The sequence below is a fragment of the Arachis hypogaea genome, chromosome 19 (assembly GCF_003086295.3).
Source record: "Arachis hypogaea cultivar Tifrunner chromosome 19, arahy.Tifrunner.gnm2.J5K5, whole genome shotgun sequence".
Classification (NCBI taxonomy): domain Eukaryota; kingdom Viridiplantae; phylum Streptophyta; class Magnoliopsida; order Fabales; family Fabaceae; genus Arachis; species Arachis hypogaea.
The window spans coordinates 157,707,663-157,828,701 of NC_092054.1; the positions used below are offsets into that span (position 1 = coordinate 157,707,663).

Sequence of the window (121,039 nt, forward strand, 5' to 3'; positions counted from 1 at the left end):
TAAAGATAATCAAGAAAAAGAACCTTACCATATCCAAGTATTTGTCAAAAATAAAGAAAATTGCAGATTCGTTAATAGTAATTGGTTTGATTCTGGTATCCTAATTCTGATGCCTCTCACCACCTCACTAATGATGCATCCAGTTTGATTTCACCCTCAGATTACACAGGACCCGATCAATTGTAGTATTGTACATAGCTAGTGGTTCAAGTTTGCCTATCTCTAAATTTGGTTATTCATATGTTAAGAATTCATCTAACAATCATGTTTTCATTTTAAAGAATTTTTTACATATTCCTCAAATAGCTAAAAAATAAAAACTTAATTAATATTTTAAGATTCTGTTTGGACAATAATATCTTTTTTGAATTTCATCCATTTTATTGTGTGGTTAAATCACAGGATACCAAGCAGGTGCTCCTTCAGGGAAAACTTAAACATGGGCTATATGTGTTTGATCAATTTTGTATTCTAAAACCATGTTATGATCATTCAAACTTTCATGCCTTATTAGCCAATTGTAGGACAAATTTGGAGTTGTGGCATAAACGCCTAGGCTACCATCTCCAATTATTGTTGAATCTGTTCTTAAAAAGTGTAATCTTCTATTTTCTAATACAGTTGATTCAAAATCTTTTGTTTGTGAAGCATGTTGTAAAGGAAAAATGTACACTTTACATTTTTCTTATTCTAAAACCACTTATACTGCATCTTTACAATTAGTTTTCTTGGATGTTTGGGTCCTACTCCTTTTATATCTCGTTCTGATTTTCGTTATTACTTGAGTATTGTGGATGCCTTCACTAGATACATATATATTTACTTATTAATTAACTACCAAGTCTCAATTGTTTACAATCTCACAACAATACAAATCTATGATGGAAACTCAGATAGGTCAAGTTCTTAAATCTATTCAAATAGATAATGCTAAAGTGTTCTTATCAAATGAATTCAAAATCTTTCTCAATATTAATGGCATCATTCATAGATTGTCATGCCGTGATACTTACCAGCAACAAGGTGTTGTAGAGAGAAAATATAGACATATTTGTGAAATGGGACTTACCATTCTTGCTGCTACATATTTGTCAATGGAATATTGGGAGGATGTCTTCTTAGCTGCTACTTTTCTTATCAATCGACTGCCCACCAGGATCCTTAATATGAAATCACCTTTTGAGGCTCTTCATTTCAAGCTCCCTGGTTATTCTATTTTGAAGGTTTTTGGGTGCGCTTGTTATCTAAACTTAAGACCCTTTAATAAACGTAAATTAGACTATTGGTCTGAACAATGTATTTTTTTTGTTATGCTCCTTTCTCAAAAGGGTTTAAATATTTAAAACAAGATGGTACAGTTGTTATTGCACGTAATGTTATTTTTTATGAAAACGTTTTTTCTTTTTTCTCATTTTTTCATAAGAATGTTGTCTATGACTCATCACTAACCTCTTTTTATGATCATAAGATGTTACCTTAGATTCCTATTTCAAATTCTGCTATATCATAGTTACCTTGTACTCGAAGTTCAGCTCCACCTACTTCAACTATACTTCCTGACTCTAATACAAATTTCCATCCTCCAACTAATAATACTTCATCATCTATTAATCAATCACTTTCTGAGGCGATTATTACAGATTCTGAACCAGAATTAATTTCTGATTTTGAAATTTAGCCTCCAAAATTACCTATCATAGAATCTTTGTCTTCTCACAATACTCATGCTATGGTAACTCGTTCTAAAGTTGGTATCTCTAAGCCTAAGGCTCTTATTGCACATTCTAATCATATTGACTTAGTTAATAATGTTCCTAGGACAGTTTCTCAAGCTATGCACTCTTCTCATTGACTTCAAGCCATGAAAGAGGAATATACTGCTCTCATGAAAAATAAAACTTGGCATTTAGTCCAGCCACCACCCAATTCCACAATTATTTGGTCTATATGGGTGTTTGCCATTAAGCGTAGACCTGATAACTCTATAAAAAAAATATAAGACTCGCCTTGTGGCCAAGGAATGCCATCAAATTGAGGGCATCGATTATTCTCAAATCTTTTTTTCGGTCATTAGGCCAACAACTATTAGAGTCATCTTATCTTTGGCTTTATCTAAAGAATGGTCTCTTAAACAATTTGATTTTAATAACGCATTTCTCAATGAAGATTTAACTGAGAATGTGTACATGCCACCACCTCCTGGCCTCTTCAATTCTGATTCTGATTTAGTATGTAAATTTGACAAGGCCATTTATGGTCTCAAGCAGGCTCCCAGGGCCTGATTTTCTAAACTGTGTAGTACTCTATCCATGTTTGGTTTTCGAAATACTTCATCTGATCCTTCCTTATTTGTTCGTTTTACAACCTCTTCTACTCTTTTTCTTCTTGCATATGTTGATGACATAGTCATCATAGGTAGTGATAAATCTGAAATAGAGTCTATTATCTTTCAATTGAATCAAATATTCTCTTTAAAAGACTTAGGGATACTGCATTATTTTTTAGGCATGTAATTTAATTTTTTGCCTTCGAGCGACTTACATATCTCACAAACTAACTATATTTGTGATCTTCTTAAAAAGGCATCCATGGATAAGTCACATTCAATGGCCACACCTATGCTTTCTTCTCAAAAACTAACACTGCAGGGTTTAAATTCCTTTGATGATCCTAGTCTCTATCGATCAATAGTAGGAGGTCTTTAATATGCAACTTTCACTCATCCTAAAATTACATATTCAGTCAACAAAGTTAGCCAATTCATGCATACACCCATGATTCGTTATTAGAAGGCAGTCAAATGCATTTTGCGTTATCTCTCAAGTAAGATTAATTATAGTATTCAATTTTCTAAATCCTCTGATCTTTGTCTTCTTGCTTTTTCAGATGCCAATTGGACCACAGACCTTGATGATTGACGTTCAACAAGTAGTTACTGCAACAAGCTGTAAGCCGTTTATCTACTGAAGCAGAGTACCGTTACTTGACAGACACAGCAGCTAAGTTAGTCTGGGTTCAAAAGCTTCTTCGAGAGATTCGTGTTACTTCTCCAGTTGCTCCCACTTTGTTTTGTGACAATTTAGGTGCTGTTCTTCTTGCCGCAAACCCAATTATGCATAGTAGAAGCAAACATTTCGAGGTTGATCTCTATTTTTTATTTTGGGTGATATGCGTAATATTAAATGAGTGTTAATTTATTTATGTGAATTACTCTATTTTTATCTAATTTATTGTTTGACCAATTTAAATTATGACTCAACCCAAATTGATGATTAATCGAACCTCCAGTTCGACCTATCAGTTGAGCCGGAATTGGTAACTATGGATTTTGCCTCTCAATACAAACATATCTAAGAAATGGATTTTTTCAATTTTTTTAATACTTGAAGGAATAAATTGTAATCTTTCACCATTAATTTTATAAGTAAAACTAAAAATAAATATAAAAAAATAAAAGATAAAATTAAACAATTGACACTATCCAATTTTTTCTCCACTTGAATAATGCACTCCCAACATACCCATAGCCTTATAAGGTTCAACTCTTTTTGCATGTTGTTTTAAGTGGAATAATAGTATAATACTAGTTTTATTTTTTCCCGGTCTGGAATATGTATCTAAAATCTAATTCACTTATCATTCAAGACACCAGTTGGGCTGATAATGAATTATAGACTAAATGGGCTTTTACCATCTAAGCCTTCACAGTTATTCTCTAAGATTATTGGCCCCATGATCGCTGGTCTTCCACCCAATAATAAGACAAACTAAAATTTTCCAGGCCCTCTTAGACGGCTAGTGTGTGACTGGCTGGTCCAAAAATGAACATATAATCTACATTAAAAAATACGGATTTGGATTTTCTAAAGTTTAAATTTCACTTTAGAGAATAAAGTGTGATCTTTAACCATTTATTTTATAGGTGGGATCAAAAATAAATATGAAAGAAAAATCATTCAAAAGTAAAATATCACACTTTATTCTCTAAAGTACAAATTTAAAATTTAGAGGATCCAAATTAAAAAAATACAACTATGTATGCACAAAATCAAAATAAAATACAACTATATTATATATATACTAAAATCAGTTACCAAAATTAATTATCAATATAAAATACATATTACAATATAAATATACATTAAAAATAAATTAAATTACATATTTTTTTGGTGTCTAAACAACAACAAAAAATACAAAGCAAAACACATTTCTTAAATCAGACATAATAATTTGTTAGAGTTTCACAAAGCTTAAACCAAATAATATAATTGGGATTGCTTCTTCTAACTTTATATTTAGTCATCCAATCTGCAAATTTATTTGAGTCATGCAAAAGATGAAAAATGTCCAGACAATCTATTTCACACACTATGTCTCTCAATTCGTAATTCCAAATTAAAATAAAGCCCCTCCAAATTACAAAAAAACTCACATCGGATGATAGATTAGGGAGGAAAACTACCAAAACAACCTGCAATCCAACTCTCATTAGAATTTTTAACAAGACAACTGAATCCAACTAAGCTCAAATGAGTAAACAAACTAGCATCACAATTAATTTTAAAGCTATTACCTATCAAAAGTTTCTAAGACAAACAGTTCTTGAAAGTACTAAAAGAAGTACACCTGTTCATATATAACCTTAGATATATGACCGTGCTTCTGACGAGAGCAACCACCTTGTGATCTGTCTAATAATTTTCAGCATTGAAAATGTCATTGCATCTATACCTCCACAATCACCACACACCGACTCCTAAAAGAGCCTCCTTACCATACATGACCTTCCGAAACCAAGCTTCCATAGAGAAGTCTTCAACCGAATCAATAATTCAAAAATCTAGCATATGCCAAATAACTCTGGAATATACACAATCTCTAGGACAATGTTCTACTGTCTATGGAATCGCATTGCATTTCTGGCACATAACTGAACTAGCTAGATGTCGCCTGAAGCGGAAGACTTCCGTTGAGAGAGTGTTATGAAACCCAAACCATAGAGTCTATTTTAATCTTTTTCCAAAAGATTCAGGTAGCAAAGCTAGTTCCAGTTGCTATTTTTATTTCAATTCAATTTATTCTTTAATAACCAACGATAATCCCTCTTTTGCACTATACCCTATTGTTCTTACAGGCCACCAATTCCACCTTAGTTCTTTGCCAACTAAAGTCGGATAGTGTAGGTAATGAATAAAATGCTTGACCTCAAAAGGAATTGTCGATACAAGTCTCTCCACCTCTCAAAATTCAGCATGCTATAAATTTGTTACCAGGTACTACAAAATCAAACTCAGATATGTGAACATAAAGAATAAGATCACAAATACACACACTTATTTATACATAAATATATTAGTAATTAATTTTAATGTACAAGTAGTATTTAAAAAAAAATAAAACTTTACAAGTGACTAATGACTAACTTTAACTTTTAATATGAAAGTAACAAAACAAATTAAACTATGTATCACGAACAAAAAAAAATTTAACTATATATATTAGTTGGGTTATTCTCATATACCTATGTTAGGATAGCTATAGTGATTATAGTATTATTTCAAAAAGTGTTTTTAAAAATATATTATCAAAATATTAAAAAAAGATTACTTTAAAATTTAAGAATCAAATTATCAAAAGCCACAAAAAAAATATTTGGCTTAATCTAATAGTTAGTTCACAAATTTACTTAAATAAACATCGAAAATTTAAATTTCGTCTTGTATATATAATAATCTATTAGTCAACGATAAATTCTTAGATAAAAATCTAATTTGTAATGAATTAGTTCTTCTCGTACTGAATTAAAGGTACAATAAAAATATTTAAAAATAAAATTACTTTGAATAGTTTTAATTGTATTTCATCATTGAACCATGCATTTGTTAAATTAAGCCCTTTTTTGGTATAAGAAAGTAAAAAACAGGACAATCTACAATCTTATACATGGATTATAGAAAAGCAACGGATGGGTCTAAACCAACTCAAAGATAAAAGTCAAATCCCACTAATTGATAATGCTCTCTACCCCAACCGGCTGTATTTTTTATTATGGAAAAATATAGGGATAAGCAACTTTTTTAAATTCTATCCACCATGTAACCAGTAAAGAAAAGTGAGTTATTGGATGAAATCTCGCACCAATTTCATACCATTAAAATCATCATCGATGTCTATTTGATGGGTACAAATCACAAAAGTTATTGGGCTCCTAGTATTCCTCTTTTATTATTATTATTTTTATATTTCCAACGAAAGCACCACAAACAATACAAGTGCCGTCTCTCAAACTCTGACCAGTAAGCTTCATTTCCCGCGTCCCCGTTCCAGCTATATTCTTTTCTTCTTCCTCTTCTTCCTTTCACAAAGACTCCTTCAAACACTAACGCAACAACTATTAACTAACAAAACCCACCTCAGCACTCAACCACTCATTCTTTTTTTCTTTCATTCACTCATTCTCCACCGCCATGCGCCTCCTCTACCTCCTCCTCCTCCTCTTACCTCTCCTCTTCACCCTTTCTTCCTCTCAAACATTCCCCAAAGGTTACTCCCTTAACTGCGGCGCGCTCTCGGGGACCAAAATCGATGGCCGTGAATGGATTTCCGATTCGGCTTATATCTCAACGGGCACACCAAAGAACGTAACACCCTCTGTTTTGCATCCCACTCTTGCAACCGTCAGGTCCTTCAATTATCAGGTGAAGAAGCACTGCTACAGTGTTCCCGTGTATCGCGGTGCAAAGTACTTGCTACGGTCTACGTACTTCTACGGAGCTGTGAACGGTCCCGATCACCCTTCCCCTCCGGTCTTTGTCCAGATCGTTGACGGAACACTTTGGACCGTGGTCAACACCACCATTGACTATGCCAATGGAAACTCTACGCTCTACGAAGGGGTGTTCTTGGCTCAGGGCAAGAACATGAGCTTCTGTATTGGGTCCAATAATTACACGGATTCTGATCCCTTCATATCTGCTTTGGAGTTTCTGATTGTTGGAGGTTCTCTTTATAACACCACGGATTTCACCAAATTTGGACTTAGCTTGGTTGCAAGGAGCAGTTTTGGATATTCAGGATCACCAATTCGGTGAGTGTTTCTTTTATCTTTTAACATTGTGATAAAAAAATTTATATGCCTTGGATTAAAATCATTGGTTATGATGATTTAGTTGTATTGTGAAGTTGTTGGAAATATTGGGATGCTTTGTTGTGGAATTCTCCATATTTGAACTAAGGATTAGATTGAGAAATTCGTGAAAGAATTGTATAATTGCAGAGGAACTGAGAGAGGGTAACCAAAGAGAAGAAAAATAATTGGAGGAGAAAATAGTAGTACTAACATCCTATTTATAATTAAGTCCAGCTATAGCATTGGATTATCTGGCTCCATATATGTTACATACAGTTGTTTAGAAGAGAAACTAGTGAGTGAATGAGCTGGGAAAGGTTACAACTTAAGAAGTTAGTTTATGAAGCATATGAATTGAATAGAAACTATATATGTATGATCATTAATTTATTGGATTTAGAGCTTGTTTGGATGTTATTAAGTTGTCAGAAAAAAAAAAAAATTTTCCTTTTCTTAAGCATTTAATAAATTTTTAATAGTAAAGATACTAGAAAAAAAAAAAAAATTTTAGAAGCTACAATTTATCTTTTTCAATAAGATCTTTTTTTACTTAAAAAAAAATTATATTGTTCATATAATAAATAAACAGGCCCTTACAAAGTTTGCTTTCTCTCTACCTGTAGTTCTATTTTTCTTTCCATTCCTCATTATTGCTGATGATGTTTTTCTCTATAATTGAGTATCAGATATCCTGATGATCAGTTCGACCGGATATGGGAGCCTTATGGGCAGGGTAACTCTACCAAAGGAAACACTGACAATGTTTCTGTTTCTGGATTTTGGAACCTTCCTCCTCTTAAGATATTTGAGACACACATAGGATCTGATCAGTTGGAATCATTGGAACTGAGATGGCCTCCGGCATCACTTCCGAGCTCCAAATACTATGTCGCCCTATACTTTGCTGATGACGCTGCAGGATCAAGAATCTTTAACATAAGTGTGAATGGTATAACATATTTCCGTGACTTGAATGCCATTTCATCAGGTGTTGTTGTCTTTGCCAACCAGTGGCCTCTTTCTGGTCCTACAACTGTAACTTTGACCCCTACTGCTAATTCATCCTTGGGCCCCTTAATCAACGCTGGCGAAGTTTTTGAGGTGCTGTCTCTTGGGGAAAGAACTTTAACTCGAGATGGTATATCTTCTGATTTCATGTTTTCTTTAATTAACCTTGGTTCTCCTAGAATATCTAATAGCAAAGAATTAAGAAAGTAGGTAATAAGAGGAAAAGGTGAAATATTTCTCCAATGACAATGCTGTTTAACAATATTGCAGATCTTTACTTTCACTCATCCAAACAGTGTTTATGAATTAAATGTTGCAATTCCAAATTGGTCTTGTGGTAGTAATGGAATGTAATCATTACAAGGTGTAGCATGGTACACATAATTGTAGTGCATTAATATGTTAGTTCTGAACATGCAAGGGTTTATGAATGGGAACTTTCTTTTGGACAGTTATTGCTTTGGAAAGGATAAAAAAGAGCCTCCGAAATCCTCCACTTGATTGGAATGGTGATCCTTGTATGCCTCAGCAGTACGCGTGGACTGGCATCACATGTTCTACGGGTCCCCGCATTCGAGTAGTGACTTTGTAAGCACAGAGTTGAGCTGTCATGGCACAATACTTTGTCCTTCCAGTTCCAATGTTACTGTACTCCGTAAATGATGTTACTTATGATTTCCTGTTGTTTTCAGAAATTTGACAAGTATGGAGCTTTCAGGATCTTTGTCTCCTTTTGTTGCCAATATGACAGCTCTGACTAATATGTAGGTGCTTAACTCTAAATCTCAGTTCATTGAATCTGGTATTTACAAGTTTTAATTGGAAAACCATTGCTTTTTTGTAGCTGGCTTGGAAATAACAGTTTGTCAGGGCACATTCCTGACCTAGGTTCACTAACACTGTTAGAAACATTGTAAGTAACTCATTTTGTATGCAATTCCATGATCTAAATGTTTGAAATCAGAGAACTTTGATGTATTCATGCCATGAAGCTCACTATCTGGATATTATTATTGTATTTAAAGGCACTTGGAAGACAATCAATTCGACGGAGAGATTCCTTCATCCCTAGGGAACATCAGCACTTTGCATGAAGTGTAAGCTCTGTCCTCTTTATACAAGAGAATATAATTAAACTGGTTTTTTGTGTTGTTTCTTGAATCCTGATTTAAGTCAGCCCTGTACAACTACGTTGTTTACATGAGTGTGGCCCAAAAATAGTACAATTTATCACCATTCAGAGAGTCTTTGCTGTCATCCTCTCTACAGAGGAAAATCTGCCAGTTTCTGCTCAGTTCCATTATTTAGTGTCCCTATAGTTTTTTTTATCTTTTCTATTCTTTGTTGTTTCTTGATTAGACCCTCTTTGGCTGTTGCAGATTTCTGCAAAACAATAATTTGACAGGTCAAGTTCCATCAAACCTTATTGGAAAACCAGGGCTGAACCTCAGGTAACTAAAACCTATTTATCTTTTCTTGTCACGGGATTCAAAATTGTTGTCTCACCGACTTCTCACTTCTGCATGTTATAACAGAACGTCTGGAAATAATTTTTTATCATCTGCACCAGCACCAGCACCAGCACCTTGAGGAATTTGCTCAGTGCCTTCTGTGGTCAAGATCAATACTCTTGTGAAGAACTTTTGATTCGTTTTGTCCTTAGATTTCTAATTTTTGTGGAAATGATTCGATTTCGACTCCTCAAACTGAAGATCAAACTTCATTTCAGCCTTATCTTGTATTCTTCGAGCTAGATTCTCAATCCGGTTGAAAATTCGAATCTTACCTGAAAATTCTATCTTAAATATCCTTGTATAGGAATTATTCATTATTTTATTCAATATTTTTTTAAGGTTGTCCATGAGATGCCAGTTTCCCATACTTTGTATGTCATTCTGGTTTGTATTCTGCTAATTGTAGGGTACAACTTAGGGAACGGATACTTAAGACACCCTAAACAACAGTGTATTTGCTATTGTGAAAGTAAAAAATAGAGCCTGAGATATAGTTGTCTGGCATATTTTTCTTTTCTTGTAATCAAACAAAACTGAAATAGTTCATATTTTAACTCTTCTTCCACATTCAAACAAGATACATCAATTCATCTTATGTAACCAGAGAAATGTGGATATAACTCATTAGTCCGTTTAGTTTTTACTAATCGACATATTAATTTTTGCAAAACCAAGTTTATCCACAGTTCTCTTGTACACCTTTCTATTTACAATCTTCATTTGTTCACTTTTGATTATATTCTGTTATTGACTTACTGTACTACTTTCAAAGTTATAGGGTCTTGGTCTATTTCGTCAATGTAAAAGATTAAAAGATTCCTATGATTTGTCACTCTATGAAATTGTTTCTGATTTTGTTATGAAATGCTTGACATAAATTAAGAAGGGCTTCTTTGCCATTAATAGAAGGGGTGTGTTGACTTAGTGCACAGCATTTTCTAATTGTAAATTGTGAGGCAAGTATAAAGCTAAATTGCTTTGAAGAAAAGTGGAGAGTGAGGTACTATGAAGTTGAATACCATATGAAAACTGAATTGTTGTACCACTCACTCATTAATATTGTGTCGATTGATCAGATCTTTGAGGCTGATAGATCAAGCAGCCATGTGGGACTCACTTATTGAGGAACTCTGCATCCATCATGTGAGATGACCCCCACTTCTTTCCTAATTAGCTACCCACACATGCAGAACATCAAATATTTCTGGCCTCTAGTGACATCACAAGGGAATGCACATTCCATATGATTATACAAAAGTCAGAATTTACATTCTAAATCTCTCAGATCCACCCAAATTAACAACTAGCCTAATAAGCATGAAAGCATAATTTGATCATAAAAACAAATAAGGAAATTTATTTGAGAAGAACTCTGAGGACTAATAAGGAGGATCAAACTAAACAAACTTATGAATACTCCAAAATCTTTCTTTTGTTTTTTTACCTCTCTAATCTTCCTTTCTTGAGTGGAAAAAGAGGTGGCAAGGCACTGCTTTTGACCTGGGTGCAAATTGGAACATTAATCATTGGTCTAATTCTAATAGTAGCTGACCTTGTTCTCTCTAACCCTTTCTTGATCCTCTTCACATGCTGCTCCTTATGATTATTATTATTATTATTATTATTATTGTTCCTTGATGATCCTTGTTCTTTTCCTTCTTTTGCTGCTACATCACCAAGTGAACTTGCAGAAGATGATGAAGATGAGGAAGAAGATGAAGGTGACAAGGAAGAAGAAGCACGTTGCTTCTTCAACCTCAGCAACTCTTTCCAAAGAATAGTGCACTTTGGTGGCCTTGGAGATGGATCTGTTGGGAATAAGACACAATTCCCCCTTGAGAAAACACCTTTGACAGAGAAATAAAATAGACACAATCACAACACAAGAATTTAACGTGGAAACTCCAATTACCGGAGAAAAAACCACGGCCGTTGTCAAATGACAACCAGAGAATATCACTATGTGAAAATTGTTACAACACATAGACTTCTTTCTCTCACCGGCACCCCAGTACACCCACACTCTTTCAAAGCAAATATCTAACTACACCTCACAACACTCTCTAATCAAAGAGTACAGAGGAAAAGAAAAATCAGATACAAGCTTAAAGTGTTTCTGACTGGTGCAAAAACAAATGGAGAACTTAGCCTCATATTTATAGCCTAGGCCACCCACTCCATTTGCTATCCTAAGCAATGTGGGACTAATTCAACCAAATCCTAACAGGATCATCATCCACAAACCAGTTCACTCTACTACTCTCTTCCTTGTTATTGCTACTGTTGTTGTTGTTGGTCACTACTACAACTTCCTCTTCTAACTCTTCATCTTCATCATCATCTTCTTCTTCTTCTCCCTCTTTGGCTTTGAGGTTGATCTTGCTTAGCTTCTCAAGATGCTGCATCTGCCAAAAGGGAAGAAGCTTCCCTTCAAAGAAAAGCTCATCAGCAGTTAACACTGTGTTGTTGTTGTTGCTCACATTGTTTGAGAGGAACTCAAAATCTGCAGCATTATTATTATTACTATTCTTTGCTCCTCCTCTCTCTGCAGCACCTTCCTTCTTCTCTTCATTATCTCTTTCATACTCAGGGTTTGGACTTATGGAGATGAAGTTGTTCTCATCTAAGAACTCAGCAGAGAAAGATATTCTGGGGCTTGAAGGTGCATCAATGGATCTGGGAACAGACTCAAGAGATACCATTATTTGTCTGTGTTCTGGGGTAGGAAGAGAAAAAAGAATAAAACAAAAGAAAGAGTAGATGCTGCAGTTTTTTTAGGAGTTTGGTGTGGTAGTGGCTAGCCTTGAGGGTTGTGATGAATTGTGATTGTGCTTTATCATATGCATGAGAATTGTGATTTTATAAAGGAGAAGAGACTGTTATTAATGTCACATCTAACTTTTTAAGAGTAGTAGAAATATTTTTGTGACTATTTTTTGGGTCATTATCTTATCACTAAAAATGAAGAATTATATATATGGGTACTAAATTTTTAATCACATTTTTTTTAACTACTGTCAGAACGGTGAGATTATAAAAATGAAATGGTCTAGCAAACCAGAAACAGGTGACCTATGAAACTGTTTAGAATATAGGGACAGCACATGGAAGCCTTGGGAAGTAAAAGACAAAAGCATTTTATCATTATTAATTCTTTGCATGCAATGCAAGTCTAAACACTTGTATCTACACTCTTGCTCTGCATGCTTTAATTTAGTGTTTTATTTCTATGAATTTAACATTTTATATATTTCTTTCAATGATAAGGAGGAGGGAAAGAGAGTAAAAATTTTCAAATTTATGGAGAGCATTAATTAGCAAGAATCTTAATCAATTCTATACTAGTTTTTTACTCACTCCCAAAAAGATTTTAGTATTGTCAGTGTCACTCGGAAATTGCAATAGATCAAACTATATATGATGAGATGGGTGGAAGGAGTTAATAAATTGGTTGAAAATATATTACAAATATTAGATTCTCTTATTAATAACTGTTCAAAAAAGAAAAGTGAAGAAAATAGTATATCATAATTTTCATCAAAATATTATCTCACTGAATGAGATGACAAAATCATGTGCTGCTATCAATTGCAAACATTTTGCAGATCAAGTGAATGTATTCAGATTTCAGGCATTTTCTCTTTCACATTGCTTGTAATGGCCTCCACATACATTGCAGAAGAGCACAGAAGAAAAGACAGAAGGGGATCATATTATTTAAACTAAAACCATTAATTAAGAATGCCTTTACAAATGACCTTAAGGATCCTAATTATATACATTAAAAAAATTACACTCCTTACTCCTTATTAGTCAAAGAAACATAGGCTTTAATTTGACCCAACCCTGCATGAAGGAACTATAACATGGGAGAAGCCTCAAGCATGTGGCCACATGAAAGTAGCTTCTTGGGCATGTGACAACAAGGTTAAAAGATTGAACATATGTTGGTGAAAATGACCAAGTTACCCTCAGAATAAGTTGGTCACAGCTGGTCCAGTTGGTTATATTTCCAACATGGGGTTGAGTTTATTGTCCTAAGAAAAGGGAAACAAGTTGTGTGTGATCATGTCCAGCTCTTGAAAAAGCTTCTGTTAAGATTTGGGCAGGCTCTAATTAATTCTTGACAGCTAATGAACATTGGAGGGTAAATCTTTCAATTATTACACATTGCTTGCCTTTTAGTACTTAAATAATTAAATTAATGTTTACTTATACATTTTTTAAACTCAAGTATGGAGATAATAGATATATATAAAAATAAAACCAGTGTATGAATAATAGCTACTCTTTTTAGTATTTAAATAGCACAAGCCTTTGTATAACTCCCATTAACATTATCCTTGTGTATTCTGTGGTCCTGCTTTGGACTATAATTGAACTACACAATAATGTAAAATGACAGCATAATGTTTGTGAAAAAGAACAAAAACTTAAACATGTGATTTGTCCTTAATTTATAAGGATAACTATATTTGCTGATCTTGATCAAAAGCAAGAAGTTCTACCACATTAGTATAAAACTCTAGCACAATCAACACAGTTTAATTTAGTGTAAGGCATCTCATGATTGATCAATACACCAATTAGTCAATGCTTTTACATTAGCAACTATGTACACATCAAATCAATTACTTAATCAATTATTCATATAAAATAAAGAGAAAAAGACAAATCGATCCCTAACTTTTTTGTCCGCAGACATTTAAGTCCCTGAAGATTTAAAAATACATTTAAGTCCTTGACCTCTTCAAAATCTGGACATATCGATCCCTGAGTCTAATTTGTTCAATTTTAAAAATTCTCTCACGTATGCATCCGTATCAACCAAGTCAGTACAACAGAAGTTACGTTTGATTTTTTCGATAAGTCCGACAGACCCAAGTGAACATGAGGGATCGATATGTCCAAATTTTAAAAAGGTCAAGGACTTAAATGTCTGCGGATCAAAAGATTAAGGACCTATTTGTCCTTTTCTCTAAAATAAAAAGCACTATTATGGCAAGAATTTTAGCCTTTGAGGTCCCCAAGTTATTGTTCTCAACATGTGATTTACAGTAAAAGTTGTTTTTTGACAGTTGTAAAAAATAATTCATTCTCTGACTGTTGAGGTTGTTCAGAGAGTAGCACCATATGATGGTGTAAATATGAATTCAATGCAATGCAATACATTGCATTTTGACCAACGGTTTCACTCAAAGTAGGGCCCCATAGAGAATGGATCATGATGATACATGAAACAGACAAGAGTAAAGAGTTATGTAACCAGGGTATCCATCAAAAAAGAGTTATGTAACAAGAACTGAATAGTACCTTCCAATTCATCTTATATGGGATAGTGAGGCATGTGTGTTTGCTTTGGGTGAGAGAGGGACCACACTTTTCTTTGTCCTTTTGGTGCTTTGGAATTAACATGAACTACAACAATCTGAAACTAGTTGCACTATGCACGTTTTAAGTTTTTATGAGGGAAAGAAACAGCTACAGTTTTATGCACAGACTCTGCTAAATGCCCTCTCATCATTTTTTTACAATCAACAAAATAATAGTGACATCTTTCTAGATATCCAATTCAATCAAAGGTAAAAATCAAGAATATAATTTAGGTGTTAGGAAACAAACGTGTTAAAATTCCATCATATCTATTTATAATATATAAAAGCTGATATCAACTCTCTCTACAATGTGAAAATCAACCGATCACTATTTAGTAAAATATTTTTAAAAAATTAAAACAAAAAACCCTTATCTATTATTATTCAATTGAAACATCAAGTACTAATTAAATGCAATAAACATACATTAAAAGTGTCATAATAATAATAATAATAATTATAAAAAATTTCAGTTACAAGTATTTAAATTCTACAACTTACACATGTTTACTACTCTTCATTTCTTAATCTCTCGTACTAATTGTAAAAAATTTCTTAAATTTAATATAATATTTTTTTATGTTTTTCATTCTCATTCATTTATTTATTTTTTTTTATTATTTACAAACAAAAAAACCACAAGAAAAGACAAAGTATAGCCATTAATGCAAATCAAAAAATGAAAAAAAAAAATACAGTTTTGTATAACTCTAATATAAATAACCTATGTCTTTTTTTAAAAATAAATAAATTCAAAATCTATTTATAATATGTTCTCTAAAATATTTTTAATATAATATTTATTAAAATATACTATATAGTATAAATAATCTATCTCTCGACACATTGCACGGGTCTAGTTACTAATTAATTTGGTTGAAATATATTTTGCACCACATTAGTAGAACTTGATCAAGTACCTCATAATTTATTGATTAACAATAAATTCTTAATGAAATTTAGATTTAGGATGAATTAATTATTGACATGACGTTATTTTTTTCTTAGCTTTCAATGTTTAATCAGTATATTTTTTTCCCCTATTTCTCTATCCAAAAATAACACCTAAGCTAAAGCATTTATTCAAGGAAGGGACCTTAGATCAATAAGAGCATACTCATATTTAATAGAATTCATGTTATGAATAACAGCTGTTATTAATAAAAGAGAATAGATATATAGAGCAGTCCTCTGATTTGACTACTTGTTGGCAAGGGCTATTATATTATATTATTTGGCTGGTCTAATAATCTTGCTATTAATCATAATTTAATGCCTAAGAAAATATTTGCCTTACTTTATTAGGACAGGCTTTCCTCAAGTATCCTTAAAAATAAACTTTTTGTTTTATGAAAGTAGTGATTATCTGTAGTTCTGTACTACTTCCATTGCTCAAACAAGGAAAATGATAAATAAAAAAAAATATTCATTAAAAACAGAAAATGAATTATAAAAATAATATATAAAACCACTTTTTTTTTACAAAGATAATTATTCATACGAAGATATTTTTTTATAAAAATAATAGTTAAAGTCTTATAACATCTATTATATTAAATAATTTTATTAAATATATCAAATTATTTAACTATTTTTAATTATTATTTTTATATAAATATATTTTTTATACGAGTAAATTGTAGATATATATTACTGGAAGAGTTTTAAGTGTACCAAAAATATTGGTGTTCCAATTATTTTAATCATTAATCTGAATTATAAAAAAAATGTATAATATATATTAATTAAAATCAACAGGTAAAATAACTGGAATACCGGTGTTCTCGACATACTTAAAATTTTTCCTATATTATTATTGGTGTTTAAGAAGATGACGTGGACTTGGTCAAGGTTAATGATTGGTACTTTGGCAGGGAATGCCCAAATGGACACTACAATATAACATTGATTGGGTCCACTATGGTACATAATTTGGAAAAAATTAAGCTCCATCATCTTCAAATTGTTTGATTATGTAATTAGGCAGGCTTGTTAGGAGCACGTCACCTAGTTAAAAATAATGGACCGGGCTACAATTAGAGTAGTGTGGGAAAGGGAAAAGGGATAAGGGATGAAGCAATATATAAAAGGTCACTATGATTTATATATTTAGTTTTTTTTTTTAAATAATTTAATTAAAAAAAACAAATATCAGAAATTACTTAAACAGAAGGATAATTCGTTTAAAATTACTTTCGATCTCCTTCTAAGAAGAGAGAAGCTATACTTGATGAAGTTATAACTTCATTGTCATTTTTATCATAATATTTGCTACTGTATTTATATCTTTTGTAATCAAACGAAAGTTAACATGCTAATTCCAATGCATTATATTTCTTATTTTGGACACCAACGTGTCAATAAATCCAAAACCATCTTGATAATTAGTAATAAGATTAAATGCTTCTATACAATCTGTCTCACAAATAACATGCAAACAATTTCTCTTAAAAAATACTATTACTCGCAATTATTTCCAATCAATTTGCTAACACCCATTATAATTTCAGATGACGCAAACAAAACTAACATTATCACCAGAATTAGAATAATTAGCTCTATTTTAGTCTCTGTTAATTATTAATAGAATGATATTTTTAAACATTTTAGACACAATAATACATATTTGAGTTATCTTCTTTATTCCTTTTTCTGAGAATTCCTTATTGATAAGTTATTGTAACTTACAAAATATAGCTAAAAATTTTGAGACAAGTTCTACATAATTTTAAGTATATACATTAACTTTCTAATTTCCATCTAGAATCTTAAGTAGGAATAAATCAAATCAAATTATACAACATAATTAAGTCGCAACTTACACGAGGGAAAATCTAAGTTTGAAAATGGTGACATTAGCTTAATTAAAAGCATATTTAGGCAGGTAGATGACCTTTGCTATACGTCAAAATCAGTATTAATAAGACTTTCACTTCAAAATTAAAGCCTGAAAGCTTAAACCAGCATTCTTTCCAGGTCTCAGGTTTGAATCAATTTTAAACCAACTTTTTTTATGTAATAAATTAAAATGCTTCTTGTTCTTCTCCCAGCTCCTTTCTCTACTTTCTAGTTTTATCATTGAATGAGAATATGAGATGACGGTTATACAGGGTATGCATGAGTAAAAATTAAGAATTTTAATTTATTTTTTAAATTATCCTCCTAATATTTAAGTAAAAAATTCAAATGTATATTATTTTTAAAAAACTTAAAAAAAATAAAAAAATAAATCTTTATCTAGAGGTTAAAAAGATAATTAAACGAATAAATCAGAACTCCCAATCATTTTCTCTTTAAAATTATGGTTACTCAATTTTGTTATATAAATTACAAAATTGTGGATAATATATTATGAAATGTAACATGAAAGTAATATTATCATGGGTTTTTTTCAGATGTCAACTTTTGATTAATGTCACAAAAGAAATTAGGCAACGGAAGATTGATTTCTCATGATGTGTAAATGCCACGTTCGTTTTCTTTAATGAATATAATTTTCGTGGCTCTCTTCTTCTTCCCATCTGTATGGCTATACGTGATTTCTGGAAGGAAAATGGTGGAAAATTATATTGATTTATACATATACACATGTTATTATTGAATTATTGAATATGTGATGTATGATCATTGGGAAGAAGGGTGGTAACAGGTAGGGTAGGATAGAGTAGAGTTTGGATCAAACTTTAATCCTACCCGCATGTTAAGATTTTTATATAAATTTAACTCTACTTTATCTGTGAGTTGAGAATATCCCAACCCTAACTCTACTTGTTTTTAATTCGCGGATACTCGACTTTATCCGTGGATTACTAAAAAATACAATATTATTATATAACTTGATGATAATTAAAAATATAACTTACTTTTATATAAAAAAAGTATTCAATTATCAATTAATGATCTTCTTTTAGTGATTAATGATCTACTTAAAATATATTTTTATATAAGTATATAATATATACATATATAGGGTGCGAGCTGGTCGGATAGAGTCGAGACTCAACCCGCACCCAACTCGACACTCACAAAAATTCTACCCGTATCCTATCCTATCCGCTGTAGATCAATTTGACAATCCTATTCGACCGAATTAAATCGGGTTAAATACTCACTGAATAAAATATATATTGCCACCCTTAATAACAGATCAGGGATCGTTATTGTCACTTTTTTTTAGAGTCAAAAGTTAGAACATAATCAAATGAAACTCAATTTGGTTGCCGTGTGGTACCGAACCCCCTTGATCATGATATCTTGTTTCATCTATCCTTTCAATTCAATTCTTGCTGGAAATTAAATTAATTAATGAGAAAATGAACATATCTTAGATTGAAAATGAATCCTCTTAATTTTAAATTTTAATTAATTGACTGTGATAAGCACTGATATGAACATTTGACATGAATTTAAAAAACAAAAAACACTTGACATGCTCAAATAAAATTTTTCAACTGTTATATAATACCATCTAAAAATCAAAGAACATTTTGGGTTATTGCTTTTATTTTTATAGTTAAATGAAATCCTCTAAGAATAATATCTTCAATGACTGTGTGATTTTGAACAATGACTACTTATATTAAGATCTTTTTAATTTATAATAAAGTGATATACTGATAACTAAGGTGCAAACACATGTTACATTAAGTAATTTAGTAAAATATGCCATATATTTAATAATTTTCTATTATTATCTCTACATAAAGACATTTTTATATAAATAATCACTCTTTTACTATTGACAAATGCTTAGGCTTAGGTCAAGTTGCATTTTCTTCTTTTATGAGCTATATAAATATTATAATAGAATTGAGCTTGAAAATTCTGTGTTATTCTTTTGTGACAATTATGGAGCATTCCATCGCTGAAAATATTCATTTTCCCAATTGAATCTAGCTGCAAAGAATATAATTGAATGATGTAGATTGTCATTGAGTCTATCAATAAATAAAAAATGAGTTACATTACTATGCCCTCTTGTGCCATATATCTACTTATAATTTTTTTTATGTAGATTATTTAAATCACGAGTAAATGCCATTTTCAGTCCTTAACTATTTGTTCGATAGACTTCTCACGCCCTAAAAAATTTAAACATCCAGATCGGTTCCTATCTACTTTGATATATGTACGTTCAAGTCCCTATCTACTTTGAGTAAATGCCCTTTTCGGTCTCTAACCAGGGATTGAAACATACATATATCAAAGTAGATAGAGACCAATTTAAATATTTAAATTTCTTAAGAAGTGGGAAGTCCATCTAACAAATGGTTAGAGACCGAAAAAGACATTTACTCTTTAAATCATAAAAAAAATTACATTTTGCTAGTGGAAAATGACCTATATCATTCCTTGAAAATAACATATATATATAAGTCAACTTGTTTCTTCTGCAATTTAAGAGAATAATATTAGTATATTAACTATTGGTCATCGTGTATTTAGTTTTAATTATACACGAAGAAAATAAAACAACGATAATGTTGGCAAATTCAAGCTGCAGAATCAAGTAAGCTACCCAAGGTAGCATAGCATAACAGCGTCCTAATATGAATATGTATATAGCAACCTATGCATTTTTCGTCCTCTAAATTTAATTAGCCATAAATGAGAGTTTAGATATAGTACCACCCCTATATTAGATTAGATATAATAAGTTTAACACTGCCTTATAGGCACATCTATAATCTATAATATTAATTATTCAGTCAGTCCTACAGCTATACAACCCTATAACACAGGGCGGCTCCATTAAATACCATTTAACAAAAGTCAATTTCCATAATCAATCAAATAATTAACTTAAGAGATTCTCATCAGCTACAAAGGAATCTTGTTGCATATATAGCAGCTAAATAACCCATGATGATGAAGTTAATTAATTAATGTAATTATTATACACACCACACACAAAAGTAGTAAAATTACACTTTGAAAGGGGCATGATCATAAACGGTCATAAAGGGTTCCAATTTTCCATGCTATCTTACCATGCAACTCTTTTTACATCACTTTCGTGTCAGATTCCCTAACGTGAGAAATCACAGACACACAAAAGTAGACATAGAAAAGGCAACCCTTTTTTTTTTCAGATCATAATTTTGGGTTAATCAGATCCTGAAACAAACTGCACCTGCATGTGACGAAAAACAAAAACAAAAAAATATAACATTTTATAAAAAAATAATAATAACCTAGTTTCGTTTTAATTAATTAATGTAGAAACTCAGGTACAGTCGATTTCACATAAAGTTGATACCTAAGAGCTGTTAGATGATTTGACTGATTTAACTAAATTTTCATCTAACAGCTCTGTGGTATCAAGTTCACGTAGTATCAAGTTCACGTAAGGTCTATTTTATCTTGAATTTTCACCATTAATTAAAGATTAGAAAAATTAATTAATTAATTAATTAATTATATTTGGCTACTACTGAGTACTGACCATAGTCTTTGTTCTGAGCCAACGAGTTCTTGCAATGAGCGATGGCTCCTTGGATTGCGTTCTGCAACTCTTCCGTTGTCGAAGTATCAGCGTAAGAGAACCCTCCGGCGGTGGAGAGAACGCCGGAGTGTGTCGGAGAGGACCTCATGGACGAAGGGCAGCTTGAAACGTAGATGCTCTTTCGTCGAGGGTAGTTCAAGTTTCCCGAGAAGGAAGAATGCGACGAAGAAGAAACCAGTGCGCTTTTATTGATCTCCGTCGTTTCCTTCTTCAAGCAGGAAAATGATGATGAAGAAGAATAAGAAGGAGGAGGAGGAGGAGCGTTCTGTGTTTCCATGGCGGATCTGTTTGCTACTTTTTTCGAAGACGACGATGACGCTTGCGTTGTTTTCTGGTGATCCTTATTATGTTTGTGAGAGAACAACAATGGCTTCTTCACTTTGTTCAGATACTTTCTTATAACCTCCTTGGCGGTGCTTCCCATTTTCTTCACCGACCTTGAGGGTTCAGAAACGGAAACAGAGACGCTCTCATGAGTTTCGACGCGGTTTTTGCGGAAAACAGAGGAGAATCTAGAGAACGAGAAGTACTTGTTGTTGTTGTTATTCGTGGCGGCGGTGGTGGTGGCGGTTTTCTTGTCGCAGTGGAAGGCATTGGTGATGGTGGTGTTATGGCGGTTGACGAAGTTGTTTTCGTCGTCGGTGACAGAGCTGGGGCGGGAGGAATCGCAGTCGTAGGTGAAGGAGGAAGAGGTGGAGGTGGTGCTGGCGGTAGAGTGACGTGGCGCGGCGGCGGAGGAGGAGGACGAGAGGAGGAGAGTGCGGACCATGGAGATGCGAGGGGAGAGGTGAAGAGGGAGGAGCTGGCCTTTGTAGAAGAGCTCATCGGCGGGGCAGAGAAGAGTGGAGGATTTTCGAGGTGAGATTGAGATTGTGAACTCGAAATCAGAAGAAGAAGAAGAAGAAAAGGAATGGGTTGGGGATGGTGGAAGAGTGGATGAATGTGAAGAAGGGTTTGGTCTATTATTACTTGTTCTCGTTCTTCTTCTTCTCCCCATCTTGTTTCTTCATCTACTGCTGTTGTTCTTTCGAGGTAAAAAAAAAGTTTTGGTTATTGACCAAGATTCTGCCATTTATACAGCTTTGAATGACTGGTCAATGCTTCTTCTCTAACAACAATGCCACGTGACTATCACGTGTCTTCACTGCAATTTTTTTATGGAAAATGCTAGTTGTACAATACTTTTCAGCCTTTAATCAGCCTTTAATCAGATTTAAATAATATTTAATTATTTTTTATTAAAACATGTTCCTATTTTATAGATACATATCCATAAATAAATTTAATTTAAATTTTAAAATCTACCCACTTTATTAGTAGTTATGTGACTTTCCTTTATTTTCGGAACTTCAAGTAACAACTAAAGTCTTTTATTCCTTATTCTAAGCACAGTGCGTTACATGTTCCAAAACCAAAAAGGTACGCACAGCTGAATTCTTCTTCTCTTATTCGTTGGTGAAGACATATCACCATTTTCCAGAGCTGAAGCACTCCCTCTCCCTCGTTCTGCATTATTAAAAGGTAAGTAGGTAAATTTACTTTCTACACGTGTTTATATAATTTAAAGAGAAGTATCATTTTCAATATTTCTAATTATATTTTACTTTAAATATAAAAATTCTATTGTTATTTAATTGGAATATGGTTGATCTTATTTAATTTATTAATAGAGTTGTTACAAATAAAATACTTTGTACATAAGTAGTTTGAGCAAAGAAGCAAAAAAAAAAATATGGAGTTTAAGAGAGAGGATGTAGATGGTATAGTCATAAAAATTCTGTTGTTATTGTTCATTTTTAACACATCTGATAGTATGATATTTTATTTAAAATATTTTTAAAACACATCTAAAACTATACTATATTTAAATATATAAATTTAAACATTAATAAGATAATTAATCTTTTAATTTTTTATTTGATCAAATGCATACAATATTTATTATTTAAATTATTAGTTGGATTTTTTTCGATACTTATTTGAACATTAACGTTTTCAAAATTATTATAATCAACAATTAATTTAAAATTGTATTGTTTTTTTTCGATTATAACACATCTGATAGTATGATATTTTATACAAAATATTTTTAAAACACATCCAAAATCGTGCCAATTTTAATAATACAATATAAACGTTAATAATACAATTAATGTATTTATTTTCGATTCGATAAAATGTATATAATATTTATTATTTTAACTATTAGTTGGATTTTTTTCGATACTTATTTGAACAATAACGTTTTCAAAATTATTATAATCAACAATTAATTTAAGTTGTTTTTTATTTATAAAAAATATCTAACATATATGATCATGGTATTAGTTGGAATTTTTATTACTTGTTTGAGCATTAATATTTATTTATCTTAATTTTTTTTATTGATGTTATTGGTGGATATTTTAGATAATGGTTGGAAATAGTTTATTTCGTAAATTTATTACACATTTAAAATAATACAATCGAACTTATAATATTGCTAGAACACATCGAAAAATATATCAAATAGCACAAGATTTTTTTTTGGTCGTACTGATCCAAACTGTTTAACCAAATGGACACTTGGTTATTAATTTGCAAATATTTTAATTAATTACAATTTTGTATTTTTCTAATATTATAATGACCATTATTTTATTTATAATATTAGACATCAACATGGCATTTGCTATAGACTTGAACACGCAGCCGTCATCAGAAGAACTTCACTCATTTGATACCCATATTGATATGGACGATATAAATATTTGTAATAGCTCAAGCAATTCTGCTACAGAAACTGAGTGCACGACTGAGGTAGTTGACATTTTTTTATTTGGAATTTTTTATAATGTATTAATTTATTCTTCTGATATTTATGGCCGACTTTTTTTCTTGCATGCTAATTATAGGTTATATTTTAATATATATATATATATATTCCTGTGAACACATCCAAATATCCGAGTAATGGCACTATAAATATATATATATATATATGCACGTATTATTGTGTTATTTTTGTGTCACAATCCTTGTTAGTATGTTTTGTTTTTTTAGGTCATAATTCATCCCACTATTTCTGATGAGGAGATTCCAAAAGTGGGGATGCTATTTGGAACCCTCGAAGAAGCACGCCAATTTTACTACAACTATGCCAATAAAGTGGGATTCGAGCCTCATATAAGAAACACTAACTTCCACAAGAATGGAAAAACACCCATTAACCAATCCATACAGTGTAATAGAGATGGATACCGAACAAAGAAGAATCCGGTAACCCATAGGTCAAACACAGTCTCATCTGTACACTGTAAAGCTCGCATCTATGTGAAACTTGACACAGAGCTTGAAAAATGGATACTGTCGAAGGTAGAATTAACTCACACGCATCGATGTGATCCCAGTTTGTCATGGATGTTTAAGAAAAACAGGGAACTCACCATGCACGTTAAGGATGTCATTGAACGCAATGACCAGGCTGGTATACGACCTTCGAAGACTTTTCAGGCGCTTGCTGATGAAGCTGGTGGTCGTTCTAATCTGAAATTTCTTGAGAAGGATGTTAGAAATTATATATCTGGTAAACTCCGAATCAATGGAGATGATACTGATGCGCAAGAGATGCTGGACTATTTTACCAGGATGAAAGAGCAGAACCCAAATTTCTTCTACGACATTTGTCTCTATAGTGACAATAGTCTCAAGCATGCATTTTGGGCGGATGCTCGATCAAGAGCTGCTTACGAGTATTTTGGTGACGTGGTGTCATTTGACACCACATACAAACTCAACAAGTAACTTCTTTTTCTTGGTTTATTTTTTATAGGATTCATTAATTTACAAGCTCACTGAGTGCCCCACGTGTTGATTTTTTTATAGATATGAGATGCCAGTTGCAGCATTTGTGGGTGTTAATCACCACGGAAGGTCATGTCTTTTCGGGTGTGCTTTATTGGGCAACGAAGAGACTGAGTCCTTTGAATGGCTCATGCAAACATTTATAAAATGTATGGGAAAAACACCAGATGGAATCTTAACTGACCAATGCGGAGCCATGGCAACAGCCATTCGAAATGTCATGCCAAACACTAGGTATAGATTGTGCATTTGGCACATCACGAGGAAGATACCCCATAAACTTGGAAAGTTGAGCCGATATGAGGAAATTAAAGCTACAATGCATGGGATTATTTGGGAGTCTCATTCGCGAGAATCGTTTGAAAGTTCATGGTATGACTTCATTGAAGAGTATACCCTTCATGACAACAACTGGCTTAACGGTATGAATGCACATGCAAAACTTGATTGGTCTGTTTATTTGTCGTTTTAAGTGTTGACTAGATTTTGTAAAAAAAATGAACTTAAGCTAAATATCCTTTCATGCATGTTTAGTGAGACAACATAGGTGACTATTTTAAAAGCAAATATGTCTTTCAAATGCAGATATCTATCATATTCGCAATATATGGGTCCCTGTTTTTCTAGAGCATGAATTTTGGGCTGGCATGAGGAGTACACAACGGAGTGAGAGCATGCATTCTTTCTTTGATAAGTACCTAACGTGTAGGAGCAGTTTAGTTCAATTTGTGCACCAGTATGACAATTGTCTTGCAGATAAGGAACAACAGGAGTTGGAGTGCGATGCAGCAGACAATAGGGGCCTGATCCCATGTGTATCGAACTCTCCTATTGAGAAGCAGTTCCAATATGAGTACACCAACAACATATTTCGCAATGTTCAAGCCGAATTTATCAAAAAGTGTGACTGCAACCTGTCTCCAAGGGCAGTGAAGGACAACCAATACTTCTATGAAGTGACTCAACAGAAGATAATTAAGGGGATGTCTTTTTACAGCGAGTATGAAGTTGTGTTTTGTCCTATTTCACACCAGGTTAGGTGCAACTGCTTCAGGTTTGAGTCATATGGTATCCTCTGTTGCCATGTCCTATCGGTTTTATCCCAATGTAGGGTTGACAAGGTGAAATCGTCGTATATACTATCTCGGTGGAGCAAGAATGTTCATCGTAAGCACACTCATATTAGAAGTAGTCACGACTCACGACGCTCTGATGAAAGCATGAATATATTTAGGGGACTGTGTGTTGACTTCTACAATGTGGCCCAGGACTTTGTGCATGACAAGGAGGAGGCTGATATATTGCGTTCCGCTTTTGCGAGTGCTAAAGTGGCACTTACCGAGCATCGGGCAAAACATTCAGAAAGCGTATGCACAAGTGAGTGTTCTGATGGATTAAATGCTTTGCGGAGCCCTCCTCATGTGGTACCTAGGGGGCGCCCAAGCTTCAAGAGACTCGAGGCGGATGTGGACCGGAAAATTAAGAATGGTTCTAAGAAACGTCGAGCTAGTAGTAAACGTACAAAGGTTAGTTATAATGGCCATGGTTTATACAATAATCTTGCTCTTGTTATATTTTTCATGTGTTGAGCCTGTTGAATTTAAGATATTCTCATATGTACAGGAAGGTGCAGCTGTTGAAGGAGACAAACATTTAAACAAGGCCACCGAGAGATGCATTACTGCTAGCAAACACCCTAAGGTTTATTTTAGTGTTTATTGCTAGAGAGTATGTTATAATTTCTGTATTTTGTAATTTAAATATTGTTCATGTATGGATGCAGGATTTTGCTCCTATTGAAGAAGACTGTTTCACCCACAACACCTTTTCTTGTATCCCTGAACATTTTCATCATGCAAAAAATACGCAAATGGATTCCTTAAGCTCGGGGGGATTTACAACATTGTTGAATTCGTTCCAGAACCCTTCTATTCATGTAAGATTTTTGCATCAGAGAACTTTTTATTTATATATTAAGTTGTATTCATCCATTTTTTGTTGACATTAGTTTGTTATATTTGTTTGTAGGCGCACTCTTATATGAATATTGACTAAAGGATAACACATGCAATAGCAGCTCCAGCATCTACATATTCCAAATCCCAATTTTATATTAGGGTGTCTCATGTTTTTTTTTTTTTTTTTGACAATTTCATTTCTATTTCTGAATTTTCGATGTGTTCTAATTCCTTTTTTATATTACAAAAATCTCATTTTTGATGTGTCATAAAAGGGTAGGGTATGTTTCTCATTTTGGAGTGGTAATTTGTTTAATTAATATAGATGACGTTACCTATGTTCTATTACTTAGCAGTTGCAAAGGCTAGGTTTATTGGTTCAAATGAATGAGTTTTAGATGTGTTCAGGAACCAATTTAAAAGATGGGTTATGATTTTGGATGTGCTGCAAGTTAATTTAATTAGCAGTTGAAAACAAATTTTACCTGGCATAACCAAGCTTATGCACAGTGAATGAACAATTATATAAAAGATAAACATAGCAAAATAATTAAGCTTAATTGAGTCTCCTAACAACATAAAAAACGACATCCTTGATTAAAGAGCATAATATATCCATTTTGATAACTAATTATATTTGAATGGAACGGCAGAAATACTTACTTTCTCAATTAAATGACTAATAAATTGTGGAAATAAAAAAATCACGTGACAATTCCTTTAGAATATTTTGAGTAAAGAAGCAAAAAAAAAAAATCTGGAAGTTAAGAGAGAAGATGTAGCTAGTATGGTCATAAAAACTGTATTTTTATTTTCCAATTATAACACATCTAATAATATGATATTATATACAAAATATTTCTAAAACACATCCAAAATCATAAAATTACTAGTTTTTAAATATAAACATTTTCAAAATCGCTAAATGCTAGTTTTTAAATATAAACGTACGGAATACAATTAATTTTTTGATTTTTTATTCGATAAAATGCATCTAATATTTATTATGTAAATTATTAGTTGGGTTTTTTTCGTTTCTTATTTGAACTGTCACAAAATAAAGTATTTTGAGTAAAGAAGCCAAAAAATAATTTAGCGTTTAAGAGAGAAAAATAAAGTATTTTGAGTAAAGAAGCCAAAAAATAATTTAGCGTTTAAGAGAGAAGATGTAGCTGGTATAGTCATAAAAATCATGTTCTTATTTTTTAATTATAACACATCTAATAGTACGATATTATATACAAAATATGTTTAAAACACATCCAAAATAATTATATTACTTTTTTGAGCATTAGTATTTATTCATCTTAGTTATTTTATTGATGTTATTGGTTGGTAGTTTTAGATAATAGTTGAAATTAGTTTATGTCGTAAGTTTATTACACATACAAAATAGTACAGTCGAACTGAACATATTTTTGGAACACATCCAAAATTCTATCAAATAGCACAAGAAAATTTTTTTTTTTAGCCTTACTGATCCAAAATGTTTAAGTAAAACGGACACCTAGTTATTAATCTGCATATATTTTAATTGCTGTATCCACAACGCATGAACAATTAACACAAAAGATAAACACATGAAAATAACTAAGGCTAAGTGAGTCTCCTAACAACACGAAAAATAAAGAGATGGTATCCTAGATTAATGAGAAAAATATGTCCATCTTAATAGCTAATTTTATCTGCACAGTGCTATATTTTTCTGTTTCTCCTATTGGCCCTCTTGCATGCTGCCTCTTCTGCTCTTCTTGTTAGCTCAGCAGTGTTTGGCGCAGTCCAAGGATCTCTCAACTCTTTTCTTTTATTCCTTTGAGGTGCACGGCGTAAAGGGGCATGGGCAACAGCCTCCACAGTATTCAGATAACCATTCCACGGATCAAGCACGATGTCTAGTAGGTACTTCCTCCTCATTATAGCCATGTCTTCCTGCATGCATTAATGTTCAATGTCACCAAACGATAATATCATAAAAAATATTAGAAACATTGTTCTAAATGGATCTATGGCCTACCGTTGTCCAAACTGGCACAACATAATCATCCATGTCAAGAGTTTCTGGATCCCACGAGTCCATGAATTTAATGACAAAAACTCCGCAGTCATAACTATCAATCAAGATAAAAGCAAATATGCATCAAGTTAATTTGGTGTTGATACCCAATAAAATAAGACATCACATTGAACCATACTTGTTTGGTTGAATCGGAACATCCACATAAAGGGGCTTTCCTATGCCCTCGTCCTGGACTTTGTACCATGAAAAAGTGAGTTGGGCCAACTCGTCAATAAGCTTGGCCTGTATATAAGAGGACATACCAAAATTAGTCAAATGCAATTGGTTATTGATCTTAATTGGACATGATTGAAATTTGTATCGACCGTGTTTATACTTACCGCATATTCATCCACTTTCACCCTATGATCGGTAAGAGGGGGTCTAACTAGGGAGTCAAGAGCAAAGAATGTCGCACTTTTTGGATGAAAAGCATACAACCACCAGTGATTATCCAGGCAGATGGGTACAAAGAACTGCATCATACTCGGATTTTATTTTTCGATACTCTTACAAAGATACAAAGGGATGCACAAAAAACTTTATACTTGTTGGATGTAATATTTTTGAACATATACCGTATGTCTCTTGGCTGCTTCTACCTTGTTGAACAGACGGATCTCGTTCCCCCAACATTCTGCTAACCCCACATACTCTGAGTTGTGTTTGTCCTCAAATTTTTCAACATTCATAGGTGTCATAACACGACCCTGTACACATTTATTCCGTATTAGTTTATTACTAAGTGTATCGGTGTAAGAAAAAGTAAAAAGTAACATTGATATGTGTTCATCATACCAATATCATTGGATTAATGCAGTAGAAATCTTCTTGAAACCTCTTGGCTGGGAGCCCATTAAAGAGTGCACACATGCACTCTATCACCTGCACATGCATAAAAGCATAAAGGACAAAATGAAAAGAGATGATAAAAGTAGGTTAAAATTCTATATATATAGTTATTATTTGTTAGATTTTTTACCCGACCGTCGACCCATTCCCTCCTTTTTAATGTGTTCAGATCTCTTCGTGTTAGGTCCAACGTATAATGTGTCCGGTACCACACGATAACTTCATCCAACGGATTTCTGTCATCTATTACCCATCTGTACACCTTCTCTTTTGCATCTTCATCAAAATCCGGTGGGATTATAACTGGAGCAGGCGTTGGTGGAGTGTTATTGACAGATGTTGGTTTCGAGGAAAGCCTATTGCACTCTTCAACATCATCTTGGGGCATTCCATGATCAACTTCGCCGCTTTCCATATTATTCACACTTCTGTGGGGTCCAGAATACACAACCATATCTAAACACTTTGATGTCCTGCAATCCCCAAATAAAAGATGGATAGCCAATCCAAAGAAATCCAGTTTATAATCGCTTAAATACTAGTGTACATATTGTATCCCTAGATTGAAACAACAATAATTAATACATGTACTTACTTTACACTCGATTCATTGACAACATGATGCTCTTCGTTGCTCATGGGGCTAGGTGCTCCACATTCAGCAACAACTTCTTCTTGGAGCTCATGACTACACACACTATGTACTTTATGTCAATATAATATAACACAAACAGAGTCACTTATACACATCTAAATTAACAAAATGGCATCCAAATAATTGTGGAAACACATCCAAATTGATACAATTAGTATTTATTCATTTCAATACTATTATACATATCGCATAGGTAAATTTTAACAGTGGTAATTAGTAAACCTACTTACTTTTCAATACTAGCAATGACAGCTTGGTGTTTTTCGTTGCTCACATGATTAGGTTCTCCACAATCAGCAACAACTTCTTCTTGGAGCTCATGTCTACACACACTAAGTCATTTAACTCATTATAATAGGACTTACTTAAACACATCTAAAATTACATAACGTTACACATTTAATTGCTGAAACACATTCAAAATATTACAAATACATATTCTTTCTAATACTAGTGTACATATCGCATAGGTAAATTCTAACATCAATAATTAGTAAATGCACTTAATTTTCAATACTAGCAATGACAGCTTGGTGTTTTTCGTTGCTCACAGGATTAGGTTCTCCACAATCAGCAACAACTTCTTCTTGGAGCTCATGTCTACACACACTAAGTCATTTAACTCATTATAATAGGACTTACTTAAACACATCTAAAATTACATAACGTTACACATTTAATTGCTGAAACACATCCAAAATGATACAAATACATATTCTTTCCAATACTAGTGTACATATCATATAGGTAAATTCTAACATCAATAATTAGTAAATGCACTTATTTTTCAATTCTAGCATCGAAAACTTCTTGGAGATCAAGACTATACACACCAATTCATTCAATTATTAGATAATATAATGAATAATTGCACTCATACAAATCTAGCCACAAAAAGAAGGAATATAAATACGATTTTAAAGAAAAATGTCATTTAAACTTGCCTTTCCTGCCGGTTTTTTGTGCCACTCAACACTCGATATCGAGACAAGGGAACATTAATTTTATCTGAGGATGTTGAGCCTGGGTTCTCTTCATGACATAATTCTTTATCGCTAACGTCAGCCTCGGTGAGAAATTCTTCCTCATCTGACTCGGCAACAATTTTTTTCGGCCTTTTTCTTGTTTGCTCCTTAGTTCGAGGTCTAACTTGTGCACCCCGTCGCTTATCACGTGTTCTCTTTTGTGGTTCATCGACGTTGCCCTTTTCCCTCTCGGATTTTCGTAATTCATCAATCTTCCGAATTAGACCCTATTACATATATTAATTAATTCTCAAGCCTAGGTTCATAGTAAAAAAATTAAATACATGTACATATGTATCTATACCGATTCCCGAACTTGTTCTTCCTTTACTGCTTCTCTAAGCTCAGCAACAGTCCATTCCTTAGTCCATGGTTCACCGCCACCAGAATATCCCCTAAGATCTCCGTGTTTGTTCGTATGCAAGTAAAGTATCTGCCACAAAAACACATGAGTAAATTAGCACTACCATTCAAGTGAATCTAGGTCTAACAAGTGATATGGCTCAACTTACCAAGAGAGCAAACATGCATCCATCAATAGTCCTTATGCCATCTTCCTTATATTTCCTTAAGCCCTCCTTAACACAGTCATAGATGTGTCTACTCCAAAAAAATCTCATTGGATTACGCACATCTATCACGCCCGGGATGAATGAATTGGTAATATACTTATTACTGGAAGCAAAGAGAAAGGCCTTCATGACAAACATTATGAAGTAGCGCCGAAACTCCTCCTTTTCTACTTCTGTTGTAACCGAGCATCTGATAACATGGGTCTTAACCTCTTTTTGGGTTCTGCCTTCAAAGGTATCTATGAGGTTACGATGCTTCTTCGGATCTAATTTCGGAAAGCTATCACCTGTAACACGGAATCCGTATGGTTAAGAGAAGTAGTACTACATCCAAAAGATAACATATATGTACTTTACATTAAATATATACTTTATGTATTACCATTTGTAGGGAGTCCCAATGCTTGACCTATCACTCGTGCATTCACCGGTATGTCTCCGGTCTCAACTTCCAAATGCATTCGATCCTTGTTATATGACCGTGCCAGGGCGACAATCAAATCTTGGCTCATCGACCACTTAGGGATGTGCCTCAGGCATCCAAAACCCATTTTCTCAACTTCTTGGTATTTGATCGGATATTTATCTTTTAAATGATCCATCATATCCGCAATGGCAGTTGGAGAGCAGCGGGTATCAAGTGTTTTCTAAAATATTGAGCCACTAGTTAGTATATGTGTAATTGTGTACCTCACTTGCAAACCTCAAAAATTTTTAAAGTGAGAAACAAATTACCTTTTTAGGACCCTCTGGTTTCTTCGGTCTTCCAACTTTGTTCTTGACATTAGATTCATCAAGTCTGCCATCGGAAGCCTTACTAGCTGCTGATTTTTCTTTCTTTGTACCAGATGAAGTACGTTTTTTAACTGGCATTATGATTCTACACTGCACATTGTTCATATAATAAGGTTAGACATAAAGTTTTCACCAAAGACACTTGTAGAATTGAGGTAACAATATAAACACATCCTGAATCGTAATAATCCACACTAATTATTTGGACAAGTTCTTGTCTTCATTCTCAACCCAACAAATAGATATATTTCTTTTAATTGCAGTGTAACCAGCTCATGCAACCAACCCAGCAAGCTAATTGACTATGAAAGCTATGTAACAAAAATAACATCTTTTGATCATTAACACACTATAAAATAGAACTTAATCATAATTTCCTTGCACCCGTCAGAGCTAATCCATTCTAAGAAGTAAAAACCCAAAATTAAGAAAATTATTTATTATTGGGGGTAGAAAAGAAAGCTTTCATGTAATGTTGTAACACTTAAACACACAAATAAGAATATTAGTGCTCAGGTCTAATAATCGTTCAAGCCTATGATATGAATTTCAAGCCTTCGCTCATTTCTGACCCAATTGCAGAAATAGCTACGTTGATATAATGTAAAGCAGCAACCATGAACACACCCACAGATAGCGATTACTGGAAGCTTACCCACACAAAAAACTCGATTCAAAGATGTAAACACTTCCAAAATAGAGAAATTGCACATGCAAAGATCAATTACATTACAATATATACGTAAATCTTCTCAAGCCATTTTATTCGGAATTTAATTTTCAAATTAATAAAAAATCAAAACTTTATACAGAATAACACAAAAATTAGTGGTGTCAGAATAATCCAAACCTCGGTTAAGTCGCCGGCAACGACGATGGGCTTGAAAGGAGAGGAATGCAGCGTTGTGGATGTGCGCCGTGGTGGAGGAAGCGGTGACGCAGACGAACGGCAGCAGGGAGTGACTTCTCTGGGTTTGAGAGTGTGCGCCGCTGAGTTGCCGTTTAGCGTCTCTGGTTTTTGGATGTGGGGCGTCGACGATGAAGGCCAATGAGGACGGTGGTGCAGGCGCACTGCGGCAGGGGGTGAAGTCTCTTTGTCTTCAGAGTGCCGGTGAATTGCTTTTCTGAGTTTTTGAGTTTTAGATGTGGGGTCTTGACGTTTTTTGACTTCTCTTCTTCTATTTTGAATGTGTTTACTAAATCATTAAATGATTTAACATTTAATTTAGAATTTTAAAAGTTAAAATTCAAACTTGAGTAATTTAAATTTATGACGTGTATTTAAATGATAATGTATTATTATATTAAATATATTAAATTTGAAACAGAAATTTAAAATTTAAATTTTAAATTTTAGTTTGATTTAATTTGTATTTTAAATATAGATTTAATTTTTAAAGACACTAAATCTATTTACAACTTTTTAGATGTGTTTGTTTTAGTTTTTTTGAATTATTGTAAGAAATGGCTGAATATTGTAACATTGTTAAAGGATACCTAGTTGAACTGTTTTTTTATTTTGATTTATAGTAAGCTCATTTTGTTCTCTCTTTCCAAGCCACGTTGCAGCCTGTTATGGAGAAATTGGAACTTGGTTCCAAGGAGACCCTTGGAGAGGTTACTCTTCTTGAGGCATTCATTAATGGTTTAACCGAAGAATAATGGGCTGATTTTTTTTTGTTATGGAGGGGGTGTAGGTGCTTTGTAAGGTTATGGAAGATAGGGGTTCTACATTATTATGTGGGACAGTTTTTTTATCTGGTGCGAAAAAATTGGACCCTCCGAATTTTTTGTTTTCATGAGTTTATATGTAAATCAGATGGTCCGTTTTGTTGGGAGGAAATGAAACTTACATAATGAAAATCGGATCCTGTAATTTTTTATTGAATAAATTGGATGGTCAGTTTTATTCGTTGGAGAAGTAGGTTCTAATAGTTGCATGGTCTGAGTTGTGCAAAATTTTCGTTTTTTTAATTCACAATAAATAAAATTGGACCGTCCGTTTTCTCTGACACCACCCCAATGTCAAGCACCCCTCCTCTCCATATCAGCATTTAGCACCAAGCCATGCCTCGATATTAAAATTTATGTAAAATTATTTTTCATGTTAAATTTGTTATGATTTTATACTTTTATAGATAAAGATTGTAATTTATTCTGTAATTCTATACTTAAATCAGTTTAACTACTAAGTTTTGTATTGGAGACAAATATGTTCAAATTATCTCAAAAAATTAAAAATATCCGCAATATCAGTTGAAAGGAAAGAAATAAAAAAGAAAGAAGAAAAGAAATTTTGAGTAGAATATTTTTTTTAAAAATATATTTAAATAAAAAAAATAAGAAAAGGAAATAATATATAATATTATAAAAAGATAATTTTATTTTTATATATTTTAAAATGTATTAATAGAGAATAATATTGAAATATTAATATAAGTACATTTTTTTATTTTATTTCCATCTAATGTTAGAGAAAAAAGAATTTCAATAGATTTCACTTATTTTTTTACACTATTTATTATTTTTTTTTTACTTTTTTATTCAACTAAACAAAACAAAAATTCTTTTCAATTTCTTTCTCTCTTTTTTTTTATTTTCACTTTAAACAAACACATTTTTATAGACGGTTGTTAAAAGAGTAAATAGTATAATATTATTTTTTTTGTGACTAAATTGTATAGTACTAATATTCTTTTGAAAAAAACTTGAATCATCTAAATTATTAACTGGTTCAAATAATAAAAATATTATATTAACACAAAAAATTAGTTTTTATTTATCCAAAGTCAATGATATTTTATTAATAGAAATAGAAAGAAACAAGTGTCTATGTTACAAGGACTTAAGAAAGCAAAAAAAATCTCTTAAGTAGTGTTTGGTGGAAAGACAGAAATGAAAAGACTGAGATTGAGAGACAGAGACTAAGAGACAGAAATTGGAATAAATCTCAATATTTTGTTTAGTGCAAAATGAGAGACATAAATTGAAAGAAAAATGAAACTCTAATTTAATAAACACAAATAGTAAAATTGGAATTAATGAATTGAAATTAGGGTATTTTAGGTATAAAATGTTATTAAAGTTTCAGTCACTATCTCTAAAAATATTAGTCTCATGTGTCCTCACTTTTTGGAGGTACTAAAATAATGAAATTTTAGAGATAGAGATAGAAATTTTAGTATCAGTCTCTGAACTAACAAATCAATCTCTATCTCAGTATCTCAAAACAAACGCTACCTTAAAGATATGAGAAACGAACAAAACATGAAATCAAAAGAGAAAAGTGAACATTAATAATAAGAATTAAGAGAGAGATTGGCGCGAAAAATCTTGTCGTTCTTGATATAGCTTTCTCACTGAAGCTACTATTTCCCTTAGGGTGCGACATTTGTGCTAAAAAATCCAGCTATTCTATTCCTTTCAGGTCATCTAAATTTCAAAGAGTTATCGCAACTTGTTGCAACAGAGATTCGCCTCCTATTATGCCATATGCTTGAGCTGCCATCATCCATGAGCTGAATTTAAGAACATTTGGACCAGGTAAGCACCAATTAAATTAGCTAATATATATCTATGTTAGTGTTATTAATTACAGAAGTTTACGTATAAAAATTATAAGAGGTAACTACCAAATCGGTACCTAAAAGATTATGACGCTGACAAAATGGTACCTGACTTTTGTTATTGACAAAATAGTCCGTACAAAATTTTAAAATTTGACAAGCGTGTCCCCAAGCTCGCCGGAGCAAATCTCCGTCAAGCAGAATGCTAAAGTGGCCACTGTAACCTGGCAAACCACCCCCAAACCCTAATCCCTCCCTCCCCAGCGCATACTCCCCCTCCCTCTCCCTCCCCATCGCAACCCCCCTCCCCTCTCCCTCCCCAACGCACACTCCCCCCTCCCTCGCCCTCTCCATCACAACCCTCCCCCTACCCAATGCACACTCCCTCCCCATCGCAGCCCCCTTCCCTCTCCCTCCCCATCACACCCCCTCCCCAATGCACATTCCCCCCTCCCTCCCTCCACTACCACTAGCAGCAACAACCACCTCAACATCAACAGCAACAACAACAGCAGCAACCCCAATGCACACTTTTCTCTCCTTCCTATCGCAGCAACAACCTCAACAGCAATAGCAACTTCAACGGCAAGAGCACTATCAAGGACCATTGCCATCACCATCGGAGCGACAACAAGACCTGGAATAGCCGTATCTCCTCAGCCCCTCAGGCTTTCTCTCTTTCTCTCTTTATATTTATACATGTAGGTTATGTGTTTGTGTAAATGTCTGTGTGTGTGAATGGATATTGTTATTGTTATGGTCCTCCGATAAGAGAAGGAAGGAATGAGGGAAAAGAGAGAAGGAGGAACAAGCAAGGTTAGGTTTTGAATGTGCAGGTTCTTCCATTGGTTCTGTTTTGGGTTCTGATGGTGTTGTTTCTGCTGTTATTGAGGCTTCTACTGCTGCAATTGGGGAGGGAGAGGGAAGGAGGTAGTGTGCGTTGGAGAGGGGTGCTGCAATGGGGGGGAGGGGAGAGGGAAGGGGGTTGCGATGTGGAGGGAGTGTGCATTGGGTAGGGGGTTGCGATGGAGAGGGAGGGGGGAGTGTGCAATGGGGAGGGAGAGGGAAAGGGGGTTGCGATGGGGAGGAGGGATTAGGGTTTGGGGGTGGTTTGCCAAGTCACGGCGGCTACGTTAGCATTGTGCTTGCCGGAGATTTGCTCCGGCGAGTTCGAGAACACGCTTGTCAAATTTTAAAATTTTTTAGGGACTATTTTGTCAATAGTAAAAGTCAGGTACCATTTTGTCAGCGTCAGAATCTTTTGGGTACTGATTTAGTATTTACCTCAAATTATAAAATTTAAAATTTAATATATTTGTTATGCATTATTTAAAAAAAAAAAGTTAAATTTTTTTTATTAAACCTTATATGTTATATCTATGTTTATTGTTTCACACTTTTCAATATATATTTCATTTTCTAATATGTATTATATATAAATATATGTCATAATATTCAAACACCCCTTTAATTTGTTGGTCAATCTATTGATATAAGCTTCTATTATTGTTACACATTGTTATTAACCTCTTATTAAAGTATTTATATTATGATGCAAAAAATATGGAGTTTTCTTAAACAAATTTTTTATTGATATTATAAATTATAGCAATGGTACGATTAAATTTTATGAAAAACTTTTATCACATGAATTTGATGAAAGTTGATTTTTTTCCTCTTTGAAATATATAAGTGCTAGTTTTAAATGGTACATATTTAATATTTTCTTCTTTTTAAAGTTTAAACGGGTTAATAATGTTGGATCCGGTTGGATACTAACTCCATTACTTCAACCTGACCCAACCTTTAAAACGTAGATAATGTTTGCCGTTTTAGACAATCCTCCTCTTCCTTTTTGACCTTCAAATACAAAGCTACTATCTTTCAATTCCATTCCCAATCTTTTCTTCTTCAAAACCCTAATTCCGATCTCCAATATCCAATCTGAAATCAAGTAATTTCTCTGCTGATTTCACCAGATCGGCTTCGCGATTACTCAGGTATATTTACCTCCTTTCATTTATCTTCTCTTTCGATTATCTTTTTCTGAGGTTCTGATTCTTGAATTGTATTTGTTTTTGTTGCACGAGATCTGCTTGATTAAATCTCATATGTAAAAATTATGTGTTTCTTTTTGCGTTGTTGTTCGTGAATTCAAGCTGGCTTTTTCTGTTCCTGACCTTAATAAATCCCAAAGAGAAAATTTTCTTGGCTACATATTCCACGATCATGCGAATTACCTTTAGATGTATGGTTTATTAATAATTATAAGATCATAGAACGTTAATTTGATTTGTTCCAGCTAGAATTTGTTATCTTTGACAAAGACTGGTCGTCATGAAATTGAAATTTTATTGTAGCAAATACTTGAAAGGAAACATGCAATTTTCTGTCTAATTTTGGTGGTTTATATGATTTTTCCCAGGAATTATGTCTTTTGTGCGGAATTTTGAACCGGAAGGAAGACATCTACACGGAGGTTATAGGTCCACCTATGACGGTAACAACTTTGGCAACAATAATAGGAAAAGGAGCAGGAATGATTATCATCACCGGAACTATAATATTCAGAATAACAACTGGGAAAATTTTGGGGACCATGGTGGCAACTATAATTTTTACATGGCTGATCATGCTAATTATGCTAAGTACGATGCTGTCCCAGCATCCTTGAAAAGGAGAAAATATGCAGCTCCTGCTTGGGAAGATAGCCAGATGTACTATCTTCCATACACTGTCCAAAACAATTTCTCATCAGCCAATTTCCAAGCTCCTCCTACAAGATCCAATGCGGATACATCAACATCTGCTAGCTTGCAGCTTGATTGGTCTATATTTGAAGATGATAAGCCATCCTTCATGTCAAGGGACGAGATTGACAGATATTCTCCATCAAGAAAAGATGGCATTGATGTGCGTCACGAAACACACTTGCGGTACTCCTATTGTGCTTACCTCCAGAACCTTGGAATGCGGCTTGAACTGTAAGACTCATCACTCATATTATCTGACATGGTTATAGCTGCCCCTGTCCCAGTGGTGGGGTTGAAAACTTCATTAGATATATGCTTGCGATGTTGTTGTTATGGATTTAGTTCATTGCATGATACTATTTTGTGCCAATGTGAAAGCATGACATGATTTTTTAACAGGCCTCAAACTACCATTGGGACGGCTATGGTTCTATGCCACCGATTTTTTGTTCGGAGATCACATGCCTGCCATGATAGATTTGTGAGTTCTATTTCCCTCTAAATTTTAAGGCATGTTTTATGTTCCTTACTAAATGTTTCAGAGATAGCGACATCCGTGGTCTGATTATATGCAAGTAGGTCTGATTCTATATCACGTAAATGGTTCAAGCTCCATGTTTTTTAATTTTTTGTGTTGTGCTACAGTTGATTGCTACTGCTGCCCTTTTCCTAGCTGCAAAGTCGGAGGAATCGCCACGCCCTTTGAACAATGTTTTGCGGGCATCTAGTGAAATCTTACATAAACAAGATTTTACTATGTTGTCCTATCTTTTTCCTATTGTGAGTATACTTCTGACTGCCCAAAATTGTCTCCTATATATTATGTTTCTTGTGGAAGATATCCAGAGAATATTAAATAGTCTAGACTCCATCACCTCTTACGTGGCTATGCCTGATATGTTCGTAAAATCAAGCATGAAAATGATTACCTATTAAGATGATATTTAATCTCTTTATATTACCATTGAATACTAGTTTAACGGATAGTAATTTACAATTGTACTGAATTGATTTGTGTCACAGGATTGGTTTGAACAGTATCGTGAGCGATTGCTTGAGGCTGAACAGTTGATTCTGACTACCCTAAATTTTGAACTCAATGTGCAACATCCATATGCACCCCTTACATCTGTTCTTAACAAATTAGGTCTATCAAAGACCATTTTGGTGAATCTGGCTTTAAACCTGGTCAGTGAAGGGTGAGTTTTCTTCTCTTAATCCTGTACCTTCTACAATTGCTGCAGTGATGTTTGTTTATACCATTTATTTTAAGAAGAGAACTGATTGACTCATGTCAAATTGGTTAAATGCTTTTAGACATTCAATTTGTTTGAGTGCCCTTTCATTGGTTTCTGACTTGCCTCCTGTTATCTAATACAGTGATTGGAATGAAAATTACTAGTTTAGTAAACAGCTCATGTGGGGCACTGGGTGTGTTAAACCTCAAGCAATAACATGTCTTGAGGTCTGGAGATCTATTGGCTGAGGAAGATACATTGGTCTTTACCCTTCTAAATTTTGGTGCAAGATAGTGTTGATTCTCAAAATGTTGTTCTTTAGTCCAACATCTGTGTATGTATTCTGTCATGGGATATTGATTCTTTTGGCATGCATATAATTGCAGGATATTCACAAGATTAGCGTGCTGGCCTATATGATATTCTTAGCTGGCGGATTGATATGCTGTTCATGGAAAGTTTTGTTTTTCTTCTGAAGTTGAACTGCTGATGTCTAATGGATTGCTTTAGTCTGAATATGTCCCATGGAATCTTATTGGGGCTACCCGAGATAGCTACAGGAGCCCCAATCCAGATTTTCTATCCAATGCCTTGTAGTTGCCGATGACCTTGAGCCGAATGTGCTCTTGTTGCTCATTTAGTAAAAGGGTTGGAAGATCATGAAATGATCTGAAATAAACCAACAAAAAAATTCACAGAGTCCAAAATTCATAAATGGACCGAGTCATTTGTTGTCCTGGAAAAAAAGAAGTCTCAGCTAAAAAGGGTTGAAAGATCTTAGAAATGGTTCTGCTCTTTTAATTAATGGTTGGAGATCATAGAAATGATCTGAAAAAACCAACAAAAAATTTCAAATAGTCCAAAATTGAAGCATGAACTAAGTTGTTTGTTGAAAGGGAAAAAGAAAGATCATAGCCAGTCAAATGGATTGGGAGATCATACATTGTTTTTTTAGTAAAATGGGTTGGATGGTCATACAAATTAGAAATTATTTGAAAAAACCAACAAAAATTTTCAAATATTCCAAAATTCAGATATGCTCTGGGTCATTTCTTATCCTGAAAAAAAAAAAATGCTAGTCATTCCTCAGTTGACAAGATGTTGATGTCTTTCCTGCTCAGTTCCTATGCTGATACTGAATTTTTGTTATTATCCCTTTTTTCTGGTACATTTATTTTTTGTTTCTTAAACAAATAAAGCTTTTCACGTGTTCTAGTAATTGGTTAGTGAAAGCTGTTAATGCTATCTTATAATTGAAATTTCTTTGGTTTGTGAAAGTTGTCCCAAATTCCCCCATTCTCCAACCACATTGAATTTGTTGGTCAATCAAATGGAATAGTTTGGACAGCTTTCTCTTCCACGAGTGTTTTAAATTTTGAAATTATTTCTTTTATCCCAGTTTAGACTTTAGTGTAAGAGTGTGAGTGTGTGTGTGTGTGCGTGCGTGCATATTTTATTCTTTAACACCTTCTAAATGATGAATATTATTTTTCAAAATTTGTACTGATTTTTCATCTGTTCAAGTGATTTGTTTGTAGTTTCTTTGTCCAAAGTTAGGTCTGGTTAAGTTTGTAATGGGAATGGGTACTTTTCGTTACAGGAAGAAGAAAGTAATATATGGCTATTTAAAATTGTCAGACTCTTAATTCCATTTTCGAAAAAGTTTCTTTAGTGTAGCATTCCCAGGGATCCAATTGTGATATACGAGCATTGTTCATGATTTGGAATTGGTCTGTTCATCCTTTGTGTAAACCTAGGTTATTTCGAAATGTAGATGTTGAACCTCCCAAATTGAAATCCATTATGGATGTGTGTCGTATATTTAGGGGTAGATGACTCAAAGGCAAAGCCTACTTGGCTAGCGTGTGTAGCTTGCAGTTCTAGATGCCTAACTCCTTTTACTTTAGTGGTTTTCCTGTGTTTGTAAGACAAACTTGTGCCCTTTATGTTTCTGTTCATCTGGTAATAGTTGATCTCTTAATTTTAAAAGTTCCTAAATTTGCTTATTGAATAGAGTACTGGTTCTGTAGTAAAAAAGAATTCAGCCATATCAAGGTCATCATTTTTAGGTTCTAGGACATCAAATGCATGCTGCCATTTTTCTGGATTTGATTGTTATGGAAAAATGTATTTATTTGCTGAAGAGATGTAATTTTTTAAAGGTTTAATTCCATTTTTACATGCTTATTATTTAGCAATATACGTAAATCAAATAAATAAATAAAATATCAAAGAAATTGATCTATTATGAACCAGTTTGTGAGCTTAACAAACTGAACATCCAAATTCTTTTTCAGAGGAACTTAATTCAAACCCTGTAATAATAAGCAAGGTAAAAGCCACCCCACACATTTTTAATGAGTGGGGCAGCCTGAGTGGTTCACTGGTGGCTCTGCTTCTTTTAAGCATATGTTTATATATTTGACAAAAAGAAAATAATTTATTAATCTTTGTTATTGCTCATCAATGTTGAGTCTGTTAGCACTATGAATTCTGGATCTCCATTGACCATTGCTTTAGATTTTTCGCAATTTATATGGTATTGTGTTGAGAACTGTGTAGCACCTTAAAAAAAATTAAAAAGAAGAAAAAATCTGCCCTTTGTAGCACTTTTAATGTTTCAGAAAGTTCTGCACAATTTCTCTGAAAATTATAATGTACTCCATCTTGATAATTAAAGAAGGTTTGCTCCTGCTTTGTTTTATCCCTGTTCCTTGGGAAATGGAACAATTGATATCTTAGGCGGCTGGTGTTTAGTGTGGAATAAGTTGCATTCATAATAAGCATTCCAATGTGCATGAATGCATGATAGCAAGAGTCGTCAGGTCAAAATGTTGAGCAGAAGATGTGGCATTGGCATTAGCTTTGAAAGATTCAGTTGTTTGCAATTTGCAGCGCTACATGCATGCTTTCTCATTTTAATTGCATGTACTTTGGGAGTTTAAAGCCCCTACAGCGGATTTGATCCTGGAAGTATGTTCTCTAAATGAGTATAAGATATTGCTATAGTTTGGTATATCAGCAATCCTGCACAGATTCTTGGAATATTATTCTTCCTGAGTTGCTGCTTGTATAGTTGGTAAGAAAAGTTAATAAATTTGTGCTTTTCACTTGGTAGGAATGTTGAATATGTTTGTATGATCTAAGTTTATATTCCCTGCTTATTGTAATAGCTGACTTGATCTGTCATGGTAGAATCATATGCTAAGTTGTCCAGAAATCTTCTATTATTGTTGCCTCGGATGGTTAGTTTGCCTATTTCTAGCTATTTGTGTTGACCAATGCTGGCGGTAGTTATTTGTCTCGAATGACCTTCTGAAGCCGAAACATGTATTGCAGGCTTCGGAGTTCTCTTTGGCTTCAATTTAAACCTGAACATATTGCTGCTGGAGCTGCATATCTTGCTGCCAAGTTTCTCAACATGGATCTTGCTGCTGATCGGAACATCTGGCAAGAGTTCCAGACAACACCATCCATTCTTCAAGGTAACCTAATCCCACATCCTTTTTTAATATCAAGATTAGGATAAATCTTATGCAGTTAAAAATTGAGCGATCTTTATTATTTTGGAAGGTATCTTCTTGAATCGCTGTCAGCCTACTTTTCAGCTGCGAAAAATAGTTTTGTATTTTATATTTTCTGATGATTAATCTCACCTTGTTGCAGATGTCTCGCAGCAATTATTGGAGCTCTTCTGAAAGTATAAAAGAACAAGATAGCATTTACCTTGTAGAGTAGATTCTAAGTACATAGTCAAAATGTCGCAGAGTTGAAATAGTATGAGCCACATATAATCAGTGTTGGGAAGTTTGATAAATAATTTGGCAGATTACAGATTGAAAGGTGTGACCTATGGTTTTCCTAGTGTTTCAGCATCTCATGTATATTTTTATTAAACCTGGATCACACTTTGCATACATTTCGTTGGTGCAATGCAGTGTGATATACTTTGAATTGTCGTCTATACCAACCAGGGCGTCTAGTCTAGTTGAGGAGGAACATTTCCATCATTGGGGTTCCAAGGTGTCAAATTCTGTTTTAATTAATCTTGTAGAAATGGTTTCACGATATAAGGCTTTACATAATTGAATTTATAGAAGTTCATCAAATGTTTACTGAAATATTTTGAATCCTGTACATCGGAATCCTTTCTTATTTCTACATTTCTGGCTTGAAACTCATTTTTGGATTAAGCACCAGAGAGGAATTCATACAATTTAATACATGATAGCAGAGTTTATGCGACCAGATGAAAAGCAGAGATTTGGTGAGCCATCACGGAAATCTCTACATGCATGGGTAGCATTGGATGTAGGTATCATATGGAGACTGTGATACTATAATATATGATATGATAATAATTAAAATTTAAGTATATAATGAAGCATGTAAAATTAATAATAATAATAATAATAATAATAATAATAATAATAATAATAATAATAATAATAATGGATACAATGGAACAAGTCAATGCATACTAAGTTTAATTGAATAATTCCAGTTCATTGTATAATCATTATTATATTGAATAATGAATAAATATCATAGCACATGGTCTTAATTATCATATAATTTCGCCAATAAATAAATAAATAAAATGGTTGTTATCATATTGCTTTTCGATTCAACCTACCTAAGCCACTTACTTTGACAAAGTGATCAACTTAGCAAAATGGTTACAACTTTCCAATTTCATTATTAAAAATATTGTGCACAAAAAAAAAAGTCATAATAAAAAATGTTGTTTAATTTATATTTTAAAGTATATTTTGCATTTTAATATACGATTAATGATACGTGTACACCAAAATCAGCTACCAGTATAAAATACATATTGAAATATAAATATATATTGAAAATAAATTAAAAATCCACACATATTTATACACAAATACATTGGTGACTGATTTTAGTAGGTAATTTTGGTATACGAATAATATTTTTAATTAATATATATTCTATATAAATGACTGATTTGATAGTTAATTGAGTATATTCGTAGTATATCTATTGAATTATATAGTTAATTGTGATCCATAAATACATGCTTGAGAAAGTATAAGAGAAAGATACATTGAATTTTTTTTGCGTAGTTCATTTCATTTATATTTGAAAAAAAAAAACATAGTTTATAATAAAAAGTTTTTGCTTAACCTTTGAATTTTTTTTTTTTTGCATAGTTTATTTCGTTTATATTTAAAAAGTTCTATGTATCTCTCTCTTACTTTCTCCACCAAGTATTTACAGGTCACAGTTAACAACATATTGATTTAATTAAGCAGTCTCCAAAAACAACATATGGCGGCCATTGATTCAGGGGCGGAGGAGGGTAATTGTCTTCCTTAATTTTAATTTTTTATATGTAAATTTTAGTTTAATCTCTCTTAAAATTTTATTTTAATTTTATTTTATTATGTAAATATTTTTTGTTCCTCTAATATTTTATCTAACTCTGCCCATGTATTGATTAAACCCACGTTTTCCACACATAACAACTAAGTAAGTAGCCCGTCATATTTTAATTCCTTCAAGAAAAGAAGAAGTTGGATAGGTTCGCAAAAAGAATGTTTCGTTAATGGTAAACGAGTTTCATGTTTGTCAAATCTTGCAGCCGTAAACCTGTGTTCCAAAGATTAAAAAACTCTGATACTTTAAAAACGATGTCAAATTCTTTTTCATTTTATTTTCAAGATATATTGGTATAAAATAATTTAGTTACAAATACATGCATGTAAAAGTTCATACAAATAAATATAGAAATTTACAATGAATTTAAATGATAATAAAGTAGTAAAGCACCAATGAAAATTGTCGTATAATGTCTTTGGACAACTCAACTATGCATGATGGTCATAGTTCTAAGTGCTAAGAAAAATAATAATATAGTTATTATAGTTATGGAGGATTCACATACTTAGTAATTAAATGCAGGTGAAAACGATGACGCATGATTATGATTATGATAATAATGATTATGGGAAGATGCCACGTAGTTGGAAAAAGCTTAATGTGCGCGCAGCTTCATTCTTCAAAGTTGAATTAATACTAATCTCATATTCTCTTGATCTCTTCTGATCGTCGTTCACTTGATCATTCACACCAAAACGCGAATCGCACATTGTCGTTCACTCACTGCTCGTCGTGGTGATGACGAAGATGGATCCAGCACCTGCTGCGCAACGTCGAATCAAAGCCATCAACAACCACCTCACCCCCGCCGCCTCCTCTCACCGTTCTCCCTCCGCTCTCCTCCAACCTTCCCCTACCGCCGCCGAGTTCGCCTTAGGTTTCTCTCTCTCTCTCTCAAAATGAGGATAATGATGTGATATTACTTTGTTTCTGTTGTTGTGGATGAATCTGATTTGTCCTTCTTTATTATCATTGACAGCAAATAATAAACACTAATTGATTAATAAATGGAGTTAATCGCTGTAATTTATGTCTTACTGTTGTTTACACTTTAGAAAGTGTATCAAACAAGTGTGTTGTTTAAAGTTCTTTCACTTTTTTTTTTTAATTAAGAGTCGGTAGTAAAAGGCTTTGTGAGATTTGAATCGAAATCCAGAAATTCAAGAGAGTTGAAAGTTTATTCCCAGAGAAAAGGTGTGAAAGTTTCAGCTATCACTTTTTCCGAGTGCACTGATAAATTATCGTTGTTATTCAATGGAGACCTTTTATAAATTTATATTTTTCTTTTTCCCCCAATATGGACCACTATTCCGCATCTTTGAAATTAATTATCACCTAGGTAGGTGTCATGCATTCGGAATTCTGAATCTTAACACTTCTTTATTGTATTGTATTCCCAAAGATGGATCTAAAATTAAATTGAGAGATGAATCTAATAAAGTAATGTCAGTGATATTGACATCACTAGTTGCAACTTCACCAAAACATTTGTAACTGCTGATCATTTTCCATTCTTTTGCGAAAAATAAAATGGCATATAATATATTTATAATTAATTTGAATTCCAGGCTCCCACTTTTCACGTGCATGGCTTGTTGGTGTTACCTCGTTACTTTTTTGCAATTACTTTCTTGCTCAGGCATGCTATTGATATCACTAGTTATGATGTTTACTTCTGAGCAGAACAAGGTTATAGTGTTGTACTCCCAGAGAAATTGCAGACAGGAAAGTGGAACGTGTATAGGTATACCTCTTCCTCTGTTTTTTGGTCTTCTTGTCTTTGTTTCATCAATTTAGGGCCATTTCTCTGATATTATTGTTACTGTGATTTTCTTTCGTAGATCTGCACGCCATCCTCTGCAACTGGTGACCAGATTTCCTGATAATCCTGAAATTGGCACCCTGCATGATAATTTTGTGTGAGTGTTACTCCTTTTTATCCAAAGTTTTTTTTAATTCAGCTCCATAAGATAGATCATAGAATATAGGTGAGTAATATTAATCGCCAATTCTCCAATACTTCAGTAAGAATTTTTTTTTATGCCTTATAAATTGATATGAATGTTGGTAAACTCTAATAATAGGCATGCAACTGAAGTTTTTCGAGACTACAAGTATCTGGGAACTCGTGTCCGTGTGGATGGAACAGTTGGGGAGTAAGCAGCTCAATTTTCTACCTGTTTTCTGACCTGTCTTGATTTCTTCACAAGATTTCTTTTACATCCTTCTCCTCATTCCTGTTCTTGTTACACTCTTAAGGTACAAATGGATGACATTTGGTGAAGCGGGTGCTGCCCGCAGTGCAATAGGTTCTGGTTTGATACATTATGGAATCCAGAAGGTGAATGCTAGAATTGTATAAATGTGGTCCATCATTGTTCATTTTTACGCATGATATCATTTAACCATTGGTTGGCGTGGTAATTTGCAGGGCTCCTGCATTGGTTTGTATTTTATTAACAGACCTGAGTGGCTCATTGTTGATCATGCTTGCTCTGCATACTCATACATATCAGTTCCTTTATATGATACTCTAGGTATGTTGTTTTTTTATTTATCAGGGAACATTCTTTCATATTTACGTTGGCCTAACTTGTAGATTTAATAGCGAGCAATTGTTTTCTCTGTAGGTCCTGATGCTGTCAAGTACATCGTTCATCATGCTGTTGTACAAGTTGTATTCTGTGTTCCTCAAACATTAAATTTAGTAAGTATATCGGAGCTTCAACTTATACTTAATATAGCATATCGCTTCTGTTATCGTCATATTGTAAGTTCAATAGTAGTGCATATCAATATCTTGTCAATGGTTTTTATTGTCAAATTTAATTTATCAGATACTGAAATGTAAAAATTATCATGCCAATGTAAAAATTATCATACAAAACCCCTTCTTATATATGTCAACTGACTTTGCAGTTGCTGAGCTACTTATCGGAGATTCCAACTATACGTCTGATTGTGGTACGTCTGCATTTGACTTATGCTCATGCTGAATATTCAAAATCAAAGTATATCCTCGCTGATTTTCAGTTTGTATGCAGGTAGTTGGAGGTATGGATGATCAAATTCCATCAATTCCTTCATCATCCGCAGTTAAGGTTATTACATATTCACAGCTATTTACTCAGGTAAACTAGTAGTTTTCTCTCAAATAGTGTAAACTTTATGAGCAATACATATTGCATTCATATTATACCACATGTAGGCTTCACTGGCATTGTTAGAAAGTAAAACTTCTGCTGTGCTCCTTCTATCTATTGGGGTGCATCAATATTATAGTTTCTTTTGCGAATGCTGTTTCGATTGATTTTATCTGCCTGCTATTTACTATATCGTTACCAAATCGTTTGTGGATTTGGATATAGGGGAGCAGTAATATTCAGCCCTTTTGCCCACCTAAGCCCAATGATGTTGCAACCATTTGCTATACAAGTGGTACCACTGGAACCCCAAAGGTACATAACTTCTCCTGAAAAGAAACTCTCGTTTGCTTCCATATTGGTATATTGTTTTCGGATAACTCTTTGAATCTATACAAAGCATTGCTGCTGCATGTTTCTGCTAAACAAATTTTGGTCAGGGTGCTGTCTTGAGCCACGGAAACTTCATTGCAAGTGTGGCTGGGAGCACGTGCACTTCAAATGAAGTTTTCGGTCCTTCTGACACGTAAGCTCATTTTGGTACTCTATAACTTATTAGGCACTGTTTGATGTTGTTGTTTCTTTTGGTATTTTATTCTAATGTCTTTTCCTGAAATTCTTTCAATTTTCAGTTTTATATCTTATCTCCCTTTGGCTCACATTTATGAACGAGCTAACCAGGTCTTCACTGTATATTATGGTATTGCTGTGGGATTCTACCAGGGGGTATGTAGCCTTGAACAAATTAGGCTTCTTTCTTCCTTTGAGATGGCTTACTTCTCTATTTGTTTTGATTGAGTTATGTAATTGCTGCTTTAGATTTGTATTGCATGAGTCTGATGCTTATAGCTATTTGCTTTCACTTTTTAAATGTGATAAAAATAAAGATTTCTTATAGAATACTGTAGCGTTAGGAGTCCACATAATAATTCAGCAAGAAAAATGACTTTTTTTGTATTGGAACAATATATTTTTGTGAGGCGAACATATTTTTCATGATTGCCATTTCATGGAATTCCACATTACTCTGTCAAAAGTTATGTGCAAATAACAATATTTTATAATAGTTTCCTTGGTTATCAGTAAGTTTTTAAGCTTAGGCATGATAATAAGGTTGTTTCCTTGTGACTTGGAAGTCGAGGGTTCAAATTTTGAAATAGACTCTCTCCTTGCACTGTCAGTAAGTTCACTTACTTCTCCCCTTACAACACCCCACCAGTTAGGAGCTCAATGCAGCAGCCCTCACTTACACTTAACACTTAACAAAGCCTTTCCCACTAGGTAGGGTTAGCTACATGGATTAAAGACATCACAGCATTGTATTTGTTAATATCCCTTAATGTCCCATGCAAATTATCAAACCAACAACCAACCGTGTATGATGTGTAAAGGTAGGTTTTATATTGTTTATATCTGTTTCACTGTATAAAAGGGCAGTCCAGTGCATAAGTATCCCGCGTTAACGTAGGATCCGAAGAAGAGTCGTATCCAAAGGGTGTAATGTAGGCAGTCTAACTTGATAATGATATCAGTGGCTCACTATATGCTGCAATATTTTCATATGAAACTGACACTTCGGTTTTACCATCTGCATGCAGGATAATATGAAACTAATAGATGACATAGCTGCTCTAAAACCTACCATATTTGTTAGTGTTCCTCGGCTATACAACAGAATATATGCTGGGTAAAGTAATATACATTTAACTACACCTTTCAAAATATTAGCTTCCCGTGTTCAACTTCATTGTGCCATTCAATCTTTTTTCCCTTCTCTTTTTGCAGTATTTTGACTGCTGTTAAAACATCTGGTGGTCTGAAGGAAAGGCTGTTTAATGCTGCCTACAATGCGAAAAGGCAGGCACTAATTCATGGTAAATTGTATTCTCAATGAACTATCTTCTGCATAACACGCATTTATATTGCTGCATTGTCCTATTCGTTACAATACTTAACCGATCCCTATTGTGCCATTAACATTGATCCTGCTGATACTTGTATCAAAGTTGTACTTTTCGGTCTTCCTCTGTTGATGGTCGTTATTAATTTCCTGTTTATATAAGTGTCGCAAACATATTCTCAAGAAGAGTGGGCTCTTCAGTTGTGTCTCTTTCAACTTTAGTATCCTTGTAAATGAAACTTATTTTCAGTAATATAATGTGTATAAATATATTTTTCAGGAAAGAGCCCATCTCCCATTTGGGACAGGTTAGTTTTCAACAAGATAAAGGAAAAGCTTGGAGGACGAGTTCGTTTGATGACATCAGGTGCCTCACCCTTATCACCTGATGTCATGGAATTTTTAAAGATGTAAGTTTTTGCACAGGTGCTAAGAAGGATTGTCCTCTTATTATTTGATTTGAATTCTTTTCTTGGTTGCATGACGTGTGAACTGCACAGTTGCTTTGGTGCTCGAGTGTCCGAAGGATATGGAATGACTGAGACTACTTGTATTATAAGCTGTATGGATCTGGATGACAACCTTTGTGGTCATGTTGGCTCAGCTAATCCCGCTTGTGGTAAGTAGTTGGTGTGAATTTTACATCAAATAGCTTTCTCTGCCCTGGATTCATGATTCAAGAAAGACTATAAAAGAAACCATTAAGGAGAAAGGTTGATCAGATAGACGGTAGTCAAATAGCTTAATATAGAGGGAGATCAGGATAGAGTATATATGACAACTATTTTAAGATGATAATAGTTTAAATTAAATATGACTTGTGACAGGATGCCATGGTATGGTCTGATATACGTAGCTGACTAACAATTAATGGGACAAAGCTTAATATTTATTGTTTAGTTTAGTAGTTATTTTTTAGTTTAGAGATATAGAAAGTGGGGGAGATAAGTTGATTTATCAGTTTGTGGATTCAGGATTCTTACCTTTATCACTCAAAGGACCTGGATTAATCACCTTAAAGGAAATGTGAAAGTTGACAATAATTATACAAAAAATAAAAATAAAAATATGGGATTGGAACAATTTTTCTACCTGCCCCTGCCTAATCTGAAATGAATGTAAAAAAGTGAATTTTATTTGGGCTGCGGGTTTGGAGTTCTAGTGCTAAGAGTTTCGTTCTATTTCAGAGATAAAACTTGTGGATGTTCCAGAGATGAACTATTCATCTGATGATCAGCCCAATCCCCGTGGTGAAATATGTGTCAGGGGTCCCATTATTTTTCAAGGTTATTACAAAGATGAAGTTCAGACGTAACCACCTTGCTTGTTCTGTGATTTCTTTTAATATTTTCAATGAGATTTTTATATCTTTTATGAGATTTACCTTGTTCGTTTAAAATTTTCCTGAATTTTGATTAAATTGAGCAGGAGAGAAGTGATTGATGAAGAAGGATGGTTGCATACAGGAGATATTGGAATGTGGTTACCTGGTGGTCGTCTCAAAATTATTGATAGGTGAGATAGTACCATCCTAATTATATTTCATATGTTTTAGTTCAAAGCATGGCTTCTTAAAGTACTGTCCATCAATGAAGTGATACTAATCCCGTTGGGCTGCACGTCTGCTGTGTTCATTGAGTAGACTATCAATGCATTTTAAGGTGAACCTTAGTATCTTCTTCAGGTGCTCTGTTCATTGAATGCCATTTTTGCAAGACTTCTAACTTAGCATTACTTCCATTTAACTTTTATATATTGGACTTCAGACAAATGAGCTAAAGCATATATTACTTCTTATCTTCCTGTCTACTTCTTAGCTACATGTAATATACAAACAGGAGATTCTATTTTCTGTGCCTTGTTGTTTAAGTGTAGGTAATAGCTTTTTTCTTTGTCATCATTCAATGAAATCCAGGGTGGGCAATCTTACCTGAATACTGTGTCATGTTTTCTTAAGAGGCGTCAGCTATTCACTTATTTTCAGCCCCCCCCCCCCACCAAAAAAAAAAAAAAACCACAACAATAGTAGTGAGAAGTTATACAAGAACTCCCTAGTGTCTTATCCAGAAAGATCTATTTTACTCCTGAATTTCTTCGTATCCCTTTCACTGAATTTGTCGAGCATATAAATCAAGATTTTCGTTTTCATTATAGGAAGAAGAATATCTTTAAGTTGGCACAAGGCGAGTACATTGCTCCTGAGAAAATCGAAAATGTATATGTCAAATGCAAGTTTGTTGGGCAATGCTTTGTATATGGTAAGGAAATATGATATTATTGTGTTTAATTTTCTCTGTCTCTCTACTTTGATCCCTGTCTAGCATGCTGATACTTCGTTTCGTTTCATAGGTGATAGCTTCAATGCTTCCTTGGTCGCTATTGTTGCGGTGGATCCAGACGCCATGAAAGCATGGGCTGCTTCAGAAGGCATTCAGGTAGTTTAGTTGTTAACTATCAGATCAAATCCTTTGGCTCATAGGTGTAACCTAAAGTCCTTAACTGCCTAGAGAAGAAGTTGATTCTCTATTTTGTAGACATTGTTAAAAAGAGATTTAAACATAAGGTTTAAATGTAAATATGATTTATGACAGGGGACTTTAGCATCATTTGATTGATCTAGGGATATAGTCATATAGACATGGAGCCGAATTTGTTTTAACTTTTAAGTAACAAATGGCCTCTTTTTCGTGGTGTTTGTACCTATTTTTATGCACATGCGCTTCTTTCTTTCTTTTTAATTATTTGTAAAATGGTTGTTGTATGTTTATCTCGATAAAGTTAAATAGAACTCCTTTTAGTTTTGATAAAAGATTTATAAGTTGTATAGGTTAAACACGGTATGTTTAAAATATGTTTTGACTTAAAGCAACATCCTGTATTTATATCAAATTTCAAGGGAGGTTCATCAAAATTTATTCCTTTTATTTTATTTTTCCTTTAAGGGGATGGTGCTGATTTTTGAAAGCAGTGTGTTCCAATAAGTAACTTATAATCCCTATTTTCTGTGCATGGATGCAGCATAATGATCTAGCACAACTTTGCAATGATCCCCGAACAAAGGCTGCTGTCTTGGCTGATATGGATGCTGTTGGACGAGAGGCTCAGGTAAGTATAAGTTATTCACTTAATGTTTTCAAGTTCAAGTCACCTCAGTTTCAGTAGTAATTAGTTTTCTGTATCTTATTTGATGCTATGCAGCTTAGAGGTTTTGAATTTGTAAAAGCTCTAACTTTGGTGCCTGAACCATTTACGATAGAAAATGGTCTTCTGACACCAACATTCAAGGTAAGCATAGAGTCCTCATCCTTTCAAGTGTGTGAGATTCACCTGTTAAGTGGCAATGAAATCATGTTCTGTGTACGTGCATTTTACTTTTCAGGTTAAGAGGCCTCAAGCTAGGGAATACTTTGGCAAAGCAATATCTGATATGTACGATGAGCTTTCAAGAAACGATCCTACTCAAAAGCCATTGTGAAATTGAGGATCTCCTTCCCTATCCGCAAACTGGAAACATTGGCCTAACTGGAAAGTTCCTGCATGTTTTTACTGTGTTGTATTGTCTCATGATTTGTTCATATTCTTCTCTATCTTTTAGATTTTTGAATAGTATATTATTATTTCTTACAATTACAATAAGATGCATTCTTTCTTTGGTTTTTGGGTAACATAAGATGTCTCCTTTATTCGGTGGTTCATCACCACTTATCATCAAGATAGACTTCTGGCTTAATTATTGTTATTTTGATCCTAAAAGTACTAGTAGATTATGACCAGAGTGATGATATTGGTTAGTTAAAGGTACAAATAAGAGAATAGTATTGTTGTGGGTTTTTATTTTTTATTTTTTCTGGTGGTAAAGGAGTTAGAGAATTGTATTGATTTGGATAACTAGAGATCCTTTTTTTATTTCTAACGTTCACTAATCACTAGCACGTTTGAAATGACTATAAAGCAAGTGAGATAAAAAGTTGTGTACTTGTGTTATAAGGGAGAAACTTCAGATGTTCACAATACCTTTGTTTATTTCAAGCTACATGTAAAGGGAAAATACATTGTATTTAACATGGCTAATTAGCTACTATATATATTTTCATTGTCATTCAAAAAGGTATAAACGTGCCTAGGATCTAGGCAAAGGAATTATAGAGACTCCAAAAAGTCCCACAATCCAAAGCTAAAGAACACTATTCCTTGTTAAGCAAGTGCAAAGAGTGCCATGCCCAAACCCGTGATGATTCCAAATGGTCCCTTTAGAGCAATGAATGGGGCATCAGCATTGCTAGGGGAAGGTGCTGGTACACTACCACCGGTAGAGACTGCAGGGGAGGCCAAAGCTGAGGGTTCAGGCGCACCCGCGGAGACCCTGAGCACGTTAATATCAACCTTCTGGCCTGCTTGGCAGTGACCAGGGACTCCACAGAAGAAGAAGTGGTGACCATAATTGGTTATCTTAATAGTGTCATTGCCAGTTGTGAATGTTGCTATTGGGGATGATGTGTTGCATGTCTTGTACATTGCATGCGTTACTCTCATCACATTGTGGAATTTCGCATTGTACTCAAATACTGAACAAAAAAAAAAAAAAAAATCAATCAATCTTTTGGTTCTTTAATTCTTTTGCTTTTTATGTGGCTATAATGATTTTGAGCAGTGCGTTCAAGAATTCATTGCTGTTCTTTTTCCTTTCATTTCATCCTATCCAATAAAGCTAGTGCAGAACAGCAAAGAACAAAAAATTTGATGGAATTGAAAGTGGTGTGTGTAGGGTCATGCTACATCATCATGAAAACTCAAGTCTAATTTGCTATTAAAATAACAAAAGCCATAAGAATAAGAAAAAGAAAACATTATTGCTTGGTTTGGTTGAGTGAAAAATAAGAGTCCAATGTAGGGGCCCTCCCCTAAACTTATGATATAATTATAGAATATAGACTCTACAGAGTAGCAAGACTAGAAAACAGAAAGGGTCACCATGGATGTAAAGCAAGAAAATACAAGAATTATGACATTCTTATACCAAATAGTGTAAAGATTGTTTTGTTTGTCTTGTTCTAATTCTAAAAAGATGGAGCAGAACTATGGAAAGGACACCTCCATTTTTTCCAGAACAATTCCAAACGTTAATATAAGTGTTTGACAATAATGAACAAAAATAAACATATGATTTTATAAACATATTATATTACTGGATTTCAATTAAGAGTAATTAAAGACTTACTGATAGTGTCACCAATTTGGAAGTTCTTGGGAGCAGACCACTTTCTGTAGTCTATGTTGCCAAGGGTAGTCCAACCAGCAGAGTCCCCAACCTTGTAGACAGCTCCATATGCCACTGCCATCACCATCAACAAAACCATAGCTCTCTCTACTACCAAGGCCATGGCCTCAGTTTAACTTTATGCTCTTCAAAGTAGTATTTGAGATTCTTTTAACTTGTCCTTGTTTTCTCTGAGGTTGTGGTCTTTATATATATATTATCCTTGACTTTTTGACATATAGTTTGGCCTTTTAGGGAGTTGGAGGAGGTTGGAACTTGAAGAATGGTAAATGGATTTAATATTTGTCATTGTCTTCTTAATTGGTTTGATGGGAACCTCTTTTTCCAATATGAACAAAACGACATGGGTGGGTCCTTCTCCTTCCCACTCTTCATTATCTTACTCACTGCATTCATCTGTAGGTCCCAGTTAAAAGGAAAGTTCTCCAACTGTTTTCAGATACATTCATTTATTTTGTGTTAATTTAGAAACTTTTTATAGAATGCATAAGTGACAGACAACAATTTCCATTATATTTAGTATAAATAATAATACTATCTTTGTTCTTAAACATAACAAAATAATATATAATTATCATGTGTACAATTATAAGAGGTAAATCCAAAGTTGATCAATTTAATTAACACTGAAGGAATATGATATTGGTTGTAAAACTTGAAAGGAAAGAATGTTATGTTGGGGGCATATAGTATTGTTATGGTATGTGCTAGCTGCTACTACACTTCATCTGCAACAGAAAATTGGTGGGTGCCTTGATTACTATTTTCGTATTTTTATTTGTAACAAATTATTGGTGAGTGTCATCATAAACGGTAACCACCATATTTTGTTTCCATTTGGTCATCACGTTGCTTTGCAATCAAAGAAGCATTAACCCCTGAGAATTCTTGTAAAATCATGTGATTATATATATGATCATGATGCAATCACAAACATTGATATATACATTGTTACTGTTGTTAATTAAGCAAATTAACTCTTAAAAGTTTTAATAGTATAATTTTAAAGGTGAAAACTCAAGTGAAGTCGACTTCAGGTGAAGTTGATACTGAGAACCATTAGATGATTTTAAATGGCTCTAAGGTATCAACTTCACGTGAAGTTGACTGCACTGGAGTTTCCATCTAATTTTAAATGATTTATGCTTTTAGTTTATATGAAATCTCTATTTTAACTAATTTGTCTATAATACTTTTACATGCATCTTATCCAAAAAATAAATGAATAAAAGAATTTGGCTACTAAAGTATACATACTCCCGTTAAAATTCTTTCTAATCATGATTAATGTACTTGTTTGCAACATGCACTAATTAATCACTATACATTCCCATTCATACATGAAACTGAACCAATTATCAATCCTCAATCCGATCCATAAACCTCTTCCAAAACCAATGGCGTTTCCAGACTCGTTCTTGCATCTCTTCAATGGGGACATTCTTGGTCTCCGGAATGAGAAAAATGGTGAACAAAGACATAAGAAGCACCCAAGCAGAGAAGAACCAGAAAATAGCGAACTTCATTCGGCACAGCATGGACAAGAAAGACTGAGCAATGAGAAACGTGAAAAGCATGTTCACGAAAACGGTTACACTCGCTCCCGCCGATCGAGTCTCCAACGGAAAAGTCTCACTGGGAATTAACCACCCGAGTGGGCCCCACGACCACGCAAAAGACGACACGAACATGCAAACCATAACCACCACCAAAAACGCGTACCCCTTTCCCAAGTCATCGGAGTAATCCTGGACCTTCTTCATGAGAACCGCTCCGATCACCATTTGCGACACAAACATCTGAACTCCGGCTTCCAATAGCAGCACGCGCCGCCCTAATTTGTCCACGAAGTATACAGAAACCAAGGTGGAAACCACGTTCACGGCTCCTGTGATCACCGCTGAGTAGAGAGAAGCGTCGCTGTGGAACCCTAACGTGCTGAAAAGCACCGGTGCGTAGAACATGATGGCGTTAATTCCGGTGAATTGCTGGAACACCTGCATGAAGATGGCGATTATGAACGGAGGACGGTTGTGGCGCATGAGAAGGCCGCCGAAGGGAGCGGAACTGCGGCCCTTGGCTTCTCTGGCGGCTTTGCTGGCATTGAGAATCTCTTCAAACTCAGGGTCAACATTGTCAACGCCTCGAATCTTCTTGAGCACAACTTTTGCATATTCCTCAAAACCCCTCTCAACGAGACTGTTAGGTGTGTCTTCTACCATAATTGACCCTATTGTTAACAAAATTGCTGGAATGCCCCCAAATCCCAGTGATACCCTCCACCCATTTCCACCTTGCATCCTACACATGTAATTATTTTTTTATTAACTGCATGAATTGTCATCCAAAATAACTGCGGATATTGGATCTGATCCGATCTAATGATTTTAGTGCGGATCTGATTGAAATTTTGACTATATCCAATTCTATTAGGATTGGAGAGTTTATATATTTACTTACTTGGAAGTGAACCAGTTAACCAAGTTGGCAAGAAGAATGCCAATGGTGATGTTAAGCTGGAACAAGATGTTAAGAGCACCACGAATTCTGGTGGGAGCGATCTCTGAAAGAAACAATGGGACGGCTTGGTTGGCGAAACCAACGCCACAGCCGAGTAAGACCCTGCCAATGATGAGGATGAAGAGGCTCCTTGCTAGAGAACTAAACCCCGTTCCAACAACGAAGAAAAATCCAGCAGCCAACATTGTCTGCTTCCGACCTAGCGTTCTGTTCACCGGAGATGCAACTATGGTTGCTACCAATGCTGCAAGGTACAACGACGATGTGAACAATTGTAGATTTTGGTTGTCGTACTTGCAATAATTACTTTCTTTTCTTCTTGTATCTTTTGTCTTTATATATACCTCTGGAAAAAAATCTTGCAGAAATCTAGGCATTGATGTCACCCCACCTGATCATCCAAAATTTTAAGGTTAGATCCAAATCCTAACTATTTATTTCTAACTATATATATATGTTCCATAAAAGAATACCTGAAATTCCAATGTCATAACCAAACATAAGGCCACCGGTGGCGGCCATTATGCAAGAAATTATGACAGCAAATGTAATCTTGGCCTCAAAATGGGTTCCCCCTGAAGCTGATGTAATAATTCCTCCTGCCATAATATGTGTGTGCTTATTATGTCTAATAAAGTTCTTATATTAATTATTGAGGTTTTATAAAGGCGAAGTTATTCACATATACAGAATCCAACTTCGCCTTTGGATCTCTCTAAACAATAAACATTGTGTTAAGGGTGATGATGAGGAATATATAGGAAACTAAGAATGGAAATTGAAACGAATAAGTTTGACCACCAATATGGATATCCCATCTTTAGGATCCTACAAGAATCAATCTGTTCAAATCCACTTGTTATGTCTAATTGTGGAGTATATCCATTACTCATTCTAATTATATCTAAGTAAATAATCCTCTCCCACTTATCTATTTTTTCCTCTCTCTATCTCCATTTAATTAAACCGGGTTTTCAATCATTTTCAATGATAATAAAAGCTAATAAGTAGCTAGGATTGGATTATGATTATGATTGTATACTAAATAAAGAGAGAAAATGGTGTGTATAAACTATAAAACAACTCCATCAAAAGATTCTTCTTCCTTTAAAGGATTTGGTCATGCGGAGACGTGAACATCCACAATCATTTGATATTTCAAAAAATATCACTTGGACACTAAAAAATAGTTTATATGTGTTTATGTATAAATATATATTATTTAATTTATTTTTAATTTTTTTATATTTTAATGTATATTCTATATAAATAACTAATTGGTATTTAATATACATGCAGCATAATTATTTTAATCAAGTCAATTCAAAAATCACAAATATATTACATTATATGTATGACTACGTAATTATATCAAAATTAGTTTTTTATCATATTTTTTCTTGGTCAAATATGTACATCATTTATTTTTTTAAAAATTTACCAACGATATATTCTTAAATAAAACTTAAATAGGCGACAAATTAATTTTTAACGTGGAAGATTGAAAAATAACATAGTTTCTATATATATTTAGGGCAATTTACGCATCTAAATTGTTTGACCCCCAATATTACGCAAATACATTGTTTCCAAATTTAATACGCAAATGCATTGTTTCACTATTTTATATAAACCGCTACTGGCAGTAGCGGTTTACAGATGTGCATAAACCGCTACAACCAGCCGCGGTTTATGTGTGTGAGTGTGTGAGTGTAAACCGCTGCTGCCAACAGCGGTTTACGTGCGTGTGTATGTGAGTGTAAACCGCTACTGGCAGTAGCGGTTTACGTGCGTGTGTGTGAGTGTAAACCGCTACTGCCAGTAGCGGTTTACGTGTATGTGTGTATACTATTTGAATAATATTATAAATAAAAAATTTAATTTATCATTTCACAATATAATTTAAAAATATAAATATGCATGTAATAAATTTTTTATTTGTATTTATTATTAGAAGTGAGACCAAATTACAAATAAAAAATACAGTCTTCAAAGTATTGAATTATATAAAGCAAGACTAATTTTTTTTATTCTCATCTCTTTTAAAATTTATAAATAATAAAATAATTTATTTTTAGCCAAAAGTTTACTAAATTATATATTTTACTCTTTAAAAATCACTTCATTCTCTTTTATTTATATCAACCATACAAAGGAGATTGGAGAGTTTGGAAAATGGGTTGTGTTCTTTGCTGCTAATTTACATTTGAGGTTCTAGCTAAATGATTTTTTTTATTTGTGCAACTTTGTTGTCTTATACCAAAAAATAAAAATTATTTGTATTTTACAGTTGATTAATTAGATAAATAATAGTGATAGCATCATAATTTTGATGAATAAAATAAGAAATATAAATATGCATGTAATAATTTTTTATTTGTATTTATTATTAAAATGAGATTAAATAGCAAATCAAAGAGTGAGTACTCACAGAGTACTAAAATATATAAACTAAGACTAAATTTTTTTTATCTTCATCCCTTCTAAAACTCATGAATGATAAAATAATTTATTTTTAGTAAAAAATTCACTAAAGCATACACTTTTTCTTTAAAAATTACTTCATTTTTTATCCATATAAATCATATGATTGCAAAAAATATATACTCCGTTTTCTTTCTCTCAATTTTTTTGTAACTTAATTTAGCATAAACAAACATTTTTTCTAATCAACGTAGACCGCTAGAGGAACACAGAAACCGCTAAATTAAGTTACAAAAAAATTGAAAGAAAGAAAACGGAGTATATATTTTTTGCAATCATATGATTTATATGGATAAAAAATGAAGTAATTTTTAAAGAAAAAGTGTATGCTTTAGTGAATTTTTTACTAAAAATAAATTATTTTATCATTCATGAGTTTTAGAAGGGATGAAGATAAAAAAAAATTTAGTCTTAGTTTATATATTTTAGTACTTTGTGAGTACTCACTCTTTGATTTGCTATTTAATCTCATTTTAATAATAAATACAAATAAAAAATTTATTACATGCATATTTATATTTTTTAAATTATATTGTGAAATGATAAATTAAATTTTTTATTTATAATATTATTTAAATAGTATACACACACATACACGTAAACCGCTACTGGCAGTAGCGGTTTATACTCACACACACATGCACGTAAACCGCTACTGCCAGTAGCGGTTTACACTTACACACACGCACATAAACCGCTGCTGGCAGCAACGGTTTACACTCACACACTCACACACATAAACCGCGGTTGATTGTAGCGGTTTATGCACATCTGTAAACCGCTACTGCCAGTAGCGGTTTACATAAAATAGTGAAACAATGCATTTACGTATTAAATTTGGAAACAATGTATTTGCGTAATATTGGGGGTCAAACAATTTAGATGCGTAAATTGCCCATATATTTACTTCAATTCAAGAATTTTTTTTTTTTTTTGGTCATGACTTCAATTCAAGAATTGGAAATCACCCAAAAATATTATTTTATCAGCAAATCACCTAAGTTTTTGCTTTAATAAACTTCCCATGTAATAGCCATTCAAGCCCATTATGTATTATACCTCTTTTCGTGAAGCCCACGTGTAAGTTAGTTGGGCTAATCCAACCGAGCGATTATGATAAATAAAAAATAAATGAAAACTAATGACAAAAGAAAAAGAATATGAACCACCTCAAAGGTCTAAGTTCAAACCTAGAGAATGCAATCGAAAAAAAATATGATAAAATGTGTGAGGAGTGTGTAGATGTGTTGTGTATCTAAAATTGGAAGTTGTCTAATTTACTGACAAAAAAAATAAAATAATACTAAAAAACTAATTTGGATTGGTCAAAGTTCACTAGTCCGTTTTAAATAAGTGTTGAAAATTTGAATTCCATTATGTGCAATTCATTGGTCCGCTGTAGACCCTTAAATGGAGCTCAAATCCGCGACAGATTAGACCTTAACTTGTTTGACTAAAAAATATCGTAGGTAACCAGAAAAAACCCAAAAAATCAAGTTGGATTGATTTAGTGGTTAGCAAATAGCAACTAGTCCTCTTAAGCAAGTACGAGGTTCGAATATTGCATTGTACATTACATCCAATCACAAACTATACCAAAGTTGCCTCTTATTCACGAAAAATTCAGATCTATGATATGTCAAGCTTGGAAATACCATAATAAACAAAAAAAAAATATACCAAAAAAATAATAAAATTATTTAGCTATACTTCTAATAAAACAATAAAATGGTTAAAACTATAATATTTATTAGAAGTATTATAGTAATTTTTTAATGCAAAAATGGGTTATAAATTTAATGGAAAATAGTTTCCAACCGAATTTGGTTAAATTATTTACATTAAAAATGTTTCATACAAGGAAATACCTTTAAATACAAATATATTGAATTTCAAAAAATCAATTTATATTTAGCTTAGTTTTTTTTTTTTTTTTTAGCTTAGTTTCAAAATGATTCTGTGTCAATTTGATTTGGGCCTCGAATATCATCATAATATAATTCGATTCCTAAATGTCTTTCGTGTTCCTCAATTCTCAAAATGAAATATCAGATATTGAACCGAATTGAAAGCTCAAAAATGATTCCATACATCGAATCAAATCCTTGACTTGTTTTACTTTAATTTAATCTCTCATTCTTCTTTACATCCCTGTTCGTTAAAATACTTTTTTCTGAGTAGAATGGTTTTCATTTGATTATTCAAATAATAATACCTTAACATACATAGTCCACTATCAATAACCACCCCCATGCACTTGCCATATTTTTTATACCACAGCACGTGTCTTGTCCACGTGTCATGTCAGAAGCACTCAAGAAAAAAAATTAAAAAAAGACAAATAATTAAAAGAATAGTTTCTTCACAGCATAATTAGCTTGGATCTTGTTATTTAGATACACGATAACTATGTTCTTTTCTTTCATATTTTTAAAGCAAACAGGACATGGAGGAACATGTCGTATACCACAACCCCAGCGGAAATCAAAGTTCCAATTATTCTAATCAATTAAATCTAGTTTATAATATTAAAACATAACCTCAAGTAGTCACTTAATGTATTTTTAGTCTTTTAATTTTTAATATTATATTACATTAATTTAAATAATTAATTGGTATAATTTGTTTATTATTTATCTAATTAAATTATTTTTTAATGTTTTGTTTTTAACTAAATTAATTTTTAATTTTTTTATTTTTACTTCTCATATATTTCATTTTTTTTTTGTGACATTTTTTTAAGTTGTTCTATCATTTTTAAATTTATTTATTTTTATTTTTATATAAAATATTATATGTTTTTAATGTTAATATTATTTTTTTAATAAATATAAATATAATTTATCTGTTTTATTTATACTCACTCATTCTTATACTTATTATATCGGATTATATATAACTTAGAATTCTTCTTTTTATTTTCTTTCTCATTTTTATAGCATTTATTTTTTTTAGATTATCCTATATTTTTTATATTTTTTATTCTTTACCATTATATAGGGTATTATATAGTTCAATGGTAATATTTTTTTTAATAAGTATAAATTGAGTAATAGAATATATAATTTATTATTTTTTTTATATTCACTCCTTTTTTTATTTACTATATAAATCAACATTCACTTTACACCTCTTTTTTATATCCTCTTTTCACATATATATTCTCATGCATTTTATTTTTTTTCTTTTTCTTTTATTCTTACTTTTGCACAAGTATTTAAAGAATTTTTGGTTGATAACTAAAATTCTTTTCTTAGTTTTCTAATAAACGTGCATATTAGGTGATAAATTTTTAAAGGTTTAATTATTTTGTCAGTCTCTATAATTTTATCAATTTTTCAATTATTTAGGTCTTTATATTTTTTTTAATTGGACTCCTACAGTACACTACTTTTAATTTTATAATTAGATCTTTTCTAATATAAAAAACGTTAGAGTTAGTTGAATATTTCTTTACAAATTGAAGGTATTCATAATTAAAAACCTAATTAGATATTTGAACGCATGTATTTTGAAAAAATATTCTGTTAATTTTAACGTTTTTGACATGAAAATGATTTAATTACAAAATTAAAAGTACAGTAGAGACTTAATTAAAAATAAAAAATATATAGAGACTTAATTAAAAATTTAATAAAATTATAAAAATCAATGAAATAATTAAACTATTCTTAAAACACTAGACCTTTATAATTTTTTTTAGTTCTTTAATATACATATGAAATAGTAATATATATATATATGATCTTAATTATTTAAAATTTTATATGTATTTTTTATATATAATTTTGATACAAGACATAAATAAAAAATTATAATTTATTGATAGATAAATAATATATAAAATTAATCTTTTTAAATATTTTTAAAATATATAAGTTATAATTTATTGATATAAAATTATAAATTATGTTCTTATTATTTGAACTGGCTCGTGAGTTTTTAGTGAGCCGAACTTGAACTTAAGAAATAGACTCGAATGTTAATGAGTCAAACCGTAAACCGAACTCAATTTTTGTAAGACAAACTTAAACTTGACCCGATTCACTTCCAGCCCTATGTAAATGTCTAAATCTAGTTATTATTATATTAATCATGGCAAGGTTGGGTCAAAACACGAAACAATCCAAGTTCCACTACATAGAATGAACGAGAGAGCCTAAGATACACTACACTAGTACAGTATTCTAGGCTATTTTAAAATATGAGCATTATTGCTTCTATGTACTTTAGTAGTATTAGTATTATTATTAGTCAAGAAAGTTGAGGATAACATCAACCCTATTGTTTGACTAAAATACTACACAAAGGGTAAGTGTGTTATAAAGTTTGGTGTTTGGTTCTTCCTGAATACTGAAATTAATAGAGCATGTACACCATGATACTACTACACGTCTTCTCTCAACTACTATATAATTTATAATCGAATATTACTACAACTTTGAAAATTTATAACCAACATGTGACAAAACAATCGTATTATTATTATTTTATATATATATATATATGCCAAAATTCGTTATTAAAATTATTTATTAATATAGAATATATATTAAAAATAAATTAAATAATATATATTTATATACAAATATATAACAATTAATTTTAATATATTAATAATATTTTTAGTATCCAATGTTTTACGTTTTTATATATATTAAGTATATGTCACCAAAAAAAAATATATATTAAGTATATTTGTTGTTATTATCATTTTAATATTTTCTAATTAGTTATTAATAAGAATCAAGCAAGGAGATTATTATAATTGTTTTCCAGAGGACAAAACAGAATATATACATCCTGATAATAAATAGATGCTAGCAATTCTGAGTTCAATTTATATTTTTGCTCCATAAGCTGAATAACCCAACTTAATATAAGAATATTTTATTTAAAAAAATTATCACATAAACAATAATGCATATCACTTTATCTTATAAATTGTGGATTATAGGTGCCATTTTATGTATTTTTATTCATTTCACATGATATCTCCTATTGAACTTAAGAGTCCAACTTGACAACGGCAACGCTCTATGATAAAGATGATGTTCTCAGTTTAAACATGGTTTTTCACTAGGGTTTGATGATCATCACATATATGCCAAGTGATTAAAAAATATTTTGTAACAAATAAATAAATAAAATTTAGAAGAAACGAAATAAAATGAATAATATAATTAATAAGCTAAGTCACTATTTTTATCATTTTAGTTCCTCAAATTTAAAATCAACTTTTCGAAATTTAGTTATGGATGCTATATTAATCCTTTGATTTTTTTTTAGTACCGAATTAGAGAATTAAGTAATATTCAACTGGTTCTGATTTGTTATGGTGAACACAGAAAAAAAAAATAGAAAAAAAAATAAATTTATATAATGTACAAATTATTATATATCTCTTCATTCTCCAAAATTATTTTATTTTTGTCTAATTTAAGAAATAAAACAAAAAGATGTCATTTAATTATATGTCTAACATGATAAATTAGAAATAGTTTAATATTTTACAATGTTAAAAAAATCTAAGGACTAATATAGTATTTAAAACTGAATCTCAAAAAATTAATATAATAAATTTTGAATTTAAAATACTAAAATAATAAAATTCGTAAATATCAGATATCATTATAAAAATTTAGTTATTGCAGATAATATGGCGTCAAATACACTTTTTAAGGCACTAATATTAAGATCTATTCTCTAAGTATCATTTTAAAAATTAGTTTTGTATATCACTTATGGCAATGCCAAAAAGGACTGAGCTAGCTAGAGCCTAGAGGCATATCAGTGTTGCTTTTTTATTTTTTCATGAATGTAAATTTGATTTTTCATGGGTACTGGTTGGCTGCATTGTGAAGAAGAAGAATGTACTTATTTGAGTGAAGGAACAAAAAAATTCTAAGCATATGATAAGATGGACAAGTAATTGCAAGGCACACTTAACTGTAAACACAGTAGTGGTGGCTGAAAAATTATCTGCTACCAAAGGACCATGATCGATCTCACTAATCGGTAACAATAAATGGTGGTCGATTCTGACAACTAACCAATGTTGAAGGACAGCTGATGATGGTGGTCACACCTAACAATGATATGTCATATGTGCAGCTACTAATAATTTTGGACATTTCAAAATTCAAAGTAAAATTATATTATACCATCATAAAACAATTTCCAAATTAAACCCGTCAAAGTGGAGGCAAACTAGCTAACCTCCTGGCCTCCATGCTAATGAAAGTCTGAGCTGCATGTAGCATCCCTCATTTAGATGGAACTAGAAAATACCCGTAATAACATCACGAGAACAATTCAACTAGGTATCTTTTAAAAATGGTACAATATTCAGTTTTTTATTATAATAATTTTAAAAAAATTAAAACAAATACATTTAAAAATTATGAATAGATTTAATGTCTTTTTAAAATTAAATACACATTTAAAATACAAACTAAATAAAACTGAAATTTAAAATTTAAATTTTAAAATTTAAATTTTTATTTCAGATTTAATATATTTAATTATTAATATATTATAATTTAAATACATATCTAAAAATCAAATTATTCAAAATTTAAAATTTTGATTTTAAAATTCTAAAATAAACCTTAAACCATCTAATTATTAACTAAACTTGTACAAATTAAAACACTCAAAGAAGCAGAAAAATTACGTTTGCCCTACATCGAATTTTTTATTATTTTTTCTGTATAATTTTTTTTTTAAATAAAAAATCAAATAAAATGGCTTGAAGAGATTTTTATATATATTGCAATGTTAAATTATTTTTGCATGTGCGATTTCTGGATTTTGGAAGTGTTTCAAAAATATTTTTTATATAACTTCATAATTTTAGATGTGTTACAATTGTTTTTTAATGTTTAAATTTAAATTTTAGATTTATAATTTTGGATGTGTTTTAAAAATATTTTCTATATAACTTCATAATTTTAGATGTGTTACAATTATTTTTTAATGTTTAAATTTAAATTTTAAATTTATGATTTTGGATGTGTTTCAAAAATATTTTTTGTATAATTTAATAATTTTATATGTATTACAATTGAAAAAGAAACTACAATCGAAAATATTTTAGTTTGTGTATATAATTATATTTGACCATTTATCACTAGAAAGTCATAAAACAGATTCTGCATTTTATCAAAAGTACAATAAGTAAGGGATTAATATTTTGTATATAATAAGTCGTACAAACTAAAATTTTTATAATTTTAAATGTGTTTTAAAAATATTTTGTATATAATATCATACTATTAGATGTGTTATAATTAAAAAATAAAAACATAATTTTTATGACCATATCAACTACCTCTTCTCTTTCAAACTTTAGATTTTTTTTTGCTTCTTTACTCAAAATATTTTATTTGTAACAATTCTATTAATAAAATCAAATAAAATCAAACTGAGAGGAGGCTTCAGCTATGCAGTGTGAGTGAGTGTTACGGAAAAAAAAGGAATAACCACTGTATTTGTTATGTGAAGCGTACCCCACGTCAAAGTCCCGATAACTACTTCTCCGGTGAAGTGTACAAGTAGTTATAGACATTTTCGATTTTAATATTTAAATTAAATTAATTTATAGATATGTATCTAAAAAATAGGAGAGTGTTTTAATAAAAAAAATAATTAAATATAATTAAAGGCTGATTAATGTTGTACAAGTAGTATTTTTCTTACGAGAATATAAAATTTTTAAAATTATGGTATATTTTATTTTGATAGTATAAATTATGCATGGCACAAAAGATTTATAAAATCAAACTACTTTTACAAAAAAAAGTCGTAGGTTGACAAAAATCTCTGGTTAAGAAAATCAAAATATCTATAGATAAAAAATTAAATAATAAGATTTTTAGTTATTATTTTTATATGAAAAAGTCTAATATTTTATTAATAATTAATTTTAACATTTGTTATCTAAAATTTAAAATAATTTAACATGTATACTTTTATATTTAATTAAGTGTTAACTGTTAAGTCTGTTGCACAAATAGAAATAATTAATTTTTATACTTGTTATTTAAAAATAATATTTTTTCTCTCTATATATTCATTATTTAAAATTGAAAATAAATGAACCCCGAACATACCCACAAGAAAAATTGATTCAGCATAAAAATATAATTAGATATTAGCATAAAAAATATACTAATAGTTATAAAATTAACTCAAAATTAATTTTTTTTTAAATAATTGAATATTGATTCTAACTTTTAATTATAACATTAGTATTTTCTTAAAATTATATGTAATAAATATTTGAAAGAAGAGAAATAAAAATATAGATTATAAAAATAAGCGGTGAAAATTTAAAACTAAATAAAAAACTAAGAAACTATGTATATAATAATAATATTTTTTATTTAAGTTATATTATTTTGTTAATTTTATTTTCTGTAGAAGAGAAAGATAGAAAAAATAGAGAACGAGAGAAAAGAAAGAGAAAGATAAAGATGAGAACGAGAGTGAGAGTGAGAGTGAGAGTTTGTTAATTTTAGAAGAAAAAAATTTTATTTTAATTGTAAAAAAATATCGGATGCCATATTTTAATTTGTCAAATTACTAATATGAAATATAAATTATATACAAAGTAAAAATAGTAGAGAAAAATAGAAAAATAGAGAGAGGTAGATGAGAGAATTTAGGAAGGGAGTTTATTAATTTTGAAAAAAATATTTTATCTCAATTTTAATGAGAGGGTGTCAAATTGTACATTTTGATTGTCAAATTAGTAATTAATCATTGACATTGATAATGATATATAAAATAGATAAAGTGGTTGAAGGAACGAGAGAAATAGAGAAAGGAAGAGGAATGATGGGAGAACTCTTTAATTTTGGAGAGAAAAACTTGATTTCAATTGCAATAATGAGGGAGTGACATGTGGGACATTTTGGTTGTAAAATTAGTAAGGATGAAGGAAAAATTCTTTAATTTTCGAAGAAAATATTTAATTTTAATTACAATGAAAGAGTGACATCTGACATATTTTGATTATAAAAATAGTAAGAACGAGGGAAAAATTCTTTAATTTTGGAGGAAAAGATTTAATTTCAAATATAATGAGAGAGAGACATGTGACATATTTTGGTTGTAAAATTAGTAAGGATGAAAGGAGAATTTCTTAATTTTAGAGAAAAATATTTGATTCCAATTGTAATGAGAAAGCGACATATAACATATTTTAATTGTAAAATTAGAGATATATATATGATACATAATATAAGTATATTTTAATTTCAATTTAATTTTAATGCAATTAAAGAATATCATACTGCACATTTTGATTGACAAATTAGTAATTAGTCATTGATTGATATTGATAATGATATATAAAATAGAGATGTTGAAGGAATGAGAGAAATAGAGAAAGGAAGAGAGAAGAGGGGTGAACTCTTTGATTTTGGAAGAAAATATTTAATTTTAATTGCAATGAGTGAGTGACATGTGGCACATTTTAGTTGTAAAATTAGTAAGGAGGATGGAAGAATTCTTTAATTTTGGAGGAAAAGATTTAATTTCAATTACAATGAGAGAGTGAGAGAGTGACATATGACACATTTTGGTTGTAAAATTAGTAAGAAATAGAGGAAAATTCTTTAATTTTAGAAGAAAATATTTTATTCTAATTATAACGAGAGAATAGCATATGACACATTTTGACTCTAAGATTAGAGATATATAACAAATATAATAGATTTAATAAAAAATTAATTTTAATGTATTAATATATAAGATGCTTTATGCAATTATATTTTTTTAGATTATAATTACAAAATCATATAAAAAGTTATTATTTTTATTAATATAATACTATATAATTAGATATATATATAAAATTATTTTATACTAACAAAATATTAAAATTAATTAAATTTTCTTAATAAATTGAATTTATGAATTTGCAACTTAAATTTAAATTCAAAATTTTAGTACATATATCAATGAATGATATAATATATCTTTTTAACTTTTTTTAATTATTATTATAAAATATGACTTTTTACTATATACTTTTTAAATAGGACTAAGAAAAATTATATGGAAAAAATATTTTGAATAATAAATAACCATACTTGATAAAATCATTGAAAAGATTCATGATGCACAATTACTAATAAATTAAAGTGAGTTCAACTTTTATAAGACTAATTTAAGCTTAATACGATGCTAGATTCGTTTCAATTTTATTAGTTTTTGTAATTTTGATTCACAGCTATATTGATTATTATCAGAAATACAGTAATTATTGTCGTATTTATTATCAGAAAATTTCAACCATCGTCACCATTGGTATTAGAACGAGAATATTCAAGAGTAACCAATGAAATTCATTTTTGGTATATTATATTACAGGGATACTACACATTCATGTAATCATGTAACCAAGTTGGTCCAACACAAAAAAAATTCAATATCATTAAATAAAGCGTGAAATATACGCGCTCAATACACACGAAATTGCTCTTACTCAACGCTTCTTCTTCTTCTTCTTCTTCTTCTTCTTCTTCTTCTTCTTCTTCTTCTTCTTCTTCTTCTCACGCTCGTTTATACACGGAGCGTCTTCTTCTTCTTCGCCTTCTTCTTCGTGTTCCTCCTTCTCCTCCTTTTTCGTGTTCCTTCTTCTTCACGTGTTTTCTCCTTATCGTCATTCTTTTGTTGTTGTTGCTGCTGTATTTTTTTTTTGTCTTATCCTCCTTTTCTCTCTGGTGAAGAAGCAGTAGAAGGTGAGGAAGAAGAGTTTTGAATAGTGCAAAATAAACCGAACACAATACAATTGTATAGTACTGAGTGAACGAAACATAATTCATTATATAAAACCAAATTCAAACAGCTTTCTGCAGAATGAACCGAATACAGTACTTATGATGAACCGAACACAGTACTCACGGTGAAACAATTGTATAGTATTGAGTGAACGAAACATAATTCATTATATAAAATCAAATTCAAATAACTCTGCCTACAATTTACATATTATCAATTCAATTCAATTCAATTCAATTCAATATACATCCGTCCATTTAATTCAATTCAAATTAGCAATTGCATTCCATTCAATTCGATTCAAAATTGAACAATCCAAATTTTGTCAGTTTGATTCATTTCATAAGAGTAACCCAAATCGCTCTCTTGTTTACCAAAAAATAATGAACCCCTAAACACTGAACCCTAAACCCTAAATACTAAAACCAGAACCCTGAACACTGAACCCTGAACCCATAAACCATAAATCCCTAAAACCCTAAAATCTAAACCCTAAACCCTACACCCTACACCCTAAAACCTAAACCCTAAACCCTAAACCCTGAACTCGAACCCTGAACTATGAACCCTGAACGCTAAATCCTAAACCCTAAACCCTACCATAAACCCTAACCCCTAAAACCTTGAACCCTAAACCCTAAACCCTAGACCCATAAACCCTAAACCATCAACTATGAACACGGTGAACCGAAATTAATACACGAGGCGAACCGAAAGTTCGAAACACACTGAACCCTTGTACACTGAACCCTAAACCCATAAACCCTAAATTCTAAAATCCTAAACCCTGAAACCTATCATCATTCTTTTGTTGTTGTTGCTGCTGTATTTTTTTTGTCCTTTTCTCCTTCTCTCTCTGGTGAAGAAGCAGTAGAAGGTGAGGAAGAAGAGTTTTGAATAGTGCAGAATGAACCGAACACAGTACTCATGGTGAACTGAACACAGTACTCATGGTGAATCGAACATAGTACTCATGGTGAACCGAACACAATACAATTGTATAGTACTGAGTGAACGAAACATAATCCATTATATAAAATCAAATTCAAACAGCTTTTTGCAGAATGAACCGAACACAGTACTCATGGTGAACCGAACATAGTACTCATGGTGAAACAATTGTATAGTACTGAGTGAACGAAACATAATCCATTATATAAAATCAAATTCAAATAACTCTGCCTACAATTTACATATTATCAATTCAATTCAATTCAGTACACCTCCGTCTATTTAATTCAATTCGATTCAAAATTGAATAATCCAAACTTTGTCAGTTTGATTCGTTTCAAAAGAGTAATCCAAATCGCTCTCCTGATTTGAAGTTGAGTCATTTATTGTTTCGATTCAGAAGTGCAGATCGAAGAAGAAAATGAAGAAGAATAGGAAGAAGATAAATGCAACCAGATCGAAATAAGAAAACGAGAAGATGAACGCGACCAGAGGAGAACGACGAAGGCAATACAGATCAATAAGGAAAAACGCGAGCAGAGAAGAAGAAGAAGAAGGAGGAGGAGGTTTATGTTGCAGCAGAAGGTTTACGTTGAGCAAAACTTTAGGTTGCAGTACGTTATATGTAGCATGTGTATGACAAACGATTAAGGGGTAAGAGACGCGCGCATGGAGGAAATTACTTGGTTAACAACCATGTAAAAAATACATGGATGCAGAGTTTTTCCGATTATCTTATTAAATTGCACATTTTTTATACTAAAAATAATGATATAGAATGCGAATGAGTTATAGTTTAAATGACATAATTTTTTTATACTTATTTAAAATGTCGCGAATTCGATTCTCCTTATCTTTGATAAAAAAACATGCAGAATAAAATCAAAATAATGATAAATTTGATGTCAACTGACATTATCAAAAATATGTTTAGAGTTGCTAAATTTTTTGTCAAATTGCCTTCTTTTTCACGTCAATGTTAATTTTTGCAAGTCAAACTTAAATTCGAGTTTTAGTTTATATATCAATAAAATGGAAAATAGATTTTTTCAAATTTTTTTCGTAATTATTGTTGTAAAATATGACTTCTTATTATATATTTTTTAAATAACATAAAAAAATCATGTGAAATAATATATTAAATGATAAATAATTACACTTGATAAAACAATTGCGACGATTCATAATACACAATTACTAATAAATCGAAATGAATCCAACTTTTGTAAAACTAATTTAAGCTTAATCAATACAACGCTAGATTTGTTTCCTTTTTACTAATTTTTGTAATTTTGATTCACAATTATATTGAATACTATCGGAACCACAATAATTATTGTCGTATTTATTATCAGATAATTTTAACCATCATCACCATAGTATTAGAATGAGAAAATCAGATCGTAACGAATGAAATTTTTTTAACAAATTTTTTTAACAATCTATATTATTAAAGTGCATATTTTTAATGCTAAAAATGACGTAAAACATCATCAAAATAACGATAAATTTAATGTCAGATGACATTATCCAAAATATGTTTAGAGTCACAAAAATTCTTATCAAATTACCTAATTTTTCGTGTCAATATAATTTTTGGTATTCTTAATAATCATTTTAAATTATAAAGAAATTGTATTTAATTACTATTTAGCTGAAGTCCATCCACATTTTAGTTACTTTGGCTAAAAAATGTCCAATATATAATGATTTCTTAATTTAGTAAAGGACTAAAGGTTTTACTTTTTTAAAATAGTTTATAAAACTTAATTTTAAAAGATAACTTTTTAAAAATCGTTATATGTATATTTAATAAATTAAATTAAAAATAATTTTTAATAAATTCAAGTAATAATAATTACATTTAATAAAATAATTTTTAAAATTTTAAAATATTATAATAGACATAAGTATAAGAGTTAAATTTAAAAATTAATTAATGTATAAAATTATATTAAATTTTTAATTTTAATAAGTATAAATTAATTTTAAAAAATTTTATTTTAAATAATTGAAAAACACTCTCATATTTTAAAAATTATAAATATAGATATATAATTTTTTAATTTATCAAATATAAAATAAAAAATTTATGCTCCTAAAAAATACAAATACTGTTTCAAAAAATTTTACGGAACCGAACCAACCTTAAACATGTTTATTTTGATTTTGTATTCTCATTCATTCCCCAATTTGAGAATTCTATCCAATTCTGCCTCTCTTGCTCTGTTCATTGACTACCCTAATCAGGCCTTCCTCTAATTTCTCACATATAGTTCAATAATATTGAGAACATTAGTGGAAAAACCCAAAGATATGCAAAGGGTACAAGATAATATATAATAATTGTGACCTCGTCCATAACATAAGTTACTTATTAATATTGTGTGTTTTGAGATCTCAATATTAAATATGATTTGGTTCCATTGGATTTGATCCCAAAGATATGCATAAGTGCTTTTGAGTAACTTGAAAGGATACATATACATACAATTTTCTTTGTTGAGCAGATTTTTTTTTTTTTCCGATTTCGCTACGTTACCAACAACATTTCTCTCAATTTCTATTAATTCTTATTTATAATTGTGTTTAATGGAAGTGTATTTATAAATGTGTCTAATAAAAATATCTTTTTATGACTATATTTAATAAAAGTGTCTTTATAGATATATTTTCTAGATGTGTCTCTTTATATATGTGTTTAAAATATAATAATTAATTATTATTGACAATAAATTAGCAGATAATATATTGGTATCCTATACTTTTTCTTTTTATTTTAATAAACTTTTTTTTGGATACAAATTTTAATAAACTTTAAATATTTGAGAAAGCATTCCGCCAATAATTAATACAAAAAAAAAATGCACCGCATTCTTTTTAGACGTTTTTATTAGTTGATAGAGATGATTTGATCTCTTATCCTTTCGACATCCATTACATTCTTCTTTTATTGCTTATCCACGATAATACTTACTCTATTCCTATTCTTCATATTTTCTGTATACTAAAATTTGAACTCGAAAGTATCTAACTCTTTAGTCTTCGCACTGACCTATTTTATTTCTTATAAACACATGATGTTAATCTTTTTCCTTGTCGTGGTCTGCGCGATCACGAAAATGCGAAAACTTTTGTTCATTTAACATATACAGTGCTCTTGATTATTTAACACGGTTTGTGAGTCATATAGCGCGTTGCTTTCGGACAACGACATAGTTTTAGCGTAATAATATCTTTGATTCATGTTATGAAGATTTGATTAAATTTTTATGTTAGTTGTCAAAAAACTTAACACAAATCTTCTTCTTTATCTAAATTTGAGACCAACTATGTACCGTAAATATAATATAAACATAGTGATAATTTTTATTTTAATAAACTTTAAATATTTGAGAAGGCATTCCACCAATAATTAAATGCAAGGCATCCTTTTTAGATGCTTTTACTAGTTGCATCTCAATAAAATAAAAAACAAAATAGCATCATCTATATTTTAAAGTAGGTTTAATTATTCTGTCAATTTTTATTATTTTATTAAATTTGTAATTAAATTTTTATATATTTTTTAATTAAATTCTTATACTATATTAAGTTTTATAATTAAGTTCATGATAAAAATATTAAAATTAACAGAATATTTTATTAAATAAATCATACATATTTAATATTTGATTAAATATTTTATATAGTTTAACAAAATATTTTATTAATTTTAATATTTTTATTACAATATAAATATTTTAATATAATATAAAAATTTAATTAAAAAAATAAAAAATTTAATAAAATTATAAAAATCAACTAAATAATTAAACCCTTAAAAAAAGTAGATTGTTTAATTTACTATGGTGTTTTTTTTTTTTTATCAAACCCGTTTTCATATTAGAAATTGTATTATGCGGACACTAATAGCCAATGGTTAATAGAAGATGATCTTCAAAAGATTTTAATTCACTAATTAGAAAACTGAAAAGGAGTTATCCTTGACTTAGTGGAAAACAATTATTTCAAATCTGATAAAAAATATTATTTAATTATTAATAAATAGTATGCTAGATTGTGAGGGTTCTGGATACATTATATAAGTGGTAAATATTAAAATGTGATAATGACAATGAATAATAATAAAAAAAAATTAGAAAAGGAAAAGTGAGAAAAAAAAGAAATAAAATCATCGCATAGCACATTAGCACTTGTTGGTGACGGCTAGGGTTTTCTGTACGGTCAGAAACCAATCCACGTAGACTATCTGACGTAGCAGTTTTATTGTACACGTGGCAGAACTGTAGGATATCACGATAGCGAGTGAGCGATAGAGAGCGCGAAAGCACGTCGCAGTAGGACAAGCTGCAGAGTAGGGTCCACATAAGCAAAGAAAGGGCCCAATATGACGTGGCACACTTACTCCCAAACATAAACATATTTTAATCAAAAGTTATGATAACTCCACTTGCCTGTGCCTTATCAGGTTCGATTTCGTTGCATTTAATATGAATTTAAATTCTCTATTCGAAAATAAAATACTGCAGAAAACCATTTTCCTCCTCTTTTTTAACTCCTCCGCATTCCACGCCGATATTTTATTTCCTTGTTAAGCCAGTGGAAAAAAAAAATGAAATTGCCTTTTCTCCTAGAGTGACGTAATCATATTTTTCCCTCTACACTATGTATTCATGAAAAAGATATTTACCTGATCAAAAGCGAATAGAGGTGTAACCGATACCAAGATCCGAGGCCACAAATCAGCACGGGGACTATCTCCACGTGTCGCCTCCAAAATTTGACACGTCACCCGAAATTATTGCAGCGCTGTCCAACCAGATTCATGCAGCCGGCGCGTGGGGTAAAAGCGAGGCCCTTTTGGTTTTGCTGCCTCTATCGTTATTTGATTCGATTTGATTTTTAGTTAACTGTTAAATGAATATTAAAAGATATTTTCGTTTTCGTTTTCGTTTAATCCTTTTAACAGCCTTGTTATATCATTTTGACATATTACGTATTGGAGATAATTTTTTTATTTGAAAAAGTTTTTAATTGTGGGTCCCAAGTACATGTCATGAAGCTGCTACATCTCACGAACGTGACAATTAGGCCAAACGAGAGAAAATAATTTCTAGATCGGCAGCTATTGCGGGGTCCACGCTTCTTGGAAGTTCCGTGACCGTGACTCCGAGTAACTCTTGCTTCGGCGCCCATGTAAGCCATTGGATCAGGGTGCTTCGACGGTTGAGATTGGGAATTGACGATGAACGCGCCCGAACCTCTTGGTGTAGGTGCCAGGTCGGACTCGCTCCTCCGTTCGAAGCTGTTTTTTTTTTAAACTAGTGCCAGTGACACGTAGGATGCCATCCAACGACGCAGAAAGCTCATGTTACTGATAATGTGAGGATCTGGTGCGTTGAATAGAAAATGGTTTTGTTTGCATTTGTTTATTCGTTCGTGGGGCCGCTAGTCTAGTCCATTTCTGAAATTATAGAGGGAGAGAGAATAAAATAAAAATGAAAAAATAAAAGTAAAAATAAAGAAAGGGAAAACGTGGAATCGAAATAATGAATTTGACCGGTGGGAACGATATTTTCTGCGGTCACCTAGATTCCTTGTGATCGTGGTGTTTCATGTTTGCTTTTACCAAGGTACCCGGTAACGGGTGATACCCGGTTGCCTCTTTTATATTAGATTAAATTAATGAGTAGAAACTAAAGTATGACATATTTGTGCCCATTGATTGAATAATTAAGTAGATATTGTGCCAAGTTGGTAGTGAGTAAATATGGGAAGCTTGCGGACAAAGAAAGGAGGGGGGACACGTGGAGGTGACGCGCTGAAAAGGTTAAAAGGTCTTTGGCATGAGTGGTGGGATGGACGTCTCAGATGATGCCATGCTGGCAGAATAGAAGGGGAGCCGTTGGATGTGGGGAGAGAGGGAATGGTGGGGATGGGAACAGGTGACGCGGTGCAGAATCGTGAGCGTCCACGAGTCTTTGGAGTGGGTTTGGCGGAGAGTGAAATAGCGGAAAGGAGATGAGATTGGAGCACAAAAAGAGGGGACGCAGAAAAGAGAGGGGAGGAAGAGAGAGAAAGAGAAGCACAAGAGAGTGGAGGCAGCAAAGAAGAGAAGAGAAGAGAAGAGAAGAGAGAAAGAAAGAAGTAAAGAAGATAAGCCAAGGCGAAGGCCCCTAAGATCTCTGAAAAAGGGAGAGTATCTTGTTTGAGAGGTGAGAATCAATTTAGGGTTAAAATATCTAATCTATTTGGGAATTTTGGTGAAAAGGGGAAAGGAGATTGAGTTATGAGTGATGAGTGATGAGAGATGAGATAAATCCGAGGAAGGTGGTGGGTTCAGCTGATAGTGTTGCGGTGGTGGTGGAATGGATAGGATTAGAGAAGCACGGAGAACAACTATGGCAGCTAACGGTTTGACGAGAAGAAGACACAGGACTAACACACTCAGAGACTCGCCAGGTTCCAATCAGATCTAACTCATCACTCTCATTTATTCTAATCTTCACTTTTGTCACCGATTCTAATTCTTTCTTTTTCAATTTGCAGATGAAGATGGAGCCATCGAGCTCCAGGAGCCGACGAGGCTCAGAGATCGAGGGAGTGGGAAGAAGGATCGAGATCGAGAGAGGGAAAGAGAGAGGGATCGGCTTGGCAGGACAAAGAGGAGGAGAGGGGATAGGTTGATGCACAGTAGCCGGGAGGATGGTGGGGACGACACCTCCGAGGACAGTATCAACGACGAAGAGGATGACGATGATGGCGACGGAGGACTCGGTGGAAGAGATGGTGGAGCTTCCGCTCCCGGTAGCGCTGGCGCTTCCGTCAGAATGCTCCCACTTAACCCCTCCTCGATGTCTTCATCATCGTCTTCCTTGAACCACCATCGGAAGAGCTTCCCTCCGGCAAAAGTTTTTAGACCAACCCCGCCGACGACGTGGAAGGCCGCCGATGAGATGATCGGAGTCTCTATCCCCAGAAAGGCACGCTCAGGTATTTAAAAATCACAATTAATAACAAAATCAACTAGATTTTCAAAAAGCTCCACCCAGAATTTGGTGTTTTCAACGCCTTCTGATTCTTTTCTTTTGCTTTCAGCATCGACGAAGAGGTCGCATGAATGCTGGGCTTCGACTAGCGCCATAACGGCGGAGCAGAATCACCGGCAGGCATCCACTTCTCCGGTGAGAACAGCCATGGCAGCGACAGCTGCTCCAGCTTCGCCGTCATCGTCGAATGCATCAGCAAGGAAGAAAATAGTGAGTTCTTGTTCTCAGTATTCTTCCTCCTCTTCCTCACTCCTTCTGGTGTTATCTTGATGGGTGTGAAGTACTAACAGTGAGTGTCTGTAATTTTCAGAAGCCGAATGGAGGAGGGCCAAAGTTTCGGCCACCAAAATCATCTTCGAAGTCATCGTCTTCAGCGCAGGACGATATCGAGATAGAGATCGCGGAAGTGCTGTACGGCATGGGTAGACAGTCACAAGGGCCATCTAGGCATGAAATCTTGGCCCATGAACCGTCAAGGGAAGCTAATAAATCTTCCGGTGACGGCAAGTCAAGGATTTCATCGCCGATCTCCAACTCCCAATCCTCGCTGCCTCAGAATTCAAGCTCTTCTGCTGTTACTGTTTCCGCTGTTGGTGGGTTCATCTTTTCTGGGACTTTTCTCAGCTTAATCGTCTCTTTGGTTGGCTAGAAAACGAGGTGAAAGTGAAGGGAAATCAAATCCACACTTTCGCTTTATTTTCTCGGTTGTCCAAGATTGAAAGTGATGTGTTCCTCATCTTTTAATTTTTGGTGATTTCATTTATTGTGATTTCACCCTGCAGCTCCTAAGAGGAAGAAGCCGCGTCCAGTGAAGCCAGAGGATGAGAATCCGACAATTTTCGGCGCCCGTAGCAGCCCCATTTCATCAGCGATGAAACCGGAGTCTGAACAGCCTTCAAAGAATGAAACTTGCTCGCTGAATTCAGATAAGAACAACACAGGATCTGCGCCTGAGAATTTGGACAATCAGCAGCCGGTTGGGCCTTTGCCGGAGCTGATTAAGCCAGAAGGCAACGTATTATCGGATTCTAAGCCTTTGGTGGAGGAATCGGGGAAACCTAAAGATGTGGGATTGAGCAGCAAGGAAGTGATGGCGGCCCCTCACTCACCGAAGAAGGAATCTGCTGCTGTTCAGCAAGTAGATGATGACCGTGAAGATGTGAAAGCGACTAAAGCGTGAGCACCATCTTTTTCTACTGTTTCTTTTATCTCTCTTCCGTTCTTATCTTTTTGGTGGGTTTGGTCTGAATGTGAATCTGATCTTTGCTTCTTTTTTTTTTCTCTTGGTTCCTCAGGAATCCGACAATATCAGAGGGTGAAAACCAACGGGAGGAGAAGTTCCAGATAGATCTGATGGTGCTTATCTCCTTTTCTTCATCTATTCATCTTCAATAAATCAATAGAGCTCTGTCTCCGCAACTCTGTATTCTTATTCTTTTTTGGTGGGGTTTTCAGGCGCCGCCTCCTCCGTTGAGGTCGTCTCCGGAAAGAGATGTTGTGATGAACATGGTTGTTGACGCAGAGAAAGTAAGTTGGCTTGGGCACGGTTTTGTGCAATTAGCTCTGTTTCTGCGTTGCTGGATGATAAGCAGTTCTAAAGGGATTTGGGTTGTGGTTTGTGCAGGAAGTGAAGCCTGCGATGAAGCAGGATGAGAAACAAGTGAGAATGAATAAAGAAGAGGCAGCAGTGGGTCTAGAAAAAGAGAAAATGAGAGCTATGGTGGAAGAAGCTGAATCCAACAAAGCAGTTAATTTCCTGAAGGAAAGGGGTATTGATTTGCACCTTGACTTGGAAAAAACTGATAAGGGAGACACTGGTGCAAATGGCACTTTAGCTAGCAAGAAGCAGCATCAAACAGTTCAGAGGCAACAGCCGCAGCAAACAAACTCAGATAAAAATGGTACGTTCAATTCTGAAGATAAACGTAATAATAATAATAATGAAAAGAATTCAGTTTCTTCAATTTTAGCATCCCTATCTGAGCTAAGTTTCTTGTTGATCTGGTGGCTTATGAGCTTTCTTTTATTTTTTTGGCAGTACAATCCAATTCTTTGCCACTTCCAATGTCTGTTCCCAGCTGGCCTGGTGGGCTTCCTCCTATGAGGTACGGAGGGATCAACTTTCATGCGTTCACTGTTTGATGTTTTGGATCGGATGTGATCTGCTGCACTATTTGTGTGGTATGTTTCTTTTCTCTTTGGATGTGGTATCTGACTTCTCTCCTCTTTTCTTCAGTTACATGACACCTTTACAAGGAGTAGTATCTATGGACGGAACTACCGTGACTCCTGCTGCCATACCGGTACATGTCTTATTTTCTATAGTAATATTTCAAAAAGCGTAGACTGAATTTCTTATATTTATATATTTATATTTATTCTCTATTTTTTCAGCCTCCCCATCTTCTCTTCAATCAGCCACGGCCTAAAAGGTGTGCAACACATTGCTACATTGCTCGTACCATAATGTATCACCAGCAAATTGCGAGGATGAATCCATTCTGGCCTGCTGCAGCAGGTTCAGCGTCATTATATGGAACTAAGCCTGGCCATCTTAACATGGTGCCATCCACAGATTTGCATGGCAATCTTCCTGGTAGGGCCACCAACTCTACTCAGGACAAGGGCCACAGTCTTGCCATGTTTCCAGCTCATATTGGGAAGGATAAAGCCACTCCGCCTGCGGCTGTGGACAACCAATCAAGAAAGCAAATCTTGCTCCAGCAAGCTTTACCTCCGGGAGCAGCACCTAGTAATATATTGGTATGTTTTAATTTATCACTTTTGAAATATCGGATGCATTCCTCTTCTCTTCTTTTAAAAATAATGAATTCTTCCTCCCCCGCAAATTTCAGCATGGCCCTGCTTTCATCTTCCCTCTGAATCAGCAGCAAGCGGCTGCAGCAGCGTCTGTTCGGCCTGGATCTGTCAAGTCCTTGCCGGTTACAAGCAATGGAGCATCATCCGGCCCTTCCAATTCTGCTCCACCTAATGCAACTGCTACTGGGGCTGCTGCTGCTCCAACAATGAGCTTCAGCTATCCGAATATGCCTGGCAATGAAACTCAGTACTTGGCCATCTTGCAAAATAATGCTTACCCATTTCCAATACCAGCTCATGTTGGGAGTCCGCCTGCTTATCGTGGAACCCATGCTCAAGCATTCCCATTCTTCAATGGGTCTTTTTATTCTTCTCAAATGCTCCACCCTTCACAGATTCAGCAACAGCAGCAGCTTCCAGTTCAATCACAGCAGAACCAGCAGCATGGCCATCAAAATACCAGTATTTCTAGTGGGTCCTCCTCTTCTCAAAAGCATGCACAAAATCAGCAACAAAAGCCTAATGCTGCAACTGGTCCCAATGGTGGTGTTACTGGTGGTGGTGGTGGTGGTGGAAGTTTGCAAGGTTTCCCTGTCACCAAAAATCTTTCCTCACAGCCACTCCAGATGCAACAGCAGCATCCCAGGCAGCAGTTACCAAATCATCATGCTTCTCATCCAGCTCGCCAAATTGAGTCTGAGATGGGGGGCGAAGACAGCCCGTCCGCTGCTGATAGTCGCATTCCCCGAACTACGATGAATATCTATGGCCAAAGTTTTGCAATGCCAATGCAGACACCAAATTTTGCTTTGATGTCGCCTGCATCAATTAGTGGTGTTGGGTCTAATGGCAGTGAGAAGAAGCAACCACAACAGCAGCATCCCGGTTCAAAGGCTGGAGGTGAAGCATCTCAGGCTTTTGCCGTGTCATTTGCACCAATCAATGGTGCTACTGCTGCCCCTGGCCTTGACCTCTCCTCTATTGCCCAGAATCATTCAATTATGCAACATCATAATTATCAATTAATGGCTGCTGCACAAGCTGCAAGTGCTCAGAATAAGAAGAATTATCATGTCCCTGAAGAAGGGAAAAGTGCTGGTAATTCTTCAAACCTTGATGAAGATAGAAAAACCATGTCCAGTAAAATTCAATCATCAATGGGCCAATCCATTGCATTCTCAAGGCCAGATGTGTCTGACCCCTCAATAACTTCTATACCAGGTAGCAATGTCATTGATAGCTCAGGCCGCAGTCTCAACCTTGGTTCTGCATCTTCCCGGGCTTCTGCTTCTGTCATGCCTGCTGCCATGAACTCCACTAGTGCAGCCAGTCAATCACAACAAATGCAGCGATGTCAACAGCAAATTCTTCAGCTTCAGAAGCAGAGTCAATTCGCAGCTGCGGCTGCAGCTTCCACTCGAAATAAGACGCCATCCACAAGTAATGGCATTGTTTACTCTGATAATCTACCTTCTACATCTGCAATGGCCACCAAGTATCCCAATGCAGTATCTGCCTTCCCTCAAAGCCTTGTACAGAGCAGCAGCACTGTTGCTCAGTCCGCTCAGTGGAAGAACTCAACAAGGCCAACCACTTCCCAGTCTCCTCCTTCCATGGCTTCGACAACACCGTCGTCAGTCAAGTCTCTACACCTACAGCAGCAGGGTCGTTCCCAGCAAGCTCACGCACAAATATCTTTTGCAGCAAGTCCAAAACCATCCACAGCACAGGTGCAACCTTCAAGTTCCACCCAGTCCCCATCTCCTCCAGTTGTGGTTGGCTCACCAACTACTTCCTCAGTATCAAAGAACACTGGTAGCCCAAGGACAACATCGGCATCAAACAATAACAAGATCAGCCAAACTTCTTCCTTATCATCACAGCAAGCCAAGAACTCTTCTGCTGCGCCGGCTCGGAAATCCTCACCTGTTGGTGGCAGGAATGTTCCATCGATCCTAAGTGGCCCTCAGCTACCACCCTCTTCAACAAGCTCTGGAAGTAAATCCCAATTGCCACAACAGCAACAAAAGCAACAGCAGCAATTACCAAAGCAAACAATGCCACAGGCCCAGCTGTTCTTCTCAAATCCGTATATGCATTCCCAAGTTTCACAGTCAGGTAGTTCCCCCTCTGCTACTTCGGCTGCTGCAAGTGGGTACTATATTCAACGGCGCGGCCCTGAGCAGATGCAACGACCAGGCTCTTCCGGCAACTCCTCAAATGGTGCTGCAGTGAACAATTCAAAAGGCAGTACCTTACCAGCTCAGGGTCTTATGCACCCCGCCCAGTTTGCTGCAATGCCACCATCTGGTAACCACCATCAGTTTGTTCCTAACTTCCCGTATGTCCATCCTGTGCCCACTGCTGTTCAAGTAAAGCCGTCAGATCAGAAGCAACCCGCCGGTGAGTAGTGGGATGAGATATATATCCCTTGGTTGAAACCCTCTGCTGTGCTGTGCGTGTGGTCAAGAAAGAAACAGAAAGAAAGAAAGCACTGTGAGCTCAGAGGTATAATTTGGCATGGCATGGCTTTTTGTGGTGAAAGATGGTGTCTTCGATGCTGTATTATTCTCTTTCTCCCTTTTTTCCCCCTTATTATCTTCTACTTCTAGGCTACAAGAGCAGTAAACATCTTTTTGACAAGTCTATGTGGGTAGGATGAATGTGTATGTGTCTGGACATATATAACAGTAACCCTCATTTTTTAATTTAAAGATCAAAGATGATTTTCTTCTTCTGTTTCTGATTTGGCTTTAATTCCTTACTTCCTCTTTTCGTTTCTTTTGTTTCATTCTTTCGCCTAATTGAAATAAAATGAAATTTGGGTGGCAGCGCTGGATTGAATGCAAGAAGTTTTAGTTGTAGGTGAGTATGTGTAATATCAATGTGTAGAAAATTGATGAGTTAGATAAATAGTTGGGAGCTTAAGGGGTGAAAGGGTATTCAAAATTATTACTGGCTTCTTAATTTCTGGAATCTTTGGTTGGTTGTGGGCAAGGGTGGTGTGGTCCGGATAATGTGGTGAAGATAGTTTCATAACACCACGGCTATGCACTAGACAAGTTGTTCTCTGTATGGTGTCAGCATTCCACACGTGGCTTATGTGTATCATAACTACTTTTATTTGAATAATAATCATATTGATTATTGTTAATGGGTATATGATAGTACCTAGTAGGGTAAATGTGGGCTATATTGCTAACTTTGCTAGCTTCCTTTTCCTTTTATATTATGGAAAAACTTTGTTTTTCCATGTTTTGCCCTTAATGGAGGGTCCCCTCTAGTTACAGACAACACCTTGGCCCACTTGAGCAATCACAGTGTTTAGGCCTTTCATAACCAAACTCAAGCAGCGACATATTGTGGGCCCAGACATCCCACCTGTGATGATGTGAAAAAATTTGCTCTTGTCTCTAACATGTTACACGTGTGTGCCCTCTTTCTACTTCCCTTTTGATTTCACAAAAGTAACAAACATGTTCCTAACTCATCTGATTGCAGCAGAGCTCTACCTCTTCTAACATTTACCCTCTCTGCCTTAACATTGGTTCTTTTCTCTAGCTAGCCTCTTTAACTTTATGATACATGAACAAAGGCTTACACAAGAGGCAAAATAACTTTTTATCTTTTCTCCTTATGGGAATTGGTTTAGAGATAATTTTATTAATAAAATACATCAATTCTATACTCTCGTGGCGTGGACCAGTTGTATTTGCATCTTGCAAGACATGAAGATAAATAAATAGATAAAGAGGTGAGTGAGAATGACATGGATTTCTTTTTTAAATATCCTTTCTCCCATCTTCATAAAGGGAAAAGGATCTACTTCTTCCTTCTAGTGCTGAAATGGCAGGAAAGCATTTTTTATTTCCTATTAAAAAAAGTTTGGTAGGGGGTGTAAATATAAATTATAATGATTATATGGGAATTTCAGATTGGTACCTTTTTTGAGTGATATTCATTTATTCACTTATCTGTTTTTCTTTTTTGAGGGGCCAAAGATAAAGCATAGAGATCTTCACTTGGTTCCCTCTTGATCAACTGAAAAAGACAATATTTTGTGTCCTTTTCCCGTTCAGAGAGGGACCCATGAAAGGAATCAATTAATGGAATAAGGCAATAAGCAAAGTCTCCATTCCCCCCTTTACCCACTTGTGAATGCTGAAAGAAAGATAAGCCTCATGCCACCACAAAATAAAATCAACTTTCAACTATGACTTACCGCACCTTCCTGTCCCCACTCTAACACCTCCTTATTAAAGTAAACTCTTCTCTCTTTCTCTCTCTCTCTCTCTCTATTTATATATATATTCTTTTATTATTATAAATAATCATTATTTATGTGTTTGGTGAGCATCATAAGCAGTGTAACCTACTCTTTGGTCACTGATCGAAAAGAGTCAAGCTACTTCAACTTTTTTCTTTTCTGTTCACATTTTGAAATTTCTTCCAAGCCTCGGAATTGACCCTTCTTCCCATGTTGCTAATTAGATAAGACAACCTAGTCACCTAGCACAAGCATTTCTCCTTTTGCATATAATCACCAATAGTCCAATACTTAAATTAATTTTTTTTTTAAAATATTACTTGTACTGTCATAAAACTGTAATTGCACGTAACCCATATAATTCTACTTCCTTAAAAAAATATGTATTATTGCTAAATTCGGGTAAGGTAGGTAAGGTATGTATATATGCTTGTATGACAATCTGAATCGTCTGTGAAAATGAGAGGTGTAAGTTTGTTTGGACTATGCAAGTTAACCATATTAATCAATTTATTTGGGTTGAATATTCATCCATGTGTCACTATCTCCGGAAATGATTCATTCCCCAAAGTATGAAGTATAAAAAATTATAGTTCAACAAAAATATAATTTCTATATCTGGTGAGTCTAGGAGATTGTTTCCGTTTGCTTTCATCTCTTTCTTACGTGGATTGTTTATTCAATTTTTAAATAAACATTTTCTCCATACGTGCTTCATCTTTCACTTAATTAGTTCATTGCATGTGTGATACGTAACATCAGATTGGTGGATAAAGAAAAATAAATAAATAAATACCTTCAAAGCAAAATTGGAATGATAGCAATTACTTGGATCACCTTATAAAGTGAATTTTTTTTCTTGCATTACATGAAATTATATTACATTACATTTTACCATTCACTACACGGCACAAATAATAATAAAGATACGAGGCCTAATTGGAATTGGAGGGTCCATTGCCTTTAGAAGGTGCGAGGTGAATCCACGTCAAAGGCAATGTCTACATTAGGCACAGGTGAATGAATGTCCAAAAGCTTAGTAAATAGGATAAGCAGAGCAAGAAATTGAGTGAAAAAGAAATGCTATGAAAATGAATGAAAGAGATGTTTTTTTTAGAGATAAATATCAATCAACATACATTTTATTTAGGTTTAATTACTCTAGTCTCTATAGTTTCTCAAAAATTTTAATTAGGTTCCTATATTTTTTTTTTAACTAAGTCTTTGTACCAATTTTTTTTAATTGAATTTTTATACTTTTTTTTCTTTTTATTTAGATCTCTGTATCAATTCTTTTTTTTTGTTGAATTCCTATAAAATTAAGCCAATTATTACTAAAAAGAACTTAATTAAAAAAAAAATAGTGCAAGAACCCAATTAAAAAAAAAAAATATAGAGACCTAATTGAAAATTTCACGAAATTATAGAAATCAACAGAATAATTAAATCTTTTATTTATTTATTTATTTATTGTCCCTATGATTACTTGAGAAGGTGGAATAAGCTAAGCATGCTCTTTAATTTAGTGTGTGATAGTGAGACAATGAAAATAGCCACTCATAAGAGGAAAATTACCAAAGTGCCACTAGAGCCAATAATGTGAATTAGAACTTTTGAAATTCATTGTTTAAGAAAAAAAATTGTACTGTATATAGGGAAAGAGAGAAGCATAGATGAGAGATCACATGACATGGGGAGGGTAGAGTGGGTGGAAAATGGTGGTGGGTTCCTCCTCATAAATTACCTTTTTTTACAAAAACAAAAAGATTATTGATAATGTTAACAAATGTCTTTATCATGATAAGAGAATAATAATAATAAATTTTTTAAAAACATTAGTCAACTATTTTTTTTAATGATATTCTTAAAATATAAATTATGGACGACCATAATTTAGAAAAAAATAAAAAGGCATGGAAGGACCCATAAAGCCTTCCCTCATCTGAATCATGAAAAGAAATTGCATCCATTTAGTCAACCAAAATTGAGCTGAGAATTTGAATGCAAGCCCCAAAGGTAAAAAAAAAAAAAAAAAAAAAAGAACTTAAAGAAGGTGAACAATAGAAGGTTGAAGGAAAGAAAATAATCCAGATTGGAAACAATTCAATACATACATATGAATTGGGAGAATTGGATGCAGCTTTACTTCAATTCCATGAGAGTGATGATCAGATCACCATAGTTCTTGGAAGTTGGATCTTAGTGGAGGAAGGGAGAGAGAAAGAACAGAACCATTCCCTTCCCTTCCCTCTATTTATTGGATTCACCAAACACTCTCTCTCTCTCTCTCTCTCTCATTCATGCATTTATAATATAGGAGCCAGCAACCCAACCCAAAAGAATAAAGAATAAATACAAATAATGGAAAAGAAAATGGTGGGAACCACCACACAAGTGAAGTGTTTGGAGTTGGGACACTTACTAAACAAGATAACACCACAAAATCCGGGGGATATGGGTCCCACAACCTCTTTCCATGTCTACACAAACACACATGCATACATAATGTTTTTTTTTTTATTATATTATCTGTCTTGTTAATACAAATCAGATCTTTATTCCAAACATATAAAATTAACTAATTAATAATGAAAAAAATATTTATCTAATGTTTTATTGACAAGACTTAAATAAAAATATAATAATACGGCAAGTAATTTAATAATTTTCACTTAATTGTATCCAATTTTGGCCGAGCAATATTTAACAGTATTATTCATTGGTGGTCCAGAAAATTATTCAGACATAATTTGTTTTATCTGTTTTGACTATTCAAACAGTATTAAATGAATAAGCTGGTGAATTTTATTTAAAAAAAAAAGAAGAAAAAAAGATTTTTAAGACTTTAACTAACAAAAACTGTATAAAAAGAACCCTGAAATTAAAGAAAAGTTGGCAAGAAACATATAGCAGGCAAATTAAAAGGTTTGGTCTATGGAGGAAAGAGAGGTTAGAGCGCCCTGATATGGAGGGCTATATTAAATGATGCGCCGCCCCACCATAGCAATGGTGGTCCCCACCACATGTAAAGGGTTGCCGACGGTAGATTGCGGTGGTCATGGTGGTAGGACCCTCCCCCATTTGACTCACCGGTGCCATTCTCATTTCGCACTGAGTAAGTGACTCTTTTCTTTACTTCCTCTCTTTCTATTTTCTGGGTCCATGCCCATTTGATTATTCTATCATTTAAATAATAATCGAGAAAAATCCAAAATAGCCCCTGACTCGAAAGACAACGAGATTTTTGACAAAAAAAACTCCAATCTGGCTCCTATAATTATCTCGAAAGGACAACGAGACGAGGCTCCTGTGCTAAAAAAAAATTAATGTTGTTTTTTTTGGCACATAGACTAATCAGTCTCAAAAAACAAAATATCAAAGACCGGATTGGATGTTTTTTTTTTTTGGAAGCCTCGTTGTCTTTTCGAGATAATTGTCAGGGACCAGACGGATATTCACTCTTTATAATCATACATTTTGTTACCTACTTTATAGTTTCAAAAAAAATTAAATTACTAATAAATCCAAATAAAATTTGACTTAGTTTCCAAATGTTAAAATATGAAGCTAAATTTTATATTATTATTATTATTATTATTATTATTATTATTATGTTTTGATTAACAAAAATATTGGTTGTTCATTTGGGCATAAATAATTCATCTTACTTTTGGATATTGATGTAAGCTGACTTTTTTTTTTCCCCCTAAAATTAGAAGTGAGACACAAATCCGAAATTTTAGGTGAGTTATTATATCTTAAACTAAAGATTATCATCAGACTAATATTACCAACCACAAATAATAAGACATGGCTGTACAATTATTATATGCCTTAAAAGCAAACATTATTCTGTAGTGGACCTATAATAAGGACAAGCAATAGATCTTGGATCATGTCAATAATTATATAAATATTACTATGATGATTCTGAAGGATGTTTAATATTTTTATTTTAAATTTTTAATGATGCAGCTTGGATCAGCCCACCTTGCACTCCTATTTTAAATTATGTTAATATTAATATGATGCCTTCCTTATTGCATGGTATGTGCTCCCCTCAAAAAATATAAAAATAAATGAAACAAAGATAAAGCCTCTTAGGTGAAGCCAAGGTGCAGTTTAATAATTGGAGCAGTTATGATTAAATAATGGAGTCTCAAGTTAAGTTGCCTTAATAATTTGGCATTATCTCAATTGAACACAGTGATAAAGAAATAAGCCTAGTTTTAAAATCTTTCAAGTGAGTAAAGATAATATATTCTTTTTGCTAGTAATCTCCGCCAGCAGATTCTTATTAGTCATTAATCTACACAAAATAAAACCAAAGTTAATGACAATGATGATGTTTAATACTGTGTTAGAATTATTATAGTAGACTCTATATCAAACAAAATCTAGATCACATGGTCGAAAATTTTGATATGCTTTGCTGACTTGGACTGCTTCCAATTATTTACAATTTTAGGAAGTAGCATTTAAATTATATTATCAAACAATTGGCTGGACTGTCCTGTTATGATTGATTATCACAATGGACAGTAATATAATATAATGAAAAAAATGTCTAATATTCATAAAATAAGCAATAATTTCATTTGCCATTTCAAAAATAATGTCAAGTTTCCAAACAAAGATTGACTAAGATGAGAAGTTTCAATTTTTGTTGCCTAATGTGTGTATTTTCATTCCTATAAATATAAGCTCCTAGTTAGACCTATCTGATTCTAGTTTCCATTGGTAACCTTCAAGAGTTTCTGCTAGCAAAGTACCACCAAAAAATAATTCAGCAATGCTAGCAGATTATCAGCATTGCATTATTGCATGTATGAATTTCTTGAAAAAGATCCATTGGTTTTTGTGGCCTCTTTTCTCTCCTGTTGTTTCCTCATATAACTCTGTGCAGTTGCATTTACAATCTTGACAAAGAAGTTCAAAAGCATAAGCAACACAACAGTGTTCCAGATTGAAGCAATGGACAAGTCCCATTTTTTCTCCTGAAGATTATACAAACCATACTAATATATTTAGCAATTCAGAAAACTGATAAACATATAGCATATCAATTAATAATGATTACCTTGCTATTTGGCAAAACCGGAATGGGTTCTTTCAAATACTTATCTCTAATTGCATGGAGCTTAGCAATCACAGGAGGCAAGAAAGAAGCAACACCAGGTACATGGCCAAGGACCCCAACAACACCATTTTCTATCCAATTAAGAAGCTGATTATTGCAAATTGCGATGATGAATACCGTCTGCGCAACATTCAGCGTCAATCGAAAGCTTGTATACACACAACGATGTCACTCTTCTATAATTATACAAACCTGTATGTGAGTTTTAATAATGGCCTTTCCAAAGAAAGTTGCAAGAAAGAATTTCCAAAACGAAACGCCAAATTGTCCGCACATAATGCCAGCAAGGTCAAACAGAGGATTTGGAATCTGAGATGTAAATTCAGATATTGGAAGATTGCATCTTAACATGTTAATGATGAATGTATCATATGCACATTGAACAAAGGAACAACCAACTTATTTTCTCAACTCTAAGCACAAGAAGTCTAATCTAATGAAGGGAAAGCTCATGCTATTAATAAAGAATGAAGTTGATACCAACCGAAGCAAGTGCTAAAATTGTAAAGAAGTTCAAATATTGAGTGTGCGATAGAAGCCAGCGCTTGGCTCGATTCAAGTGAGTTGCCATGAATCCTTTATCTTCAGTATCCAACTCAGCCATGGCATCCAATTTGCTCCCAGACAAGCGTGCTACTCAAATGATTTGATTAGTAGACTCATATACAAACCAATCCCTAAAGAAAATAACTAATTACTGATGCTAAATCAGACAAACCAACTGCAGAAAGTTATAGAGAAATAGAAAGGTTGTTGGTGTCACCAAGTACATGTATTGAAAACTAGAAAGAATAAGACACATAAATTAATCATATATACCTGCCCTGGAGATAAAGTATGGAGGAAGCTCCCCAATAGCTGTTCCTATACCCCATAGAACAGCCTCCACCTGAACTTGAGGCAAAATGCTGCTGAGTGGAACTCGTGAACCATCATCGACTACCTTGAACAATGGTCGCCCGAATTGCGAGCATTCTTTATCGAGCCAAGAAGGACTACTGTTGAATTGTATTGTATCATATGGGGCACTTTTCAAATCAACTCGGCCACATTGCATTGCTTTGATTGTAAACAATACTATATGTGGACCTAAGTAGAGAACAAAAGTATGCAAACCAGATCCTGAAACAAAGAAAATGACAACAAAAACTTAACAAAAAATGAAAAAAACGAAAAATAAAATAACAGGACCAAATATATAACCCGTGGGGATAGAAGCTATATAAACAAGGATTGGTAAGCCTATACAAGTATGAAGAATATTTATTGTAAGCAAATGTTTTCTTAAGTTCAGATCACACAGCAGTCTAAAGACCAACCGTGTACCAAGTACTAACCATAAATAACTCAATCAGGAATGCAAGTTTATATTCCTTACCAAGACCAATTGAAGATGCAACTCCAAGGGCTACCCACCACAGTACAAAGCTTGAATAATTAATAAGTTCCTCCAAATGCTGCACAAAGAGCATGAACATTTAATGTCGACGGAGCAGCTAATCGAAAATAAAAGAACTGCATATGGTTGGGGGGAGGCCTTGAAGATAGCAACTTAGGAGAATGACCGTGGTAACTAAAGAAGGGAGGACACATTTGGCAAAATGTTCACAAAATGAAAACTTAAGCAAGTTATACATCTTTCTACTGCTTATTGCATATTTCAAAAGGCCTGGAAAATTGAATGTCTAGGTTCACATACCTAATCCTGGGGTACTCAGTAATCTGAAGAATTATTTTCGGTGAAACTGTTTTTCATACCTACATTCATTACTGTGGGAAAAATGAAAATACCTTTTCATGAGAACCATCAGTTGGAATCAGCATCATGGCAAGAGCCCCTACAACACAAACAAAAAGCACAAGCCATCCACCTATTTCCAGCAGATAGAATATTGATTTCTTCAGGTATTGAATTATAGCAAGTGTGAAGAATTTTAGAGTTCTGAATGGTTGTGTGGTTATCGTCAAATTTTCTAGCTCCAATTGTTGCTTCCGTTTATGCCCTGCAAGACAGAAAATTTCTAGTCACTATATGACTACCAATTCCAGATGCCAAATTTAAACCTTTAATCAAGTTACACCTAAGAAGAGAAAAGTAGAATCAATTTGATGATTTTCACTTTTCAAATGTTAATCTCAGGTTGTTTCAAACAGCTAGTTAGTCAACTTAGTGTGGCATGAATTGCCACATAACAAGACATGACAAAGACCCCCCCCCCCCCTCCTTTTTCCCTAAATAACAAGAGTACAAGACACTAAAATTTGATGTTTTCCAAAAAACCGTGAAAAACTTGACTAAAGCCCTCTTCCACAAAGCATCATACATCACCATTCAATTTGGCAAAAAATCGTTCATTGTTATACCATCCCAATCCTAATTCCTAACTACAAACAATTTCACAGATAAAAAATAATTTTTTTTAAAAAAAGCCTGAAATTACAAAACCAAATACGCAAACCCCAGAATGGAACAAGTTTGAACGTAGATTAAATAAATATAACACGGTGATTAAAACAGTGCTTAAATATAATAAGTAAATAAATATATATAACCTTGAACGTAGAGAATGAAAGTATACGTGAAAATACTAATTGAAATTGAAATGGAATAAAAGAACGTGCCTGAGTTTGAAATGTTAGTTCTTCGAGAAGTAGACGATCTTTTAGTTTTAGCAGACCCCATTATTGGTTGCACGCTAAAAATCGAATCTTTCGATTTGGGAAAACAATATATTCCCTGTTTGTGTGTCTAGTCCTTCTGGGTTGGCGCTTGCATGATCGAAAGAAGAAGGTTTGGAATGAGTGAAAATTGCAGAGGGCAACGAGAGGGTTGCTTTGAAGATCGGGCGCGGAGCATTTGTCGCGCTCAGTCTCGGTATCTGCTGCTATCATACAGATCCTTAACGTCTCCAATACGACCATTACGCATTATTTTGCATTTTAGTTTTCATCGTATAACTTTTTTTTTTTTTTTTCCGCAAAGATAATAGGTTATATTTCATTAATTATTAAAAAGATGAAATATAAAGATGTCCAAAAGCAGGATAGCATAATAAAAGGTGGGAATTTCCCAAAAACACTACACTAAAGGTATTCATCCAAAGGTGCGTGGTCGAAAAACGAAGAAAAATCTTAAAGAAGAAAGAATGATAAATCCAATTGAATGCAACTAAGAGCTTGCCTCATGGAGATGACGACCTAAACTGGGAGTTCTTTGGATTTCACGGAACAACTTGACAGAGCTTGCTAGAATGGCAGACGGCATAGAAGTAGAACCTTCAAAAATCAACTGGTTGCGAGCTTTCCAGCAGTTCCAGCAAATGATGGCAAGCAATTGAGGATTACGGTCAGCATTCTTCAACGGGTTAAGTATCTCTGTTGATGCAGTCCACCATGTCCAAAAGTCGTTAGAACTCTGAGGGAAAAGACAGTCACGAAGATAACTCTGAGACCATACGTCTTTAATTCTAGAGCAATCGATCAAACAATGAGTGACTGTTTCCGTTGCTTCATGACAGCAGGGGCATATTGGTGATATAGATGGGATGCGGTGATGAATCTGAGCAAGCACCGGAAGTCGGCCATGGAGAGCTTTCCAAATAAATAGCTTAATTTTGTGAGGCAATTTCAACTTCCATAGATCAATCCACGACTTTTTCTGCTGCATATAATTAGGGCAAAGCTCCAGAGGCGGATGGTAAAATAAATAGCCAATTCTGTAACCTGAGGTTGTATCATATTGCTTGGATTTGTTCAATTCCCATTGCAATTTGTCCCTACTCTGCTGAATTTTAACTGACAAAATCCTGTTTGCAACGTCTTGGGGAAATAATTCTTGAATGAGATTCTGATTCCAATTCCTATCTTCAGTAATTTGATCTTTAACTCTTGGAACCAACTCAGAAATAGCCTGTCTATTTGGCATGTCAGAAATCATTAAAGGATACGGAGGAGGCAGCCAAGGATCCTCAAAGGTTCGGATATTCTCACCAGTACCCACAGCCCAATTAAGACATTTTTCAACAATCTTTCGGCCTTCCAGTATGCTCCTCCATCCCCAAGAAGGTAAGACTCCAATTTCTGCCGTTATAGCATTACCATTGCTAAAGTATTTACCTCTTAGGATTTCGGATAATAAGGAAGTAGGCTGTGTTACAAGTCGCCAAAACTGTTTGCCTAAAAGCGCCAGATTTTGGATTCTGAGGTCTTTAAATCCAAGGCCTCCTTCTTTTCGTGGGCGAGTCATAGTGTCCCAGCTAATCCAAGCCATCCGCCTTTCAGAACCTTTTTGTCCCCACCAGAACTGAGAAAGTAGAGAGTGAATTTCCGAAATTAAACCATCAGGCAACTTGAAGCAAGACAATGTATAAATAGGAATAGCTTCTCCCACTGCCTTAAGCAATACGTGTCTACCACCTGACGAAAGAAGATTGCGCTTCCACCCTTGGATTCTTTTCCGAACATTTTCTTTGATCATACTAAAAGAAGCCTTTTTCGATTTAAAGACTGTAGAAGGCAAACCAAGGTATTTATCCTGAGCCCCAATATGATTAATATTCATAGAGTTAGCCAGTAGTGTACGAGTAGTGGAGGGAGTGTTGTGGCTAAAGAATACAGCAGATTTATTAAGATTTACCCTCTGGCCACTGATGCTTTCATAAGAATTCAATAAATGCAAGATATTTGAACATGCTTCAGGATTAGCCTTACAGAATAAGATGGAATCATCAGCAAATAGGAGGTGGTTGACCTTGGGACATCGCCTATGTATCTGAAGACCCTGAATTAGTCTGTTTTGTTCTGCCTTGTGTAGTAAGAAGGAGAGACCTTCTGCACAGAAAAGAAAAAGATAGGGGGATAGAGGATCTCCTTGTCGAATACCTCTATTTGGTTTGAAGAAACCATAAGGTTGTCCTTCCACAATAACAGAATAAGAAACAGTTGTCACTAATTCTCGAATCCACATGATCCACCGGGAGTCAAAACCAAACTTCTCTAATATAAACCAAAGAAAGTGTCATTCCACCCTATCATATGCCTTACTCATATCTAATTTTAGCGCCATTTCATTTTCGAGTCCCCTTTTTTGTTCTTCAAGTAATGCATACACTTGTGAGCAATTAGGATATTATCAGAGATTAATCTGCCTTTAATAAAAGCACTCTGCGTAGGGCTAATTAGTCTATTCATCATACCCTGAAGCCTATGTACAAATACTTTGGAGATAATCTTGTAAAAGACTGAGGATAGGCTTATTGGTCTTACCTGAGTCATATCTTTAGCATCAGAAATCTTGGGAATAAGACAGATCTGAGTGTGGTTAAAACCTTTCAAGATTCTGCCCCCAGAAAAGAAGCTCTTAACTGCTCGAAACACATCACCACTAAGTATGTTCCAGAAGCTTTGAAAAAATTTTGCTGTCATACCATCATCTCCTGGAGCACTTTGAGGATGAATGCTAAATGTTGCGCGTTTCACTTCCTCCATAGTCACTGGTCTTTGAAGCCTACGGTTCATGTGAGCTGTAACCTTAGGTTCAAAATCAGTAAACAGAGGTTCAGGGTTCTTATGACAAGTGGAGGAAAAGATGTCCTTGAAATAAGATTCAGCCACAGAAGCAATACCAGCATTTGAAGTAGCCACTTCACCATCACTGCCAGTTAGTTGCCAAATTCTATTCCTTCGGATTCAATTTCTAAATTTCATCGTATAACTTGTTTGGAAAAAATAATTTTGTTTTATTTAAAAAAATAATTTATTTTTATTTAAAATTTAATTTTATAGTTTAGTATAATGTTAATATATTAATAAAATAGAATTTAATTTTTTTATTTGAAATATTTTTATATATTCCTTAACTCTATGTATTAGATTTTAAAATATTTTTATTTTTATTTAATACTAATATTGACACGCAAGAAAAAGACTAAACCACCAAAAGTAACCATGAGAGATTGATTCGCTGACAAAAGTAACCATAAAAGATCATAACACCTTATATGCCCATAATTGATTAGTTCAGTTTCTCAAAAATAGCCAATAAACGATTGCTCTGATAGACAATAGGAAAAGGAATGTTAACATGGCCATGAAAGTTGAGAAGATTAAAGGTGAAATCAAAGCTATTAGAGTATGGCTTTTGACATGGTTATTTTTGTCAAACAGATCTAATTATTTGTGGGCATATGAGGAGTTATGATCTTTTATGGTTACTTTTGTCAGCAAATCAATCTTTTATGGTTACTTTTGGTGGTTTAGTCCAAGAAAAATAATTTTATTTGAAGGACTAATCTGTCGTAGTACTAAACTCTATTTAAGGGTTTGTTGTTGGCTAATACTGCATGCGAATTCCCGATACTTACTTAAGTGGATTAGTGAGCTAACCACTAAATCAACCCAATTTGGTTCTTTAAATTTAATTTGACTTTTTTCTCCTTTTTTTTCAAGCCATGAATTCTTTTTTTTTTTTCTTTCTAGCTCTGCTCTACAAACGTGCCTATTAAACCATACATGCCGCCACGTCATGACATTTTTGAACCAAGGCCCATAAGGCCTCTTTTCATTTTTGGTGGTGTCTCGTACATTCAATACACTATATGAACCATACTGGGATATGCCTGGCCCAGTTTGGCCATGTGTTATATATATATGTGTGTGTGTGTGTTATATTAATGAAATTTATTTATTTTTTGTTTAAAAATAAACTCAGTACGAATTATACTTATTTGGATTAATTACATATAGGAGAAGGTAAAAATTTAGGTATAGTTAATTTCAGATGAAATTGATAGTTGAGAGCGTTAAATAATTTGACTAAATTTTCATTTAATGACTCTCGATTATCAATTTCACGTGAAATTAACTGTATTTGAGATTCCAGCATAAGAGAATTAGTAGTTAGTTTCATACCATCTGTTAGAATATAATTAGGATCAATTAGAATTAATTAGTATATCTTAATATTTATTATAAAATATTACGTCTTTATTATTACGTCTCTTAGCACCTATAAATACTTTTTATATTATATTATTTCAGATAATTTAATTACACTCAATAATACACAAATTTTCCCTCCAATTTAATCTCTTATTTCTAACACCATCAAAATATACTTTTGTTTATTCAGAGTCAAAGAATCAAAAGACTAAAACAGAAAAAACACAAACACATGATTAGAAGACGGCAGAGGCTTTTGTTTATTCATGTGGTTTGGTGGTGAAGAATGAAGATTGCCACTTGCCAATCTGTTCCTTCTATTATGAGCATTGGAGAAATTGAGAAAATGAGCAAAACCCGTTATTATTATATTAAAAGTTTAATAACTTGTATCATGTACAAAAATTCTCTTTTAATAAATTTTTATAGGCATTTTAGAATGAAAAATTGTAAGACTAATTAATCTATTTAAAAAATTTACAAAACAAATTTGGGAAAAGCTATTCTAATATTTGTGGTCTGACAAGATAAAAAGGCAGAGACAAATGTATGAGCACTTTTGTCTTCTTCCTCTGTTAACTATTCTGGAGGCCTTAGCTTCAGTGCGATTCACGAGTGTGCCATAATGGGGAAAGCGTAGTAACTTACGTGTAATAGTCCAAAGCCAGAAAATAAAAAGTGAAATAGAATTAGGTTTAAGTGTTTAACTACCATCTATTAAGATAACTAGCGTAAAACCCGGGCATAGCCCGGGACAAATATTATTTTATTATAAAAATTTATTAATATTTATTTATTGATATTAATAATTATTATTTTTAACTTTAAAAGTTTTCATATATAAAAGATTAAAAGTTAATTATTAAGTGTATAAAGTTGTTTTATTCTTTATTTACTAAAAGCTAAAATATGTTGTTATTTTTTAGTTTGTATTAATAGATTCTACTTAAATATAAAAATTATTATGTTTATGTATTTAAATAAATATTGTTACGCAGTTCCTATTATACTATTCAAAAAAATTAAAATTTTAATCAAAATAGTTTATATTCTAAACACACAAATAACAAATTCTATTTTAATGAAGAAAAAAATAACTATATTAATTAAAATACAAATACATAAAAAAAATATTATTTGTAAACTAAACATTTTTTGTACCTATATAAAAATATATTTATTATTAATTAATCACATATCTAAATTATTTTTAATTAACAAAATAAAAAAAATTTGTGTATAATTGTTAAAAAAATACTGGTATCAAAATAGTATTTATTATAAAGATGTATATACATCAGGAATAACAAAAATTAATCACTTAAATTATTTATTTTAGATATTTATTACTAATAAATTTATAAATATATCTTACTTTTTATTGTAATATATCCATCATTACCTAAATTTTGAATAAAATAAAAAATATATTTAATTTATTATTTACCATGATAGCAGTAAAGACAATAAATTTTATTTTTTTATTTAATTATTCAATAAAATTTTTTTACATAATATCTAAAAATAAAAAGATAAAAATACTTCCTACAAAAATAATAATAATACATACTACCATCTATTAAGATAATATATTAAAATAATTATTATTTAGTATAAAATTTAAATTGTTTTAATAAATTCATAATGAATATATTAGAAATTTAAATTAAATATATTTTTCATAAACCTTTTTTAATTAATAATTTTTAACAAATATTCTTAGTTAAATCCATAAATTAAAGTTAATCATTAAAAATTAGGAGGTTAAACCCACTAATCATTAAAAAAAGTCTAGGAGGTTAACATTTTTATTAAAATTTAGCCAGTAAAAAAAAATAATTTCATATTATTAGATATAATCTCACACTATTAAAAATATTAATGATAGTTAATTTTTTTTTTTTGGTGATAGTGGGGGTCAATGACCCAAAAAAGACAGAAAACTAAATGCCTCTAAACAGAGGGACAGAAGCTATATCGGAGGCTAGAATATGAGAAATTTCACAAGGGGCTGAATCAAAAGTATGGAGACCAAGAGGTAAGTGCTGCCCTTTCTTTGCTAGTTGATCCGCAACAGAGTTAGCTTCGCGAGGCACATTATTCCAGTACACATGAGGGATGCGATTTGCTTGGAGCTTGATTTCCTCAATAAGGGAGGAACAAGAATGAGTAGCTGGACAGCTTTGGGTGATGAACTTTAATGCTGAAGTCGAGTCCGATTCCACAATTACACAAGAAAGATTTAGAGAAGTAGCAATCCGAAGACCATGGACAATCCCCCATAGTTCCGCATGCATGATGGAGCAGCTCCCGAGATTGCAAGAGAAGCCTTTAATGAACCCTCCAAGATAGTTTCTAAAGATCCCACCACAAGCAGCATTATTAGTTATTGCCATATAGGAGCCATCTACATTCAACTTAACAGCATCCTCACTAGGAGGCTTCCAGCTTATTAATCGAGCATGATTGGCATAGGGAGCATTCAGGTGCACTTTAGATCTTGACGAACGGTTGAACTCATCAAACCTTACTCTAATTTGAGCTATAGCCGAGGCCACTGTAGTGGAGTTTCCTTCAAAAATCAGCTTATTTCGAAAAAACCAAAGAGAGGATGTCACCACCCCAAAAAGACATTGCCAATTTCTTGAAGTAGAGAGGTTGGAGCTCAGCCAGTCTTGAAGATTTGAGCTGAAGAAGCTTTGATTCCATGCCAAAGGCAGCAAGTTATCCCAGACCGCTGATGCAAATGCACAGTCTCTAAGGACATGAAGGGTCGTTTCGCTGTGAATGTTACATCTTGGACATGATGACGCGGTTGAGAGGTGACGTCGTTGTCTTTCCGCATTGGTTAGGATTGCATTATTGGCAACTAACCAAAGAAAAGATCGAACACGTTCGGGACCACACCAACGCCAAACCAGATTGAACGTTCCATTATAGGGAGGAGGAGTGTTGCAAAGTACTTGATAGGATTGTTTGAGATCGAAGGAGCCATCCGATGACAAGTTCCATGCCACATGATCCGGCATCTTCCATGGAGATGGTGGAGAGATGGCAGCAATCTTCTTCACCATATCTTCCGGCAGCCAGCTATTGAGTTTGTTCAAATCCCAATTACCTGAAACATCAAGGAAGTCCATCAATGAACTAGAATACTCTACATAATTAGTTCTTACCTGCGGCACATGCTGATCAAGACTACCCAAATTGGGAACCCAGTTATGTTGCCAAAACTTGATCACAGAGCCATCCCCAATACGCCAGATATGGTTTTGTTTCACATCTGGCCATGACTTGCATATTCCCTTCCACATGTTAGAGCTATTAGGCTTTCGCTCAACATTAGGAATGATATCCTTCCCGGCTTTATATTTGGATCGGAGCACAGTGGCCCATAAAGAATCTCTTTTCTCAACTAGCCCCCATCCAGCTTTCATCATGAAAGTATGGTTCATTTTGCTTGCATGTCTAATGCCAAGACCTCCCGCTTTCTTGGGTTGACAAACTTTATCCCAATTCATGAGATGAATCTTCTTTGATTGGTCAGTATCGCCCCAAAGAAAACTCCTGCATTTACGATCAATAACATTACAAGTAGAGGCAGGTAATAAAGTAGTTTGCATAGTATAAAGAGGAATAGAAGAAAGGACAGATTTCACCAGGGTAGTTCTGCCTGCAAACGAAAGAGAGGAGGCTTTCCAAGAATTTAGTCTGGAGTTGAGCTTGTTGATGATGTCATTGAAGGTATGCTTGGATACTTTGGAATGTAGAAGAGGAACACCCAAATACTTTCCAAGGTTATCTGTTCTAGCAAATTCAAGAGCTTCACTGATCTCAATTCTAACTTGGTTTCCCACGTTCTTTGAGAAGTACACCCGAGTTTTTTCATTGCTAATTTTCTGGCCAGAGCTGTCACAGAAGGCTTTGAGGCATTTCTTGATAATATCCACTTGTTGGAGATTAGCTTCCGCAAAAAAAATTAAATCATCGGCAAAGCAGAGGTGGGAGAGCTTAGGACCATCCCTGTTCAATTTGATAGGCTTCCAGAACCCATGATCAACAGCAGCATTAACCAGTTGAGAGAGGCGTTCAATACACAGTACAAAAATATATGGTGAAAGGGGGTCGCCTTGGCGAATACCTCTGGATGGAAAGAATTCATCTAATTCTTCACCATTCCAAAGAACTCGCATCCTTGCTGTGGAAATGCATGACATAATGAGCTTGATAATATGATTTGGGAAACCAACCTCCAAAAGAGTATCTCTAACAAAGCTCCATTTGATTCTATCATAAGCTTTTTCCAAGTCAATCTTGATAGCCATCCACCCTTTTGGACCCTTCTTGCTTCTCATTGTATGAATGACTTCCTGAGCAATGATGATATTATCTGAGCTATGTCTGCCAGGGACAAAACTGCACTGTGTGGGTTTGACTAATTTTTCCATGAGATTTCTAATACGGTTAGCAAGGACTTTGGTGACAACTTTGTAGGAGACATTGCATAAACTGATTGGTCTCATTTGCTTGAGGCTAGTGACAGGTTCCACCTTAGGAATAAGAGTAATAAGAGTTTCATTGATCTCTTGAACTTTCTCAGGCTCATGGAAAATACGATGTATAAGTGTACAAAGATCAGACCCGACTTTATCCCATTGGCTCTGATAAAAGACAGCTTGTAAACCATCCCTTCCTGGTGCTTTAAAGCTGCCCATAGCAAAAACCGCCTCTTTAATCTCCATATTAGAAATATCTCCTCCCACTCTGTTTCGGTCCTCCTCACAAAGAGTAGGAAAACCATTAGTGAGAACAAAAGGACACTCAGGGAGGCAATCCATATACAAGTTAGAGTAAAAAGAAAAGGCCATACTCTCCAAAGTATTCTTATCAGTAATTAAATTACCACCATCATCTAGAAGAGAACGAACTTTATTCTTCCTCCGCCTAACCATAGTTGAGCCATGAAAGAATTTTGTATTTCTATCTCCAAACTCTATCCACTTGCATCTAGATTTCTGGTACCAAAGGAGCTCTTCATGGGCTAGAACTTCCTCGTAATCCTTCCAAAGTTGCACTTGAAGTTCTTCAAGGAAAAAATTACTGCTGTAACTTAGGCTATTGGTGATGCCCTGAAGTCTTCGCAGGATCTTGCTTTTCTTTTTCCAAATATCCCCAAAAACATTGGAGTTCCATTCTTTAAGAGAATTTTTGAAATTAAGAAGTCCTTCTGTCCAAGAGTTTTCCACATGCCAAGATTGATGAACTAACTCATTAAAATTAGGGTGGGATAACCAAGCGGCAAGAAATCTGAAAGGCCTCCTTCCTCTGTTGGGAGAAGGATCAGCAGCAAACTTCAAACATATGGGAGAGTGGTCTGATTTGAGAAGGGGAAGGTGCTTCAGATAAGCCTCAGGAAATTTAAGCTGCCAATTAAGATTGCTCAAACCTCTATCAAGTCTCTCTACAAGATTACCTCTCTTCCATGTAAAAGGCCAACCAATGAATCCTAAATCAATCAGACCACAATCCGACACACAATTCTGAAACTCATTGCAAGCACCCGAAATAACTCTAGAAGAACCGCCCTGCCTTTCATGATCATGTAAAATAGCATTAAAATCACCTAGAAGACACCAAGGTAAAATGGTATTATCAGCCAAAGAACGAATATTACTCCACAAAGATCTCCTGGTAGCTCGTTGAGGACTCCCGTAACAAGCTGAGAGAAGCCAAGAATCTGAATTGTTGCAAGAGACTTGAAGATGAACTAGTTGATGACTATAATCCAGAACAACAACATCCCAAATACCTGCATCCCATAAACACCAAATACCCCCAGAATGTCCAATGGCTTCAACAATAAAAGACCCGTCAAAGCCCATTTTATCTCTGATTTTCTTCCCTTTCATACCACTCACATGGGTTTCAAGCAAGATAATAAAATGAGCATCATATTCCTTTCGCATATCTCTAATAAGAGAATGAAAAGACTTACCTCCAGCACCCCGACAATTCCAACAAATAATATTCATCATAACAAAAACATGGAGAGGGTCATTGAGGACCGAGATTAATTTCTGGGTTGAGTCCCAAGTACCAAACCAGCGCTTTCATGGGAAGACTTCCCATCCTTCAATTGATTCTTACTTGGATTCTCCAAGGTTGGACTTGTTTGCTTATTGGAATTTAAAGCCACGCCACTCCCTGGGTCTGGCGGTCTCATCGAAGAAGAGGGATTTTGAATTAAAAAATTATTTCTTACCTCATGAGCTTCAAGAGGTGATTGCATCCATTTGGAGATTTCAAAAGCTTCTCTTTGATCATCTTGGAGGCACCGCATATGTTCCAACATCACCAACTCCATAGCTTCCATTTCGGAATTCTTCTTGTTGTGAATCACTAAGGAAGCTTCGTTGATATGCTCTTTAGCTTTGGGTAAGGATTGTTCCAACATTTTGGCTTTCAATTTGTTACCTTTTTCATTGGGCTTAAGCCCAATTAGCCCATGATTTGGTTTTTTAATTCCTTGAGGGTTTTTTCCAGCACTTTGTTTCAGGATTTTCTTGTATATGGGTTGGATTTTTTCAACATTATTATGGGCCTTAGCAGCTTGAAGCCCATCTTGTGTGTTATTAATTGATTTTTCACTATCAACATGCATAGCATGTACTTCCACATCATGCGGATTTTCCTCATATAAGATATTATAGCGTGATCCTCTTCCTTCCTCTATACTTTCAACAATATCTTCAGGTGCTAATTTTTCGCCTCTATTAATTTCATGAATATTCCCTCCTTTTCCATTAGAACTAATTGCCTTTTTCTTTTTATTTTGTCTTCTCACCATCATCCAAGGGCCAAAATTTGGGAGATTTTGATTAGGCCGAGTATCATGCTGAATCCCAAAATCCGTGGAACTTCCATTTTGATTATCATCAATTGCTTGATTGTCGCCTGAATCTGTTTTCTGGTCGGTGTTTTCCACCTTCTGTGTCTCCACCTGTTCCACCACCGTCTCACCACATTGGTCCATACGGTGTCCATATCTGCCGCAATTGAAACAAATCTGGTAGAGCCCTTCATACTCAATGTTTAACTCACTACCCAACACCGAAATACGTGGTACAAGTTGTTTTGCCAGATCAATCTCAACACAGATGCGAGCAAATCGTCCTCTAGAGTGGATGGAAGTAGTACGATCAATTTTGAGCATTTGACCAATGGCCGACCCCACACGCCACAAGAATCGGGGATTATAAAGTTCGATTGGAAGATTAGGAATACGAATCCATGCTGCAATTTTTTTAACTTGATTCTCAGAATTCAGAAAGAACGGCCTCCATCGTTGCACAATGAGGTAATGCCCGGCAATCATCCATGGCCCCTCTAACAGCGCGTGCGAGTAATCCGCCTCATCTGAAAAATGAACAAGAAAATAATCACGATCCATGTCAATCACATTTATATTACCTTTCTTGGCCCAATCCCTTCGGAGACGTTGTTCAATGAATCCCAATCCCACACGTTTGCCTAGGACTTTGACGATGAGCGCATTGCGCCAAGGCTTGCACCATTCATCAAACTCTTCTTTCGACACTGGAATCGTAGGGCAAGGATCAAATGGTTTTTCGCCGAGATCTTCCTTTTCAGCATCAATATACCATTGATCCTCCGGGTTAGGAGCATTCTCATCAATGCCATCCATGGCCATAGTGTCACCTCCCGGACTAAGGCCAGGCGATGTTAGAAGAGACTCTTTATACGAGATTTTTGACAACCTCTCAACGTCGTGTTCTTGCCCAACAATGTCCATGCACTCACTAGGTTGATTTAGATCAACATCATCACGAGTCTTAACTTTCTTAGTGCTACGCTTTTTCAAATCTTCTTCTTGAGTGGAAACCCTAGCAGAGCTTTCTTTAGCCATCTCAACCCTATTAATGATAGTTAATTGATGATTACAAATTACAAAATCTGCTGATCTGATCTCCTAACACTCTTTAATAATTAATGTGGCGCTACATTAATGCTTTTAGTTAAACCTTCACAAATTAATTTGAGTTAATCAAGTTGTGAGCTTATTTATATATTTAAATAAATATTTAAAATTTAAATTTTATTTTGTATATACATCGAATTCACTGGTTCTTTTAAATAAAACTCAAATTTAAATTACTCATTGGTCTGTTACCATTAAAAAAAAAAAAGTTAGACCACAACAATGAAAAACGTTGATAAAGCATTGACTTTAACAATGTTAATTTCCTACTAAGATCTTTTATTAATATTCCAGCAAAGCCGCTTTTATTAATAAATAAGATAAACTAGATTGCATTGGCTTAATTAGATTAGTTTAGTAATTAGGCCGTTTGAATAGGTTTATAATTTTTTTTTATTTTTAGTTTACAAAAAATTATAATATTAATGTTTGGTATAATTTTTAAAATTAAATTAAAATTTTTTAAAAAGTTATTTTAGTGTTTATAGAGAAATTAAAAAAAAAAGACTTTTCTTATAATAAAAAATATTTTATTATTTTTTTTTAAAATAAGTACTTTTAGAACTAAAAAACTAAATACAAAATAACTTATTTATAAATTATTTTTAATATAAATATTTATTGTTTAAATTATTTTTTTAAAAAAAATTTAATTAAATTATTTATTTAAATTGAACTTTAATTTATTAATATATTTAAGTAAATATTAAGAATTTAAATTTTATCTTGTACATATAATAATTTATAGGTAAATTCTACCTAACCTCCTCTAAAATAACATGTAAGTTACCCTTCATGATATGTCACATTTAATTTGGTCATTATCTTAACCATAATTGAGTTATTTTGTAATTTATTATTTGAGATGGGTAATAATATAGTTTCTTAAAATATCAAAATCTCACTCCCGTTTGTTGAAGCACATTTTCACTCTTCCATTATTTTTTCGTCATGTAGCTTTGGTCCTTCCAAGCATTATCTAATGCCCTCTCATGCAATCTTTCTTTCTTCAGTGCATCATCCCTCAACGACGTCGTTGAATTTCCGCCGTCGTAACTTTGCCTCGTTCTCAATATAGTCAGCGTCGACGTCATCGCTATCTCCTATCCTCTCACTCGATCCCTCTTTCTGTCGTGGATTATTCCTTACCAACATGATTAATTGTTAGTTTGGTTATTAAATTTTTCATTAAAAAAACATATTTTTATTTAATTACATGATAGAATATATATTCATATGTAAAATATAATATAATAAAATAAATCTATTAGTCCTTATAAAAGTATAATTAAAATTAAGAACATATAAATATAATAATAAAATTTGTGCTCTAAACAAATAAACACATCTTTTATCATACATAAATTATTTAAAAAAATAAATAAATTAGTAAAATTAATAACACAAATTTAAAATGATAAAATCCAACTTTTAAGTACTAATAAATTAAAATTAAAAGAATAAAAATACTATAAAAAATACAGTAAGAAAGTTGAATTTTATTATTTTAAATTTGTGTTATTAATTTTAATAATATATTCATTTTTTAAATAATTTATGTATGATAAAAAATATGTTTACTTATTTAGAGTACAAATTTAATTGTTATATTTGCATGTTCATAATTTTAATTATACTTTTAAGTACTTTAAACAAATTTATTTTATTATATTATATTTTACGTATAAATACATGTTCCATCATGTAATTGAATAAAGATATATTTTTTTAATAAAAAAATTTAATAAGAAAATTAACTATTAATTATGTTGGTAAGGAGTGATCCATGGCAGAAAGAGGGATCGAGTGAGATGATAGAAGATAGCGGCGGTGGCTATACTACGAAGGAAGGCGAAGTTAGCGATGAGAATTCAACGAGGTCGTTAAGGAATGATGCACTGAAAAAAGAGAGATTGCGTGAGAGGACAGTGGAGGAGTCGAAATGTGTTTCAATTAACGGGAGTGGAGTTTTAATATTTTAAAAAATTATACCATTACCCATTTGTATAGTAATTTATTATATGTTATTTCAGAGGAAGTTGAATAAAATTCACCTCATTTGTATAGTAATTTATTGATTTGCGACCAAATAACGTGCATGCATGATTTTGGGAAAGAATTCCGCTAGGGAACCAATGGAATATTTGTACAATGAGCTATGCTATCCAAAATTGTTATCCGGGTATCAGGAATAATAAACATCTCATGTCATGAATTTTTGACCTTTCAGATTTAGAGCTCTAATACCATGTCATGAAACTACTTATCCCAAAAACTTAAGCTGATAAAAAAAAAATAACACTAATAATTATATCTCTAATATTGTATCGGACATTTCTAAACCTCAATTATATACATTATACAAATATTGACTCCCTATACTTCTTCTTCGATAAATTTCTAAAATTTTCCGCTGCATTATTTGGTTTCCCTTGTAGTGATTCATAGCACAAGTACCAACAACGAAATGAAAATAATAGTCTGTCACTCTGTCCTTCCCAAAGTTTAATTAACGAGAAACTACTATCAACGTATCAACCACACATGCATGAATAGATAGTATTGCATTTGCATTTACCAACCAATTTGATTTTATTGAATCTTCTAGAACAAATATATAATAATAAATACAGAACTCATCTAAAAGTAAGAAAAAGTAGTCTCTATTATATACATATTAAACAAGAAGGAATGAAGAATAATCCTTTCCTTATTTTAGAAGTAGTTTTTTTTTCTCTTAAAATTGATTTTCTTTTTAAACATTTCAATTCCTTCTTATATCATCTTTAATTTATTGCTATACATCAGCCACCAGCTTATCATTTTTCTATTAATTTTAAAGAATTTTATTTTTCAAAAAAAAAAAATCAAATAAATTAGTTTGTCGATACTTCAATTAGCCGTAAAACAGAATAAACTAGCGTTTTAAACTCATCTTAATTAATGAAATAGGGTCAATCTATCCCATTTTATAGTGCGAATCTAAGTGGGGTGGATTAAGACGGACCAGCCTGCTTTGTCATCCATGGCAAATCAATTTTATTAACTTTTTGAAAAATCGACACGTTTTAAAGTGACGGTTAAAATCGTCGATTTTACCATCGATTTTTAATACTATCGACGGCAAAACCGTCTATTTGGCTGTCGATTTTAACGGTATTTTTTGTAGTGATCCCTACAGAAAACAATGTTAAGTTGTTTAATTTTTTTGGCTCCTGCTAAACTAAATTTAGTTAGTGAGTACCTATATATAATTTTTTTGCTTAATAACATCATTTTCAATTTGAATTGATCCCTTCCATGTCCAACAAGAAAACCAAAATAGAGAGTATCAAACTGTAACTAATAAGTTATGGTGTTATATATGAAAATTAATCAACTTTACTTTTGTATATTGCTTATTAATCATCTTTATACATATATAACAACATATAAGATGCATGCAGAGGATATATGTCTTCATTTTGTTGCCTCGTGAGCCTCGGGGTCTCATAGTGATATATATATATATATAATATAAGCCACCTCTCTGGTGGTTATGAATTCAGTGACTACAAATGATTATAAGTTGACTAGCTAACAAATCTAAATTTAACACGTGTCTTGAATAATTGTTTTAATTATTAATTTTGTTTTACATTATTAAATGAAAAAAGACAAATTGTCTGCTGAGCATAATGTGCATGATGTGGAATAATTGAAATGATATGATGTGCTCAATCTATCTTAAGATATATTAGTGGAGATAAATCTCACATTCATCATGAGATTAATAAGTTGTGTTGATTTAATTTTGACTTTTTAATTATTATAATTTAATTTTTTAAATTTAAAAAAATATACTAATATAATTTTTTGTGATCAAAGTTTAATGTTATTAATGACGTGGTCTAAGTTTTATTGTGTTGGACATATTAAAATGACGTCATATGTATTTTGACGATTTGAATAATTAATATTGTTTAAAAAGAAATGATGTAATATTTTAGTATTATTCAAATCCTCAAATAGCGTCGTTTTAATATGTTTAATGTGGTAAAACTTGAGTAAATCCTCAAAATGGTCCTTCAGATTGAGCCCGTGCACCAATGTTACCGCTGACTTTCGAAATGCTCTAATTGCACCCTTCAGATTGAGCTCTGTGCGAAATCCTGGTCCTTCCACCCAATTCCGGCGTGACTCAGCAGCCGGAGCGCTGAGCTGGCTGCTTATGGTCCACGTAGGCAGCCTTAAACGACGCCGTTTTGCCTGGATGGTGTTAATGAATCAAGACGACGTCGTTTTGCCTTTGAGGGGGAATTGAAAGGTTGCTTGGGGAGAGGGTTGATCAGTTGTTAGTCTTTCTCCTACTTCTCTTCAAATGTTTCTTCTCTCTTTCGTCCAGAGAATGCTGTGACATTAGGGCACGTTCTGGTTAGTGCTTGAGTGAGTTCTTTGGCAGGAGAAGGAAGGACGTCACAGGTACGAAGTTGTTGAAGCAGAGGGTATCGTCATCGTTAGCTACAACAAGGTTAGTAATACAATGTGTGGTTGAAGTTTAAAATTTTTTTATTGGGTTTTCATTGATGGCTCTTCACGTGGTGTGTTGATTGAAGGAGAGTTCATCTTCGTTTGGTGTTTTGTTTAGATTTCTATGTTGTTAGGTGTTTTGTGGTTACGCTGTTAGCATGGGGTTTGGGTTGCTCTATTTTTTTTATGTATCCAAGAAGGGTTGTTTCCTCTAATGATACGGTTATCTAGTTATGGTCAGAAGTTAGTGTTGCATGTGTTTAATTTGTTTGTTTACTTATCTCGCATATGGATGAAGTACTGGACATTATGTTTCATCATGGAGGAACTTTTGAAAAGGGTGTGGATGGAAAGATTGGTTACTATCCGGACAACAGAAACTGCCTTGGTGATGTTGAGGTGGATAGGCTGGATGTATTTTATCTAAGAAACTATTATAAGGAGCTAGGTTATGACAGAATGAAGGAAGTCTGGTGGCTTGTACCTGGAAAGAGCATAGGGGAGGGATTGAGGAAGTTACAGAGTGATGCAGACCTAAGAGAGATGTGTGAGATGGGTTCACAGAATGCGGGTCTTGTTGATATCTACATTGAACATGAGGTCTTGTCACCTGAACTGATAGAAGGGAAGGAGGTTATGGTATACATTGATGATCAAGTAAGGGACCTTGGGACGCAAGCTAAGGAAAATGTTGCAGCTGCCCCACACGATGGTGCTAGGCCAAGTGATGAAAAGAATCCTACTGCTAATGTGAGTCGACCTAGGGAGGAAGGAGTTAAAGCATCTGTTAAGGTGCCGATCGAACAAAAACTTAAAAAGAAGGCCAAGAACACCCCGAAACTAAATCAAACAAAAGTTCATAGGAGGTATTGCCTGAGGTCTGCCACTAGGATAGGAGGCACAAAGGCTCAAAAAAGGGGGCAGGGTAGCAAGATCCCAGTGATGTTGATGTCCTCTGATGAGGAGTCCTCTAATTCTGATGATAGTTCAGAAGATGAGCCCTATAAACCAGTAAGGAAAGACAACTCATCTTATTCATGTGCTGCGGACCCCTGTTCCTTCACGTAAGGTAAAGGGTAAGAAGAAAACAAGTAATAAGAGTGATTCACAGGATAAGGATAAGGGAAAGAATAAGATGAAGGAGAATATTTGTGTTGATGACGATGCTTATGTGGAGATTAATTCTGATGTTGAAGTGGATTTTGGGAAAGTAGGAACTGATAAGAATGATGATTATGATGCATACGATCCTGGGACCGATTCTGATGGTGCCAACTCTTGGCATTCATTGGAGATGAAAAACCCACCCAATTCTGAAGACGAATTAGAAGAGGAGACCGAGTCTGATGAGGTGTTTCCAGTTTTTAGAGAGGGGCTAGGTTCGGAGAGCTTCACTTAGAGGTTGGAATGAAGTTTAATACGAAGTGAGATTTTAAAGAGGCTGTTAGGGAGTACACCATCCAGGAAGGAAGGGGTATTCGATTCAATAAAAATGATAGGAAGAGGCTTAGGGCAGTTTGCAAGGTGAAGGAATACCATTGGGTTATCTTTGCTTCCAAGGACCGAGACGATACTTGCTGGCAAGTGAAGACTTTCAGAGATGATCATAGCTGTGCAAGGGAGGATAAGAACAGAGCAGCCAATCGTAACTGAGTTGCTAGTAAGCTGGTGAAGAAAGTCAGAAAGTATCCCAACTTCAGGCATTGTGATGCAAACACCTTCTTCAAGACCAAGTATGATCTGTCATTGAATAGGAATTCAATCTCAAGGGCACTATCTGATTCTAGAAACCTTGTATATGGTGATGAAAAGGCACATTATGCAATGGTGAGGGACTATGGGGAGACACTGCTGAAGACCAACCCGGGTTCAACTGTCCAAATTTGCACCATCCCACAGCCAAACGGTGATGTCATATTTGAGAAAATGTATGTGTGTTTAAGTGGCTGCAAGAATGGATTTAAGGCAGGATGTCGTCCACTCATTGGACTTGATGGTGCTTTCCTGAAGACTGTCTTTGGAGGGCAGATTCTATCAGCTATTGGGCAGGATACAAACCACCACATATACGTCATTGCATGGGCAATTGTGGAAGTTGAAAACACTGCCAACTGAAAATGGTTTCTGGAACTATTGCACACAGATTTGGGAGATTACAAGACACATGGTTGGTGTTTTATTTCTGATATGCAAAAGGTACATGGCTGCTAATCCGTTCTGATTTAGTTTTCTATTTGGTTGCCTTCACTGTATTATAATATATTGGATCATGTAAGAGGCTTGCTGATATGTGAGTAGGACTACTTTAGATGCACAATAGCAAAAGTTAGGGACAATTATGGTGCGTTTAATACAAACTCAGGGACTATTATGGTGAAAATATTAAAAGTCAGGGTCTATTATGGTGAAAATATAAAAAAGTCAGGGTCTAAGACGGTGAACATATGACTGTGTATTCTACAAACTTCTCTCTGTTGTATCTGAGTTAATTATTACTTGCATCCACTCTATGTTGCAGGGACTCATAAATGCTGTACAGGAGGTGATGCCCAATGTGCATCACCGTTTCTGTGTATGAAATTTGTGGAGGAATTTCAACAAGCAATGGAAAGATCTGGAGCTAAGAGGCTTGCTGTGGGATTGTCCACGAGCCACAACCTTTGAGGAATTCAGGGAACATAGGGAAAAGTTGAAGCGGCTAAATCCGAAGGCATGGGCATACCTAGAAAAATGGCCAACACATTCTTGGACAAGATCTCAGTTCAGTCACAAGCCAAAGTTAGATTCAATATGTAACAATGCGTGCGAAGTATTCAACGCAAAGATTAAGGAAGCTAGGAGGAAGCCTATAATCACACTGCTGGAAGAGGTTAGGATGTTCGTAATGAGGACGATGGCCAAAAATAAAGTGAAGTTGGATAATCATGTGGGATACTTCCCCCAGTGATCAAGAGCAGACTGGAGAAGCTGAGGAAGGAATCTAGGCAATGGCAACCAATCTGGGGTGGAGACACCGGATACGAGAAGTTCGAGGTACATGGACACCCTACACACCATGTAGTGGATTTGGGAAAAAAGCTATGTACTTGTCAGTTTTGGATGCTAACAGTAATGTATTTAACTGTTACTTAATTATTTAAGTACTCTACCTAGTGAGTCTAATTAACTATGCACCTAATTGTTATTGCTGATTATGGTGCAGGAATCCCATGTGTGCACGCATGTGCTGCTATTGCTAGGGTGAACAAGTGGCCAGAGAATTTCTGCCACAAGCTCCTCACAATGGATTCCTACAAAGCTACTTACTCCCACCACATAAATCCTTTACCTGGCCAACAATTATGGGAAAGATCTGAGGCCAACAGACCATTGGCACCTTTGGTTAAGAGGAAACTGGACAGCTCCAAACCAAGAGAAGGAAGGATGTGGATGAGGGAGGTCAGTCTAGCAAGAAATCAAAGCCAACCACCACTCTAAAGAGACAGCTACGACTATTCACTTGCAAGTATTGCTTGCAGAAAGGTCATACAAAAAGAGGGTGTGAGAAGAAGAAGGCTGCTGAAGCTGCAGAGGCTGAAAAGAAAAAAGCTACGGAGACTGCTGCTAAAGACCCTAAGGCTGCTGCTCAGAATGTCACTGCAACTGCCTCTGCGTAAGCTACAACAACTACTTCCAATGCACCTCAAGTTGCAAGTGCCTCTGCTACTGCTACTGCATCTGCCCCTGCTCCTGCCAGTCTTGTGGAAGTGGATGTCCAGCAGGCTGAGATTGATTTGTCTCAGCCCTCATACTCTGAAGCTGAAAACTCCCAAAAGGTATTGTGTTTAATAATGCTTCATGTAACGTGTTTTTATTATTTGTCTTATTTTCTAGGCCTTATGTAAGGTATTGTCTGCATTGTAGGAGCATGAACAAAAGAGGAAGACACCTACAAGACCTAGAAAACTGCCACTTAGAAGAAGGTCACCTACTCCAACTGGCTCTGCATCATTCAATCCAATGGAGGGAGCTAGTGAGGCAACTGCAATAAGGCTGGCCAACTTCCTCAAGTTTGTGCCCACCCCAGGGTTCAAACCACCAATAAAGAAGTGATTATGATCCTAGCTTTAGGTTGAAATTCTGAAAGTTTATAATATTTTGTGAAACAATTATCTTAGTCTTTTTTGTCTGTTCATGGTGATTCATAGACAACTCTGCAACTTTTAAATACTAAGTTGCTGAAATCTAGCTAAAACAATGCTCAGTAGTTTTTTGCTTGTTATTATCATCAATACATTATTGCAGAATTTTATATGAACTAGTGTTATTGTCATTCAGTTATGAATTGTGCCTTATGTAAGCTTTTGCTATTGTTGCTTATCCATAAGATAATTGGGTGTTCAATTATGTTTACAAAAACAAAACCAAATAGTCATTCAATATATCAAAAATAATCTAATGTCAATTACATTGTTCATAAACTGGATTACACTGGTTCTGTGTTTCAGTTCTCAACCTAATCAAACCTTCAACAGTAACATCAACACAAACACAAATAACACGAATACCCCTAAACCAAGCACTTGGACCATCAGCTTTACATTCCTCACATCTGCTTCCAGTTTGCCCAACTTCCATGCAATGTTCATCTTCATCCCACCATGCTCATCTTCTTCATCAGACTTCAGCGGCACCTCATCCTGTACAGAATCTGCCTAGACAAATAACCCACACTAATTCTTTCCACTAGTATGCAAATATGCATCAACCTTATCAAACAACTACCTCAACTAACCAACACTATAAATTTCAGCCAGTAAATGCACTCACGTTATAATTCGGACACCCGAAGAACGGCTTATTAGGATGACTCTCCGTCCCTGACCACCGAAGGACAGGCATGCACCCACAACCACACCACTCTGGAACTGCTGAACGCCGACTACGCACACTGTTCCCTCTCCAGTTTCAGGTCGCAGATGAGCGATTCGACCTTCGAGAAACGTGACTGTCACTCATGACGGGAGAGGACGAAGAAGAAGAATAAGAGGAAGAGGGAAGAAGAGCTTGAGCTGGACGACGAACCAATTCACACAGGAAGAGGGAAGAACAACTTTAGGGTTTATAATTGGTACCAGGGACTAATTCAGGGAATTCGGAGATTCTTTGATGATACTCCACATCAGCTAGCCGTTTAATGCTGCCTACGTGGACCATAAGCAGCCAGCTCAGCGCTCCGGCTACTGAGTCACGCCGGAATTGGGTGAAAGGACCAGGATTTCGCACGGAGCTCAATCTGAAGGGTGCAATTAGAGTATGTCAAAAGTCAGGGGTAACATTGGTGCACGGGCTCAATCTAAGGGACCATTTTGAGGATTTACTCGGCAAAACTTATGTCAGATCATTAATAACATTGAGTTCACGCGACAAAAAATATACAAAAAACTACATTATTAGTGTACTTTTTTAAATTCAGATGATCAAATTATAACAATTGAAAAATTAAAAACTAAATCAATGCAATTTGTCAATCTCTTAGGTCAAAGTAGGATTTAACACTATATTAGTGATATATCATATATGTAATATGGAAAGAACAGCAACCAGAAGCAACCCTACTAATAATCATAGTTGTCAGAACTGAACCGGTGATCGAACCGGTCAGGTTACTGGGTCACTGGTTCAACCGGTGGATCACTGGTTGAACCGGTTAACCCGATCCCACATAAGTAAAACGTATAAAATAGCTAAAAACTTAAAAATTAACAGTTAAAAAATATATCTCCAATAATATTTTAATAAATATTAAGTCTCAAATCCTAAAAATAAGTAGTAATACGAAAATAAACATAATGTGAACATGGCCGAGGATTCATGAAGAAAAAGATGGGGTCCAAACACTTCAAGCCTGCCGCTGTGGTCCCATAGAACATGCTGACATGAGCATTCATAGCCACAGAAACTATTTCATCAGCAACACAGCAAACAATGAGCTGAATCTTAATAGGTATGGCTCCCTACAAGTTGTTCCTTCTGGACATACTACCAAGTCACCTGTTTTCCATACACCAAATCACAATCTTGTTTTCTATCCCTTGTGAGTCTAACAGTCCTAATTGGAGCTATGAACTCTGACACCCTACTCAAGCTATATGTGACTGCAATCAAAGGCTTGGCCAAACAAGTGCTTAAGAAAACAGGATCAAGGAGTGTCCTATGTGTGCAAACATATATAACACTAATCTCCAAGAATAATGCACAACAACAATCCACTAACTACTAAGAATAATATACAACAGCAACCAACATATATAACATTATAACAGATAATCAACAATCAACAATCTAACAACAATGGATAATCAACAAACTGGACAAAAATAAAAAATAAATCAACAAACAAGAGAGATCAAACAGAAAATATGTGAAAGTATTAATGTTCTCATCTGCCAACATACAGAAATCAAACAGAAATCAAACATATGTGATTATGTGGACAATCAACAATCTCAAACAGAAACCAACATACATAATCAATCTACAATAATCAATTAATTCTAACTATCAGTACTAAATTATTAAAAATTTAATATCCTGAATAACTTCAAAAAATAAAAAATACATACCTGAGTTGGACCCTGGAGGGATGGAGGGACGAGCACTCGAGCAGAGAAGAGGGAGGCCGGAGGTGACGACTAACGACTGACGAGCAGGAGGCAGTAGGCGACGAGGCGGCGACTTGAATCTTCGATGGACCGTGGACGTGCTTCTTGGCGGTGGTGAGTGGCGCACTGGTGTGGCCGTGTGGTTGCAGTGGTGAGTGCCGCGCTGCCTGAGGCTGAACGGGTCTCCGATCCGCGCTGGCGACGAGGTGGCTGAAACTGAAGCAGACTCTCTAGTCTCTATCTCTCAGGCCTCAGCTCTCATGGAGTCATGGTGGTCTCTCATGGCCAAAAGGGTTGGGAAGGAAAACAGGGGATGGAGTGAACACGATGGGGGCTAGGGTTTCATTTTAGCAATCAGCAGCTTTAGTTTTTTTTTTTTTTAATTTTTAATAAGAAACGACGTCGTTTCAAGCGAAGGATAAAAAAAAAGAGTTCGAACCGGTCCGGATTAAATAAAACCCGCCGGTTCGCCAGTTTTGATCAAACCCGACCGGTTCAATACGGTTCGATCCAGTTCAATTTCTTGTTCGGTTCGAAAGCTTATCCGGACCGGTTATAGTACCGGTTTTTCAGTCCAACCAGTCGGTTCGGTCCGGTTCTGACCTAATAACTAAGTTATGTTTAAAATATAGAAATTAAAGGGCCCATGCTAGCTGGTTGTTGTTAACTACTAAAGCAGAAAAGTCTAGGCTTCTAGCCATCATAGAAGGAAAACACTATCAGAGTATCTCTCTTAATTTGCTAGCAGGTTGCCATTTCAAATATTAGAGTATTTAGTATTTACAACTTTGAAATCTATAGAATTGTATTGTCATTTGTATATATCGTCAAATCTAATATATTTGTCTTTAGTTTGCAACTTGCAAATCTATGTAATTCTTTGATAGCTAAGTTATATATTAATATATAATAATAATAATAATATTTAATTTCTTTGGCAACAACTCCGCTAAGAATTATGAGTATTGCACAAATAGTACTGTAATTTTGTTTTATTTCATCATCAATTATATGGGTCTAATTGCACTGGACTTTGATGTGACTTGGTGGCATGACAAATTGACAATAAAACATAAAGAATTGAAAGTGTTAAAAAGATAATATTTAAAATTATTTTAATAACAATTAATAAATATTAATAGAATAATTTTAGTCGATTTGAATTTATATAATATAATATTTATAATTTTATATATATAATATTTGTAATTATATATTTATTATATTTAAAATTATATGATTATTTTAGTGATAATTAATAAATATTAAATAAGACAATTTTAATTTATAATTTGTAACAAAATTAAATTTCAGTAAAAGATTTTTTATAAAGTTTAATTTTCTTATGGTGTAATAATAATAATAATTCTAAAACGACCAATAATTGACTGGAGAATAGCACATGGAGAACATTATTTTTGCTAATTGCATACCTTCTTTGACCTAGCCATGATGCATGTGAATGAAACATATGGATTATGTTGGTGAAAAAGACCCAATAGTCATCAATATATATATTAACATGTGAATGTAAATTTACATAATGTTGATAGATGGGAAACAATTAGTCATATATTTTTTTCCCCACAAATTTGATGATATATCTTTTTCATGTGTCGATTCAAGATTATTGTAAGCTTGTGAAAATAGTTTGAAAATAAACATGAATATAATTAAGATTGATACCTAGATCAGTGGTAGTCAATATATACTAATATATAGTTAAGTGGTGAGTTTGCTTATTTATTTAAATAAATGTTAAGAATTTAAATTTTATTTTATACATATAATAATTTATTAATTAATAAATTTAGATCTACAACAAATTAATTTTTATCAAAGTCAGAACATGAAAACAGAAAGCAAGAAAAGTAAACATGAATATAAGATTAGAAAATTTTTAAATGTACCATTATATCGGTATTTTAATTATTTTTAATTGTTAATTTTAATTATAAAAAATATATATAATATATAATTAAGATCAATGATTAAAAATTACTGATATATCGATATGACGGTACACTTAAAAATCTTCTTATAAATTTTATATGTGGGGAAAGATATGCAGAATTAAATAGTAATAGAAAAACATGTAACTTTAGAAGAACGTGAGATAGGTAGCCCCAAGCCAATGGTTGTTGTAGAAGAATCAGGTCCTTTAATTATCTACAGATAAACTAAAGGAATAATTTTTAGTATTAAAAGAGGTGTAATAACAAATAACAATACTATAGTAATATAGGAAGAGTGAGTTAAATCTTAAAATGGTTCTTGAAATTAGCGTCGTGCACTAAAATTGTTTCTGAAATTTCAATTGCACCAATTACGTCTCTGAGATTG

General features: G+C 33.5%; 10 protein-coding genes and 2 long non-coding RNA genes across 21 annotated transcripts; 6 read left to right on the top strand and 6 right to left on the bottom strand.

Annotated features, from left to right (window-relative positions):
- Positions 1-6,268: 6,268 nt before the first annotated feature.
- LOC112776654 (leucine-rich repeat receptor-like serine/threonine-protein kinase At2g14510) lies at positions 6,269-10,158 on the top strand. The gene is made up of 8 exons (XM_025820883.3): positions 6,269-7,090; positions 7,819-8,270; positions 8,593-8,728; positions 8,833-8,904; positions 8,985-9,053; positions 9,166-9,237; positions 9,520-9,591; positions 9,676-10,158. Exons 1-8 carry the CDS (start codon positions 6,471-6,473, stop codon positions 9,728-9,730), a joined length of 1,548 nt encoding a protein of 515 aa, XP_025676668.1. The 5' UTR covers positions 6,269-6,470; the 3' UTR covers positions 9,731-10,158.
- Positions 10,159-10,944: 786 nt separating this feature from the next.
- On the bottom strand, positions 10,945-12,486 carry LOC112776655 (uncharacterized). Its single transcript, XM_025820884.3, has 2 exons — positions 11,886-12,486; positions 10,945-11,463 (listed from the first exon to the last, which is right to left on the bottom strand). Exons 1-2 carry the CDS (start codon positions 12,354-12,356, stop codon positions 11,095-11,097), a joined length of 840 nt encoding a protein of 279 aa, XP_025676669.1. The 5' UTR covers positions 12,357-12,486; the 3' UTR covers positions 10,945-11,094.
- An 8,264-nt stretch (positions 12,487-20,750) lies between these two features.
- LOC112779623 (probable membrane-associated kinase regulator 1) lies at positions 20,751-22,583 on the bottom strand. Its single transcript, XM_025823950.3, has 2 exons — positions 21,475-22,583; positions 20,751-21,162 (listed from the first exon to the last, which is right to left on the bottom strand). The coding sequence occupies exons 1-2, from the start codon at positions 22,529-22,531 to the stop codon at positions 21,140-21,142; spliced, it is 1,080 nt and encodes a 359-aa protein (XP_025679735.1). The 5' UTR covers positions 22,532-22,583; the 3' UTR covers positions 20,751-21,139.
- Positions 22,584-24,195: 1,612 nt separating this feature from the next.
- LOC112779187 (protein FAR1-RELATED SEQUENCE 5-like) lies at positions 24,196-27,432 on the top strand. The gene is made up of 7 exons (XM_025823431.1): positions 24,196-24,333; positions 24,577-25,313; positions 25,399-25,799; positions 25,963-26,903; positions 27,001-27,078; positions 27,161-27,313; positions 27,406-27,432. Exons 1-7 carry the CDS (start codon positions 24,196-24,198, stop codon positions 27,430-27,432), a joined length of 2,475 nt encoding a protein of 824 aa, XP_025679216.1.
- Positions 27,433-38,574: 11,142 nt separating this feature from the next.
- Positions 38,575-44,968, top strand: LOC112775165 (cyclin-T1-4). 7 transcript variants are annotated; one of them, XR_011876926.1, is made up of 9 exons: positions 38,603-38,856; positions 39,282-39,840; positions 40,009-40,090; positions 40,255-40,389; positions 40,633-40,808; positions 40,990-43,926; positions 44,021-44,092; positions 44,187-44,332; positions 44,514-44,968. XR_011876926.1 is itself a non-coding variant. In XM_025818654.3 (7 exons), the coding sequence occupies exons 2-7, from the start codon at positions 39,287-39,289 to the stop codon at positions 44,543-44,545; spliced, it is 1,125 nt and encodes a 374-aa protein (XP_025674439.1). In that variant the 5' UTR covers positions 38,575-38,856; positions 39,282-39,286; the 3' UTR covers positions 44,546-44,968. The 7 variants fall into 7 exon arrangements, 1 of the variants encoding a protein (XP_025674439.1); XR_011876923.1 differs by having other exon boundaries at positions 41,234-43,926; XR_011876925.1 differs by having other exon boundaries at positions 40,990-44,092.
- A 946-nt stretch (positions 44,969-45,914) lies between these two features.
- Positions 45,915-55,221, top strand: LOC112776686 (long chain acyl-CoA synthetase 6, peroxisomal). Of its 3 annotated transcripts, XM_025820914.3 has the most exons (24): positions 45,915-46,179; positions 46,782-47,136; positions 47,943-48,003; positions 48,101-48,178; positions 48,344-48,415; positions 48,519-48,600; positions 48,691-48,796; positions 48,890-48,966; positions 49,179-49,223; positions 49,304-49,390; positions 49,628-49,717; positions 49,843-49,928; positions 50,035-50,128; positions 51,001-51,089; positions 51,188-51,276; positions 51,583-51,712; positions 51,803-51,921; positions 52,490-52,613; positions 52,731-52,817; positions 53,457-53,560; positions 53,652-53,737; positions 54,321-54,407; positions 54,501-54,587; positions 54,682-55,221. In XM_025820914.3, the coding sequence occupies exons 2-24, from the start codon at positions 46,998-47,000 to the stop codon at positions 54,775-54,777; spliced, it is 2,115 nt and encodes a 704-aa protein (XP_025676699.1). In that variant the 5' UTR covers positions 45,915-46,179; positions 46,782-46,997; the 3' UTR covers positions 54,778-55,221. The 3 variants fall into 3 exon arrangements, with proteins under 3 accessions (XP_025676699.1, XP_025676698.1, XP_072083258.1); XM_025820913.3 differs by lacking the exon at positions 45,915-46,179 and having other exon boundaries at positions 46,458-47,136; XM_072227157.1 differs by lacking the exon at positions 45,915-46,179 and having other exon boundaries at positions 46,582-47,136; positions 51,583-51,610.
- A 37-nt stretch (positions 55,222-55,258) lies between these two features.
- LOC112776687 (mavicyanin) lies at positions 55,259-56,873 on the bottom strand. Its single transcript, XM_025820915.3, has 2 exons — positions 56,521-56,873; positions 55,259-55,867 (listed from the first exon to the last, which is right to left on the bottom strand). The coding sequence occupies exons 1-2, from the start codon at positions 56,681-56,683 to the stop codon at positions 55,497-55,499; spliced, it is 534 nt and encodes a 177-aa protein (XP_025676700.1). The 5' UTR covers positions 56,684-56,873; the 3' UTR covers positions 55,259-55,496.
- A 913-nt stretch (positions 56,874-57,786) lies between these two features.
- On the bottom strand, positions 57,787-59,707 carry LOC112779891 (sugar transport protein 13-like). The gene is made up of 3 exons (XM_025824248.3): positions 59,574-59,707; positions 59,041-59,491; positions 57,787-58,881 (listed from the first exon to the last, which is right to left on the bottom strand). Exons 1-3 carry the CDS (start codon positions 59,704-59,706, stop codon positions 57,939-57,941), a joined length of 1,527 nt encoding a protein of 508 aa, XP_025680033.1. The 5' UTR covers position 59,707; the 3' UTR covers positions 57,787-57,938.
- On the top strand, positions 59,216-59,878 carry LOC140182043 (uncharacterized). Its single transcript, XR_011877870.1, has 2 exons — positions 59,216-59,351; positions 59,466-59,878. It is a non-coding gene; the product is annotated as an uncharacterized lncRNA (long non-coding RNA).
- Positions 59,879-79,189: 19,311 nt separating this feature from the next.
- Positions 79,190-85,941, top strand: LOC112776507 (protein TIME FOR COFFEE). 2 transcript variants are annotated; one of them, XM_072226561.1, is made up of 13 exons: positions 79,194-79,791; positions 79,879-80,322; positions 80,428-80,588; positions 80,689-80,971; positions 81,161-81,554; positions 81,674-81,734; positions 81,834-81,905; positions 82,003-82,279; positions 82,417-82,483; positions 82,615-82,681; positions 82,773-83,141; positions 83,234-84,296; positions 84,420-85,941. In XM_072226561.1, exons 1-13 carry the CDS (start codon positions 79,698-79,700, stop codon positions 85,607-85,609), a joined length of 4,542 nt encoding a protein of 1,513 aa, XP_072082662.1. In that variant the 5' UTR covers positions 79,194-79,697; the 3' UTR covers positions 85,610-85,941. The 2 variants fall into 2 exon arrangements, with proteins under 2 accessions (XP_025676479.1, XP_072082662.1); XM_025820694.3 differs by having other exon boundaries at positions 79,190-79,791; positions 83,234-85,941.
- A 2,339-nt stretch (positions 85,942-88,280) lies between these two features.
- Positions 88,281-89,798, bottom strand: LOC112776508 (uncharacterized). The gene is made up of 2 exons (XR_003190014.2): positions 89,580-89,798; positions 88,281-88,466 (listed from the first exon to the last, which is right to left on the bottom strand). It is a non-coding gene; the product is annotated as an uncharacterized lncRNA (long non-coding RNA).
- Positions 89,799-92,038: 2,240 nt separating this feature from the next.
- On the bottom strand, positions 92,039-95,557 carry LOC112776509 (vacuole membrane protein KMS1). The gene is made up of 8 exons (XM_025820696.3): positions 95,228-95,557; positions 94,397-94,608; positions 93,984-94,062; positions 93,425-93,727; positions 93,090-93,238; positions 92,798-92,914; positions 92,546-92,725; positions 92,039-92,462 (listed from the first exon to the last, which is right to left on the bottom strand). The coding sequence occupies exons 1-8, from the start codon at positions 95,286-95,288 to the stop codon at positions 92,283-92,285; spliced, it is 1,281 nt and encodes a 426-aa protein (XP_025676481.1). The 5' UTR covers positions 95,289-95,557; the 3' UTR covers positions 92,039-92,282.
- Positions 95,558-121,039: the final 25,482 nt, after the last annotated feature.

Excerpts from the sequence above, each read along its gene's own strand:
- LOC112776654 (XM_025820883.3), top strand. The coding sequence starts at position 6,471 with ATGCGCCTCCTCTACCTCCTCCTCCTCCTCTTACCTCTCCTCTTCACC. Across the intron at positions 8,905-8,984 it reads ATGACAGCTCTGACTAATAT|CTGGCTTGGAAATAACAGTT; the intron begins GTAGGTGCTTAA and ends GCTTTTTTGTAG. Across the intron at positions 9,054-9,165 it reads CTAACACTGTTAGAAACATT|GCACTTGGAAGACAATCAAT; the intron begins GTAAGTAACTCA and ends TTGTATTTAAAG.
- LOC112776655 (XM_025820884.3), bottom strand. The coding sequence starts at position 12,356 with ATGGTATCTCTTGAGTCTGTTCCCAGATCCATTGATGCACCTTCAAGC. Across the intron at positions 11,464-11,885 it reads TGAACTGGTTTGTGGATGAT|GATCCATCTCCAAGGCCACC; the intron begins GATCCTGTTAGG and ends TTATTCCCAACA.
- LOC112779623 (XM_025823950.3), bottom strand. The coding sequence starts at position 22,531 with ATGGGGAGAAGAAGAAGAACGAGAACAAGTAATAATAGACCAAACCCT. Across the intron at positions 21,163-21,474 it reads GGCTCAGAACAAAGACTATG|GTGCAGTTTGTTTCAGGATC; the intron begins GTCAGTACTCAG and ends CGTCACATGCAG.
- LOC112779187 (XM_025823431.1), top strand. The coding sequence starts at position 24,196 with ATGGCATTTGCTATAGACTTGAACACGCAGCCGTCATCAGAAGAACTT. Across the intron at positions 24,334-24,576 it reads AAACTGAGTGCACGACTGAG|GTCATAATTCATCCCACTAT; the intron begins GTAGTTGACATT and ends TTGTTTTTTTAG. Across the intron at positions 27,079-27,160 it reads CTGCTAGCAAACACCCTAAG|GATTTTGCTCCTATTGAAGA; the intron begins GTTTATTTTAGT and ends GTATGGATGCAG.
- LOC112775165 (XM_025818654.3), top strand. The coding sequence starts at position 39,287 with ATGTCTTTTGTGCGGAATTTTGAACCGGAAGGAAGACATCTACACGGA. Across the intron at positions 39,841-40,008 it reads CTTGGAATGCGGCTTGAACT|GCCTCAAACTACCATTGGGA; the intron begins GTAAGACTCATC and ends ATTTTTTAACAG. Across the intron at positions 44,333-44,513 it reads AACACCATCCATTCTTCAAG|ATGTCTCGCAGCAATTATTG; the intron begins GTAACCTAATCC and ends ACCTTGTTGCAG.
- LOC112776686 (XM_025820914.3), top strand. The coding sequence starts at position 46,998 with ATGACGAAGATGGATCCAGCACCTGCTGCGCAACGTCGAATCAAAGCC. Across the intron at positions 48,179-48,343 it reads ACCCTGCATGATAATTTTGT|GCATGCAACTGAAGTTTTTC; the intron begins GTGAGTGTTACT and ends CTCTAATAATAG. Across the intron at positions 53,738-54,320 it reads CTGCTTCAGAAGGCATTCAG|CATAATGATCTAGCACAACT; the intron begins GTAGTTTAGTTG and ends GCATGGATGCAG.
- LOC112776687 (XM_025820915.3), bottom strand. The coding sequence starts at position 56,683 with ATGGCCTTGGTAGTAGAGAGAGCTATGGTTTTGTTGATGGTGATGGCA. Across the intron at positions 55,868-56,520 it reads CCAAATTGGTGACACTATCA|TATTTGAGTACAATGCGAAA; the intron begins GTAAGTCTTTAA and ends TTTTTTGTTCAG.
- LOC112779891 (XM_025824248.3), bottom strand. The coding sequence starts at position 59,706 with ATGGCAGGAGGAATTATTACATCAGCTTCAGGGGGAACCCATTTTGAG. Across the intron at positions 59,492-59,573 it reads TTATGACATTGGAATTTCAG|GTGGGGTGACATCAATGCCT; the intron begins GTATTCTTTTAT and ends TTGGATGATCAG. Across the intron at positions 58,882-59,040 it reads GTTAACTGGTTCACTTCCAA|GATGCAAGGTGGAAATGGGT; the intron begins GTAAGTAAATAT and ends TTACATGTGTAG.
- LOC112776507 (XM_025820694.3), top strand. The coding sequence starts at position 79,698 with ATGGATAGGATTAGAGAAGCACGGAGAACAACTATGGCAGCTAACGGT. Across the intron at positions 80,323-80,427 it reads CCCCAGAAAGGCACGCTCAG|CATCGACGAAGAGGTCGCAT; the intron begins GTATTTAAAAAT and ends TTTTGCTTTCAG. Across the intron at positions 81,906-82,002 it reads TGGTTGTTGACGCAGAGAAA|GAAGTGAAGCCTGCGATGAA; the intron begins GTAAGTTGGCTT and ends TGGTTTGTGCAG.
- LOC112776509 (XM_025820696.3), bottom strand. The coding sequence starts at position 95,288 with ATGGGGTCTGCTAAAACTAAAAGATCGTCTACTTCTCGAAGAACTAAC. Across the intron at positions 94,063-94,396 it reads CTGATGGTTCTCATGAAAAG|CATTTGGAGGAACTTATTAA; the intron begins GTATTTTCATTT and ends CTCTTTGTGCAG. Across the intron at positions 92,915-93,089 it reads CAATTTTAGCACTTGCTTCG|ATTCCAAATCCTCTGTTTGA; the intron begins GTTGGTATCAAC and ends TTTACATCTCAG.